This window comes from Megalobrama amblycephala, linkage group LG24 (genome assembly GCF_018812025.1).
Source record: "Megalobrama amblycephala isolate DHTTF-2021 linkage group LG24, ASM1881202v1, whole genome shotgun sequence".
Classification (NCBI taxonomy): Eukaryota; Metazoa; Chordata; class Actinopteri; order Cypriniformes; family Xenocyprididae; genus Megalobrama; species Megalobrama amblycephala.
Window position 1 is genome coordinate 8143266 of NC_063067.1, and position 121896 is coordinate 8265161.

General features: G+C 37.3%; 9 protein-coding genes and 1 long non-coding RNA gene across 17 annotated transcripts; 4 read left to right on the forward strand and 6 right to left on the reverse strand.

The window, feature by feature from the left end:
• Positions 1 to 8621: 8621 nt before the first annotated feature.
• tmem18 (transmembrane protein 18) lies at positions 8622 to 11166 on the reverse strand. Of its 2 annotated transcripts, XM_048177224.1 has the most exons (5): positions 10996 to 11166; positions 10707 to 10824; positions 9395 to 9449; positions 9217 to 9310; positions 8622 to 9093 (listed from the first exon to the last, which is right to left on the reverse strand). In XM_048177224.1, exons 1-5 carry the CDS (start codon positions 11086 to 11088, stop codon positions 8995 to 8997), a joined length of 459 nt encoding a protein of 152 aa, XP_048033181.1. In that variant the 5' UTR covers positions 11089 to 11166; the 3' UTR covers positions 8622 to 8994. The 2 variants fall into 2 exon arrangements, with proteins under 2 accessions (XP_048033181.1, XP_048033182.1); XM_048177225.1 differs by lacking the exon at positions 10996 to 11166 and having other exon boundaries at positions 10707 to 10845.
• A 679-nt stretch (positions 11167 to 11845) lies between these two features.
• ccnt1 (cyclin T1) lies at positions 11846 to 23523 on the forward strand. Of its 2 annotated transcripts, XM_048177216.1 has the most exons (9): positions 11846 to 12084; positions 13226 to 13307; positions 13401 to 13529; positions 15136 to 15196; positions 18259 to 18321; positions 18436 to 18481; positions 18798 to 18961; positions 19305 to 19375; positions 20030 to 23523. In XM_048177216.1, exons 1-9 carry the CDS (start codon positions 11915 to 11917, stop codon positions 21290 to 21292), a joined length of 2049 nt encoding a protein of 682 aa, XP_048033173.1. In that variant the 5' UTR covers positions 11846 to 11914; the 3' UTR covers positions 21293 to 23523. The 2 variants fall into 2 exon arrangements, with proteins under 2 accessions (XP_048033173.1, XP_048033172.1); XM_048177215.1 differs by having other exon boundaries at positions 18259 to 18481.
• Positions 23524 to 24033: 510 nt separating this feature from the next.
• pmelb (premelanosome protein b) lies at positions 24034 to 32357 on the forward strand. Of its 2 annotated transcripts, none has more exons than XM_048177217.1 (12): positions 24034 to 25725; positions 26505 to 26618; positions 27667 to 27813; positions 27944 to 28084; positions 28162 to 28323; positions 28411 to 28776; positions 30351 to 30521; positions 30661 to 30801; positions 30880 to 30985; positions 31066 to 31271; positions 31371 to 31464; positions 31662 to 32357. In XM_048177217.1, exons 1-12 carry the CDS (start codon positions 25671 to 25673, stop codon positions 31795 to 31797), a joined length of 1839 nt encoding a protein of 612 aa, XP_048033174.1. In that variant the 5' UTR covers positions 24034 to 25670; the 3' UTR covers positions 31798 to 32357. The 2 variants fall into 2 exon arrangements, with proteins under 2 accessions (XP_048033174.1, XP_048033175.1); XM_048177218.1 differs by having other exon boundaries at positions 31374 to 31464.
• Positions 27707 to 29994, reverse strand: LOC125259550. Its single transcript, XR_007182853.1, has 3 exons — positions 29840 to 29994; positions 28135 to 28261; positions 27707 to 27767 (listed from the first exon to the last, which is right to left on the reverse strand). It is a non-coding gene; the product is annotated as an uncharacterized LOC125259550 (long non-coding RNA).
• Positions 32358 to 32450: 93 nt separating the features above from the next.
• Positions 32451 to 36140, reverse strand: LOC125259547 (tubulin alpha-1B chain-like). 2 transcript variants are annotated; one of them, XM_048177220.1, is made up of 4 exons: positions 35890 to 36131; positions 33950 to 34172; positions 33715 to 33863; positions 32451 to 33633 (listed from the first exon to the last, which is right to left on the reverse strand). In XM_048177220.1, exons 1-4 carry the CDS (start codon positions 35890 to 35892, stop codon positions 32653 to 32655), a joined length of 1356 nt encoding a protein of 451 aa, XP_048033177.1. In that variant the 5' UTR covers positions 35893 to 36131; the 3' UTR covers positions 32451 to 32652. The 2 variants fall into 2 exon arrangements, with proteins under 2 accessions (XP_048033177.1, XP_048033176.1); XM_048177219.1 differs by having other exon boundaries at positions 32451 to 33863; positions 35890 to 36140.
• Positions 36141 to 43938: 7798 nt separating this feature from the next.
• Positions 43939 to 54892, forward strand: LOC125259548 (tubulin alpha-1A chain). 3 transcript variants are annotated; one of them, XM_048177223.1, is made up of 5 exons: positions 43939 to 44085; positions 45221 to 45443; positions 45534 to 45682; positions 45764 to 46690; positions 54700 to 54892. In XM_048177223.1, exons 1-5 carry the CDS (start codon positions 44083 to 44085, stop codon positions 54745 to 54747), a joined length of 1350 nt encoding a protein of 449 aa, XP_048033180.1. In that variant the 5' UTR covers positions 43939 to 44082; the 3' UTR covers positions 54748 to 54892. The 3 variants fall into 3 exon arrangements, with proteins under 3 accessions (XP_048033180.1, XP_048033178.1, XP_048033179.1); XM_048177221.1 differs by lacking the exon at positions 54700 to 54892 and having other exon boundaries at positions 45764 to 46880; XM_048177222.1 differs by lacking the exons at positions 43939 to 44085; positions 45221 to 45443; positions 45534 to 45682; positions 45764 to 46690 and adding exons at positions 48295 to 48444; positions 53208 to 53430; positions 53518 to 53666 and having other exon boundaries at positions 53773 to 54892.
• A 1659-nt stretch (positions 54893 to 56551) lies between these two features.
• On the reverse strand, positions 56552 to 77136 carry jph2 (junctophilin 2). The gene is given in 7 exon segments (XM_048177214.1): positions 56552 to 58061; positions 58171 to 58267; positions 59373 to 60331; positions 61580 to 61698; positions 68284 to 69103; positions 76340 to 76379; positions 76381 to 77136. Coding segments are annotated over 6 exon segments (2358 nt in total). The 5' UTR covers positions 76720 to 77136; the 3' UTR covers positions 56552 to 58061; positions 58171 to 58186.
• Positions 77137 to 78515: 1379 nt separating this feature from the next.
• gdap1l1 (ganglioside induced differentiation associated protein 1-like 1) lies at positions 78516 to 95664 on the forward strand. 2 transcript variants are annotated; one of them, XM_048178837.1, is made up of 7 exons: positions 78516 to 79033; positions 83695 to 83887; positions 88570 to 88743; positions 90783 to 90877; positions 91023 to 91137; positions 92605 to 92843; positions 94302 to 95664. In XM_048178837.1, the coding sequence occupies exons 1-7, from the start codon at positions 78854 to 78856 to the stop codon at positions 94461 to 94463; spliced, it is 1158 nt and encodes a 385-aa protein (XP_048034794.1). In that variant the 5' UTR covers positions 78516 to 78853; the 3' UTR covers positions 94464 to 95664. The 2 variants fall into 2 exon arrangements, with proteins under 2 accessions (XP_048034794.1, XP_048034795.1); XM_048178838.1 differs by lacking the exon at positions 94302 to 95664 and having other exon boundaries at positions 78518 to 79033; positions 92605 to 93106.
• Positions 95665 to 98163: 2499 nt separating this feature from the next.
• mfsd5 (major facilitator superfamily domain containing 5) lies at positions 98164 to 100419 on the reverse strand. The gene is made up of 3 exons (XM_048177884.1): positions 100255 to 100419; positions 99996 to 100095; positions 98164 to 99899 (listed from the first exon to the last, which is right to left on the reverse strand). The coding sequence occupies exon 3, from the start codon at positions 99802 to 99804 to the stop codon at positions 98359 to 98361; it is 1446 nt and encodes a 481-aa protein (XP_048033841.1). The 5' UTR covers positions 99805 to 99899; positions 99996 to 100095; positions 100255 to 100419; the 3' UTR covers positions 98164 to 98358.
• Positions 100420 to 101638: 1219 nt separating this feature from the next.
• Positions 101639 to 118094, reverse strand: nr1d4a (nuclear receptor subfamily 1, group D, member 4a). The gene is given in 9 exon segments (XM_048177883.1): positions 101639 to 103033; positions 104076 to 104286; positions 104586 to 104771; positions 105862 to 106032; positions 106034 to 106437; positions 109469 to 109613; positions 109697 to 109785; positions 109938 to 110237; positions 117412 to 118094. Coding segments are annotated over 9 exon segments (1719 nt in total). The 5' UTR covers positions 117428 to 118094; the 3' UTR covers positions 101639 to 102836.
• Positions 118095 to 121896: the final 3802 nt, after the last annotated feature.

Genomic DNA, 121896 nt, shown 5'->3' on the forward strand with positions numbered 1-121896 from the left:
TTAGTTTAGACTGGAGTGAGGTGAAACCAGAACAAAGCAAGTTGTTGTTAGCTAGGTGCAATCAATTGTATATGGTAGAAAATTATATTATTAGTTAATATAACTTCTAAATGCTACTTTTTAATACTTTTCAGGTTTAGCAAAAAAGCATCTTCTCTTACAAAGCTATAAAATCACTTTTTTTTTTTTTGCAAAGAGGGCAAGAAAGAATTACAGTGAGAGTGACAGGTACTTTATTGTCAGTATCGGGCTTGCAAATCACGTGGGTAGGGCACTTTTTACTGTTTGTGTGGATGACCATGTCTGTCACCACCGAAGACGAATTGAAATATTTAATACTTTCACAGCAAAAATTATGTATGTGATTAATTTAGATTAATTAATCACAGAGTATGTAATTAATTAGATTAAAATTTTGAATCGATTGACAGCCCTAAAAAAAATTTAATATTGTGAAATATTAGTACAAATTAAAATTTATTTGTAACTCAATTTGATCTATTTTAATATATTTAAAAATGTAATTTATTCCTGTGATGCAAAAAGCTGAATTTTCAGCATCATTACTCCAGTCTTCAGTGTCACATTATCCTTCAGAAATTATTCTAATATGTTGATTCAGTATGATTATGCTGGTCTGTAAGATTTATTTATTTATTTGAAAAATAAATTTATACTATTATTCAGCAAGGATGCATTAAATTCATCAAACCTGAAACCAAAGACATTTATAATGTTACAAATAATTTCCATTTCAAACTTTGAATTTCCTGTTCATCAAAGAACCTGCTAAAAAAGCATGGTTTCCTAGCCTGGATGCCAGCCGAACTTAGCCCCGCCCACAACATTTTGAGGTTGGGGAGTTCGGTCTGGACTCAATCCGTAGAGGAGTAATTATGCCCGAACAGAAACTGTTCGGACCAATCACATTGTCAGGGCGATGATTGACAGATTATCACCAGAAACGTAATCAGCTACGTCATCAAAGAGCGATTGGGGAGTTTGATTGACAAGCGATCTAACCAATCAGAACGCCGCATCCGCTATTTTGTCCGATAAAGCAGTCAGGAGTTAGAAGATTAACATCAGTGGAGTTAAACTTGAAAAATTTTGCATATTGACGTATTTCCGCGTTTGAAACAACATTCATTCTCATGTTTATTTGATGCTATAATGGACTAGTAGGAAGAGATGATCGGTTAACGAGCCTCTTGTGCTGAGGCGCTACAGCAATCTGTCACGATCATGGTCACAACACATTAAAGAGCCACAAAACGGTTTTTATTGTTTGAATTTTTTTAATAACTACACAGTTTGAAAGCTGGGACTTTGTTTAATATCATAAGTAACCTGCTCTGTCTCGTCTGTCGATGTGTTGTCAGTGTCCTCTTTGCTCCGCGATGTATTTTCCACTCTGTGTGGCGTGACAGCGCCACGGCTTGTCGGACAAAGCAACAGTAACCAAGGGGGGCGAGTCTTTGCGAAAAGTCAGTTAGTTTACAACAATGATGGCTGTTGAAGAACTGAGATGTGTAGATTCCGCCATCGCGTCCGTTATAAGATATCGACAGCGCATTAATTTTAAAAGAGGAACAGAGGACCGCGATCAAGGCATTTGTCGATGGGAAAGATGTCTTTGCCGTCCTTCCTACGGGATTCGGCAAAAGTTTGATTTATCAGCTGGCCCCGATGGTCGCTAAGAAGAGTTCTGTTGACAACTATGTGTCGCTCAACATACGTCACTTACTCTGTAGCTCTGATTGGTTGTAGGTCTATCCAATTGAGGTCTTTCCTGGATCGGTTGAAATACGCCCCCATAATCAAAGCCCAATGGAGCAGTATCAGACTCATATTCGAACTAGAATTGAGTATGACCACGTCAGGCTAATGGTTTCCACAAAAACATTGAGAAGAATGTTTTCAACATAGCAACATTTTGCCCTAGCATTGCCCTAGCATTGCGAAATTGCCTTTTATAGCAAGTGACTCAAATTTCTTCAGAAAAAGCTCTAGCTGCAGTGACATACTCTGTTTGATGGTGTCATGCCAGTGCAATGCTCTTGACAGCAACAATTTGGTGAAATTAATACATTATATTGCAAAAAGTTTTGGGACGCCTGCCTTTACATGCACATGAACTTTAATGACATCCCATTCTTAATCTGTAGGGTTTAATATAGAGTTGGCCAAACCTTTGCAGCTATAACAGCTTCAACATTTCTGGGAAGGCTTTCCACAAGGTTTAGTGTGTTTATAGGAATTTTTGACCATTCTTCTAGAAGCGCATTTGTGAGGTTAGGCAGTGATGTTGGCTAGAAGGCCTGGCTCACAGTCTCTGCTCTAATTGATCCCAAAGGTGTTCTATTGGGTTGAGGTCAGGACTCTGTGCTGGCCAGTCAAGTTTCTCCACACCAAACTCACTCATCCATGTCTTTATGGACCTTGCTTTGTGCACTGGTGCGCAGTCATGTTGGAACAGATGGGGCCATCCCCAAACTGTTCCTACAAATTTGGGAGCATGAAATTGTCCAAAATGTCTTGGTATGCTGAAGCATTAAGAGTTTCTTTTCACTGCAACTAAGGGGCCAAGCCCAACCCCTGAAAAACAACCCCACACCTAATTCCCCCCTACACCAAACTTTACACTTAGCACAGTGCAGTCAGGCAAGTGCCGTTCTCCTGGCAACTGACCATCCCAGACTCATCCATCGGATTGCCAGACAGAGAAGTGAGATTCGTCACTCCAGAGAACACATCTCCACTGCTCTAGAGTCCAGTGGCGGCGTGCTTCACACCACTGCATCCAACACTTTTCTTTGCACTTGGTGATGTAAGGCTTGGCTGCCACTGCTTGGCCATGGAAACTCATTCCATGAAGCTCTCTACACACTGTTCTTGAGCTAATCTGAAGGCCACACGAAGTTTGGAGGTCTGTAGCTATTGACTCAAAAAGTTGGCGACTTCTGCGCACTGTGTGCCTTAGCATGCGCTGACTTCGTGGCTGAGTTGCTACTGTTCCCAATTGCTTCCACTTTGTTTTGATACCACTAACAGTTGACCGTGGAATATTTAGTAGTGAGGAAATTTCACGAATGGACTTATTGCACAGGTGGTAACCTATCACGGTACCACGCTTGAATTCACTGAGCTTCTGAGAGCGACCCATTCTTTCACAAATGTTTGTAGAAGCAGTCTGCATGCCTAGGTGCTTGATTTTATACATCTGTGACCATGGAAGTGATTGAAACTCCTGAATTCAATGATTTGGAGGGGTGTCCCAATAGAGGGTATGCATGTTATATCACCGTCGGCCATTATGACTGTGGTTACACCCACTGAGTGGCACAAAGACTGAGTGGCAGCGTTGGTTTTCAGCGTGAATACCATGAAAAACACAAAACACATGCAAAACGGGAAAGAGCTTTGCAACCGACTGTACAAATAGCTTTGACACAAAATCTGAGGTATATTTTTACAGACTGCTGAAAGCTACAGAAAAAAGAAGCAAATAGGTCGCTGCAATTCACAGAAACAATTGGACTCCAGGCAAAGAAACATGTTTTGCAGTTATCATTTTATGACAAAATGTTGGATTTTGGGGTAAAATCGTACCCTATATATTGTATTGTTATATATTGTGTTGACAACTCATCAATTAAATATTTAGCATCGTATATTCTGCATAATTGGGTGTTTTTAAATAAACACTGACAAAAACTATACAAGTTTTAGGGCTGGACAATATGACGATATATATAACATTGATATAAGCGATTTAGACCTACCTATATTGTATTTATATAAAGTGTTCACAGGCAGATTTGTTTTATGTGTTTCCCCGGCGTCAAAATCAGGCACATATAAATGTCAGGAAACACCTGGCTGCATGTCAGTATCCATGGATTTGGTTTCTTTGACATGTTATAATGAACACTTTCGAGCCCAACCTTTAGTGTAATCTTTCGGGTTTTTTTATACTCGCTTTTTTGCAGTTTCCCCTATTAAATCCAGTCATGCAGCAGGTTCAGTCCAGCTGAGGGAGCGTGTTGCAGCGGGAAAGTGACGTCTATGCATACCCTCTATACTTTTGGCAATATAGTGTATCACATGGCTAAACTTCTTTGCTTGTAATGTAAATATATCCACATTCACACATCCATCTATCTTTTTTTTTAGTCATCAGCCTCAGAATTAAAAGAAATTCCTGCTTTCTGGAAGATCGGGGAGTATTTGTAATCACCGTCATCATTTCCTCTAAGTGAACATATCCCTTACATTACGATAAGTGCTGTGGGGCAGCACAGTTCCTGTTAGCACCATGGTACTTCCTGAATTATTAGTGGAGATCTATCCAGATATTCTGCAGACATCAAAAACCTGCCAGTCAAACCAATATTACGCAACGATAGCATTTGTGATGCTTTCAAGGAAATCATTAATAGAGGTTTTGTGACGTCTAGACAGCATTTGCTTCTAAGTGTGTGCGTTTCATCTCCGGTTTCTCTGGAAGAATCACACTGACACACTCTGCTCTATGATGGGAAAACGTAGCGTTTGGGTCATGTGACTGGGCGGAAGTGGGATGCAGTCAACGTCAGGGATGCTGGGAAAAGCAAAGACCTCTGATTATCTCTTAGCAGCTCCTAGACAAGCAGCATCACTGCCCTACTGAGCTGATAGACTTCGACTAAACCATCACACAACCGATCAATAGGGTGATATGTTTACAGTAAACCATGGAAGGCACAAAGACAGAGACAGCAGTGACACTGAGACATAAGCTGTCAAATAAAGATCTTTTTAAAAAACAATTCGCTCTATCTGTAAACATTTACACAAATCGGACCATTTGTTCAAATTCATTGTACAACATTTTATTTTTAGATACTCACCAGAAAGGAATTTTAACCAATGATAATCTTTTAAACACTGAGTAGGTGTAGTTTATGTGACACGTTTACATCACAGCCATGATTTGCTACTTGCTAATACCAGTCTGAGGCAAGTGGTACTAGCAACTTTCTCTGCTGAAAAATCCATCTTAAACCAGCCTAAGCTAGTTAGCTGGTCTTAGTCTGTTGGCTGGTTTTATGGGGGTTTGGACTCTTACTTACTCTAATGAGAGCAGTGGCAGGTCCCCAATCCGCCCAGACCCATATGCATATGCATAAAGAATTAGTTCACCTAAAAATTATCCCATAATTTACTCACCTTCAAGCCATCTTGGGTGTATATGGCTGTCTTCTTTCAGCCAAACACAATCAGAGCTTTTTTTTAAATAGCGCATCCATCCATCATAAATGTGTACTCCACACGGCTTCAGGGGTTAAAGTTGCCCTAGAATTAAAAATTGAATTTACCTTGGCATAGTTGAATAACAAGAGTTCAGTACATGGAAATGACATACAGTGAGTCTCAAACTCCATTGTTTCCTCCTCCTTATATAAATCTCATTTGTTTAAAAGACCTCCCAAGAACAGGCGAATCTCAACATAACACTGACTGTTACGTAACAGTTGGGATCATTAATATGTACGCCCCCAATATTTGCATATGCCAGCTCATGTTCAAGGCATTACACAAGGGCAGCCAGTATTAACGTCTGGATCTGTGCACAGCTGAATCATCAGACTAGGTAAGCAAGCAAGAACAATAGCGAAAAATGGCAGATGGAGCGATAATAACTGACATGATCCATGATAACATGATATTTTTAGTGATATTTGTAAATTGTCTTTCTAAATATTTTGTTAGCATGTTGCTAATGTACTGTTAAATGTGGTTAAAGTTACCATCGTTTATTACTGTATTCACAGAGACAAGAGCCGTCGTTATTTTCATTATTAAACACTTGCAGTCTGTATAATTCATAAACACAACTTCATTCTTTATAAATCTCTCCAACAGTGTAGCATTAGCCATTAGCCACGGAGCACTATCAAACTCATTCAGAATCAAATGTAAACATCCAAATGAATACAATACTCACATAATCCGATGTATGCATGCAGCTTGCATGGCGAACACTTCGTAAAGATCCTTTTTGAGGGTTTTATTAGCTGTATGAACTTTGTTTATGCAATGATAGAGTCGAGAGCTCGGGAGGGGGCGGAGAGCGTGAGCAATTAAAGGGGCCGCAGCATGAATCAGTGCATAGTTAATGATGCCCCAAAATAGGCAGTTAAAAAAATTTATTAAAAAAAATCTATGGGGTATTTTGAGCTGAAACTTCACAGACACATTCAGGGGACACCTTAGACTTATATTACATCTTGTAAAAACACGTTCGATGGCACCTTTAATAAAGGCCTTCTGAAGCGAAGCCATGGGTTTTTGTGAGAAAACTTTATAAATTGTAATCACTATCCTGTAACAGCCATCCACGCATTCACGAGAGAGTCGAGTTCTGGCGTATGACGTAGGATGTAGGCGTAGCGTGAGCTCCGGTGAGAAGTGACAAATGCAGAAGCAAGGATAGAGCAAAACAAAACACCGGTCACAAATTAAATGTCCACAACAAGAATTTTTTTAAGAAAAATGTTGGAGGATTTCAATATAAGAGAAAATAAGCTTCAGTTTGTTGCCCAGCCTTATTTGTTTGAACCACGAGAGGCGTCTACTCTCACCTAAGCTTACGCTACTCCTACTGTCGGAAGTAGACTTGTGTATGGTCATTACCAGAAGCCAGTGATTTTAGTTTATATAAGTTTATAAGTTTTAAATATGGATATTTTTCTTACAAAAAACCATCGATTTACTTCAGAAGGCCTTTATTGACCCCCTGGAGCCGTATGGATTACTTTTATGATGGATGGATGCATTTTTGGGGGGCTTCAAAATCTAAGGTACCATTCACTCCCATTATAAAGCTTGGAAGAGGCAGGATATTTTTTAATATAACTCCAATTGTGTTTGGCTGAAAGAAGAAAGTCATATACACCTAGGATGGCTTGAAGGTTGGTAAATCATGGGATAATTTTCATTTTTGGTGAACTAACCCTTTAAGTATATGTGGCATTAATGATACATTATTTATCCAGGATTTGAAAATGTAAAAAATTTTAAAGCCATCCATTGTCAACCTGGGGAGGCTAAGAAAAATTGTGAAGATGAAGGTGGAATTTTTATTCTTTCTTTGTAGTTTTAACTTGCTTTCTTGGTGATGGTAAGCGCCAGGAGTTTGTAGTCGGATACTTTGGTTTAAAGGATCTTGCAAGCATCATCTGCAGAGTGATTCACAACTGTGAAAGATGGTTTGATACCATCACCATGTTTGAATGAAGCTTACAATTAAGAACAATGATGCACCTAAACTGTATTACACAGTTTGTCAGATGTTTCTCATTTAGGAGACTTTTGTTCTGCTATGATGTTTGAAGACTAAAATCTAGTTGATTTAATAGGTTTGGCTCACTTTTGCACCATTAAGGTAGTTAAATGAAAAGATGTTGTAAACAAAGCAAAAGGAGGTTGCACTATATGCTTATTCTGTCAGAACATCACAAATCCTCAGACGTCCTAAAACTCATTTATCTTCCTCTTAAGTGCACAGAGGACAGGCCTTTGACATCCCAGCACTCCTCCAAAAGCAAAAAGCTTTCCAGGAAAGCAGAAAGCACCTGTTTCATATAGTTCCTGTGCAACTCCTCTCACGGTTTGTCCATAGAAATGGCGTGGAAATCAGATGAAAACTCACACAGCAGAGAAATTCAGAGCCAAAGCCCAACTTCACCACAGCTTACTCACTTTGAAACATATGAGCGTTCAATCTCAAGACCCTTGAGGAGTATTGTTAGTATAACAACTTTCCAGAAAAGAATATCATGTAACATCACACCTATATGAAACAAAGTATATTTTGGAATCCACAGCTGGATTTCAGCTGCGGTGTACTCCCTTTCCCGTAGAGAGAGTGAGGGTTGTGATTGATGGAGATTGAAAAGTAAATAATCCCGTGAAGTATGATTTCATTTACCAGCCTCAGGAGGACAGTAGTGACTTTGAAGTTTTGCCACTGTTGGTTTCAGGTTGTTGCACACCGAAAACTCACAAATTTGAGGCCAGAAGATTTTCAGAATGATTAGCTTTGCATTTTGAGCATCTGCTCAATAAAAGCATTATCCTGATCTCTTCAAATATGCCTATAATAGTCCAAATTTGCATGCATGCTTATGACTCTTGCCATATTTGGTGCATTGCAACATTTATGGACTACACAAAACCCAAAACAGGGATATTTGCAGGTCGTAGGCATGCTGAAGTAAGAAATGCTACAACAGAAACTAAACCTACCTCACACCCTGATAGACAGCTTTCACAACCAATTGTAAAGACCTTTCGGCACGCCCATTACTCCAACCTGCAGATACCCACACTTGCAAAACCCTGGGGAATTGGTGTACTGCCCCATCTACTGGTTAAAAGAAGGTATTTCACTGAGAATATTCTTTTCATATTTACTAACTGAAAACATTTTAATTGCAAATCATATAATCAGCATACTAATTTAATTGAAAGTTAACTATTTGAATGTAATATAAATCCTAAAACTGTTTATTTCAAGGTTTAAATACATTTTCTGCATCAGATGTAGTGGTAACATCCAAAAACAAACACAATGATTTCTATAAAAAAAAAAAAAACATTCAGTTTATTGCCATAAATACACAATTTACATGTTCGGCACTCGAAAACAGGGAGTTTTATAGAATCCATTCAATGTTAATAATAAACAAATAAGCAATACCAAGCTCTGGAATGATCTATTAATATGTACACAAAGCAGTTGCATAATACAGTTGATGGCTTTGTCCAATAGGTTTTTTCAGAAGAACATGTTCCATGGAGCTTTTGCTAGCAGGTGAAGTAATCGTCCATCAGCAATCTGAAATAAACACTTAAGAACCTTCACCACAACTTATTTTCACCTCATACTAACACCATATGTACCCTCCACCTCTGGACTTTATAACATTAGGAAATGGTGCATGTCTTCTATTCGGTTTTCTTGTGGTTCTCTCTGGCAGCTTTTCTCTTTAACTGCAGAATCTTCAATTCTGTCATGGTTGAGAAGGTCCTCCATACCCACACAGCCTAAAACAGAGAGTGAGTTTAAAGCAAGGGCAAAATCTTGAACATACTCTGTAAACGTAATGAGATGAGATGCATATTTTAGTATTATATATGAAGAAGAATATTCTAAAGGGAAAACCTTACCACAATAATAATAGTGTTGAGCAAGAGCGGGACAGAGTATACTAGTGATATGAACATTCCTTTGGAATCAAAGTATTGGAACTTTGAAAAAGACCTAAAAACAAAATACAGACACATTCAGTATAACAAAATGCATAACATTATGTCAGTGGGTTGTGGTGGGTGTATAATTATCTACCTCCAATTCATGGCTGCCATCTCATTCAGGTATTCTGCACTGCAAACCATTGTGACTGCAAAACATGAAACACTGTTATCTGTTGATCACAACACAATTAGTGTGGGGTGTAATTAATAATCTTATTACTGTAGTTTAATTACGTTTCCCTTGAAAAATAAAGCAAGGGATTACCCTTAATTTTTCTGTAATTTAACTACAGTTACTTATGATATATTTGCATGAAATACTGTGTAGACTATAGAACAATCCTATATATAAGAATAGTGGAATTAACATCAAAATGTAATGTTAAAATGTATGTTTTTAATGTAACATTCTCCCTTTAAATACTTTGGTCAGTTCAAGAATAATTTATGCAAATGTATATTGTTTATTTGAAAGAATCAAAAGTGCAGTTTTGTGTCGGTCCTTGTATTGTTCAACTGGTTGAAGTTGATATGGGATTTAGAAAGTGATACTTTTTAGAGAGAGTAATTGGTACAATAATCTAGTTACACTGTTGAAGATGTAGTTAGTAGCTAGTAATTACTTTTTTAGAGTAATTTTCCCAACACTGGAGAGGACACAATCTATAGCGACATATATATATATATATATATATATTAGAGATGCACTGATAAGCGAATTTTCACACTATCGGCCGATAGTTTAAAAACAGCGATAGTCAGGGCCGATATCCCGTCAATCGAAAGAGGGCAGGAAAATGCACTGAATTTGGGCTTTGTGTAAATAAAATGCTAAGAAACCAGTTTGATGTTCAATATTAATATTAATTATATGAATTAGTAACACTCAGAAAGTTAAGAAATATTAATTTAATCTTCAGAATTTAGTTAATCTGCTAATATTAATTTTAGTAATGTATTTATGTTTATAACTGATACCAGTTACTCTGAAACACGTTGATGAAATGGAGAGAATAAAGTTATTTGCATTTCTTTCAAAATATAATAATTAAAATATAATGATTAATTATTAATTATAATTAAATATAAAATTATAAACTATCGGTATCGGCAGATATCACTCTGAATAATCGGCTATTGGTGGAGAAATCTAGTATCGGTGCATCTCTAATATATATATATATATATATATATATATATATATATATTATTAAGTATTTATTATTGATATTTAAAGTAAATACTTAACATAATTAAATATGAAAGAAATAATATTTAGGGTGCTTTCACAATCTAATCACACAAAATTCACAAAACACATCTTGTCTGAGCTATTTGTTGTCTTGTCATCTTTTTGGAAAGTTAATTTTTGTAGAAAAAACTCAACTATACCAAAAACTCACCCATCAAGAGAAAATGACAGATCTGAATGCGGTAGTATTTGCAGGACAGGATGGTGAACGCAAAACAAAAGACATGGAAGGCCAGCAGACAAATCAGCCAGGGCTCAGACCAGTCAACCTGGAGACAAGATGAATACATGATTATTATTACTTGTTCTTCCTAAAAATAAAAAAAAACAAAAAACGTTTTCTTTATTTAATCCACGTGGCGTTGGATGTACAGAAAAATATCGACAAAAGTCTCGATTAGCTTTATGTCAAAGAGAATTAAATGTTGCTGTAAACTTACAGACTGTAGAAAGCTCCATAATGATGTGATGCGAACATTGCTGAATCCATCGATTGGAATGGCGCTAATATTTTTAGCTTTGGACTCCGTCATTTTGTTTCACTACAAGCCACTAAACCAACATACAACATAAACACTTCCGCATTCGTCATTGTCTTTCTCACGCGACACAACCTGCAGTTCACCAATGGATGGCGCTATTACACTTCTTAAACATGACATTGATGCTGAGAGCAGATACATTAACATTAAATATTTAATATTTATTTTCAAATACGATTTTTCTACATTTTTATGTTTAAATAAAATATAATGTTTTAAATTCCCGCATCGATTTAAAATGAACAAAAAGAAGACGTGTAAGGAACGGATATGTCAAAATAAAAGTTCTCTGCAGACCTTTATTTTGCAAACAAGCCTACTTACAAATATTAACAAAAAAAAATCAGATCTTAGACGGCAAAAATGTATATGATTATCATATGTATAAAACGTTACAGCAGATGTTCAAATTAGACAATATAAAAAAAAGACATTTTCAATAGTCCTAGCAAGTGGAGCTCACACATAGGTCATTTTATCCACAAATTTTATAATTTTATTTTTTTAAGAAAAGCATTTGATTTGTTAAAACCAACTTGAACCTATTTATTATTATTAATAATAATAATAATCTATAATTTATTTATTGAAATAACAAATACCTATTAAACTTGATTATTATTATTATTATTATTATTATTATTATTATTATTAATTATAATTTATGGATGTATTTAGAGTAGAAATGAAGTTTGATCTTTTTTACAGTCTTTGGTTTGAACGGGTTAAAGTCGAACCACACCGCAGTCGCATTCCAGCCAGCGATGACGCGCTTCCTGTGACGCAGAGAGATTTTAAAACATTGTCCTTCTCAGTAATGGCGGCTACGTTCCCTTCGCCTTCGCTAAATAACAATAAATGGTACTTCACGCGCGAACAAATCGAAAACAGCCCTTCTCGCCGAGCGGGACTTGATCCCGACAAAGAGCTCTCGTACCGACAGCAAGCTGCTAACCTGCTGCAGGACATGGGACAGCGGCTCAACGTGTATCTTTTTCAGTTTGTGAGGCGTCGTTCTCGGTAGCTGCTGACGCCGGTTTGGGCGGCTTGTGTGGTGTTGAGTTTAAACGTTATAATGACCTGAAACAGGTCTACCAATAAACACACATTTTGTATTGTGAAACTGGCGAATTAACGGGAGTGGAATAAACGATTTATGTCCCAGTTTTGTGTTTTTTGGGGTTTAGTTTAGGCCTCAGGGCCTAGCTTGAGGTTTCTCTCCTACTGAACAATAGCGCAGCCGGTGTCATTGCTATTCCCACTCTTCATTTTCCACGATTTTCTTCATTACATCATTTGTTTACACTCCAGTATTCGACTTATATGTTGTTTATGCCATTCCAAAATATATCTGTTAGTATTGCTATTAAACATCTCTTGATTTGCCCTGTCGGGGAGAAGTTCTGATACAGTAACACAACATACAGTAGATAATATGAGTTGTCCTGATTTATTTTAGGTTAATAATGTACATACATTCCTTCGATTAATGGAGAGCAGTTAAATTCAATTTTTCAATTTGCAACCAGGAATGGGTGCTTTCACTTTCAATATCTGAATAATGGTGCTAATGTGTATAAAATGAAATGGTAGTACCTCTAATTAATTAAAAATAAATTAAAATTAATTAATAAAGAATTGAATGCAAATAATGTGAATGACAAGCCCATATCAGTCTAGAAATTTGGTTGGACGTGCCCTTCTAAATATCTATGGTGGTTATGACCCTGATGAAATACTGAGTTTGTTGATTTGAGCAGTTGTGTTGTTTTGACAAGAAACTGAAGTCGCAATAGTCTTTTCTTCCCTGTTGTGATGTATATCCAAGTGAAACAGCTTCTGCAACAAGAAAAAATGTAGGGCGGGACTTTATTGGATGGTTGTGGTTTGCTATTGCTGTGATGTCATGTGAGTGACAGGTTGCCCCACCCTCACGCCAGTAAACGCATCATCAGAGATGTTGCTGAAGGTTGTAGCTATTTTGTTGTTGAAAGATTACAAGGGTACAAGAATTTAAAAAAAGATGTGCACAGATAAATGCATTAAGAAATAATTTTCTTTTTTTTCAAAAATTTCATGGTGATTTTAAATGCTTTAATTTTTCCAATCCTTAACTTTGGATGATCAGGTCACAACTCACAATTAACACTGCCATTGTGTATATGCATCGGTTCTACATGATCCAGTCCTTTACCCGCTTCCACCGAAATGTGTGTGCCTTATCCTTCGACAAGCTTTTTGCTAAACGTTCGTATGAATTGGACAGGAATCTAACCTCTTTGTTAATGTCATATGTTGCACAGGTGATTGCTCCTGCAGCTCTCTTTTTAGCTGCGAAGGTGGAGGAACAGCCCCGCAAGCTGGAGCATGTGATTAAGGTGACCCATGCGTGTCTCAATCCTCAGGACCCGTCTCCAGACACCAGGAGTGATGTAAGTACTGATAGTATCTATGTCAGATGGCCTTTAAACCATCTGTGAGTCATGCTTTGTTTAAATGTAAATTATTAGAGAATAAGTTCTTTTGCAGCAACATTTTTTATTTAAAGGAGTAGTTCATCCAAAATGAAAATGACATAAATTTCCCTCTTTTGAGTGAACTATTTCTTAATTTTTTTCCAGAGTCCTTGATGAATGGTGGATTTTCAGTTTTGTTTTTTATACCCAACTTTTTTGTAAATGTAACTACATTTTTCCCCCTAATTATTTAGCTTGACAAAAATTCTTCACTAGCTTTTTTAACTCATATCAGATCAATGATGTTTGTATTAACCAGGGCTGGGTTAAAAATATCGATTTCTCGATTTTAATTGATTCTCTTTTGGATGAACTGATCCCAAGAATCAATCTTTTTTTTTCTATGCTGTTTTCAGTTGATGAATAAACAAAACTTTGTAGTGTGCCTCCCATCCAATAAATCACAATAAGCTGTGTGCTTTGATAAGAATCAAAGTCTTAGCTTTCAAATTGTGTCAATTTTATTACAAAATTCAAACAATCAATACCGTTTCGCTGCTTATTAATGTGGTGTGACAGATCTCAGAGCGCACATGAACCGATCATTTCTTCCTCTTTACTACTAGTTACAACATGAAATAAACATGAATGAACATCAGAAGGTATGCTAAAAGATACAGTACAACTTACCGAAATGCATATCATGTCACGTGTAATCGCTTAATCGGTGTTTCAACCGCGGAAATGCGTCAATAAAACAGCTTGTAAACAATGTAATGTCATGTAATGTTACATTTACCTCAGAAAAGCCATTCAATGTCCAAAAACTCATTAGTCAGCTAAAAAATGCAATAGGCAAATAGAAAAAAGAGCAGCATCTTGCTATATATATACTATATTGCATATTCATTGTATTTTTACTTAACCTGCTCATCAATATATAATGATAGCCATCATTTAAATGTATAAACAGTATTTCAAAAAAATAGTAGTAACCAATTATGTCATTAAAATGTTATAACATTAATTTTATGTAAACTTCCCTTGGTGTAATATAAATGTAAACAGCCTATACAAATTTTAATTTTAACCTTTAATACTATAGTAATATATTTAATCGCTATCGAATTGTAATCAGAATTGAACTGCGAGCTTGTGAATCAAAATCGAATCAAATCATGAAATTTGTGTCAATACCCAGCCCTACTAATCTAAAATACCAATTTAATTACAAGCAACAGAACCACAACATCGGACATAACATTGCTTTTCTTTTGAACAGGTTGTTGAACCCACAGTTTTTTATTTGTATTTTTTTATTTTCAATCAAAATGATCTAAATTTTTTTCTCTTAGGTTGGATATGTTTAATCCTCTTTCTTCAGTCTTTATCTGTTGTGTTAGTGTTATTCATAAGCCTCTCACTGTCATATGTTGATGAATTGAAGGGGCATAGTTTGTATGATAAGGTGCTGATTGGCTTGGCGCAAAAAGAGGGTCATCATAATTTGATGAGAGCGAGTAAACGTGTAGTCCATGACCAAGAGACCATGTGAGTAACCTGCCTGTCCTCTCAATCTCAGACATACCTGCAACAAGCCCAAGACCTGGTCATTCTTGAGAGCATTATACTCCAGACCCTGGGTAAGTTTGGAAGGGCAAGAATGGGTCAGTGAATCACCATACTAGAGAGATGCATCAAATAACCACATTTATTCTCAATCACTGCTAATTTCCAGGAGTCGACAGGACTATTACAAGCTCATAATTAAGAGCCATTACTACTCTCACCTTTTTCATTTCTGTTTCCATGTCAATCTGGCAGTACACTTTCCTGTGTGTGGTTTATGATGCTGTCAATTTTGTGTGCTGATCCTAATATAATCTTTAGTACAGTAGGCATGTACTGGTACCTAATAAAAAACATGCAACTGTACGATTCTTTCTGCAGTACCAACCTCAGTCCCCTTGAATGCATACTTGGCAAAATATTAATATACTTGTATGATATTTTTTATTTTTGCAATATATATACTAGGGCTGCCCCTTAATAGTCGACTAAACGTTAGTGGATGAGAAGATGCAAAGTCGATTAAGATTATATTAGTCGGCGAAAAAAAAACTCTGCAGTGGCAAAGTCACGCCGTCCGTGAGAGGCAGGCGGGTCCTTGTGGTAATTATAGTTGGGCAGGAAATCCAAACGTTCACCTATCATTCATCAACCTCAAACGTGGCTTGTTATTTGAAATGTAAGTAGTAGCAACTTTGCATGCCTGCTCGCTCTAAAGTTAACCTAGATAATGTTACCTTCTCCTGTTAACCTGAAGTATAGTGCACTTACTACAAGACATGGAGGCACCGGCGCAATCACTTGCATTTTTTTCAACCTAAAATACTCCCATTTTGTTCATACAGATAAGTGTAATACATCATTCAAAACTACATGGTTTACTTTTATTTGTGTACACTCTCAATAACAACATAACATTGTGCTTTTGTAAAATAAAGAAAACAAACAGGATGTGCTTTCTGCCATCTCGGTCTTCCTGAACTGCAGCGCGTCACATAAATGAACCGAAACTCAGCGTATAGGCTACTTGCCTCACAGACATGAGAAATATATCCATAGAAAATCTCTACTTATAAAGAAACTTTAATTCAATATAAATGTGCGATTAGTCAACTAATGGCTTAAATGAACAATTACTAGTTGACTAGAAAAATCATTAGTCGAGGGCAGCCCTAATATATACACACATTATATTTGATAAAATTACATTGGAAAATAATAATTATTTAATCCCTTGCTGATTTTGTAAGTTTGCCTACTTACAAAGAAATGAAGGGTCTATCATTTTTATGGTATGTTTATTTTAACTGATAGAGACAGAATATCTATCAAAAAATTCAGAAAAAAACACACATAAAGGTTATAAGTTGATTAGCATTTGATTGCATGAAATAAGTATTTGATCGCATACCAACCAGCAAGAATTCTGCCTCCTACAGATTAGTCCTGTCACTTTAAGAAAGTACTCCTAATGTCAGCTTGTTAGGTGTAAAAAAGACACCTGTCCACAGAATCTGTATCTTCCATTCCAACCTCTCCACCACCATGGGCAAGACCAAAGAGCTGCCAAAAGACGTCAGGGACAAGATTGTATACCTGCACAAGGATGGACTGGGCTACAAGACCATCAGCAAGAAGCTCGGCGAGAAGGAGACAACTGTTGGTGCGATTATTCGGAAATTGAAGAAATGCAAGATAACCATCAATTGCCCTCGGTCTGGAGATCTATGCAAGATCTCGCCTCATGGGGTAAAGATGATCATGAAAAAGTGAGGGATCAGCCCAGAACTACACGGGATGAGCTTGTTAATTATCTCAAGGCAGTTGGGACAACAGTCACCTAGCAAACAATTGGTAACACACTACGCCACAATGGATTGAAATCCTACAGTGTGACTATGACCCCAAGAACACCATCCCTACAGTTAAGCACAGAGGTGGAATATTTATGCTTTGGGACTGTTTCTTTGCTAAGGGTACAGGTTGACTTCACCGAATTGAGGGGCTGATGGACGGGGCCCATGTACTGTAAAATCTTGGACGAGAACCTCCTTACCTCAGCCAGAACACTGAAGATGGGTCATGGATGGGTCTTCCAGCATGACAATGACGCAAAACATACCACCATGGGAACAAAGGAGTGGCTCAAGAAGAACCACATTAAGGTTATGGAGTGGTCTAGCCAGTCTCCAGACCTTAAATCTATAGAAAATCTGTGGAGGGAGCTGAAACTTCAAGTTGCCAAGCAACAGCCAAGAAACCTTATGGATTTAGAGAGGATCTGCAAAGAGGAGTGGACCAAAGTCCCAAAGTTTGTGTGCAAACCAGGTGACCAACTTCAAGAAACGTCTTACCTCTGTGCTTGCCAAAATGGATTTCTCCACCAAGTACTAAGTCATGTTTTGCTTGGGGATCAAATACTTATTTCACTCACTGAAATGCAAATCCATTTATAACCTTTATCTAATGTGTTTTTGTGGACTTTTTGGTTGATATTCTGTCTCTAGCCGTTAAAATGAAACTGTCATAAAGATGATAGACCCTTCGTTTCTTTGTAAGTGGGGAAACTTACAAAATCAGCAGGGGATCAAATAATTATTTTCCCCACTGTATATTAACATAACCACACAAGGTAGGACAAAAAAAATCTTGCAGTGTAAATACAGTCCAATAAACCTGCTTTATGTGGTTAATATTAATCAAACAATATTCATGACAGTAAAAATACCAACCATAATTCATCTTTTCATTGTTCTACTTTAAATTGTTTATATGAATAGCATATTATATTAAATCAGGAGATTTCACTGGTAATGTTATCTACTACTGACATTTTGTTATCACGATAACCCTTGGGTAAACCATCGTCTGTGTCCTACTTTACAGTCCTCCGCTTTGGAAAATTCTGTTCTGGTGCCCATAATGGTAATTTGTTTGAAAACTTTGACTATAACCAAATCGCCCCACAGGCCACTTGCAAGGAGCTTGGCTCAAAGATATCTCAGCAGTCGAGCACAGGAAGACCCATGTTTGTGATTCACTCACTCATCGTGTATGTTGTGTGTGGGGGAAGCACTTCATTGCAGTACAAGTGAAAAACTAAAAATCTCTCTCTCATCTCCTCTCTTCCCTTCAGCTTTTGAGATCACCATTGATCATCCCCATACACATGTTGTCAAGTGTACTCAGCTTGTGCGAGGTGAGAACCAGCTGCTCACTGTAAACTGTCCTTCGTATTGCTCGGTAATGAGTACTTCTAGCCCACCAAGCTCACAGATTTCACGTCTGATCACGAGCTTTCCTTTTGTTCCAGCGAGTAAGGATTTGGCTCAGACCTCATATTTCATGGCAACAAACAGGTATGTTGTTTTTCAAGACTTGTGTAGAAGTTTTCTCTGTGTAAACTACCAGAACTGTGTGAGGTTACAGTTACATCAGTCTTTAATCCAAGTATCTAGAATAATGTCAAATGCAACCTTCATTTTTTTATTTGATTGACTTATTTGAAATACAAATATTTTGTAACATTACATACGTTTCTTTAAAAAAATCTTAGTGACCCCAAACTTTTGAACAGTAGTTACTGTAGTTTAACAATAGTAATAAATGGTTTCTAACAAATATTTGTTTCTTCTCCTGTGTTTTTGGTATCTCTGGGTGATCTCATTGCTGCAGTCTTCACTTGACTACATTCTGCCTGCAGTACAGTCCTCCCATTGTAGCTTGTGTTTGTATTCATTTGGCCTGTAAATGGTCCAACTGGGAGATTCCGGTTTCCACAGACGGCAAACACTGGTGGGAGTATGTTGACCCCACAGTGACCCTTGAGCTGTTGGATGGTATGTAAATGTAGCTGTTGCATGTCTTTTCAAGTGATTTACTTTTGAAATGGTGGTTATCTTTTTAGGAGAGAGAAAGTTTAATTCTAGAGATCTGAAAAAGTATGCGATCACATTTCTGTTCAGTGTTTCATTGTTTAAAGCTATGTGGTTTATTTAGTTAAGTTTACATTTAAAGGCAGTTTTTCTAAGATTTTCAGTAAGTAACCAAACTTCAGTGTAACATTGGACTAAATTTTTGGGTTTTAGCCAGGACAAGAAACTATATTGCCATTTAATGCATTTCTCAAGTAATGTGAGATTTTTGCCCCAAGTCCTAAAGATTTTGATATTGATTTCGCAGAGCTCACTCATGAGTTCCTGCAGATCTTGGAGAAGACGCCCAGTCGCTTGAAACGCATCAGAAACTGGAAAGTAAGTCAGTTTGCCTACATTTTATTTATATCTGGATAACTGCAAATACAGTGGGCCCACAAAGTATTTAGCCACTTAAAAGACAGATAAAATACTTAATTTACGTTGCATTAGGTATCAAACCAAGTGGCCGTTTTTTTACACACTTTCATTAAGTTTTTTTAATGTTTTTGAAAAGAAGTCTCCGATGCTCACCAAGGCTGCATTTGATCAAACACACAGTAAAAACAGTAATTTGTGAAATATTATTACAATTTAAAATAACTATTTTCTATGTAAATATATTTTAAAATGAAATTTATTCCTGTGATGCAAAGCTGAATTTTCAGCATCATTACTCCAGTCTTCAGTGTCACATGATCCTTCAGAAATCATTCTAATATGCTGATTTGGAACATTATTATCAATGTTGAAAACAATTTTGCTGCTTAATATTTTTGTGGAAACTGGTTCAATTTTCAGAATTCTTTAATGAATAGAAAGTTCAAAAGAACAGCATTTATTTGAAATAGATGATTTGTAAAATAAATGTCAAATCTGATCACTGATCAATTTAATGCATCCTTGCAGAATGAAAAAAAGACAAATGTTTGCATGGTTCTGTGTTCTGAACATCCAAATTGCATCCTCAAAAATTTTTTTCTTGTGCTTCAGGCTGCAGGTCAAACTGCCAAGAAATCAAAGGTGCAAGATGGTGAAGAAGCCATTATGAACATGATCTCTATGGCATCGTCCGACAGCACGTTGGCCGGACTGATGAGCCTCTCCGCCCCTCCCTCCGGTTCCTCCATGGACTCCTCAGCAGACGACCACAGCGCTGCAGCCTCATCCCAACACTGGCAGCCTTCCGGCAAGGAGCAGCCCATTGCCAACGAGCTCCACGCGCCTGCTAAGGTGTCTCTGAGCGAGTATCGGGCAAAGCACGCGGATGAACTGGCTGCTCAGAAACAGAAGTTGGCGAACATGGAGGCAAGCGTGAAACAGGGATACGCCACTGCCGCACAGGCCCTCATGAACCAGCAGAGGAAAGAGAAGCACCATCACCACCAGCAGTCCAGCTCTGGTTCCTCAGACCTGAGCAACCCCTCATCCATCGTCCTGAAGATCCCACTGGATGAGCGATCGGAACGCAGTTCCTTAAAGATGCGCTTACCCGCACGGGGCCAGTCAGACGGCGGCGGGCACAGCAGCAGTGGCAGCAGTCGTGGATCCGAGCAGGACATTAAAGTGCGGATTCGGGTTCCAGAAAGGCGAAGTGGGTCCGGAGAAGACGGGAAAAGTCGTGAGAAGCACAGAGAGCGGTCCAACCACCACCACCATCATCACCATCACCACCACCACTCCTCCTCTTCCACCACCGGCGCTTTATCGGCATCGTCTTCCTCATCCTCTGCACAAAAACACTCAAGTTCTGCCAGCACCTCAGGAAGTAGCAAAAAGGTCCCTGGTGACTCTGTGCGAACGAGCTCTTCTTCTTCGTCGTCGTCGTCTCGAAAAAGGACCCACTTGCTGGATCCTTCATCCGGCACCCACCCCTCGAAAGTCAGCAAATCGTCCAGAAACTCATTTCAGTTGTCGACGCTTCCTGGAGTGCCCTCCCACGCGATGGGTCACGGGGCTGACATCCTTCCCTCGCTGGGCCTCTCGCACCATCAGGGAAACTACTCGCACTCCAAGGCGGACAAAGCCGACACGAATGGCCACAATACGGCCGGCCAGTCCAACGAGTATCAGGACACATTTGACATGTTGAACTCGCTGCTCAGCGCGCAGGGGGTGCAGCCGGCGCAACCTCAGATATTTGACTATCGCTCTCAGTACGGAGAGTACCGGTATAGCAGTAGCGCTCGCGGAGGAACCCAGCCGCCACCTTTACCCTCAGAACCACCTCCACCTCTGCCGCCATTGCCCAAATAAACCCCTTCATCCCCCTCCCCTCACTTCACCCATCCACTTACGCTGATCAGAACAGTCGTCTTGGGAATCCTGGGTTCCTTTCATGCGTCCAACTTTCTGTGATGTTGAGTTTGACAGCAGAGTAATGTAAGGCAAAAAATGTACCTGTATCGTTTTGTGTGATTGTGTGCGAGCGAGTGTGTTCACAACACCCATCTGTGGCAATAATGTTAAAATAGAACAAAATATTGCAAAAAAAAAAGGCAAAAAATGTTATTTATTGAAAAAAAAATTGTACATACTATTTTTGATGTCACTCAGTTTTATATCAGCGCTAACAGAAAAGCATAATGGAATTAAGGGTATGTATTACTGAATGAGAGGGACCTACTGTCCTCTTTAAAAAGTGTAACCTTGAATGCAAAAAGGAAAATGTTTTTGGTTTATGTATGGATTTAAGTCTTGCTAACAATATATGTGTCTTTTTTATTGATTATGGTATTTATTATTAGCCTTTTAAAACCATAGTTATTAGCAGTCGTTGCTTGAATGCATCAGGTGATATCTGGATTTTATTTTTATACTGTTGTAACCTGCTTCACAGTCTGTCTTTACTTGATACGTCATGTATGTTTTGAGAATGAACATACGAATCCCCAATAATTGCATCAAAATGTATGTTTCTAATATACGAGTAGTAGTAACTGAAGTAATATTTTGATTTTGTTTGGTAAATATTTGTGGTCTTTTTTTGTTTGTAACTTTCAGCTTTGTATTCTGTATATGACTGAAAATTGACGCAAATTATTTTTTACATTTTTTTCCCAAAAAACAAGAATATGCCTAATTTGGGAAAGTATGTTCGGTAGGCCTACGATTCAGAGTCAGATGCAGTCATTGTTTTAAATGGTTGTAGAATATCACGCTCATTTATAATACACTATACACAACAGTATATACCAGCTTGTACTCGTTTCATCTTTTATTTCTGTTTGTTAACACGAGCCCAAATGGTGTCGGATATGGGCTATTTGTCATATTATGATGTAACTGACTTGTAAATGGCCCTTAGTCTTGAGTGAATCTGTGATGGACAAAAGTACAATCTGATAAAAACATCTTTCCACCAATTTTCAGTTGAACTAATGTTTTTTTTTTTCATGCTTCTTTGGTTGAAAGAATGACAACAGTATGACATGGTGGGCCATGCAAATATTGGTTAACAAACAAATTGCAGAAATTCATTCTGTCTGCATTTATGAATCATTCTCATTGAACTGGTGGTACTTCTGTCCATCATACCCTTTTTCACCTCATATTAAAGGGATAGTTCACCCAAGTAAAACAGCCAAAACTTTATGATTTTCTTCAGTAGAACACAAAAGAAGATATTTTGTCTGTTCCAATAATAGTCAATGGGGTCCACTGTTTTTCGGACCTCATCGTTCTTCAAAATATCTTCATGTTTGGATGAGCTATCTCTTTAAATATGCCGTCCATTTTAAGATCTGTTAGGTTTATATTTGTTATCTGTCTCTGTTTAAACACTCAAATCAGCACTTCTAGATTGAACGATGAGCATGCTGACCACTCATGTTTTTTTGTTGTAATACCTCCATTTTTGTTTAACATTAAGTTGCGTTCATGCCATGTTGCAATAACCGTAATTACTAGATTTCAACTTGTAAAAAGCATTCGTGACCTCGTAGAGAGTGAGAGTAAGCTCTATGACTGTCGTACCACCTTTAGGCATTTATAACTTTGCCACAGAAACGCATAATTCCCAGTCCGAGGACACGAACAGCTCTGAATAGAATGTCACATGTTGTCATTTTGAGACTATACGGTAATTACGACATGGCGCGAAGGCAGCATTACGTATAACCGTGTCAAGGTCGTTTTGGTGTTTGGGAGTGATAATGATAAGCCATCCAATCCTGATTCACGAAATCTTGCATGAATGCTGCAGTGAGCATTAAAAACTGATGGGGACTTGTATTTTTTGAGCCAATTGGTTTGTACCTTTAACAATATTGTCTCCATATTCATATCTTGCTTGATCATGTTTTTGTATGCCGTTAATAGCACAATAATGCAGATTACTAAATGGATCAGACTGTCTGTAACTGTCCTCCTCTGATTAAATGGCATGACTTTCATTGATCATTTTACAGAAAAAATTGGAAGCATGAAATTGAGTTTCTACTGTCAGAGTAAATTTTACTTTAATAAATGTTGCGTTCCTTTATTGAGATGTTAGCAGGGATTCCTCCATACTTTACCCATTTCCTGATTGTGCCTGTTGATGATGAGGAACATTTCAGGAATATTGTGAAATTATCTGAATCACACTATAAGCTACGATAGATCTGTTTTCACAGTTTTAGCATATATTCCCTATATGATGCACTCCTCATTTCCTGTCCCTGTCTTATCATTTCCAAGTAGAGTTTGAAGGTTTACCATGTTTTAGTTTTGTGTTTGCTGGTGTTTAGTCTGGTTCAGTAAGACTGAAGAGAAGGCTTTTTGTGGGTCTAATGCAATTCATGTCACCACTGTATTTTCTATGTACCTCCATTCTCAAGAATATAGCGTTTTATCAAATGTATATACTGTTTTCTGTGTTTTAGTGGTACCACATGAACTCTCAGGTTTTGAATTGAATTGTTGGGGTGTTTCTTGTCAGAAGTTAAGGTTTGCATTTTTGTGAACTCGGTTCCTTTTTATAAATGTGGTTGATGTACAATAATGTTTTATGAGAAACATACTTGTGGGTGTTTTTCTTACCGATTGCAGTGTAAATTGTTATAATGTGACAGACGTTCTACTCATGCTTCTTGGCAGTAAATTCACTTTTCCGATTTTTATACGACAACTTGACCAGTTTTGCTTCCACCTGATGTCAACAACACCTTCATGGTTTGCCTTTGAATTCAGTGCTGGAATAAAGAGATACAAGAATAAACCGGGAATGTTAAATGTGGCTATTTAGAACACAATTCTGAAAATCTGATTTTTTTTTTGTTAGGATGCCAAAAAGCCAAAAATCCGGGTTAATCAAGAAGTCACAAGAGCTGCTGTAATCCTGATTAACTTTCCATTCCAGGCATTTTTGTCTAGCCGTAATGTGTAACTTATTGTTTTATTGACGCTTTAACATCTGAATTAGTGTCGGATTTCATATTTCAACCCAAAATCTAAATAAATATATTTTGCATAAAGGTAATGAAGCATAAGTAATGTATCCCTAAGATTTTTTTTTTATTTTTTTGCATTGTGCAATTACTTTTTTTTTTTTCAATTATTAGCACTTATTTTTGGCAATTAAGTGCATTTTCCCCATCCTTATTAATGCAATGCAAAACATTTGAAAATAAATAGTGAATTATTTCACTGAAATATAGTGCGCAATTGAACCTGTTAACCTCTGTGCATTAGTATTCACAGAATGTAGATAATTCTTGCGGTACTCGCAGCGAATGAGCGCTCAGACCTGAACAGACTCTATTGTTCTTGGAGTCAGCCATCCTTGATCTCGCATGACTCTGATACTGTACCAGCCATCTACAGCAGATTTGACTCAATTTACCCTTTATTCGCATTAAACATTGTTTCTCATACACATCTCAAAACTAACACTTACATGCTTATTTTAGCACCAAAACTCATTCTATCGCATTTGTTAGGATTTAAAAAAAAAAATTCAGATATAGCAAAAAAGTGTAAGATGCTTATGGCCGCTGACCCAATTAAGAAACAAAGCTTTTAAAAGCGTCAGATGTCCAGCCGCATGCAGTGCTCCACTGATATCACATGGAAGCATTCTCCAGCTTCGTTCCTCATTAAAAGAAGCTCAACTTGGAAAAGAGCTTGTAATCTCAATGTGACTCTCAAAGTAAAAAATAAGCCTCAATATGTCAAATCAAGTATTTTACACTCTTAAACAAAAGGTTTATTAAAGTGGTTATTTGCAACACCTTAGCTTCAGAATTATTTTATATTTCTTCTTTTCCTTTTGCATTTTTAATTTTGTTTTTTAAATCTATGGTTCTGTGGTCAGTAAATATTTTCTTGTTTTCTTACAAGTTCTTCCAATCTGTATATTGGTTTTTGGTTTCTCCTTATATTATTAATAATAAAGTGCTTTAAGTTGAAAGGAAAATTAAAAATCATAATTAATAAATTAGTTTGAGTGCAAGTAATAATGAATGGTATTTTAATCTGATAACTTTTGCACAGCATCACTAGGAAATTTTGCATATTCGTGTGTGTGTGTGTGTGCGCGCGCATGGTCCTAAGTTATGGGAGGGGCTGTTCAGCCACAGATGTAGGATGTGGCTATATAAAGAGCGATGCTTCTGAAGATGAAATTCATTAAGGTGCCAACAACAAAGACACAATGAAGCTACTTTCAAGAATACTGATAGTGACCTGTTTGTCTGTGGCTTTAACAAGTAAGTAAACATTATTTCAATATTTATTGTGTTTAGTTAATATTATTAAATAGACAGCACCATTTTCTTGTTTAACATATTGCCCTGGTTATATATTATATTATTGGAATTATGTTTACCAGCATTTATATTTAGTGGAGGCTTTTTTTAACTGCATGAAAAGAACTGGTTATCAGGAAAGGTGAAAGAAAAACGTTAAGGTAAAAGTTAACTATTTCAATTAATGTTGAATTCCTAAACCCTGTGGGTAGATTTAATGCTGCGTGACAATATCCTGATCTCCTTGACCCCCTTATATTCATTAAAAGTATGTTTGCTAATTTTCCAAGATTAGGCATAAAGTGCATTAGCTAATCAGAACAAATAAGAAAGAATACATCCAATGACTTAAAAATACAAAATAGCCCAAAAGTGTCTTTTATACCCATAATGTTATAGTTTTGACTGGCACAGTTTCAATCATTCATAACTCTAGCATTGCATTCAGAATTTGAGTTATGCTAGCCTATGCACTTTGCTCGGAGAGCAAGCCTGTCCTTTATGCAGTAAAGCCAAATGTATGGTCACATGTATAGCTGACCATCACATGCACAGGATTTGTGGTCACACTGCAGAAATTGTGCTATATTTTTTATCCGGTCACATGCCCCGCCTCTCATTCTCTCAAACAATTGCAGACTTTATAGTTTTTAAGTCAGTCATTTAGAGTCTCAAATCATTTTTTTAGTTTCCACCAAATAATCTCATTTCGGTTTCCTCGTTTTTCTTTTCTGCGTAAGGACAAGTTGACAGAAGCAACTCAAAATCCAGTTTCAATCAATATCAGACATGGAGTACAAAACGCTTCCCAGTGTGGAAAGATGGAGACTCACTCAACAAAAACAGCTGGACAGGTAATAAAATTCAGTCAAGAAAGAAAGAAATGTCTTTTCTACATCATTACATTACACACTTAAATCAACATGTAATATTTGCAACTGTAATGTTAGTTCACTTGTTTCATTAGTGTTTCGGTAGCTCAGCATGTTGCTAGCAACTCCAAAGTCATGGGTTTGTTTCCTAGGGTGTTCATGAACTGATAAAAACATATACATTTTGAATGCCGTGAAAGCTGATTTACACTCTGATTTGGCATCTTTGGTTACAGGAAGGACGTTTAACATCCATGGAACCTTTCCATTCCATAAAATACTCTTTATAGTGCATGAAAGATGCAATTAAATGTGACAAAAAAAAAATTCAATTATTGTGACAAAAATACACGCAATTCCGACTCAAATGATTAATGTCATCATGATTGCTACCATCTATTTGCATTAGTTTACATCTGGCTGGTCACTTTTATGCATTCGTTATGCAGCGAAGTTGCATATTTATAGCTAGTGACATGAGAAAACAAAATGATACATTCATGCAGTCAAAGTCAGAAACGCATTCAATTTCTGCTCTTTTTTTATCGTCATTGTAATACATATTTTGTCATTTTGATTAGATAATCATTAAGTGTTCTAAAATAGAAGCAAATAAAGTGAGAGAGTTCACATACAATATACACACTCTATGTGTCTATTTTCAATGCTATGGCCTTTGTGTAGATATTTAAAGATGGGCATCTTTAAAGGGATAGTTCACTCAAAAATGAAAATTCTGTCATCATTTACTCACCCTGAAGTTGTTCCAAACCTGTATAAATTTCTTTGTTCTGCTGTATAAAGGAAGATATTTGGATGAATGTTTGTAACCAAGCAGATACATTTTCATGGTTCAGTACTGTTTTTTGATTTTTGTAATAAAGTTCAGCACTTTTTTATGTTATGTTTGTTTTCATTCAGTATTTATTTGAAAAACTATCGGATGATTAATCGGTTATCGGCAAGCATTATTGTTATTGGTAAAATCTGTGGACCTCTAGATAAAATGCATAAATGTAAATTTCTACAGGTGGACAACTGAAGTTTGATGTAGGAAGTGATGCACCCACCTTGACCGGTGCCAAAATCACCTTCACCATTGACATCGTGTTCCCTCACAACCAGAAGGTCCTGCCAGATGGACAAGTTGTTTGGGCACAAAACTGCACAATCAACGGTATATTTCTATGATCTTCATCTCACTCTATTTTTTCAAAGATGAAAATGCATATTCTGCTGCCAGCACTATGAAATTGTGGTTGCATTAATAATAATAATGCACAAATATGTCAACTTTTCTAATTTAGGCACGCAGTTCCATGAAGGAGAGCCTGTCTATCCTGAGGGTAACTCTGCAGATGCATGGAAAGCTGTGTTCCCTAATGCTCCTCTCCTTCCCAGACAGGGGGACAAGCAGCCTCCCTATGTGTTTGTATGGAAAACCTGTGGTAAGGAATGAAGTACTTACTTTACTGTGATGTGCAGTTATCTCACCTACCTGACAATCCACCATTGTGTTTGACAGGTAAATACTGGCAAGTGTGCGACGGCCCGTCCTCATCGCTGACCATCGGCACTGATGATGTTCCTCTTGGCTCTTATATGATGGATGTTGTCATCTATCACTACAGGCAAAAAGATAAATTCATCCCTATTGGATATGCATCCACACAGTTTAGTATCACCGGTAAGCGTAATGTAAACAGAATGTTGATCTTTTGTTTAGTTCGGTTTTCAGATGTAATGAAACACTATTTTATCCCTGTGTTTCTAGACCAGATTCCCTTTGCAGTTTCCCTGACTCAGGTAAATGACAAAGATGAAGGTGATCGGAAATTCATCCAGAACAGAGCGGTGGCCTTCAGCATCACCCTTCATGACCCCAGCCAATACCTGAGCAAATCAGACGTGACTTTTAACTGGAATTTCGGGGATGGCAGTGGCACTGTAATCTCCAGGGAACTGACCGTCACTCACACTTACATTACATCTGGTACCTTCAAGCCTCAAGTTGTCGTACAAGCAGCTATTCCGGATTCATCTTGTGCAACTCCACCAACCCTTCCGACTGAGGCCCATCCCACTACCAACACCCTGACCTCTGAGAGACCCATCAGCCCAACTGAACACATCACTACAGGTGCACAGCATGGCATAACCTGATATTGCTGAGTTCAACATGTTCCTGGGTCAACATTTTTGATTAGATTTGAGGGGACACGTTTACAGATTATGTCAAGTTTAGGCTTAAAATTATGAATTGGTGCTTCTACAATAGTGTTATTCACCTATCATTTTCCTCTGATTTTTGGGATAACTTATGGGTAGGGTTAGGTTTAGAGGTAGGAATAGGGTTAAGACTAAATTTTCAGAATAAAATGTTGTTCCAGGATCAACAAAATATGTTGACCCAGGAACGCATCTAACTCAGCAATATCAGGACGTGCCACAGTATGGTTCTATATGTTCGTGTGTGTGTGTGTGTGTGTACAGGTTTGGCTATACATGTGTGAAGGCCAAATGTCCTCACTTAAAAATGTTATGAGACCCCATTATTGAGGAAATTTTACTGGTCCTCTGTTAAAAAGGCTTATAAATCGGTCAAAAATCTAGTGTTTTAGGTTGGGTTAGGCGAAAGAAAATATCTTTAACTTTATATAAAATCAATGGAAGTCTATCTAATATCCTCACTATTATAGTGAAACAAATATCCAATATCCAAAACCATTGTCTTTGTTAAGACATTTTTGGTTCACATGAGGAAAACAGCTTATAAATCATGTTTTTTTGAAAATGTAAAAATGTTTTCTGTGATTGGTAGGTTTAGGCTTTAGAATATACTGTTTGCACAGTATACAAATCATTATATGAAATGTCAGCATAAAACATGAAAACCAAACGTGTGTGTGTGAGAACTAGAGATACTAAAATACTAGCCTACATACTGATAGATAGATAGATAGATAGATAGATAGATAGATAGATAGATAGATAGATAGATAGATAGATAGATAGATAGATAGATAGATAGATAGATTAGCATAGTCAACTAGTCGTCAGCATTCAAGTATTTCATACAGTGAGCTTCAACAGCTCGGACTGTCGCAACAGATTTAGTCCACAAACAACTCATGTAACGTTAAACTCTAAAAATAGTTTTCATTTACAATAAATATTACTAATATTCAGCGTTAGTCACTTACTTTTCAGTTTCATCAGTTGAACACTCAAGCTCTGAGGATCACATTACTCCCGGACTCGCTCCAACCGGATCATTGGATCGACTGAATCGAGTTGAGACTGCAATCAGATCACGCGGCTAATGAATCGTTCACTGCGATTTGTGAACAACGTCAACAGGTTCATCGAAAAGAATCGATTTAAAATTATTCATTCATGTGTTTACATGAATCAGACATCTCGGTTTCGGAACGATTCGATTTCTTTATTTTGAAATAACGAGGAACGAAATTATTTATAAAATGTAGGCCTAGTTGAGTAAAAAGTTAAATATTATTATTTAAAAGTTAAGATTTACGTAAAATCAATCAAAATAAAAAAAATATCCTAATAAAGTATGTTAGTGTCAACCTATTTTTATTTAGCCATGCCTGTGTGAAATACTGGAGAGCATAACACAGAAAAACATCAGTTCTAATTCTAAACAGAGTAAAACTCAAGTACTTTTACTTTATTTACTTCATGAATTAACAGATCATGCTACCAGTCAGCCTTCATCTCCCATTCTGAAGTCCACTTCTGCATCTACAATGAAAGCTATTCCACCTGCACCTACAAATGAAGTTCCAACAAGATCCAGCCTTGAGAAGGTCTTTGACCTTGGGTCTGGATCTAAGACGCCTGAAACACTGAAGACCACTACTAGTGAGTTGTAGTTTTCTTATTTTTTTGATATTTAGAGATATTGAATTATTGATAATTATATCAATATAACTAAATATTAATTGCATATGATGTAAATATATTTAAAAATATATATTAATATAAATTTCCAAAACATCAGCTGCTGACATGGAGGTAATTGTGGAGGAAGACAACATTGACCAGGCCCATGTAGCAATAATAAAGCGTCAGGCCCCAAACACACTCAGTGACTGTGTGATTTACCGTTATGGATCCTTCTCAACTGATATTGAGATTATCGGTGAGATTCTTTCTTTGACTTGTATTTTTATATGATGCATTATAGACCTTCAGTGGAGAATAATGTTTGTATCCTCAGAGGGCATTGAGAGCGTTCAGATCGTCCAGGTGGCCGCAGCTGATGGTTTTCTGCTAACAGAGATGGAGCAGAATGCTGTTGATTTCACTGTTTCCTGCCAGGGAAGGTGAGGTCTGGCAAAGCATGGAGTTGAAACCTCAAAATACAGCCTGATGGAGAATTCATGACCTTACCTGCTCTTTTTAGCCTCCCCACTGAAGTGTGTACCGTAGTGTCGGATGCAGACTGCCATATGCCAGTTATGACCATCTGCAATGCTGTGAGCCCCTCCTCAGAATGCCAACTCATCCTTCGACACTTCTTCAACGACTCTGGGATCTTCTGTATCAATGTGTCTATGATGAATGATGTCAGTATGGCGGTCACAAATGCCAGGGTTAATATTAACATAGGTGAGTTTATTCACTGTTGAAACTTTAGGCATGGTGCTCCAAAATGATAACAGCTCTTATTGTGATATTGAATTATCTTTATCTCTGTGCCAAATTTAGCAGGTTCTAGGTTGACCTCTGCAGGTGCCGCTGCCCTGTTGTTAGGAATCCTGACGGTTGCATCAGTATTGGGTGCTGTGGCCTTTGCATACAAGTGAGTCATTTTAACACTGCGTAATATCCATGCACTGACTTATTTAGCTGGCATGAATCATTCATGAATTATTATTAATTATTCAAACTGTTCCTTTTGGTTTCCTAAAGCTTAATCAGTAAGCAAATTTGTGTGAACATTAACTGGTAAAGCTGGTTGGAAAGAAATAAACTGGCCTTGTTTTTCCACTTTTCTAGGCATCTTAAAGGGTACCAAAGGTTGACCGAGGTCCCTGCATGCCAGTCCAACAACGTTGGCATGAGCTCGATACCAGCTCTCTTCTGGAGCCTGATGAACCAACAGATGGTGGATCAGAAAAAAGGAGTAGTGTGAATTTTACTTAAAAACCAATGAAAATTAAACTTAAAAAGTAATTACGTTAGCACTATCTTGAATAGTGTAAAAGTATAGACCTTTTTTACCATTTAATTTTTTTAATCTTTAATGTTTAAATTTGGATTTTTGTATTTTTATACACATATTTGACCCCAAATCATTTTTCTACAAAAACTTGTCAAAAGCAATTTTGTACTTTAAACAATTGCCATTTGGGCCAACAAAGCATATTTAACAATATGTTGACAGTTAAAGTAGCTCTGGAACCCTTTTTTTAATGCAATTGAATAAAATATCACAAAAGCTGTTATTATTTTTTGGCCTCATTATCTTCGACATTGGTGTCTACAATCCAATTAATTAAGGCTTTTTACTATAAGACCGTTTGATACCATGACCTGCTTTCCTTAATTCGTGCAAGCATACCACTGCTGTAACTCATTTGCACCTCCCTAAAAACCTAGAATGGCCTTAATACCGACTGCTGAGTGACTACTAATCTACTTTTCCTTCATCCGAAGTTGTTGGAAGCCAAACCCGTCAAAGGTTAGTAAGCAGATTACTTGTCTTGAATGCCCAGAATGTCTTAAAACCAAAGGCCTATGTTAACCTCCACATGAAAGATTTTTAAAGCATTGCACATACACAGATTTTGAACATCACCATCAATTTATTCAATCAAAATTTGGCAAGCAAATTCCACAAATAAAAGTCATACTGGCCATAACAATACATCAACTGATCAAGAATGTGTCCCTAACATTTAGGAGTAGACTTTACACTTGATACCTCATGTATATCGTTTGTAAATTAACGGTCTACTGTTTTCAATTTTAGACATTCGTGAACAATTTAATATTCCTCGCCCTCTTCCTCTCCTTCACCCTCGATGGAGTCGACACCGACTTCCTCGTAATCTTTCTCCAGGGCAGCCATGTCCTCTCTGGCTTCTGAGAACTCGCCCTCCTCCATACCCTCACCCACATACCAGTGCACAAAGGCACGCTTGGCGTACATCAGATCGAACTTATGATCGAGACGAGCCCAGGCCTCAGCAATAGCTGTGGTGTTGCTCAGCATGCACACGGCCCTCTGCACTTTAGCCAGATCACCACCTGGAACCACAGTGGGAGGCTGGTAGTTGATGCCAACCTTGAAACCAGTGGGACACCAGTCCACAAACTGGATGGTGCGCTTGGTCTTGATGGTGGCGATTGCAGCGTTCACATCTTTGGGTACAACATCACCACGGTACAGCAGGCAGCAAGCCATGTACTTGCCGTGACGTGGGTCGCATTTCACCATCTGATTGGCTGGCTCGAAGCAAGCATTAGTGATCTCGGCCACAGAGAGTTGCTCATGGTAAGCCTTCTCTGCAGAGATCACTGGGGCATAGGTAGCCAGTGGGAAGTGGATACGAGGATAGGGCACCAAGTTGGTCTGGAACTCAGTGAGATCGACATTGAGGGCTCCATCAAACCTGAGGGAGGCTGTGATGGAGGACACAATCTGGCTGATCAGCCTGTTGAGGTTGGTGTAAGTAGGACGCTCAATGTCGAGGTTCCTACGGCAGATATCATAAATGGCCTCATTGTCTACCATGAAGGCACAGTCAGAGTGCTCTAGGGTGGTGTGGGTGGTCAGGATGGAGTTGTAAGGCTCTACCACAGCGGTGGAGACCTGAGGAGCAGGGTAGATGGAGAACTCCAGCTTGGACTTCTTGCCATAGTCCACAGACAGACGCTCCATCAACAGAGAGGTGAAGCCAGAACCGGTTCCACCACCAAAGCTGTGGAACACCAGGAAACCCTGGAGGCCTGTGCACTGGTCAGCCTGAAAAGAAACCGTTTGGTCAGTAACCAAACATAATATATCATTCATTTTATGTTTGTTTGTTGATTTACAACTACATACCAGTTTGCGAATCCTGTCCAGCACCAGGTCAATGATTTCTTTTCCAATAGTGTAGTGTCCACGAGCGTAGTTATTGGCAGCATCTTCCTTTCCTGTGATGAGCTGCTCAGGGTGGAACAGCTGACGGTATGTCCCAGTGCGCACCTCATCTGGACGGGTCATGAAGAAACGTTTAGCGAACTATGCTCTTTGACATACACAATATCACAGATAAAATGAAGACCCATCTTCTTACCAATGACAGTGGGCTCCAGGTCTACAAACACAGCCCTGGGGACGTGCTTTCCAGCTCCTGTCTCACTGAAGAAGGTGTTGAAGGAATCATCACCTCCTCCAATGGTCTTGTCACTGGGCATCTGCCCGTCCGGCTGGATGCCATGTTCAAGACAATAGAGTTCCCAGCAGGCATTGCCAATCTGGACTCCAGCTTGACCAACGTGGATGGAGATGCACTCACGCTATAGAAGCGAATTTGGAAATCATTATAAGAATTTTTATTTGTATAGTTAATAATAAAAAGCCACAAACCTTTTTATAAGGTTGCTGGCTCTCAAGACATGCGCAAAGGCTTTCTTTTGCTCATTCTGTTGACATTTGAATGTGTTCGATGTTTTAGGTACAACAAAAGACATCTGACATTGCATCAGAAATGCACCACCATAAATGTGCTGTAAACACCTGCTTAAACGATATTTACCTTGAGGATAGACAAGAAGTGAACTGGCATATTAAAGACTTAGAAGGTTACCAAGAAGGAAGAACAAAGAAAGCAGTCAGTTCTCTTTATTCAAAGGGAATGAGGCAGGAATGGGAACAAGGCTGAAGCCCCACCCACATAGAATAGGCTTGCCAGACCGTGTCTGACTAGCCGTTGAAAGAGAACAATAAAAATGTTGACAGAAATCTACCTTTTCCCATTTATCTGTCATCTCAGTGGTTTATGAAAGAGTATGAATTTCAATAAAGGAGGAGCATTAGTTTTAGCAGGTTTTTAGATGCAGAAACCGAATTGCATTTTCTCAAGGGCTGTATCCACTATTTGAAGGGAATTCAGAATATTCTTTGATTTAATGTAGTTTTTTTTTAATGATCAGATCTTAAACGTTGGTCAATGAATGAATCAATGAATATTTGGTTGCATCATTAAATTTCCCTAAAGACAGCTTGATAAAAACAAAGGCAGTTCCCAGAAATTCAATAAAAGCAATATCAGCAAAATAAAAAAATGCATGAACACATTTAATGCAAAATCTCAATGGAGACAATAACAGCTGTGGAATACTACAGGAATAGAAATCCAGTCATCTGCTGCACAGGCCAGGCATGAGCTTCTGCAGACAGCTGCAGTCCCCACCCAGTTTACTGCTCATGCGGATGGGAGGAGGGGTGGATGCAAATTTCAAGAAAATTCTATGTCAATCTCTGATGGAGGAAACAAAAATCATTCTATTTGTGCATTTTTGTTAAGATATCATTTAAATCACACTTATTAATTATAATACATGGTGATTTGATTTCAATTATGCAGTAATTACAAAAGAATATACTTGTATATTCTATTTTTTTATCGTATATAATGTATCATGATTGAGACAGAGATAACGCACACTATTTTAACAATCATTTCAATGCATATGTCAAAAAAAATGACTTCAAAATGACTTCATCATGTGAGATGATTTTGGAGATGCACCCTCATAACAGGTGTACTACTATCCTAATTATGATTTAGAACCAAAAGTGGGGTTGTGCATTATGAAAAACTAATTATGTTATTTATAACGGCATTTGAACAAAACGCGTAATTTCGTGCATCGTTATGAATGAATGGATGGATGGGTGGATTGATGAATGGGTGAATGTAATCGGGTTGGCGTTTGCAACGGCATTTATAAACTAAATGACTGCACGATGAATAACATTTTTAACTATAGCATTCTTTGCATTATAACATTTAAGATTATTTACAAAAAAATATAAATGTTTGCGGGGCGTCACGTCGTCGCAATGTCGCTTTTCCTCCATTTTAAGGAAAGGGCGCGCGCTGAATGACAAAGAAAAGCCGCTCGAGCTGCTTTGAAAAATACCAGACGAGCATTAAATGACACATACATTTGGGACGAAAACCTTTGCCGCGTCAATGTTTGAAAGGGAAAGGAAAATTATTATACTCACCATTATTCTGGAGGGGATGGAGCGATGAGGTGAATATCAGGAGGCAGGAAATTTCTTTATTGTTAGGAGTATACTGAGAGTACACTGTTCAAGATTGAGTCGGTGTCAGCGAGGATGAAGGGGAGGAGTTGAATGAGCGTGACGTCGAACGAGGAAGGGAGAAAATGTAGCCGTGTTTGTGACCGATATAAATCAGTGCAATGGCATCAGATATTGTGCTTTTCTCTTTTTGGTATTCATACAGGAACGTGAACTTGTTATCATCATTTAAAGGCTTGTACACGTTTCCTTTCACACAAGCAATCAAACAACCGTCAAATCAAGAACCAATAGGAGAGCAGAACCTGATGATGCAATAAAATTTATGGAGATTGTTTTTGTTTGCTCGCCACCATTTCGATCCCGCATGAAATGCAAGCTCCTGGGATTGGGTAATATTTCAACTTGGATTTCTTTCTCTTTTTTTAAACTACATATAATTGATTTTCTATACCCCACATCATTAGGCACATCAAATCTCCAACAAATCATATTTTCCCACATCAGGCATTAAAGACATTTTATAGTTTTCAGTTTTTTTCAAATTTAAACACCTTTCCTTGACACCAACATAGCAACGGCACAGATCCGGCCCACATGTGGTCCGCATATAAACCACATGTACCAGATGAGGGCCGGATCTGGGCCAGACTATGTTGCTGTCTGGGTTTATTCCCAACCCCTTAAAGGACAAAATGGAATTGGTTTAAAAAGGATTTTACACAAAACTTGCTATAAAACAAACATCTAGGCTTACCTGCTCACGTGTCCCTCATAATAACTATAAATGAAACATTTATGATAATTTTCACAATTTTACGGGACTGAAGTTAAAAATAAACATTGTGTGTCTGTGGTCTTTTTATTCTTGTAACCATGTCCGGTTGTAATCAGCAAGAAATGCTTTAATTTTTATTCATCTTCCCTATTTTTTCCCAAAAATATTAATGTGACAAGGTTGAGAATAGTGTGACGGGGTTGAAGATTGTAACAGGTTTGAAGGGAGACATTGCCTTCAATTTTATATTTTTAATTTAGTCTCTCTTGGGGTTTTTGCTCAATATGGCTACTGCTCCTTGACGTGTAGGAGAGTAGACCATATGGCAGCAACTACATAATAAGTACATTGTATATATACTTATGGATCAAAATAAAGCTTTGAAAAATAATAATTTTCGATCTTAAAGGGTTAGTTCACCCAAAAATGAAATTTCGGACATTATTTACTCACCCTCATGTCATTTCACAACCGTAAGACCTAGCGATTAAGATATTTTTGATGGAGTCCGAGGGTTTCTGAACCATACATAGGCAGCAACGTCATTGCACCTTTTGAGGTCCGGAAAGGTAACAAAAACATACTTAAAATAGTCCATGTGACTACAGTGATTCAACCTTTATGTTATGAAGTGACAAGAATACTTTTTGCACGCAAAAACAAAACAAAAATAAGGACTTTATTTAACAATTTGAACTGTTGTCATAAACAGTTGACGTTGTGAACTCAGTGCAGCGCTTCCGTGTTTACGTCCAAACGCCGGCTCGGTATTGGCCGGCTCCAGCATCACAAGCATGCGTCATACTGCTCACGTGTTCAGCTTCGGCCAATACTGAGCCAGCGTTTGGACATAAACATGGAAGCCAGCCCTGCGTTCACTATCATAATAACATAATTAAAAAGTCATTATTCTTGTTTTGTTTTTGCACACAAAAAGTATTCTTGTCGCTTCAAAAATATATTAATTTGTGTTCCGAAGATGAATGAAGGTCTTAAGGTTTTGGGGGACGACACAAGGCTGAGTAATTAATGACAGAATTTTCATTTTTGGCTGAACTAGGCAGACTAACCCTTTAATTTTACGTGATGGGGTTGAGTTAATCTTGAAAATACCATCCCTGACTATAATACTCCTCAAAAATATGAATAAAAGTATGATACTACACTCTAAAAAAAAATGGTGCTATAAAAGTGGTTCTTTGGCTCGTAATCATAGGGGAACCACTTTAAGTGCTATATAGCACCAAATCTTGGTGCTTCAGTGGTTCTTCGCCAGTTCTTTGGGGTGGTTAAGGTGCTATATAGCACCACTGCTGTACAAAGAACCTGTTAAGCCCCTTTAAAGGTTCTTTACAAGCCAAAGAACCACTGTTGGTGCTGTTTAGCACCATTTTTGTTGAAGAAATAAAATGTGATATGGCACCTCTTATGGGTTCTACATAGCACCATTTGACAAGGGTGCTGTAGAGCACCTTTAAAGATATGGTGCTACATATTAGCACCAAAAGTGGTTCCCCTATGATTACGAGCCAAGAACCACTTTTATTGCTATATAGCACTTTTTTTTTTTTTTTTTTTAGAGTGTACTTATTATCTTCTCCAAACAGGCCTGAATGATATCATTTCTGGTAAATGATGTCACATATGGGTGGAGTCTAAATTATTATGGTGGATGGTGTGACGGGGTTGAGTTCAGACTGAGGGGCATAACCTTTATAAAATACCTTGCATTTTTTAGAAAAAGACACTGTTCACATTTTGTTAAATATTTTCTACAAGTACAAATTCAGTGAAGTGAAGACATAAAAAAAAATGCTTAGTACAACAGAAGACTATTTTATGATATTTTATGATTATTTTTATTCATTATAATTTATTCATAAAGTATTATAAAAAGCTTTTAACATTTCATTTTTGTGAACCATCACTTTAAAAAGTCCGGGGGTCTGAAATACTACAATGACCCAGTTCACAGTCACTGAACGTGCCACGGATTGATGACGTAAAACTCCGGACGAGTCTTCTTGTGTGCATCCGTTTTCTTGGCTGCCGTACCGTCTGATATTAATGACAGCTGAGATCCAACAGTGACATGGCTTACAGCGGGGATCATGTTTACAGTCTGACAAGCAGCAGTTGTAAAGGACTATTATAAATCATACAGTATAGCTTTAGGCTACACTGTTTGACAAAATAGTCTTGCATCATGTTAAATAGTATTTTTGACTAATATTAAATTTAAAAAAAATATTTTAATAGGTTAAGAGACCTGCACAAAACAGCTAAGACCATGCAGCAAACCATCTTTGATTTGTTATTTTCAGCAAGGACACATTAAGCTAATTTTTATGTTGCCTGTTGAGAATGTGAACACTGCATGTTAAAGTATAAAATGACTGAATGTAGATAGTAGATGCTATCAGAATGGGCCTAGTGTTGCATGGTACCATGAACCCTCCCACTGTCCTGCTTGCCTTCTCTCCTCCCTCTGTGTCCTAGATTTTGTTGAAATGATGTCATCGCATTTGTCACGTGAGCAACTTGACTTTTTTTTTTTGTCCTGTCAGTGTCAGTGAGCTGTTCACATCTGCTGGGTTTATGCAAAACTGGAAGCCTGTTTGTGTCTGTCTGAACTCCCATGACTGTCATATTCCTAATTGCAGGGTCTGAGCACAAAAACCTGCTACTTACTTCCACAACTAGTATTTCGGGCATTTTTTTTTTCCAGACTCTTATTTCCTTTACTTGCATGTTTGATGAAATAAGCTAATATAATCATCATTTCATTTAATCACATATTGTTTCTGTGCTTGCAGCATAACAAAAATCTCAAATCTCAAATTGTTGAAACTGATGTAATGCATTCAAGATAAGCATTCCATCGGAAGTGTTCCATTGGCTGGAATACCGCAGGGAATTCTTCTCACAGATGCTGCTATGAGAATAGGATGGGAGGGACGGGTCTGTGTGCAGTTGCCAGTGGTGAGAAAACTTTAAACATAAACCACAGAACCTATTTGGTATTCTGCCATTGGCTATGTGTACATAATGTCAGTCTGTGACTCATAATGAATGAATCATGGACTTTTTTTTACATCAGCTAAATCTGTGCAGTTCTCTACACATACATACCAGTATTGCTCCTTTAAAAGATTGAAGAAGCTTCCATACTTTTTAAAGTCACCATGAAATCAAAATTGACCATTCTTGATTTTTTATTTATTATAAATCACTTATCCATGCATGGATATAGGCATAATTCATGTGCTCTCATAATCTTTAACCAAAATAACTAGCCTTTGCAGCAAGATCTCTTCTCTAATGACATGTTTACTGGCATGAGGGCGGGGCAACCTGTCACTCACATGAGATCACAGCAACAACCAATCAATTCCCTATGGACAAAATCAAGTCCCGCCCTACATTTTTTTCTTGTTTCACTCACATATACGTCACAATAGGTAAGAAAAATCTATCGCAACCTCCGTTTTATGCCGACTTTGGCTATTTTGTAAAAACAGGTGGTGTGCCTTTGTAAATCAACATTATAATTGGATTTTGTTTTCCCCCAGTCTTTTCCTTCAAGATGTTAGGAGGTTATTAATACCAACTTTAGCAGCCATTAGGGGAGGCATTTACTGTATGTTCACTGATATAAAAATTCAAACTGTGACATACAGTAAATCGAGTAACAATAATCTGTCTAATGTATTTATTTAAACTATTGTTCTGATATCGAAATGCCTCCAGTGTAGATAGCAGTTAACATCTGGAAGTAGGTAAGGTAGAAGAGAAGCTCTGAATCTAAATAAAAAGAAAATCATATCATGTCAATCAGTATTTGCATATCAATTTGCATATCAGTATTTTGTTATCTTCCTGTTATACCCCCTTGTTCCTGCAGGATAGCTGTAGTCTTTTTTTTTTCTGCTTGCGTTATTGATTTTTGTTCCTTGTCTTAATGGGTTGTGCACTGCAGTGAACAGGATCAGAGATTATGCTGAAAAAGCAACAGAGATGCAATCTGTCTCAGAGCAGTTGCTATAGCATTAGAAGTTGCCTACAAAATTTGCAAATACTATATGTGTGTGTGTGTGTGCAATACTGCAAATAAATCATTTAAAAGAATATGAAGCAGGTATATAAACTGTCTACTGAAAGAATTACAGTGAATTCCTATAGCCTATAGGACAGCATTAATATTCTAAACATGTAAGGAGCTATGTGAGACCTGTAGGCTTATTGTTTTTACTGCTCAAATGTTGTTAGCAACCAGCCTATAAACAGTAAAATGAACACTCACGCATGAAAACAAAAAAAGGGAAGAGAGAGAAGAGGGAGAAAAAGGACATGTAAGAATAGGCTAGAGGTTTTACTAGCCAAACTAATAGGCTAAAGTAGAATTTTGCATTTATCAATGACAATACAATACGTCTAAGAGGTTATATATGCATTGCAGAAGCATAGCAGCAGAAACAAAGCAAGTAACCATGGAGGACAAACATTATATCTCCTGAGACAACCATCATCTTTCAAAGGCCAACGACCATGTGCGGCTCAGAAAATATATTGATACTGGAAAACATAATCTTTTTGGGCTCACATGAAATTTACTAGAGGAAATGTACCTTTATCCTTATAATATTGCATTTTATTTTGTTTATACTAACAGAACTCTCAGTTTCAGTGTTTCAGTGTCTCCTACCTGTGGAGAAGAGAATAGCTGAAAATATTTACTTTCTTTATCTTTTATTTAAGATAATATACATTTGTAAAAGAATTAATTTATCCCTTTTTATATATAACAGTACATCGATCCGGCATAGCATTATGACCACTGAAGGTGATTTGAATAACACTGATTATCTCTTCATCACGACACCTGTTAGTGGGTGGGATATATTAGGCTGCAAGTGAACATTTTGTTCTCAAAGTTGATGTGTTAGAAGCAGGAAAAATGGGCAAGCGTAAGGATTTGAGTGAGTTTGACAAAGGCCAAATTGTGATGGCTAGACGACTGGGTCAGAGCATCTCCAAAACTGCAGCTCTTGTGGGGTGTTCCTGGTCTGCAGTGGTCAGTATCTATCAAAAGTGGTCCAAGGAAGGAACAGTGGTGAACCGGCGACAGGGTCATGGGCGGCCAAGACTCATTGATGCAAGTGGGGAGCGAAGGCTGGCCGTGTGGTCCGATCCAACAGACGAGCTACTGTAGCTCAAATTGCTCAAGAAGTTAATGCTGGTTCTGATAGAAAGGTGTCAGAATACACAGTGCATCACAGTTTGTTGCGTATGGGGCTGCATAGCTGCAGACCAGTCAGGGTGCCCATGCTGACCCCTGTCCACCGCCGAAAACACCAACGGTGGGCATTTGAGCATCAGGACCACGGTCTGATGAATTGTGTACATCACGTGGATGGCCGGGTGCATGTCGCTTACCTGGGGAACACATGGCACCAGGATGCATTATGGGAAGAAGGCAAGCCGGCAGAGGCAGTGTGATGTTTTGGGCAATGTTCTGCAGGGAAAACTTGGGTCCTGCCATCCATGTGGATGTTACTTTGATACGTACCACCTTCTTAAGCATTGTTGAAGACCACGTATACCCTTTCATGGAAACAGTATTCCCTGGTGGCTGTGACCTCTTTCAGCAGGATAATGCTCCTGCCACAAACCAAAAATGGTTTAGGAATGGTTCGAGGAGCACAACAATAAGTTTGAGGTGTTGACTTAAAATCCCCCAGATCTCAATCCAATCGAAAAACAAGTCAGATCCATCTCGTAACTTACAGGACTTAAAAGATCTGCTGCTAACATCTTGGTGTCAGATACCACAGCACACCTTCAGGGGTCTAGTGGAGTCCATGCCTCGACGAGTCAGGACTGTTTTGGCAGCAAAAGGGGGAACAAAACAATATTAGGATGGTGCTCATAATGTTATGCCTGATTGGTGTATATATCAGATCTTATATCAAAAATGTGAAAATGAATGGATTTCGTTACTAACGCTATAATTTAGAATCAGTAATTGACTACAATTTGTAAGTAGGCCTAATCCACTCAGCATTGTATATATATATATATATATATATATATATATATATATATATATATATATATATATATATATATATACTCTGTTGACAATGACAGAAAGTGGTATTGGTGTAACTAAATAGGGACAGATGGAAGAGTGGGTATTAAAAAGGATGGGCCATCCCCTCATTCCCTGCTGGGGCAGCTGCATCCTCCCCCTGTGTACTGCTATTCAGATTCAGGGTCATGTGATCTATACATAATGGCCGTTAATGTAGGCTTGTGTATTGGATAGTCAGTATCTAAGCAACTCCGTTATTCATCGCCTAGCAACGGCTGGAGCCTGGGAGGAGGGCATGGGGGGTTGGGTGTCTTATCCCATGGCCTATATTCCTCAACGTCTATGCTGGGTCATTTCATCCTATACATTAATGACTCAACATTTTTAAAAATATTCAAATGCTTTTTTCTTGTACTCCTATCTGAATAGGAATAGATGCTGAATAAAGACTGCTGATTTTCATAAACTGTTATTTCTCGAGTTATTATAGAGTGTGTTTTTCCTTTATATTTTTACACAAAGCCTTACAGCTTCTTATGTCACCCCAGGTTATCATGTAGCCTAATTTCATCCCAGTTTCTTATTTAATTTACTAAAGTGCAACTTGGATAAGCTATAGCTATAGCTATACAAAAGTCCCTTTCTTAAAGAATGGAAAAAGAATATGTGATAACTCACTCCACAATTTACCCCAGGCAAAGCTCTTAAAAGGGGCAGAAGGTGTCAAAGAGAACAGATGGAGAATAGGTTGATCAAGTTACACAAAGATGCTAGTACATAAAGGTTTAAGTGCACAAGGTGTTCATCTAAAATAATGTATTATTAAGTGTTTTAGAGTCATTAAAAGCATAATGGGAGGATAAGGGAGAAAAATTAAACTCACAATTTCACATTTTCTTCTTTCTAGCAACTGACTACAGCAAAGTTTCTAATATATGATAGTTGATTTGAAACAAAATCTTTGATTCCTGAACAATCATGTCTTGGATTAAAACGGTATTCAGTGTTTCAGATCTATTGGGTGAGGTTCTGGGAGGTGTTTTACTAACCCTAATCTTCATGACAACCAATAGAAATTAGTCTGGCCTTCCGAACTAGGCAGATCTCATCGCGACTGACCAATCAAATGTGAGAAACGTAGTCGCCAGGGCAACACTCATATATAAAGTGAAGTCAGTCCGTTATAACGTTATTCTTCTTACATCGACCCCTCGTTGTCGAACTGTAAGATCTCTCCGCCAAGAATCTTTTCTAACCCGGCCAAACAACACTACCAGGAACAATGGTGAGCACAATTTCATGTAGCTTACTTCATATCGCTTATTTATACAAATATCCATTTTCTTTCGAATGTTATTTACTGTATCTTATGCGTTTTGTAATATTTCGGGTATAAAATAAAATATGGGACAAAAATACACCTTTAGAGACAATTAATTATCTTCAAAAAGAGCGGTGCATTCAAAAAACTATTTGCTTTTGTCAAATATGTGTTTAAAAAAAATATTATTTATGTATTTAAATGCATGTATTTTACATAAATAATGTAGTAATTGATACATTTATAATTTAAGAAAAATAAGAGAGGTATAACGGGGATGTGATGCACGCTAAAACGAGACAACAAAGAATGGAGCCGCATTAATGATCTGGGTGTAGCCGGTGGCTCCATGCTGTCCGGTATGGTGTCATATTGAATCAAAAAACATGAGATGCAGCGCCTCCCAATGGATATGGTCATTGGTCAAGTATTTATTTATTTTATTTTTTATTTTTTTTAAATCATATGTCCTATTAGAAATATGTTTAAAAACGTTTATTCGAGGGACGAGTAGTGCGATTAAATTTAAAGAGACAGTTCACCCAAAAATGAAAATTCGTTTATCATTTACTCACCCTTAAGTTGTTCCAAGCCTGTATGAATTTATTTCTTCTGCTGAACACAAAAGAAGATATTTTGAAGAATATGGGTATCCAAACAGTTGATGGGCCCCATCTTCTGACATATCTTCTTTTGTGTTCAGCAGAAGAAAGAAATTCATACAGGCTTGGAACAACTTGAGGGTGAGTAAATGATGACAGAATTTTCATTATTGGGTGAACTATCCCTTTAATTGTTCTCAGAAATCGTATCGCGTTTCAGCGCTGTTAGTGAGGCTGTTAAATATTTATGGTGATGTAGGCAGCATCACTAATGCAGCTGATGGACATTACCCGTAAACCAGCAGTTGAGGGTGTTATGTGATCACTTCCTCTGACATGATATCTCAGTGGGATATAACTGCACAGAAACAAGATATGGCTGCATCATGTAGCCTTAGAAGTTTAGATGTGAGATGATATGAATAAACCTTGGCTTCACAAGAGAGAGATGTTTTACTTCTTTAGTTTGATTTTAAACTTTGCCCTTTCCTTCACAGCGTGAGTGCATCTCGATCCACGTTGGTCAAGCTGGAGTCCAGATTGGCAATGCCTGCTGGGAACTCTATTGTCTTGAGCATGGCATCCAGCCGGACGGGCAGATGCCCAGTGACAAGACCATTGGAGGAGGTGATGATTCCTTCAACACCTTCTTCAGTGAGACTGGAGCTGGAAAGCACGTCCCCAGGGCTGTGTTTGTAGACCTGGAGCCCACTGTCATTGGTAAGAAGATGGGTCTTCATTTTATCTGTGATATTGTGTATTTTAAAGAGCATAGTTCGCTAAACGTTTCTTCATGACCCGTCTGTCCAGATGAGGTGCGCACTGGGACATACCGTCAGCTGTTCCACCCTGAGCAGCTCATCACAGGAAAGGAAGATGCTGCCAATAACTACGCTCGTGGACACTACACTATTGGAAAAGAAATCATTGACCTGGTGCTGGACAGGATTCGCAAACTGGTATGTAGTTGTAAATAAACAAACAAACATAAAATGAATGATATATTATGTTTGGTTACTGACCAAACGGTTTCTTTTCAGGCTGACCAGTGCACAGGCCTCCAGGGTTTCCTGGTGTTCCACAGCTTTGGTGGTGGAACCGGTTCTGGCTTCACCTCTCTGCTGATGGAGCGTCTGTCTGTGGACTATGGCAAGAAGTCCAAGCTGGAGTTCTCCATCTACCCTGCTCCTCAGGTCTCCACCGCTGTGGTAGAGCCTTACAACTCCATCCTGACCACCCACACCACCCTAGAGCACTCTGATTGTGCCTTCATGGTAGACAATGAGGCCATTTATGATATCTGTCGCAGAAACCTTGACATTGAGCGTCCTACTTACACCAACCTCAATAGGCTCATTGGCCAGATTGTGTCCTCCATCACAGCCTCCCTCAGGTTTGATGGAGCCCTCAATGTCGATCTCACTGAGTTCCAGACCAACTTGGTGCCTTATCCTCGTATCCACTTCCCACTGGCTACCTATGCCCCAGTGATCTCCGCAGAGAAGGCTTACCATGAGCAACTCTCTGTGGCCGAGATCACTAATGCTTGCTTCGAGCCAGCCAACCAGATGGTGAAATGTGACCCACGTCACGGCAAGTACATGGCTTGCTGCCTGCTGTACCGTGGTGATGTGGTGCCCAAAGATGTGAACGCTGCAATCGCCACCATCAAGACCAAGCGCACCATCCAGTTTGTGGACTGGTGTCCCACTGGTTTCAAGGTTGGCATCAACTACCAGCCTCCCACTGTGGTTCCAGGTGGTGATCTGGCTAAAGTGCAGAGGGCCGTGTGCATGCTGAGCAACACCACAGCTATTGCTGAGGCCTGGGCTCGTCTCGATCATAAGTTCGATCTGATGTACGCCAAGCGTGCCTTTGTGCACTGGTATGTGGGTGAGGGTATGGAGGAGGGCGAGTTCTCAGAGGCCAGAGAGGACATGGCTGCCCTGGAGAAAGATTACGAGGAGGTTGGTGTCGACTCCATCGAGGGTGAGGGAGAAGAGGAGGGCGAGGAGTATTAAATGGCAGAAAGAAGTGTGGCATCTAGGAATCATGAAATGGAAAAATTCAAGCAGTGAAAATTAAACCTCAAAACCAATGAAAATGATGTTGTTACAGTTCTTTTGGACATCTGAAATAAACCTCCTTTCAAACTAATTAAGGGGTGTCTTGTGTTAAATTGTTGTGTATATTTATATGAATAATGTATAGCAGATATAGCAACAGAAGTGTTTTAAAGATCAACAATCAAACGGGTGAGGTATAATTATAATTAAAATGTATTAAAAGTACTTGCTAAAGTTCAACCATTTTTCAACATGACATTAAATATACCAATTTGTTGTGCTCAAATACTGAGGAAAATGTTACTAGTGTCTTCAGAAACTATACATACATGCATTAGATGGAATACATTGGGGCCCATGAATGAGACAGAAAACACAAGTACAATTACAAATTGTTTCTTTTAACTTAACAAAAAGTAACATGAACACAACATGGAGAGCAGCATTAGCCTAAACAACATTCTGAGCATTGCTGTAGTATATGACCATCATGGTAACTCTTTACAATAAGCTAATTTGTTGACATTAATGTATTAACTAATATGAACTAACCATGAGCAATACATTTGTTACTGTATTTGTTAATCTTTGTTAACGTTAGTTAATAAAAATACAGCAGTTAATTGTTTGTTCATGTTCACAGTGCATTAACTAATGTTAACAATACAACTCTTGATTTTAATAATGTATTAGTAAATGTTGAAATTAACATTAATAAATGCTGTAGAAGTGCAGTTAATTATTAGTTCATGTTAACTAATGTTATGAACCTTATTGTAAAGTGTTACCACAATCATTTTAATGAAAGTCTTTCGTGACTATTATGACTATTTTTATTCTTTATGTTTCGGTTTTAAAACAGATCAGACCTTTTCTCTGCAGCAACATTTCCATGAGAACAATTCAGTCTGTGTAACTGTGTGGGCAGTGCAGATATAATATTACAGTTCATGCAAATGTATGATTCCTAAGAAACCATTGAGTGGTATTCTGAAGAATACATATAATTATCATAAAAATAATAATAATAAAAAAAAAACTGGGTGTATTTTACTCATGAAAATTAAAATCATAATCTGAATTACTTTCCTCATGCCAAGTCTCTGAATAATTATATAAATGCTGCATTTAGGTAATTATGTAAGCAAAGAATAATCAATGCACACACTGTCAAAGACTTGCTTAACTGGTAGGCTAATGAAAAATACATACAAAATACAATAGTCACCTATGCCCATAATGATGTACAGTGCAACACACCCTATTTTAAACAAAACATCAAAGACAAAGAAAAATGTTAATTGTCTTTAATTACATTAAAAGGTCACTTTTATGACCAATATTCATTATTACTCAAGTTCGTCCCGCCTCGTACAGATTTTCTAAAACAAACGTTATTGTTCAAAGGTTAGAATCAGCCAATGGGGTGTCACTGATTCTCAGCCGAACCAATGGGAATGTGTCAGGAAGCGAAACGTCAGCTCGCGCGCGCTCCGCCTAGACAGAAAAGTATAAATATTCCCACCCCGCATTTTTTCAGGCACTTCATTCTCTCACCAGACTCATTATAGTCAATCTGTGAGAGCGTTAATTACAGAAAAACTACGGTTTTCTACCTCCTCATATTTTAAGCGAAAAATTCAGTTTTGAAAATGGTGAGTATAAAACCTTTGTGTAATTTATAAAAGAGTTATTGTTATTTATGGTTAAGATTGGATGTTTTTAAGTTATCTGTGGTAACGGTTCTTTGACAATGCATTTAAAATGAGGGATTATTATTTTAATATTTAGGTGATAAACTTTGGTTCTGATTTTTTTTTAAAAGCATCAAACAGAACTTAGGAAATTATATTTGTCTCATTTGGGTAGGTATTTGGACTCGCGGTTAATTTTTTTATTTTATTATTATTATTATTATTATTATTATTATTTATTTATTTTTTACTTTTTCTGTTTTTGGACACGTTTTACTGATTGAATGTCAAGGAAAGTAATAAAAATGTATCATTGATAGAAACTTGAAGTCCATAAAGCTTGGTGTAATTTGGCTCACAGTTCATTTTTAAGAAGTGCCGTTTTCTACCTTGATCGAAAACGACGGATATAAAAACGCAAATCTCATTATCAAGGCCGATGTAAAGAGGATTTACTGACGTGTGCAGTGAAACATTTCCTTTTGTTCTGATGATTCTGCACAGTCACTCACTTCTCTAAAGCAGTGTGCTACCGGCACAGGAAGTGAGTCAGGAGGACCACGTGCTTTCTGGTGAAACTGGATGAATTCCAGTGCTCTTGTGTCAAGAAGTTTAAGCCTTAATAAGTTCCTCATGTTTATGCTTAGTGGCCATGTGGTTCATGAGCATGACCAGCCTAAATCAGAGAGGTGTTTTACCCAATTCAGATTTGTCTGAATTAAAATTGTGTACAGTATACTAGGCTTAAATGCCCTTCTATTATTATGCTTTAAAGTGTTCAATGAAACTCTTAAAATATGTTTTTGTAGTTCTATTATACTTCAAAATTTGATGATGTACTTTTAAAGGAATGCAGGCTACTCTATAATAAAACAAAGCCAGCCCACCCTTCTTTGAAACAAGGGCTGATCTGTTTCATCAGCTGTTTGTGTGTTCAGGGTTTTGTGCTACTATAGCAGTTTCTGATCCGCAGCGAAGGCATTTTCTATCAGTGGTTCTTCAATGCAATACTTAAAAAGAATTAGTTTGGTTACACAAAGATTCCATTCATGTATATGTTAACTCGTGCATCAAAGAGCCTTTTGATTGTTTCACGAAATAGTAAAAGTGGTTTTAATTTGTGAAAATGTGCAACTGAATGGTTACTTGTAAGTGGGTCAGTGACAAATATGGTGCGGCAAGATGAGAAATTAAAAAATCTTTTAAAAACCTGTTTTAAAAGCATGCATCAGATACGTTAAAATGTATATATTGTGTCTAAGTTGATTTTATGTTGATAAAAATGACATTTGCACAATTTTTTACTAAAGTTAAGAATGAATGTACCTAAAAATGTCAAATGGTGTAACCGCCAAAGAATGAGAAATATTAAATATGTTATCCACCTAGATGGCACGTAAGCTCACTTATAGAAATATATACTTCAATTTAAAATATCAAATGAAAAATTATTTTATTAGAGTTATCTCTAAATGTAAATTTTAACGTGTTTTTGCAATATTTGGTGGGACACATGCTGAAAACACATTTGTTTTCTAAATAATCTTTGACAAATTATTTTAAAATTGTTTAAAATCATGTTATTACACTAAACTAGATGATAACATTTTATTCCACATTAATTTTTCTGTAAATAATTATATTTTTTATGAAAAATACTGGTTACGCCAATTGACACAAACCAGTTACACCACCTGACCATGTTACTTCTACAGCCAAAGGCCATTGTTTGTTGAACAAATTGACACTGAAAATCAAGCATGACAGTCAGCAAGTTAAGTTAAGTGGTTTCAGTGATGAAAAAAACATCTGACAAAAAGAAATAATCACAGTAATGAACAGTGAAATCATGTCTCATATATTTTCCAGTTAAAGGGTTAGTTCACCCAAAAATGAAATTTCTGTCATTAATTACTCACCCTCTTGTCATTTCACACCCATAAGACCTTCGTTCATCTTCAGAACACAAATTAAGATAATTTTATCTCCCATAGAAAGCAATGAAATTACCCCTTTCAAGGTCCAGAAAGGTACTAAAGACATTGTTAAAACAGTCGACGTGACTGCAAAGGATCAACCTTAATCTTAATGGTTCAACCTTATTATGAAGAGACAAGAATACATTTTTTGTGCAAAAACAAAACAAAAATAGCATCTTTATTAAACTATTTTGTCTCTTCCCTGTCATTCTCCTATGCTGTTGACATGGTAAACACAGTGCAGAAACTCCAGGTTTTACATCAGAACACCAGCTCATTATTGGCCGGGTCCTGCGTCAGTCTCACACGCATGCGCTGTGCTGATCACGTGATCAGCTTTGGCCAATACTGAGCTGGCATTCAGACATAAAGAAGGAAGGCTTCACTGTGTTACTGTGTCACCTGCGTGAGGATAATGACAGGAAGAGAAGAGATTGTTGAATAAAGTCATAATTTTCATTTTGTTTTTGCGCACAAAAAGTATTCTCATCTCTTCATAACATTAAGGTTGAAACACTGCAGTCACGTTGACTGTTTTAACAATGGCTCTACAACCTTTCTGGACCTTGAATGTGGTAATTTTGTTGCTTTCTATGGGAGATTAAAAAAAAAGCTTTCAGATTTCATCAAAAAAACCTTAATTTGTGTTCTGAAGATGAACAAAGGTCTTACATGTGTGGAATGACATGAGATTGAGTAATAAATTACAGAAATTTCATTTTTGGGTGAACTAACCCTTTAAGGAACAATATCTGATAACAAGAAATCATCAAAGTGATGATTTCTTAAAAAAAATATATCTGATAGCAGGATCAGAATTCACTGGTGCTCTGTGATGAGCCACTGTTTCCTTGCTTGAAACTATATCAATTTATCGATTGGGGCAAGAGGGGCTCTGTTATGTCGTTTTAATTATAAAATCTTAGAAATTTAATGAATTGTTTTTTATAGATGTAAATTGTAGTCTTTGGTTAAATGCACAATATGTAAGACTTTTGGATTCAAATATCAAAAAACCACTTGGACAATTTTATATATTTTGTTGACTTGTGTACTTATATTATGCCAGATGTTTCCAAGAATGTTTAAACCTAGAGAAATAATAACCAGGACACGAGCCATGTCCGTGCGTCGCCTATCAATGACATGATACCCGCGTTAATCTCGGTTTCCGGTTTTATTTTGTCGAAACCACAGAAACACCAAAGACGCTTTAATATATTATGTGTTTTATTAGACAGATGAGCAACTGTTTGGATACATTTGTCGACAGAAATCTAATCATATTATATAGCTAAACACGTTTAGTCTTATTGTTTAAATCTTGTTTTCTTGATTTACTGTGAGTACCATGTTTTACCAAGCCTAATATGGATCTAGTTGACTGCAGTGTGCAACAAGTGTCTCATAGCAGCTGCCGAGCAAATGCACAGAGTAGCATTATAACAAATTTGAACACACAAATGTGTGTAATATTTTAAAACAGAGCTGCTTTACATCACATACGCTTGACCTGAAGAAGCAGAAGCAGCGACTGCGACATAATAAAAGCTGCTCTAGATACGTTTGACGCACTTGTCTTTCATTAGCAATCACTCCATGATTTTATATTGCTTACATTTTTAAGTGAATGGAATAGAAATATTGAAGCTAAACATTTCAATGTTAAACATTAATGTTCTAAACATTAATGTTGTGCAACATAATTATATATTATTTTACTGAATTACAGAGCTTTAATAATAAAGTTGTGGATAAAGCACCACTTTCTCAAAAAAATAAAACATTGAACATTTGAAAATAGTTCCAAATAGTAGTTTAGTTTATATTACATCTTTAATCAGCAATATAAACTAGTGATTTTGACTAAATTTGCCCCTAACAGAAAGGCTTGTAATAGAAGTCAAATGGTGTAACCGGTTACACCATTTGACATTTCAATTTAAAACCAAATTTGACAGGTATTATCATGGACACCTATGTAAGCACATGGCCTTGGTGGAAATATTTCAAATGTAATTTTTAAAGTCAATACACATTTTTATAATAATGATGAATTATCAATGTATTCATGGGGTCATACCATTTGACATGTATACCTAAGAATACCTAACCATACCCTAAAAATGTCAAAATATCTCATATTTTAAAGACAGTTACTAACCTTTGCATGCAGCATTTAGTGTCACCAGGGGTCCCTCTTTGTGATATAATTTCCTGTCACATGGTTTTCTTGCACAATATTAACAAAATGGCTCCTTGAATGGTGGTTACACCACCTTGACACTTCAGGAATTTGACTTGACTCCTATGATTCCCCAAATTATTTATAATATTCAGAACAATGGTGTTAAATTTATTTTTATTTACTATTAAATTGTTCTAATGTAAGATTATGCCAAACTAGATTATATGGTGTTTTATTGAGAATTTCACCTTTTTTAAACAAGATCAATTATTTGGTACCAAGTTTTTACAGTTACACCACAATGACATTTTTGCAATCAATCCCAAAATATTCTCTCAAAATTGATTAAAACCAGAAATTTTAGACTTGGTCCTCCAAAAAGAGAAATGTAAGTAATTTGTTAATTTATTTTGCAATTTTTACCCTTTTAAATTTAACTAAAACTATAAGGACACAAAAAAATGAGCGTCACGTCATTGACCCAATTACAGAATGTTGACTTAAGGTGTGTAATGTCTATAAATCTTTCTATAAATCATTCTCTCCTCTCTGCACAGCGTGAGTGCATCTCTGTCCACGTTGGTCAAGCTGGAGTCCAGATTGGCAATGCCTGCTGGGAACTCTATTGTCTTGAGCATGGCATCCAGCCGGACGGGCAGATGCCCAGTGACAAGACCGTCGGAAGAGGAGATGATTCCTTCAACACCTTCTTCAGTGAGACTGGAGCTGGAAAGCATGTCCCCAGGGCTGTGTTTGTAGACCTGGAGCCCACTGTCATTGGTATGAAGAGGATGTATTTATTTGTTATAATATTCTCTAACATTATGTTTAGTTCGCTAAACATTTACTCATGACCTGTCTGTCCAGATGAGGTGCGCACTGGGACATACCGTCAGCTGTTCCACCCTGAGCAGCTCATCACAGGAAAGGAAGATGCTGCCAATAACTACGCTCGTGGACACTACACTATTGGCAAAGAGCTCATTGATCTTGTTTTGGACAGAATTCGCAAACTGGTGAGTCGTTAATTAAATTACAACGCCTTTGAAGTTAATTGGTGTTAAATTATGCTTAATTAAAATAATACTTAATTGTCTTTTTAACATGAATCATGTCTTTCAGGCTGACCAGTGCACAGGCCTCCAGGGTTTCCTGGTGTTCCACAGCTTTGGTGGTGGAACTGGTTCTGGCTTCACCTCTCTGTTGATGGAGCGTCTGTCTGTGGACTATGGCAAGAAGTCCAAGTTGGAGTTCTCCATCTACCCTGCTCCTCAGGTCTCCACCGCTGTGGTAGAGCCTTACAACTCCATCCTGACCACCCACACCACCCTAGAGCACTCTGACTGTGCCTTCATGGTAGACAATGAGGCCATTTATGATATCTGCCGTAGGAACCTCGACATTGAGCGTCCTTCTTACACCAACCTCAACAGGTTGATTAGTCAGATTGTGTCCTCCATCACAGCCTCCCTCAGGTTTGATGGAGCCCTCAATGTCGATCTCACTGAGTTCCAGACCAACTTGGTGCCTTATCCTCGTATCCACTTCCCACTGGCTACCTATGCCCCAGTGATCTCTGCAGAGAAGGCTTACCATGAGCAGCTTTCTGTGTCTGAGATCACTAATGCTTGCTTCGAGCCAGCCAATCAGATGGTGAAATGCGACCCACGTCACGGCAAGTACATGGCTTGCTGCCTGCTGTACCGTGGTGATGTTGTACCCAAAGATGTGAACGCTGCAATCGCCACCATCAAGACCAAGCGCACCATCCAGTTTGTGGACTGGTGTCCCACTGGTTTCAAGGTTGGCATCAACTACCAGCCTCCCACTGTGGTTCCAGGTGGTGATCTGGCTAAAGTGCAGAGGGCCGTGTGCATGCTGAGCAACACCACAGCTATTGCTGAGGCCTGGGCTCGTCTCGATCATAAGTTTGATCTGATGTATGCCAAGCGTGCCTTTGTGCACTGGTATGTGGGTGAGGGTATGGAGGAGGGCGAGTTCTCAGAGGCCAGAGAGGACATGGCTGCCCTGGAGAAAGATTACGAGGAGGTTGGAGCTGAGAGTGTGGAGGGAGAAGATGAGGGAGAAGAATATTAGAAATGCTTTTCGCTTCCACTGCCTGTCCTGTTTCTTGTCCATTGTCATTTCTGTGTTCTTTTTCCTCACTTTCCAGCTGTCAACTGGCTAAAAGGTCAATCTTACATCTTATGCTCTAGAAAGAAATAAAAGGTTGTAATGATTATATGTTCTCCTGTTTTTATTCCTGTGTGATGACCCTATACTTTATCCCCATCTTGGCATTGTTTTTTGTCAAGCTGTTTTTATCATATAGTACAGGGGTGGTGAACTCTGGTCCTGGAGAGCCACAGTCTGGCATAGCTCAGCTCCAACCCTAATTTAAAAACTCACCTGTCTGTAGCTTTCTACCCTGCGTTCCATTCAGAAGGGGTCACCCTCTGGAGTGAGAGCTTCGAAGGGATGAAGGGTGTAGGGGTAAAAAAAACCTTTTTTTTTTTTTTTTTTTTTTTTTTTTTTGGAGCTTACTTCAACGCCATATTAACGAGACAATCGAGGAGGTGCCTTCATCTTTTTTTCCCCTGGTGTAATTTGTATTAATAAGCATTCATTTACTGTGGTAACATAAGTTACTGCCGGTCTTTTATGTTGAATATAATGTATATTGTATTTGAAACATTTGAATGGACTGATAAAGGGAGCTGTAAAATATTGTTGAATTACAATGTTGTTTTGACTATAATAATGTACCAAATCTAACTCGTATAAATATTACAGTATTATAGAAAAATACTATCTATACATTTATAGGTAAAATCGAACTCCTAACTAAATGGCCAATTTTGAGCACTTCGGTTTGGAACGACCCTTCAATATGGTGGCCATGATTGCTTCACTCCGAAGTTCCCTTTGAAGGGCGATCTATTCTGTTTGGAACACACCGCTAGTAACCCTTCAGACCTTGATTAGCTTGTTCAGGTGTGTTTAATTAGGGTAGATGCAAAACCCTGCAGGACTGTGGCTCTCCAGGACTGGAGTTTACCACCCCTGATATAGTATGTCTCTAAATCAGGGGTCCCCAAACTTGTTCCTGGAGGGCCGGTGTCCTGCAGAGTTTAGCTCCAACTTGCATCGGCACGCCTTCCTGGAAGTTTCTAGTATGCTTAGTAGGACCTTAATTAGCTGCTTCAGGTGTGTATGATTAGGGTTGGAGCTAAACTCTGCAGAGACACCGGCCCTTCAGGAGCAGGAATGGTGACCCCTGCTCTAAATTTATCTTCATGTTTGTTGCATTGATTTGATTGTAGCTAAATTTAACACCACAGGCTTTCTTTTAATACATCGTCATACAGTAATTTAATATATTTTTTTTAATAGTGAATACTCATTTACAGCAATGTAATTTTGAGTGTAGCATGATCTGTCTGCTTTTTGAATGTAGAGGGCAGTATTGCTGTACAAATGGCAGTTCTAGTGTGTTGAACAGTGCAGCAGAGTAATTAAATGTGAACTGACCGATCTTTCTTGTCAGTTTTCTATTGCCTCTGCAAATGCTTAAGTGTTGACGACTTACCACTTTATCGGAGTGAAATATACTTCACATGTACCAGAGTAAATGGCGTTAGAAGAGGCCCGTCAACCACCCTAATCTAAAATTGGGCCTGGCATTCAGACCCTGTCAGGGGAGAATATGTCAAGCTGGTGGACAGGTGGAGTTTAAATATATATTCTTTGTTCCCACTTGCCTCTTAGACAAGAGAAGATTCAGCATCAATAGAAATTTTGTGGTATTGAGTTGTCAGAAGGCAAACTTCAGATAATGATGAATATGCAGTGGAACAGAATGCTAAGGTCCAACACTGAAAAGTAAAGAGAATGACAGTTGTGCAATTGAAAAACATTTATTTGAATTGTGTGGTGATTTTTCTTTTATTGTAATGACTCAATTGTGAGTGCTGAGACACAAGAAACTTAAGTGGAGAAGAGGGAGATTTGCAGGAACTTTCAAAAAGAGAAAACCTCAAGTAATGAAATGTATCATAACCATGCTGAATACTATTTCTTTAATTATTAACTAAATGTAATGCATTTGCAAGTCATGTTACAGAAACCATCTTGTGCAACTTGTATTTGTACAGCTTGATCTACAATTCTCTTTGCGAATACAGCATCTATTCTCAGCAGATACTTTAAACATTTAAGGCTGCAAACTAGTGAAAAACAAACTAAAATGTCTAGTGATTTTAAAGCTATAATAAACAAGGGATAAAATCTATTTCAGATACAACTATTCTAGGTATGACTATTTATAACACCCCTTTATTTAATCAATAAATAACATTTTGGACATTTAACACAATATTTCCAATAAGACCTTTACAAATTTGAGGTAACATTTATAGTCTATGAGGGGTAAATTGAGAATCTCTGATACTGCATTAGATAAAATCATTAAATGTGCATTTTTCTGATAATGTACATAATTTAGAAATGTACAAAAACACTCAAATGTCCACACATGCATAAAAGATTTGGGACATTTTCACTTAGTTTGTTGCACAACCTGGTTTTGACATTCTCAAATCTCTTGCATACTGTTTTATGTCTAATACAGGCAGAAAAAATGCTGAAGAACCATCACAAATTCACAGTACAACAGTTAGTAAGCCACAACATTTTTTTTTTCAGGTTCCATTCAGTAAATAGTGGTATTTTTAGATTCTTGTTTAAAATCTCAACTTTTGGAGGTCCTCTCTATAGGGATGATATAGCTTAATAATATAAACCTACTTTTATCTTTATAGACCTCATTTTCATATTAAAATGTTCTCATAACTCTTTTTATACCAATTGTGTATTTTGTGGAGACGTTAAGACATTGAATGTGCATACAGCATCTGAGATTGTGATGCATGATGCTACCTGGTGTTAAAGCATAAGTGCACTGGTGGATTTTATGTGTGTTCTAGCCATTGTAAAGAAAAAAACAGGATTGACCCATTTCGTAATGTCATAACTATTTGTTTATTCTCCAAAGATGAATATTATGTGCTAATTGACATGTTCTGCTCTATAGGATATGTGACATGATTGTGAATGTGCACAATGTAAATTAGCCCTTATTATAGATGATTCGTTCCAGCTGCATTAGACTTCAACAAAACTGTTCAATGCAGCAGTACCTTTTACAAACAAAGCAAATGCTTTATTTTAATGTTCAGGCATTGAGACACACCGATCATTTGGGAGCACTCGGTCCAATTACAGATGGCAACCATCTGAGTAGCTCAGGAGGGCTGCTCTGAAACTGGATAACGCAACAACAGAGCCGTTAATGGAGCGCAGTGCATCCTCACAGCTCCCCACGGTAGTTTCTTTCACCTGGATGGTTTTGGCTAGAAAAAGGTGTGTGTAATAATACCCACAGTGTTTTTACAACGGAAAATATTAATAAATGCACTCAAAAAAAATTGTAGGATAGAGGTAGGAGATGTAGCAACTTACCTTAGGCTTTATCATCTCAAGACAAGATGTGAACAAAAAGAATTGCCAAACCAATGTTCAGGAATATAACCATGCAGATCATAATCGTGTTTGGCCCCTAAGAAAAAAAAACAACTGTTAGTGTCTATTGTGTAAACCTAATAATCAAATGATGGTGATCCAGGTGGAATTTACTTGTGGAATTGCTCAACAGCAGAGTTTAGCTCCAACCCTAAATAAACACACATGAACCAGCAAACCAAGCCTTCAGAGTTACTTTCTAGGCAGGTGTGTTGGAGCTAAAACTGTAAGAAGGTGGCCCTCCAGGAGCAGGATTGTCCACTCCTGTTCCTGTAGGACAAGTGTGTTGAGGTAGGTTGGAGCTAAACTCTATACAGGACACTGGCCCTCCAGCCAGGTGCAGGATTGGACACCCCTGCTTTAGAGGACCCATAGAAATAAAATCCCAAATTTTTCAGATGCAATGGGTGAAAGTCTTTCCTCTTGCAAATAATTTTTTTTCTTCCATACTAGGAGCAGCTGATTGGTGTGGCATATATTCAGTGAGCCACGAAAATGCTGCTGTGAAGCAATGCAATACTGGGTTTCTGACAGACCTCAAGGGGCTTTCTGAAGGTGAGAATTTGTCATTTTGAGGGTTCAGCCTTGAATAGATATGCCTGATTGTGAAAAATGTGGTCAGAGGACCGGAGCCAGGGCTAGATTTCAAGGAACACAATCTGTGGGTGTTTCAGATCAGTGAGTTTCTGTCTACTCAAGAGCTGTTCAGAAGAATGAGCTTTCTCATAACATGGCCAATTGGGAGGACATCTGAAGCTAAGATAGGTACAGTGTACACTGAATTGAGATTCACTGATTAATGCAAGAAAACAAGGCTTTGGTTATTCAAAATAAACAAATTCAGGCACCAGAATAAAAGTGGTTCCAACACATTCAGAAAGATATTGTAGGACTGAGTGAAACAAAGAGACTAAGAAATGTAATCTGTTTTTCCTCTGAAATCTAACAATAATTATTTGTAGTTACATACTGTACATACAAAGAAAGGTTGTAAAAAGCAATTTTGTTGAATTTTTTTTTATGCTTTGCAAGTCTGGAAGTCTGTCTGCAATCTTTGGGATGTCTAATGGGATTCAAATATCCATTGAAAAGACCAATTGAGACCTCATAAAGAATATCAAGGTTTGATTTGTTTGCCTTACCTCATCTAGCTCCAGAGACTCTTGTGTGGCTTCACTAGTGGTTTTCACAATAGACCTCTGCCTCATCTCAATTTTGGCCTCGACCTTGGCAACTGGTTTAGCAACCGGCTTGACAACAGGTTTAGGTTCTGGTTTAGGCACTGACTTGGGCTCAGGCTTTGGTGTAGCTTTCGGGGCAGGGCTTGGTTCTCGTTTCGGTGAAGGTTTAGGCTCAACTTTGTTGGTTAATTTCTTCTCCTCCCTTACTTCTGTCCAAGACCTAGGCTTGATTTCTGTCATTGAAGCAGGGCGCTCATTTACAGGCTCCCTCGTTTCAGCTCTATGTTTGACTTCAGCAGCCTTTGGCTCTGGTGTGACTGCTTTGGAGGACAGCTTAGAGGCAGGGCGAGGTGGTTCTTCTTCGTCGGTGTGGAGGACGAGGTTGGTTCTTACTGGCTTTGCAGCAGGTACAGGTTCTGCTGCTTTTGACTCTGAGTCCATTTTCTGCAGGGCTTTGATTTCCAGGTCCGAACCCTGCTCGGCTTTGGCACTTTGGCGGCTTGGGGTACGGGATGGGGCCTTGCTGCTGGGAGCAGAATGCTCCTCGGGAGCGGCTGCTGGAGCGGGAGCAACAGCAGGAGTGGAAGACGGAGTGGTGGGTCTACTGCTCGGCCTACTACCTGCTCGACTGCTGCCTCTGCTACCACTGCCTCGACTGGCCTTGTCTCCATTCCAGCTACCAGGGCTCAAGAGGTTTGGATCTTCCTTGCTGAGTGCCTGAGGGACGATGACTGGAGTGGGTGAGGGGGTGCGTGCAGAGGTGGAACTTGGTCTTGGACTTTCCATCTCATGCATGAAGGGGCTCTCTGGGGGCGTTGGTAGGGAATCCTCAGTTAACAAGGGCTCGTGCATCCCAATGTCCGTGTTCTCATTGCTCTCAGCAACCTCCTGCAGGGCTCGTTTTTTCAGATACTCAGGACCTGAGGGACACCATGTGCATTATTAGAATATAGATACTGATATAATTATAATAATATAAATATATGATACTGACTAATTAAAATTTAATGCTGACATATTTACACATAAAATAGAGTGATTTACATGCACAAATTACATGCTTATGTTTTGCAGGCTTTTATTTCCGTTCCTAAGCAACCCATACAATTACGCTCTCTGCTGCCTCCACAAAATAAGTTGATGTTATCTGGTAAATGTTGGTGTTTGAGGTAAATTCATCTTAGGTTTCTGTTTATTAACCTGTGATGCCCATCTTGTGTAGAATAAAATACCTTTTCTAATCACTGATAAGACCACTGTACATTTATAATCACTTTTACAGTTGATATTTACAGATATTTAAATTTTTAAATAAAAATTGTCAAAAGAACAATTAAAATCTTAAAGTATAACTTTAATTCTTCTTTTTTTTCTGTCATTCCTGACAATTGCTTGGTCTCACATTTAGTATCATAAAGGAGTGGATGATATAATAGACTGCACTATAACCATTTTTCATGCAAAATAAATAGTTTTGTGTTATTTTAGTTTTCATTAAAATTCTTACAAGTGCTGGCTGTTATGAGATAATTGGAAGTGCATGCATTAATGTATTTGAGGGTATACTGGAGTCCATATTTAAATTTGCTGCCTCACTGTCTGAACCTTTATCACATTATCACATTTCTTTCCTATTATTTTCACAAAAGCGCAAAAGAGGCCTATACTGTATTTTTAACACTGAAACACAAGACCAGGGTCTTGAATAACATGTTCAGTTTCATGCTGACAGAGGCCAAGAATGCAACCACTCAGGGGCAGAATAATAATGCGTACTTTAAGAATAAAGGTGAAATGTGATCGCTCTCTCAGTTTTGTCTAAGATTTTGGAGACAGACAGTGCCAAAATAAAACCGTCAAAAGCTTAGCAGTGCCTTTCAGATGAACAGACACTACTGAGAGGCTTGTTTCCCGGCAATCTAATCCTGTTTCAGACACTCAGATGTTTACATGTGGGCTTTAGGGACTTAAGACATTAACAGCACAAAGACTGTTCTGTAATGAATGCTGCCGTACTGTAAATCTGACTTTGTCTGGATTAACAAGCATACCTGCTACGTTTACTTCTCTGAGCTCAAACACACTGTCATTGGACTGGGAGGATCTTAACCAGCCTCTGACCCTGTGTGGCCAATGTTGATATACATTTAGCAAAGTCTTCTACCTACCTGGTTGATGGAAGGAGGGAGAGAGCTCTCTGGCAACCACACGAGCGATACTAGACTCATTGTTAGAAGCGATAGCAGACTGTTCTGCGGCGTCTCCTTTGCTTTTGGCATGGGCCGTTCTGTAAAGAGGGGGAAAAGGCATTTAGTCAGTGGTATTAAATCAAATATTTGGAAATGCTGGGAAATCAAGTCTTGTGGCCAAGAATTAGATTGGTGCATTGCAATCGAATTACCAACACCCCACAGGAAGTTAAAATGGAATGAGAGGAAGCGGAATTTACTGATTTGCAATTCATAGATATTCAACAATGGTAATGCATTTTGGGAAGTATTCTTCCACCCTGCTCCAGAAAAGTTTATTAAATATATTTTAAAAAAATTAATTGAATATAATTTGATATTTATCATTTAATAAATATATTTCTAAATTGTAAAATAATCATATGTAATAAAATTAACTTGTAGATAGTTTGTATAATGTTTACTTATACTTGTTTATGTATATTTGTATTGAAAAACTTGTAATAAATAAATGCAGCTACATTAATTTCTTTTAAATGTCTATTAAAGGCATTCTCAATTCTATTCTGAATGGTGCGCATCCTGCTTACATATTTGGCAGATGTTTTTAACCACTCACAGTGCATTCAAGCATCTTTTTTTTTTGTATCTTCTATTCCCTGGGAGCCAAAACCATGGTCTTGGCATGCACTACCAGTTGAGCCATAAGGACTGATTTCTATGGCATCAGTAAAACCAAAATAGAAATTCATTGGGACTTTACGTTAACACCTGTCTACAACAGATGTATAAATGTAATATGATGTATCAGAGTTTCAGAGGTGCACTAATAAAGAAAAACTTTTTTGCATTAGAATTTTCATGTGGCAAAGATACCACCTTTAGTCCTCATATAGTTGGGCTATTTGTTATGTTATGAGAGGAAAGGCATGTCACTTTTTCCCATAATATTAGACGTGTATTTGTCTAATTTCAACCCATATCTTGCTGGTAGAACCAGAGCAACCCAAGACACCCCGTCTCATCTTTATTTGGAGAGATGGGTTAGCAGTTGTCTACACTATAAAAAGTAACATTAACATCCCCTCAGCACTTAAGAATCCCAGTACCCATCCCAGACAGTGCACTCGAACAACAATAACACTGAAGAATGTTCCAGAGAAAACCCCACTGACCCAAGAGCTGCAAGAGTTTGGGTTGCTCGCGGCGTGTTTGACTAGAATGCAAGAGGAAGAAGTGTGCTGGGGGTCGAATGACAAGGGGGTTATTTATAGCAGAGGAGGGTGTCCTCTTCACCCACTGAGCTAAAACTAAAATAAATCACTCTTTTAACACCATGCACCTCACAGTGAGAGATGAGTACTGCTGTGATAAGACACGCTCCTTTAGAGAAGACCACCCTTTATTCTTTACCGCATGCACTGGTTATATTCATGAGGTAAATTATTCATGTGTTTTATTGGTGTTGGTCACATTAGGAATTACTGCACACTGCAAAATTACAGTGCAGGCCACAAAACATTAGTTTCAGCTGCGTGATTTGACAACAAACACCTCTTTCCATGTTTGCACATCAGTTATGCAGGAAATTCAAAGATTTACACATTTATTGTTTTTCAACAATGCGTACGCATGCAGTACAGATGATAAACCTTCACTCTTAAACTTTTTGTTAGTCACTTTGATTTAAAACAGCTTTGTAGTATTTACTATGTGATATTTTCCATACTGTAATTTTATCCTGAGTTCAAAATAGCCAGACCACTTAAAGACACTGTACTGAGGGTGGCTGTAAGTGGAACGTTTAGACCCTCCCATTGGTATGTCGTAGATATACAGTACATTTACAGTAATATCTGCAGTAAATTCTAGGCAGGTGCTTTCATAAATTCAAAATTCTAAAATCTATCTATCTATCTATCTATCTGTCTGTCTGTCAGCTCAATGACTGACGTTAGAATCACTCTTGCTGATGAACGATAGTTAGCTATATGTAGGAACAGTAGCATAATTTATAGATATTATCTAACATAAACTCTCTCTAATCTCTCGACTTGGTTTTTCTTTCGATCCACCAGTAAAATGTTTGCCATTCTTATTTTATTTTGATAAGCATAAATTCTCTTACATGTAGCATAAATGAGAAAATATTTACTTAAAGATGCCGAAAAAGCTTAAAAGGCATTAAAAAGCATCGTAGTCCAATTATGCAACCGGATATCATGTACTCTGATAATCACCAATAAAATGAGCTGCAGTGGCTGAGTTCAAAAACTAAGCAGGGTGTTGTACATCTATATACCGCCAGCCTTCTCACTCATTTGCTGGATGGGCAGAATTTATATCCCATGAAATGATCCGACACCATTGCTGACGCATTTCTTTATGCAATATCATCAAGAGCTCTTTTGGTTTACCAAGATCAGGATTTTCAGGGAATAGACTGTATATTCATATTTATATATATTAGATAATATACAATATTTATATCTATATTAGTTAACTATATATATTTTTGGAGGAATGTGAGAGTGGAAGATTACATCAGGTTTGTCTGTGTGTGTCTAAGAAGCTGAGGATAGAAGAGGCTATCAGCTGTTGCATTCCCCCATGATTGTGATATAGCAACAGTGCCTGTCCTTTTTTAGGCAGGCCTTCTTTTCTGACACCAGCCCATGTGCGTCATTTACACCCAGTGCCGTGGCCTCCGAGGAGTCTCGTCTTCCCTATGCTGTTCTAAAAACACTATGATTAGAGCAAAGGGGCTAACCCACACCTAGACCCCACTGAACAAACTCTACGCCCAATATGTATATATTGTTTTTGTCTCTGATCTCCGGTGGAGGGCAAGGAAGTCTGGCAGAAATAGGACACGGGGTTGCAGATAGGCTTTGGATTATGCAAGGTAAAAAAAAAAAAAAATAGCCTACTTTATGATTTTATTTTTTATTTTATTTTATTAAAAATATATATTTTATTTTATTTTATTCAAACCTATTGTTGGCCATAAATCCTGAGTAAGAATCCCAACTAGCATACCATTGTTGCATGTTTCACTGCCACATTTAGGCCAGTCATACTGTAAACCAGTGGATCTCAATCTTTTTGACTTCAAGCCCCCTCTCCCTCCTCCCCCACTCACAATTTCTACTAAATAAAATATTTTATAGACTTGAGAATAATTAGAAAGATGTGTATTCGTTATAAAAAATAACCAAATAAGACATTTTTAGTTGTTTCAACTTATTTTCATGCTTGTTTTGTCATATTTTAAAAAAATTTAAGTCATCCTGAGGACCCCTTTAAAGTTTGTTGAGGGCCCCTAGAGGGCCCCGTCCCTCCTAGTTGAGAACCACTGCTGTAAATGATAGGGTATATAGGGTATTGATATTTTTGTCATTCAGAAGCAGACTGAAAGTGTTTCTGTTTCTGTGCTTATCCATACTTTGACCTGAATGACAACAGAAAAGTTACTGCCAAGTTCATTGTAGACAGTTGTGTGTTGGTTTTGATTTCCGGTTGTTGTTTCTGATCTGTCTGGGTTGGTCTAAGGAGTCTGTTTGTCTCTTATTGCCAATAATGATAAGATCAGATATATCCCCTTCAAACAATGATCTGGCATTTAGAAAGTGACATGGAGGTGTATGTTAAAGGGATCCTTGATTATGATTTCACTTTTTTAACTTTAGTTAGTGTGTAATGTTGCTGTTTGAGCATAAACAACGTCTGCAAAGTTACGATGCTTAAAGTTCAGTGCAAAGGGAGATATTTTCTTTTACAGAAATCGCTTTTTAAGGACTACAACAAAAGGGCTGAGGGACTACAACAAGCTTCCTCCCGGGTTGGTGACATCACTAACCCTAAAATTTACATAAACCCTGCCCCCGAGAACACACAACAAAAGGGGTGAGGCCATGTTGGGCTGCTTTAGAGAAGAGGAAGAGTTGTTGTAGTAGAGTGTCGTTACCATGCCGTCATTTTACGCCGGACTGCTTCACAAACGAGGGTCAATTCAACGCTGGATTTGCACAAAAGATTAACATGACGGCACATGCTAGTCGATGAGCAACTACACAGCAACTACATAAATTTATCCACTAACCGTTCAGAAACATCCAGTATCATTCTAAAAGTTATAACTACTGAGTCTCTCCATCAGTGTTCGACTCCGGTTTGAACAATGTAAGGTTGAACGCCGTTACTGACAATCGTCATTTTGGCTGCGTGAGATTCTCCAGCTTTGTTGTTGTTGAGCAACCGAAGCGCAAGCTGTTAAAGCTCCGCCCTCTTCTGGAAAGTGGGCCGGGAGCAGCAGCTCATTTGCATTTAAAGAGACACACACAAAAACGGCGTGTTTTTGCTATAACGCTATAATAAATTATTTGTGGGGTATTTTGAGCTGAAACTTCACATACACATTTTTGGTGCACCAGAGACTTATATTACATCTTGTAAAAGGAGCATTATAGGTCCCCTTTAACAATAGGCTCCTTATTTGAACAGTCTTTACTTAAACATTACTTGAATGTTATTCTGGCAGGTATGAATGTTTTGCTTATGTATAAGGAATGAGAACAATGAAGTCTTGTTTTTTGTTCCTAAAATGTGGTCTTTGATTGACTGGTTTTCTTGTCATTGTGTGCAGTCTGGTTTAAGTCTGCTGTCATGTTGTCATCTTTAATAATGCATGAATTCATTTTTATGGGAAGAGCATCAACAGCAGTGTGCATTTGATGACTGAGAACTCAGGGCTGTTTGTCTTTGGTTTGTGCATCTCCTTACAAGGAGGGAAGATTTTATCAAAGCCGCTGCACCTGAATTCAGCCTGCTGTTTATAACCGTAAGCATCGCAATGATAAACTGCAGATGCTGTCAGGAGTGTGTGGAAATCTAAATATTTTATCCTGGAGGGAAGCTGTATTATTAGTGTCAGTGCGTTACACTCCTCTTTATCATGTCTGGAGCTAGGCCTAGCCACCAAGACGCCACAAATAGAAAAGAAGCTTGGAACATGGGGCATGCTTTGAGACTGTTTATTTCTGCATTTGGACAGACTGTCTGGAAACCAACACCAAGGTGGTATCAGGATGTTTTTTGTTTTTGCACATGTTATGTAAAACCCACAAAGCACATCCTCTGGCTGGCAACACTGTGTAAGCGTTGACATAATTATTAGTTCTTTAGTTGACATAAATATTGAGTTATTTTTCAAGTCTTGTGCTTGAACGGACAAATTCATACAAACATTATGTCAACATCCCAGTCTTGGCAAGTATCCTAGCAAACAAAGTAGGTTATGTCTTAAGTGAACTTAAACACTCGAGAAAGAACGCATGTGTTCAGTATCAGTGTACTGTATCCGTGCATTATATCTTAAAGTGACAGCAGCCTAATATTCCTGCTGTCTGTATATGTTTTTATTGTTAATCAAACAACACAAGACAATGAAATCATTCATTGCTCTTGACTGAATAGCTTTTGTAACTTGATTAATAATCAATGATTAATCTGTATTTAATTCACACAATGAATATTATATGCAATGTTGTTTTTACATTTGATTAGCCACTTTATTCAATTTCTGCATCTGGAAACTACTGTTGGATACCTGAAAAACCTGAAAAGCATTGTTTATTTATTTGTTTATTTATTTTATTTGTATATTTGCTCTACTGTATTTATTTTTACTGTTTCTTGTAGTTTGATTATTTGTTGTTATTTTCTTTATTTTTATTGGACAGTAGTCCTTTTTTCCCTGAACATAGCGCATACCGAACCGTACTGAAACCGTGACCATAAAACCTGAACCATGAGTAATTTGAACCTTTGCTCCCATATATATATATATATATATATATATATATATATATATATATATATATATATATATATATATATATATATATATATATAGTTATATAATATAATATAATATTGGAATAATTACATTTTTTATGTTTTTGAAAAAAGTTTTTAATGCTCCCTAAAGCTGCATTTATTTGATCATAAATACATTAAAAACAGTAATATTGTTTTTATTATTACAATTTGAAAGAACTTTTTCATTTTAATATATTTAAAAAAAAAAAAAAATTATTCCTGATTTTTCAGTATCATTACTCCAGTCTTCAGTGTCACATGATCCTTCAGAAATCATTCCATTACTTACTGTTGATAAAATAAATGCAGCCTTGGTGAGCTTTAGAGACTTTAAAAAACATAAAAACATAATTATTCCAGTTTATAATGAGTTAAATTATGATTATATAATTTTCAGTCAAGGCATTTACAAAATAATTTTGTGTAATTATGTTAATTTTTTAGTTAAGCGTATTTAAATTGAATTAAAGTATTTAAAATTAATATTTCATGTCCTACTTTAAATGTTATTGCCATGTAGGTGAAATATACAGTCATTATACAGTAGCAAAATAAACCCTCTCTTTCTAGATGATACAATAAAAGTCCCGATCACTGTATATTTTATATATATATATATATATATATATACACACATACACACACACATATATATATATATATATATATATATATATATATATATATATATATATATATATATATATATATATATATATATATATATATATACACTGTATTTATTTATTTATTTCATTTTTACACCTAAACAATAACCACAATTGACCAGTTAAATGATTTACCTTGAGTTGGCGATTTCGGCCTTCTGTTTGGCTATGGCGGCTGCCCTCTGGGCTCCCTCCACACTCCGCTCCACTTTCTGCTTAATCTTAGTGCCCTTCAGCTGAATCACCTTCTTCTTAACAGACTTCACCAGCAGGTTGTTAACATACTTGCCTTCTTCTTTTCCACCCTCTGCGAATGTGGTGCACCCATAACCGTGACGTTGGTTGTTCAGCCATTCGCCCTCATATTTAAGCCCACTAGAACGTTCACTGATCCCATAACCTGCCCGCTTGTCATTTTTCCACTCTCCCATGTAGACTTCGGTGGTGGTGGCGTCAATGTCCGACTCCACGGGGGGAAACTCTTGACCTTCACCTTCCCCTTCGCTCTCACCCAGGCTGATGGTGGAGTTGGCATCGCTGGCGGCGGAGCTAAGAGCTGAGTCACTCCGCAAAAAGCTGATCTTGCTCTTCTGGCTGGAGAGAGAGGTGCGGGAATCGGATTTCTTCAGCTTGCCAAGAAGTGAGCCACGGCGGAAGAGGCCTTTCTTTTTGGGCTTGACCGCATCTGGGTCCACTTGCAGGGTAAGGGCGAAGCCGCCACGAGATGGGCCCAGAGGCATGGGCGAGTTGACCAGGGTCTCCTGGCCTGATGCATTGGTGGCGGTGATGACCGGGATGTCCTGCTGCAGGAGCGTCCCATTGCTGTGTTCACTACGCAGGGAGCTCAGAGAGTTCCGCAGAGGAGAACGCACCACCGCTGCCATGCCGTAGGGAACACTCTGACGTACCCCATAGCCGTGCCGCATGCCACCAGTGAACTGGCCCTGGAAGGTACCTGTATTGCCAAAGACATTAATCAGGCAACGTTAAAAAGATAATTCCCCTAAAATTGGAAAATTCTGTAATGTCGTTCCAAACCTGTATGACTTAATTTCCTCAGTGGAACACAAAAGAATTTTTCCAAATAAAAATGATATTTTGAAGTTGTAAATAAAAAGATGGTAACACTTTAGTTTTGGGTCCAATTCTCACTGTTAACTAGTTGCTTATAAGCATACCTATTTCTAGGATATTGGCTGTTTATTAGTGGCTTTTGAAGAACTACCATCATGCCTTCCATGTCAAACTACAATGACTATTAAACATATTTTACTGGACTGCAATGTTTTTTTTATGTAAACTGACAACGGTTTTATTCCGAGATGTTTAACTGATGTAGTTAAGAAAATATCACCTGAATGTACAGTTCAACATTGGATCAAAAAAATTAATCAAAGTTATTCTAAGAAGAAGGTTTTAGGACAACTTTGAAAGGTTTTGATCCACTTCAAATGTCGACTATTATATTTTAGAATTTCTATCTTGTATTAATATGAAATGTTTCATATAGTTTTTTGTTAATTGTGTGAACTTGTTTGTTCTGTTTTCGCCATGAAAATAGCCTTGTTGCTGACATGGCGTAAATACATAAATAAATATTAGTGGCTGTTTATAAGCACATATTAATGCCTTTTTATGCATGACCATATTCTACATTCCTTATTCCTACCCAATACCTACACTTAACAACTACCTTACTAACTATTAATAAGCAGTAATTAGGAGTTTATTGAGGCAAAAGTCCTAGTTAATAGTAAGTTAATCATGAGAATTGGACCCTAAACTAAAGTGTGAAAAAAAAAAAAAAAAAAAAAGATTATTGGAGTCCATTTTGTCTTTTTTACGTAAAAAATTCAAGTTTAATTCAATATGTTAAGGCCTGTTCACATGTCCACACCAACAGATTTATAAGAGCGCACTGCATTAATTCCGTCTGCTGCTGTTAAATGCTCGCGTTCTTTAAAGTCAGGTGGATTCTAAATGGCTCTCAATGTTTTTATCGTTCATCAGCTGAAAAAAAAAAAAAAAAAAAAACATTCCGAAAGTGATTACAATGATATTGTTCTTCTTTGCCGATATCATGATAGTTATAGTGTGGGCATCAGTGTTGGGGGTAATGCATTACAAATAACTTGAGTTATGTAATCAGATTACTTTTCCCAAGTAACTAGTAATGTAACGCATTAATTTTTAATTTACAACAAAATATCTGAGATACTTTTTCAAATAAGTAACGCAACCATTTGTTGACTGACAGCTCTCCTGTCCCCATGTTGAGAGAAACTGGGAGTAAGTGCAGAGGTGTGTGCGCTGTGTGAACATGATGGTTATCGTAGTTTTAGAATAAATGTATAAATGAATAAATCTCACTTGCAAAAAAAACAGATTCAGTATTATTATTAAAATGAATAAAAATAGTGAAATGCAATCTCAGAATATTACGCAAACCTGCCATATTTAAATATATTAAATTACACAAATATACTTTATGTATTTAATCTCACTTTTTTAACAAATGTCTTTACTGCTGATGATCCACTTCAACCGAACTAATAAGCAAAAATGACTTTAGATAAACATCACATATGAAAGTGTGTTGAACTTTCTTTTCCTGCATACTATTCCTTTTCAATTCAGAATGGCAGAACATCTGAAAGTTTTTTTTAAAACGGTGCCCTCTACTGTACAAACATGAATTTGCATTTCTTCCAGCCTTATTCATTTCACTTTTGGTGTGAAAGGGCCTTTACACTTGCCAAAAATGTAACTTTTTTTGTTGTTATTAAAAACAAATATTATTATTATTATTATTATTATTATTATTTAATAAGCAAGCCCAGCCCAGGTGAGAAACAGTCATGCAACGCATTACTTTCCATAAAAAGTAACTAAGTAACGCAATTAGTTACTTTTTTAGGGAGTAACGCAATATTGTAACGCATTACTTTTAAAAGTAACTTTGGGCATTTACTGTTTCTTTGTAATTATCTGTGAAATTTACAAGCAATTTCTGAGTGAAAACTGTTTCAAAGTAAATCCTACACCATTTTTTTTCTCCTGTGTACAGATAAAGTCAGTGATCTCCAATGTTGTTTTGGACCCCACTGCCATTCTTCAATATATATTCTCTAGCGCTCCACAGAAGTAAGAAAGTCATACAGGTTTGGAAGGAAACGAGTGAGTAAATGATGACAGTATTATCATCCCTTTAACTAAACTACAGATTGTATTACAACACTGCATTGTATTCAAATTCAGGCTACTCGTAAGCTCACTGTCACTTCAAGCATGTGAGACAATGGTATTTACAGCGGTACAACTGCTAGCGAGCCGTCTCTTTCATATCCACCTCTGGGGTAATAAACCACGTGTGGTTATTTATGTCATGGGGTCTTGTGGGTCTAGTCCTCTCATGCAACACATGTCTGAGATCCATCAGTACCCAGGGATGGGTAAGGCTATTTATTGTGCCTTTATTCACACAGTGCTGCACTAGCCCTTAACATTACTAATACTGATGACTCAGCTACCAGGTCAATAGATACAGTATATAGGAAGACACCTACACTAGACACTCTCTTAACATGATGTACAGTAATTGCACCCTTTTCAACCAATAAACAGTGACCGCAGAATGTATTTGGACACATACTATGAAATTTATGGGGGTTTTTTCAATAAATGACAAAAAATTAAACCATATTTGGATATACTGGTGAGCGATGTCATTTTTAGTGGATAAAATAAATCTTCTACAGGTATTTTTTATCAAAGTAACCTAACTATAAACATATTTCACTAATGTAAAGTACTTGTAAATTTTTGTGTTACATTTTCTAATATATATGTTATAAATATTGTATAATCTTATATTAGATATCCTAATGTTATTTTGTTAAATGTTTTGTTTGTCCATGTGCTGCTTGGTGCTGCTATTTTGCTATTTAATGCAGTGACATCCATACATTCTTAAGTCTGATTTAAGAATGTAAAATCATAAACATGCAAAGCTAAATCGATAATGTCAAAACAGCTGATTAGTCCCAAAAATAACACTGTGGTGTTGTTAAAAAAATCACACTTAATTCAAGACTAAATATTGAAAATATTTAAAGGTGCAAGATGTAAGAATTTTGCAGTAAAAAAAGCACTAGGCCAGTGTTATATATTTTGTTCACTTGAGTACTTACAATATCCCAAATGTTTCCAATTATTAGTAAATCGTGAGAAAATTGCAAATTTAACCAAGGCTCCGGGACGCGTGAGGAGTCGCCTGTCAATTGCGTCACACCTGCGTTACCCTCGGTTTCCGGTTTTATTTTGTAGAAACCATGGAAACACCAAAGAGGCTTTAATATTTACATGTTTTAATAGACAAGGGAGCAACTGTTTTGATATATTTATAGACAGAAAACTAATTATATAGCTCAACACGTTTAGTCTTATTGTTTAAATCTAATTTTCATGATTTTTTTTTTTGCTTGATTTTTCCATGCTTTACCATGCCTCAGAGAAAAACACTATTTTGTGAAGTAGCTAGCATAGCATAATCAGATGCAGCTTTATTTTTATTAACAGTAATACAGCATTTTCTCCATCATACAATACGTTTTAAAATTAATTGCATGCCATTTATCAACACAAGCCATCCAGCATTTAATATGATATTTTAATTTCGATCTATCTTACTGCAGTGTGTAACAGTGTCTCACAGCAGCCGCCGAGCGAACGCACAGAGTAACATTATAACATTTTCAACATACTCAAATGTATCTAAAATGATAAACAGAGCTGCGTTACCTCATACTCATGACCGGAAAAGCGGAGCGAGTCGCACAGTCGCAGCGCAGGCGACTGTGTCATAATAAAAGTCCCGCTGCTCGTGAGGCGTGTGTTGCGCAATCGCTCCAGCGGCCTCGTTCAGCTCCCACAACACTCGGCCCTGCTCTGCTTCATACTACAGTAACGTTAATAATCGCATCCATGAACATGATTTGTTCCCGAGTCCAATCCCTATTCTTTTCCACTGGCCGTTGAGGTGGAGACCACATGTCCAAGATTCCGCTCTCAAACTTGCCGTCATCTAGCTACGCCTTTGTTTTGAATAGGCCTCTAGCGACCTCTAGCGGACAGAAAATATTACATATTGCACCTTTAAAAGAAGGGAAGGTCAGTAAGTAGATCTAAATGTCGATGTAACAGCCTAATGTGGCTGCACAAAAGAAAATAACTTGGCCACTAGTGAATGAGCCTTTTTATTTGTACTCACACCACACATCCAGAAAGAACAGGATTTGTGACACTAATTTGTAACCAACCTCCATTCTGCACTGGCAAATGTTTCTTAGCAATAGGCATTTACCCAAAAGGCCATCTGTGGCAACACCAGGGTTCCATCATTGTAAGCCTCAAGTTCATACTACTAACATGAACTCAGTGAATGACTGTTAATCTGATTTTAATAAAGATATTTTCTGATTTTGTATTCATAAAGCTGGGTGCACAATGTACGATTAATAATGGTCCTTTACGACTGTTTCTTGTCAGATTGTACAAACATGATCCCTGCTGTAAACCATGTCACACTGTAGGATCTCAGTTGTTTTTAATGTCAGATTGTACGGCAGTCAAGACACGTTAAAATAGACGCACATAAGAAGACTCGTCTTGAGTTACGCCATCAATCCATGACATGTTCTCTGTCTGTGAGCTGCATTTACATGTGGGATAGAAATGGCGGCTAGCAAACAAAAATAATCTCCTGCATTAATTTTGATCATGGCTTTTCTTGAAAAAAAAAAAAATGAAGGCACGTGTGGAGCAAGTGGTGGTTTGTTGTTGCATCATCAGGTTCACGCTCCTATCGGTTCTTGATTTGACGGTTGTCGTAGAAGAAGTCACACTGCAGGTCTGTGTCTCAAAACTTCAGACACTGCCAGAATTTTGTCAGAGGTACAATTTGATCACAGTGGTCATTATTTGGCTTTCGGCGAACATGTGAAACTGATGATCAAAGACTTCAGATTTTGCCCCAGGATCAGAGGAATCTTTTAGGATTCTCAAAATGGCGGCCAAATCGTGGCCAAAACCTTACAGTGTGAACTCGGCTTAATAATCTTAGCCATGTAAAATGATCAGTGTTTAGGAAAGTTTCTTTTAAAAATAATGTTACAATATTGCGTTAACTTCCTATAAAGTAACTAATTGCATTACTTAGTTACTTTTTATGGAAAGGAATACATTACTTTTGCATTACTTTTTCTCACCTGGGCTGGGCTTGCTTGTTTATTTTTAATAAAAAAAAAAAAAAAAAGTTCTATTTTTGGCAAATCATCGAAGGTCAGCAGCAAAATGTGTGGTTAATAAAGTGAGATTAAATACATAAAGTAGGCCTGTATTTGTGTTATTTAACATATTTAATTATTCCAGGTTTGTGTAATATTCTTTGCATTTCTTAATTTTGAGGAATACTGAATCTATTTTTGTGCAAGTGATGTGAGTAAACCTGCTCACATTTGGTCTAGAAGAACTACAATAACCATCATGTTCACACAGCACACACAACACCTCTGCACTTACTCACAATTTCTCTCAACTTGGGGACAGGAGAGCTGTCAGTCAATAAATGGGAAAACAAAATCAAGCGTCAGTTCTGGCAGGTCACGTCAGTCAAGCTCGCATCAGCTGACTCCCAGGTGACTCACGTTTACCTATTGGAATACGACGCCTATCACAGCATCCATATATAAGCTCCTCAGTATTATCAGCAGCTAATTTCCCTCCTCCATCCCCAGCTCCTCCTCTCTTCAGTCAGGATTGGCCTTATGATTCCCCTGAATCAAACTAATTCTTGAAATATGTAAATTATTGACATTAATTATATCTGCATATGTTCAGGGAGTTCTTGCCCAGGGGTGAGTTTCCCGAAAGCATCGTTGGTGAACCATGGTCGTAAGTCCCATTGAACTCTATTGGTAACGACGGAACTTGCGACCATAGTTCGCTTTGGGAAACGCACCCCAGAACAGAACCATACTGCCAATACAAACTCTATGCATTATCAATCATATTTGACGATAGTGGTCCTGACTTGTGCTACTCATTTTAAAAAGTAACTCAGATATTTTGTTGTAAATTTAAGAATAATGCCTTTACTAGTTACTTGAAAAAGTAATCTGATTTCATAACTCGCATTATTTATAATGTTACCCCCAACACAGATAAGGATACATATATAGGTAGGCCTACTGTGTAGGTAGAGTTGGGAACCTACTTTTCGATTACAGTAGTATTGTAAACTATACTGTGCAGGAATGTTAATTTTCTGCACACAGTGATATGATCTTATTACAATCTCCTTTTTATTCATTATTTGAATCAAAAGTTAAGACATTTTATACAAAACTGGATTGAAATGCAAAATAACCATTTCCGAGATGTACGTGTACAGTGATAAGGTAACGTGACAAACATAATGAAGTCGTGTATAGCATATTATTGTGAAATGCTTATTAAGGTATAATACAGTTTAACTTGGCTACTATTTAAAAAATATATATCAGATATTATTCACTAAATGGTGTTCTAGTATTCCATTCTAAACACAGCCACTGTGTTTACTGCACTAGCTACTTTTTAGAGTGCGTTAACACAGCGCGATCGGTGTACTGCAACAAACGATTCATATGATTCGTTTTTTAGCGAATCAAAACCACGATTCAGCGCGACCAGGTTCATTTGATTCTCGAACGAATTATGAGCCGGTTCCTTTTTGTGGATCAAATTAATTCCACTCGATTCAATGCAATTCGTTAAATAAGTGTTTTTTTTTTTTTTTATTAATAAAATATATTACCACATTTTTGTTAGTTTAGTAGCACCTATTTTTGTTCATAGTTATGATTAAACATTCAGCTTATTTTTGATTTGTAGCCTAATAAGCGATGTGTTATATTGAAATCTGAAATTATCTATTTTTTGTCTAATTTATCAATAACAAACTGAGGACTAAATACAAATAAGAATTGCATTTTCCCCCTTTGATGATTTTGAAGACTCGTTAAGACTGAAAACAGACTCGTTGAACTCCTCACCTCAGGTGTAGGTATTGCGTTACATACTAACCCTTGTCTTAAAATGTCAGCTCACAGTGTGCAGTTTGCACTCACAAAAGTTCATTCTCCGACCTTACCGCCATCCGCATAGGTCTCCGTGCCATAACCATCCTGCAAGTCCATTATTCCAAGTGCCCTCGTATTTGGCACCGCTGCCCTGACTGATGCGCGTCCCGTATCTGCCTTTGAATCCGTGCGTCCACTCTCCCTTGTAGATCCAGTGTCCTTTGGTCTCCACACCTAGACCATGACGCTTCCCTTGGGACCAATAACCCTCGTATGTGTTTCCACTCGGCCAGGTGTAGACTCCCACCACCTCGAACCCATAATTCCAAGAACCGGAGAACTCTCCTTGTCCTTTAGGTCCGGTACAGATCCCGTGCCCGTGCGCTTTACCTCCCTCCCAGCCTCCACAATAAGCTCCGCCATCATCGAACTCAAAGCGACCTCCGCTCATCACTCTTAATGCAATTACTACTAACTTTTGAAACTTTCAGATGTGACTTCAAAAATCAACAACAACGAACGACTTGATCTCTGTCAGGCGCTGTTAAATCCATCTGTCGAATTCCATTGATGCGTAAAATGGAGAGAGAAGATCTTTTCCTTGTGCTGAACTTGTAGAATCGTCGTGTAGGCTCATCATTTGTTATATCCTTGATAAAAAAAAAGTAAAATAAACGTCCTAAAACTTGAAGTTGAAATTACTTGGGAGAGGGAGGATTGCTTTTTGTTTGTTTTAAAAAATGTTGTTACATGATATTGTTTGAGTTTACAATCATCTATTTAATCGAATTGTCGAGCCAGTGGTCTTTCATGGCTTTCAACCCCTCTCCCCTCTCCCTGCCTCCCCTCTTGGATATGTGTTAGCAGTCCCAACAAGGCTACCAGATCCCAACACCGTTCCAAAAATACAGGCCAATCGGCCCTCAGCACCCAGGCACTTTTAAAAGCGCTGCCAGATCACTTGCAGGATAGGGTTTGGGCTCAGTGTCCATATCAGGGGTCGGTGGAGTCTGAGTCTGTTATTTTAAGTGTTTATTCTCAAAGTTAGATTCTAGAAACTGTTCATGTAGTTGCATCCCTTTTCGTTTTTGCTACAGGGCACAAAAACTTTTCTAGAGTAATAAAAACAGAACGAAAAGTGAAAAAGTGAGTACAGTAAACAAATCATCCAAGATTTGACCTTTTAGGTTTTGCAGAGTTCAATTAGAGTTACATCAGTCTGATAGTGCAATAAAAATAACAAATATGATATTGCACCTAAAATTATTCCTGTTGTATATTGGTTTTCTGATTATTTATTTATGTATTCCTAAGATTCCTTTTCTTTGTTTACTTAACCTTAAACTTAACTTTACTTCCTCACACTTGTTTTGTACTTATTCCTTTGATTTAATTATACTTTATTCTCGCCATGAATATAGCCTTTGAAGCTGGTATGGCGTTAAAAAAGAAAGAAAGAAAGTTTTGTACTTATGAAATATTATAGCCTGCATATTTACAAGCATGTAAATTAAAACTTTGACTCTGACTCTACAAACAAATAAGTATATATATATATATATCAGCTTGAAACTAAAAACAGTATCAGTGTAAAATTAACACACACACACACACACACACACACACACACACACACACACACACACACACACACATATATATACATATATATATATATATATATTTGTGTGTGTGTGTATATATATATATATATATATATATATTAGTAAAATGGTTTGTCAGTCTTGGTCGAGTGGTTGTTGAACAGAGACCAGCTTGCTCTCACTGAATCATTATCTAAGCTGATAATGCTGACAGAGAAATCTGTATTAGCTCCACTTGAATTCACATGCGTGGAGGAAAACGGCGCCCTCTGCTGGTAGCTTTCTGGTATTGCGGTTGCCAGCTGTAGTTAAAGCAATATTCATTCTTTGTAAATCATCATTAAACAGAACAGACCACATCGTTTGAGACAAATATTTCACCATGGGTTTATATTGCAGTTTTTTTTTTATTTTTTTTTTTTATTGTATTAATAGTTCTTGAAATTTTTTTTTAAAGACCATTACTATACACCTCTTTTGATGGACATGTTTAAAATTTAAAATATGTATTAATATTATTTGTAATTATCTAAAGTAAAATACTGTTTAGAAGCTATAACCGTCCAAAGATTATATTTTTATATTAAAATGTACAAAAATCTGTACATTTAAAAATTTTTGAAAAATACTTCAATGTTGTTCAATTATTTTTTTTTTTACATGTCAGAGTCACTAAATCTTTTTGTAGAAAATGGCAAGCGTTTTTCAAATAGGCTAACCAGCATTAAAAAAACACAATTTTTCCTTTATGCATATTGAACTAGATGCTTATTTTGCATTAACCCTTCTACACATTTTTCGAGGACAATCAGAGAGTAAACGAGCAGGTCGAAAGTGCGGCTGAGGATGTCGTGTCGATGATGCCCCTGTTCGTGGTGCTGAAATCTCCATGCGCTCGTCCTCCCTCCATCTCTCCCCTCCCTCCTGCCCTCTCTCTCCCTCTCTCTCTGCTCCTCTCTCACACGCACAGAATCCTCTGTCATGGCGTCTTCCAACAATGTTACTCCCACCAACTGTAGCTGGTGGCCCATATCAGCCATGGACGAAGATGGCAAAATCACAGACGGAGAGGAGAGTCACGAGCCCACGATAGAACACAAGCCATACTCCAAAGACAGGCTCGTTCTGTATCACTGGACTCAGTCCTTCAGCTCTCAGAAGGTAAGAAAAACACAGCATGAAAATGGTGGGTGATTCTATACTATGCAGTGGGACCAGTAATGTCAGATAATATTGCGCTTTCTCTGGATGGACGCGTGTTTTATTGGCCTACCTGTCTGTAGCGTCCTTTATGAAGACATTACGAAACCTCAGCAGAAGATGGAACATTTTGACTTGACTAGCTCATCCCAGTATCATCGATCAGTTATATGCATAGTGTCTATCAGATTGATTTAGGAGCAAATAAATAGCGAATTTAACTGTATATGATGGGCATAAAGCTATTGTTGAAGAGTTGTGTGCTGCTTTGCTCTGGAGGATGATGGCACTCTAAATTATTCATTAAAATGAGGAAGCTTTGTGAAAAACAAACGGTGATTTCGTATTCTGCTGTCAACTGCTTCGTGCAAATTTCAGTCAGGGTCTTTTGTGTCCCTCATGAATGTGTATACAAGGACTTTAACAATTAAAACTGTCACCAACTTTTACTATGTGTTATTATATGCATTTTATATTAACATATCAGCAAAAAAAAAAAAGAGAGAATACATTTATTTTATTTTTAATGCGTTTGGCCAGTGGTTTTCATCATCTCCCTGCTGTATTATATTTTATAATTATTTTATTTATTTTTGAAATGTGTGTGTGTGTGTGTGTGTGTGTATATATATATATATATATATATATATATATATATATATATATATATATATATATGCACATTTTAATATAATAAATATATATAACATAAATAAATGCAATATACATTTACACAAACACACACTATTATATTTATGGATATGAAATATGATAGTATTTTATTTTTCCAAATCAAACTGTGCATATATATATATATATTTCTGTGCATTTTATGCATACTATGCATTTTAATAAATATGAATAAATACATTATTTATGAATACATACACTATACATTTCACACATACACAACCACATACTATATATGATAGATTTTTTTTCAGTTCAAACTGTGCATATTAATTATTGTTTTAAATATTTATATATTTTCAATGCATTTAATGCATTTATGCATATTATGCCTTTTTAATAAACATGAATAAATACATAATTTATAAATAAATACAAAATACATTTCACATTTACACATACACACACTATTATATACGTATATATTAAATATACCATATATGATAGAAATTTCTCAATTCAAACTGTGCATATATATATATATATATATATATATATATATATATATATATATATATATAAATTATGTTTTAAATATTTATATATATTTCAGTGCATTTAATGCATTTGTGCATATTTCTACATGTTATGCCTTTTAATAAACATGAATAAATACATAATTTATAAATAATTTATATATATATATATATATATATATATATATATATATATATATATATATATATATATATATATATATATTATGTTTTAAATATTTATATATATTTCAGTGCATTTAATGCATTTGTGCATATTTCTGCATATTATGCCTTTTAATAAACATGCATATATACATAATTTATAAATAAATACAATATACATTTCACACATTTACACAGACACACTATTATATACGTATATATATATATATATATATATATATATATATATATATATATATATATATATATATATACTATATATGATAGAATTTTTTTTTTCAAATCAAACTGTGCATATATATATATATATATATATATATATATATATATATATATATATATATATATATATATATATATATATATATATATATATAAGCGTTAGACTGTCTTTCTAGTAAACCCCTTGTCGCCTTGTAGTGTCATGACCTTGAGCACAAGGCTAGTATTGGCTAAATGGCTAAATATGACCGTCAACCCTTTTTTAAAGGCATTGCAATATTCCAACGTATATTAAATGTTAGTCGTAGCATGGGATGCCACAATGCATTTTATTAACACTTTTAGTCTCATAAAATGTTTATTCTAATAGAATATTTATTTTAAAAATTCACTGATTCAAAGTGCAAAAGTGCAAGGCCCCATATTTGGTGGAATGACGCACCAGGTGTCAGGCTCAGTATTTGTTGTGCAAGAAACGCCTCTCTCCACAGTCAGTCTGCTGTTCCTGTTTGCATAATTTGAATGAATGTCACGTGTTACCTAAGCTAAACCTGACTCCTGACAACAATATTAAATTGACCAAAACATTGGTGAGGCTCAGATCGCAAAGTGATTCATTTTGCTGATTACAGTAGTTACAGACTTGCATGGAAAGCTGAGCAAAAAATCAATGACCTGCCAAAATCCATCTCCTATTTACTTACCAGCCGACTGAGAAATACAGCTAAACATGGGAAAGCTTTACACCATTGAGTGTTTTTCTCTTGATGCTCCGGAGAAATTGACTGCCTTTTTATAGAAATATTAATTGGAGAACATTTATTGGGGATGAACATCAAAACAGCCCTGTCATCTCAGAAAACAGACCGGTGCTGCTGACCTTTCAATATCACTGCCTTGAGCCTTTGTTTTTGTGATGAATTGTATTGAATCAATGGATCTTCTTGATGAAGCTGTATAAAGTTCAGCTGTAATGCCGGCTGAGCCTTTTTCCAGTTGATTATTTTGTGTCTGTTCAGATCCAGACATTGCACAGTTGTTGTGAAGTGCTTCATCAGATGTGTCTATAGGCTTTGCAACACTTCCCAGTCCACGCTGAATATAGTCTGACATTCATTAGGCATTGCTCAAGCTGCTGATTGATGCTCTTGTCACTCATCAGTCAGCACTCCTTGTTTTATCTTGATCAATTAATCTGGTTTTGTAGAATGAGACTGGATTGTATCTTACTTTTAACCAGATCTGGAAGAAGACCAGATTCCTGGTGTATATTAAGACTTAAATCAAGATGTTCTCTTTAAATAGCTATCTAAATCACATTGTGTTGTTTAGCTGAATGCCAAAATGTCAGGATACAATACAATTTTCTGGATAGAGATAGCAAGTCTTTTTCCCATATTCCCATATTGCTATAGTTTCTATATGTATAGTTGCTATAGTTACTGCAGTAGATCTTTCAGTATTAGAAGAAAAGGTTCTATATAGCATCTTAAAGGGTTCTGTCAGGCGCTTCATATACTGTACCTTTTAGCGGTTCCCATCATAGGAACTTTAATTTTAATTCATTTTTAATTTTAATTCAATTTTATGAATTAATCAGCTTGTAAACATACTTTATCACTAGACAACAAAGTATTATACAATCGTTTAAGACATTTCTCCTAATATAGCACCTTTTTGGCATAAATGGTTCTATATACAGTAGAAGCCCATTGAATCTTTTTTCTAGTGTAGAAAGTCACTTTTTTTATACAAACAGGCAGTTTAAGCCTTGCATATTGTGAACAAGAAGAAAATTAGACCTACATAGCAATAAACAAGCAATCAGATGTTTTATTTAATCTAATTTCTAACAGCTGGCCAGCCAGACATTTAATTAAATCCTGAATGCCTTCAAAACTTGATTTACAATGATTGTTGAATAGATACAGTGTTGAAAAAAACAGTGTAGAAAATCTCTGAACTGGTTTGTGTTGCATAGCTGACATGAAGTGGGACCAAATGTCTCAGGCCACTGTGAGAATGCTTTTATTTAATACAATTTTCTTCATTACAGATTTATATTATCATCAAAGCATAGCATACTATTCAAAATGGAAAGCTGAACTGCAAAATTAAGAATTTCCTAGTATTTGATATTTAGTTTTAAAGGGGTGGTTGATTATGGTTTCACTTTTTTATCTTTAGTTAGTGTGTAATGTTGCTGTTTGAGCATAAACAACATCTGCAAAGTTACGACGCTCAAAGTTCAATGCAAAGGGAGATATTTTCTTTTACAGAAATCACTTTTTAAGGACTACAACAAATGGCTTGTAGGGACTACAACAAGCTTCTTCCCGGGTTAGTGACATCACTAACTTTAAAATTTACATAAACCCTGCCCCCGAGAACATGCAACAAAGTTGTTGTTACCATGCTTTACACCGGACTGCTTCACAAACGAAGGTCAATTCAACACTGGATTTGCACAAAAGATTAACATGACGGCACATGCTAGTCGATGAGTTGAATCAACTCCACAGCAACTACATACATTTATCCACTAAGCATTCAGAAACTTCCAGTTTCATTCTAAAAGTTGTAACTTCTTCCTGAGTCTCTCCATCAGTGTTGACTCCGGTTTGAACAATGTAAGGCTGAACGCTGTTACTGACAATCTTCATTTCAGCTGTGTGAGATTCTCCAGCTTTGTTGTTGTTGAGCAACAGAAGCACGAGCTGCTAAAGCTCCGCCCTCTTCTGGAAAGGGGGCCGGGAGCAGCAGCTCATTTGCATTTAAAGGGACACACACAAAAATGGCGTGTTTTTGCTTACACCAAAATAGGGGCAAATTTGACAAGTTATAATAAATGATCTGTGGGGTATTTTGAGCTGAAACTTCACAGACACATTCTGGGGACACCAGAGACTTATATTACATCTTGTGAAAGGGACATTATTGGACCCCATTAATGACAACATTTTCTTTGAATTTTAAACCTTTTTCGAAATTCTAAACATCTCAGGTCATAAGGCATCATGATGATGTCATGTGTGTGTTTTCTGGCAGGTGCGTCTGGTGATCAATGAGAAAGGGTTGCTGTGTGAAGAACGGGATGTCAGTCTGCCTCTCACTGAGCACAAGGAGCCTTGGTTCATGAGGCTCAACCTAGGGGAGGAAGTGCCAGTTTTCATCCACGGAGACACTATCGTCAGTGACTACAACCAAATCATTGATTATATAGAGACCAACTTTGTCGGAGGTATGGTTGACAAACCACTTATTCATGACTCATGCAGAAAGATACCTTGCTTGTTACTGTACCTAACACTCTATGGCAGGGGTGTCCAAACCTGCTCCTGGAGGGCCACTGTCCTATACAGATTTTAGCTTTAACTTGCTTCAACACACCTGCCTGGAAGTTACTAGTATGCCTAGGCTGTGTCTGAAATCACCCCCTATTCACTATTCCCTACATTACTCCACTAATATACTCCATTTGAAGGAGTGAATGAAAATGAGTGAGTGAATTCGGACACTGAGTGCGCTGGAAGGGCTGCCGCTTTTGCATAGTTTGTGCTTGCTGTTTAATAATAATTTTAAAGTAGCAGCTACAGTAGTAATGAAAAGATTTATCTTGAACTCTGTAATGGAAACTATGATTAGATAGATAGATAGATAGATAGATACAACTTTATTGTCATTGCAAAGTACAAGTACTCATCAACGAAATGCAGATTAGCATCTACCAGAAGTGCAAATAGTAGCATTGTGCAAATAGACAAAAGTGCAATTATAAAATATGTATCAACAATAATAAATAAATTGCTGAATACAACCCGAATTCCGGAAATGTTGGGACATTTTTTTAATTTGAATAAAATGAAAACTTAAAGACTTTCAAATCACATGAGCCAATATTTTATTCACAATAGAACATAGATAACATAAGTGTTTAAACTGAGAAATTTACAATTTTATGCACAAAATGAGCTCATTTCAAATTTGATGCCTGCTACAGGTCTCAAAATAGTTGGGACGGGGGCATGTTTACCATGGTGTAGCATCTCCTCTTCTTTTCAAAACAGTGTGAAGATGTCTGGGCATCGAGGTTATGAGTTTCTGGAGTTTTGGTGTGGAAATTTGGTCCCATGATATAGGTTTCCAGCTGCTGAAGAGTTTGTGGTCGTCTTTGACGTATTTTCCTCTGTAGGTGAAAGATCTAGACTGCAGGCACTCTTCTATGACAAAGCCATGCTGTTGTAATAGCTGCAGTATGTGGTTTTGCATTGTCCTGCTGAAATACACAAGGCCTTCCCTGAAATAGACGTCATCTGGAGGGAAGCATATGTTGCTCTAAAACCTTTATATACCTTTCAGCATTCATAGTGCCTTCCAAAACATGCAAGCTGCCCATACCGTATGCACTTATGCACCCTCATACCATCAGAGATGCTGGCTTTTGAACTGAACACTGATAACACGCTGGAAGGTCTCCCTCCTCTTTAGCCCGGAGGACACGGCGTCTGTGATTTCAAACAAGAATGTCAAATTTGGACTCGTCTGACCATAGAACGCTTTTCCACTTTGAAACAGTCCATTTTAAAGGCCCCGGTATACTTCAAACAAAATCGAAGAACGAACTGATGTGACGTCATTTTGAACAAAATCAGGCCAAAACAAAGTTGTTTTGTGTTCTTTTTGGAAGTTCGAAACTTTCAGGAAAAGTTTGTTCCAGCTGCAAAACACCTTTGTACTACCATTGGTCGGTGACGATAACGTAATAGGGGGTGTGCGCTGAGGCTTCGCCTTCACTCGCGTGGACCGCGTCTCTGACTCATTTGATCTATTGAGTTTTGTTGAGGTAAGATCTCTGCGGGTGAAAACATGAACACATTGGATAGCCGCTTTATAGTACAAAATGAAGTTGTGCTTGTAAAAAGATGAAGCACTAACACTGTTTTTCATGTTTAATACTGTAAAACTGCTTGATTTTAAGCAGTCCATTGAATAAAGTGCTATATGAAGACGTGACGTGACTGGAGTGCTGATTTGCAGAGCTCGTGCTAACATTCCCATGCTGTTATGATTAGACGCTTTTCTTATGCTTTCTATAATAAATGCTAACTGTTTTCTCATTTTTCTTGTGTTTATTTTGTTACTGAGAAGAAAGTGCACATATTTACATAATCATCTAACCGTCGATCTCAGCAGTGTGGGCGGTGTCAGATGTTCGTTTACAGTATATCGCTGGTCACGCATTTCGAACTTCGTTTTACTCCTAAACGAAGAACGAAAAAGAAGTTCGTTTGAAGTAAACCGGAGCCTTAAATGAGCCTTGGCCCACAGGACACGACAGCGCTTCTGGACCATGTTCACATATGGCTTCTTTTTTGCATGATAGAGCTTTAGTTGGCATCTGCAGATGGCACGGCGGATTGTGTTTACCGACAGTGGTTTCTGGAAGTATTCCTGGGCCCATTTAGTAATGTCATTGACACAATCATGCCGATGAGTGATGCAGTGTCATCTGAGGGCCTGAAGACCACAGGCATCCAATAAAGTTCTTCGGCCTTGTCCCTTACGCACAGAGATTTCTCCAGTTTCTCTGAATCTTTTGATGATGTTATGCATCGTAGATGATGAGATTTGTAAACCTTTGCAATTTGACGTTGAGGAACATTGTTTTTAAAGTATTCCACAATATTTTTACGCACTCTTTCACAGATTGCCCATCTTTAGAGACTCTGCCTCTCTAAGACATCCCTTTTATAGCTAATCATGTAACAGACCTGATATCAGTTAACTTAATTAGTTGCTAGATGTTCTCCCAGCTGAATCTTTTGAAAATTTATGGCTTTTTCAGCCATTTGTTGTCCCCGTGCCAACTTTTTTGAGACCTATAGCAGGCATCAAATTTTGAAATGAGCTCATTTAGTGGATAAAAGTGTAAATTTTCTCCATTTAAACTTTTGTTACGCTATCTATGTTCTATTGTGAAATGATTTGAAAGTCTTTGTTTTCATTTTATTCAAATTTAAAAAACGTCCCAACATTTCCGGAATTCAGGTTGTAATAAATATATACCTCAAAAAGAGAAAGTTAAAAAAAGTATATAGATCCATTTAGTAGTATAAACCTAGCGGTGTAATGTAGAGTTCAATAGGGTGATGGTTGACGGGAAGAAGCTGGCCCTAAGTGTGGATGCTCATGTATCTCTTCCCAGACGGGAGCAATTTAAACATTTTATGGTTGGGATGAGAGGATTCTCTTATGATTTTATGAGCTCTGCACAAACACCATCTGTGGTGAAGATGTTCAATTGCTGGTAATTGAGTGCCAATGATTCGTTGGGCAGTATTCACCACCTTTTGCAGGGCTTTCCTTTCACTAGCCATGCAGCTGCCATACCACACTGTGAGGGAATTGGTCAGAATACTCTCAATAAGTATTTTGATTTTTTTTTTTTTTTTAATAAATCATAATTATCTATACATAAACAGAATTATATAACTGTAAACAATTTGAAATAAATAAATAATTGCAGTTTAAAGAGATCTATTACAACTATGTCAGATAAAGTTGATCTGTAAACATTGGTTTGTGTTTCTCTGAAGTCCTTTTAATTCTAACAGTGCAATTATTTGTTGCCATATGTGTGTATAAAGTTAAAGGCCCGTGTAAGCAATACAAGCACTAAATCACCATCATTGTAGTGCACTATATTTTTTCTCACACAGTTATGACTATGTGTCATTTTGAATGTCTTCACAGTTTGTGTGTGGGAGTGTTTTCACTGAAGTGTTTTCTGATCCAAGATCACTCACTCAGTGAGAAGAGCTGAGCATGATCACTCAATCGCTCAATGGTCTTAAAGAGATTGAAACAGAGACTTCTGCACTATATTTGACATTTTAGAGTGTCCAGACACAAATTTATTACCAAAATAATTTGTCATAAAACTGTTGCATGTGTTTGAAATTAAACTTGATTTTTATTTTGATCACTGGCTGTTTGACTAATATTTTCACATTATATCTTTGACCAAATATATATTGAAACTTATAAAATAAAAGAAAGAAATTGTTTTTAAAAAATTAAATTCAAATTGAGTCTATATGTTATATGTTTCAGGCTAAAGTAAATGCAAAAGTTTAATATTTAGTGCACTGCAAACTCTAAAATAAAGCCTAATACACTCAAAAAAAAACAAAACAAAAAAACTGTAAAAATAGGGCACAATATACTGTATTAATTTGATAGAATTTTCTGTATTTATTTTTTTTACAGGTGTTTTCCCTGTATTTTGAATTTTGAACTCCACTGCATTGTGTTTTAGTGTTAATGTAAATGTCTGTAAAATTACTGGATAATGTCCTGGTCATTTTCTGCCAGTACATTATCCATTTTTTCTTACGGATTTCTTTTACAGTGTACGCTGAATGTATAAATATAAAGAAGTCACTTGGTATTTTGTTGTCCTCAAGATATTAGAAATTTGTTTGCATGAAATATCTTTGACACAAAATTGACCTTGCTGCTGTTTAGAATCTCAATGCACCTAAAGCCTCATGTTTTATGTTATATTTTAAAATTGAACATGATATCTGTAGTTTTTTATGAAATATTTTTTAAGACCATGCCATGTGATTTTATTTAGAGGAGACTCTAAAATGCTAACTGATGTTTATTCACATCTCCAAAGCATCCGTTCAGTCTATTATCTCTTTTGTCTTGGGCTACGTTCACACTGCAGGCAAAAGTGGCCCAAATCTGATATATTTGCTCACATGTGCCTCAGATCTCTCCATTCATGTTCGGTCTAACCCTGCACACATTCACACCTCTCCAGCCAGGATATACTGTATGACCAGATCAGAAGATTCATGGGTATATTTATGTATATCAAAATACTTTGTGTATGTGTGTTCTTTTTTCTTTCAGACACAGTAGCCCAGCTGATTCCGGATGAAGGCACTCCATTGTATGCAAGGGTACAGCAGTACCGTGAGCTGCTGGACGGACTGCCCATGGATGCTTACACACATGGATGCATCCTGCATCCTGAACTCACAATTGACTCCATGATCCCAAAGTACGCCACTGCTGAAATACGTAGTAAGTGATGCTACAATTCAGTGCACCGTGATTTCCTACTGTAAAAAAAATATATATAATAATAATTGCAAAGAATGTCCTTTCTGTGGTGAAAATCAAGTTTTAATGTTGTTTATATGTCTATGTGGTGTTTTTAATATGCTTTCAGACAAATCATGTGCAAATTCATCAGTCAACAACATTGCTGAGTATTTCTCCTTAAAACTGCAGTGATCTAAAGACGCGGTTTGAAATCGCTGGTGTTTCTGACGTCACAAACTACCTTGTTACCAATCACGTCGACATGCCGGCAGGCTTTAGCATATCATTAACTATGACTGATCTGAAGCAGTTGAGTCTCAAGAGAAGCCAGGTTATCCCGGTATTTTTTTATTTTTTTTATTTGAAAAATCGGGTAGATTAAGCAATATAGTAGGTGTATATTGTATATAACAATATTATGATTAACTATATGCGTTTCTCCACTGACCTTAAGGTGTTCAAAGCATTTCTAAGGATAGTAATTTTTAGAAGACAGCTGTCTGACTCGCGAACGAGAACATGTTTGTGTAACATTATCAACACATTATTAGCTGTTTGATAACATAGTCAAGCAAAAGTCTAATCATATTAATTACTGTTATGTGACTGACGTTGTAAAAAGCGATACCGTCGTGCAGCGTTTACCTCAGTAAGTTGACCGAGTGGCTCTCTGAGCTGGCATGAGCATATTCATAGATCCGCCTATACTAAATGAGGGAGGGGTGTAGAGTTACATTCAAGCTGTTTTAAGGCATTAAGAATTTAAATATGTAATTTTGGTGATCAAAGATGAGTTTTAAGGGATAAAATTATTGACTACAGGGGGACTTTAAATATGTATAATTAGGCGATGAATGGGCATTAGTGATGAACACCTGCTGTTAACAAGCAGAATAACTGAAGAAAAGATAATCCTCCTCTGCTGAGATCTTGAGAGATATGATGTCTTCAGGTGATTTTATCTAAGACTGTGACTGAAGTCAGTTGCAGTTCTTGTGTTTCTCTTTTCTTCATTGATTCTGCTTGTTAACAGCAGGTGTTCATCACTAAAGCTCAATCATCACTTAATGAGATAATTAAGCGATTAATTAACTTTAACTCTGCTTCAGTGTTACTTTAACACTATTTAGAGAGGGCCCATATGTATTCCGAGCAGAGTTGATTTAACTCTGGCGATTTTGCTGTGTGCCTTTAGAAGCTCAGGTTGCTTTAGAAACAGTTGGTGTTCTGAGACACGTGCTTACTACTGACTATAAGTAATTTTTTTTAATTACATGTCAACTTATTCTACTATCACCTAACCTAACAGTCTGCTTATACTCTAATGACAGTTAGATGACATTATATTGACCAAAAAAATAAAGTGTTAACCAAACCCCTTTTTGGAATCTTTATTTTTAAGTGTGTAGAAAGCAAAATCTGCTTAGTCTGGGAATCCTTTTATTTATCAGATTTCATGTTTTAAAGCAAATTGCTGTCTCAAATGCCTGTAAAGTGACATCCTCTCACTAAAATGCTCTAATGCTGGCCTGTTTATTCAGAGTTCATCGATATTCAATCCTCTGTAAACCCACACTGCTCACCTATTACATAATGCGCCAGTACAATGTAAATCAGGCCAAAGAGCTGATCCAGCCAATGTATTGCAGCATAATAAATTGTCATGGAAACCCAGCATAATTGCAAATAAATCTCTTTTATGGTTTATAACTTGGAAGGGGTCCCTATGATAGGTGTTTTTTATCACAGTCACTGCTTTGATTTTATGTGTAAAGTCTTATTAAATCTCTTAATTACTTGTCAGGAACATTAAAACTTTGCAGAAAAAAAGTGCCAGTTCACAGTGTGCCACCTGACAGTTACAGTATTAACTACTGTACACATAACTCATCATGAAGGAATTTCTAAGGCTACAAGACCTGGATAACTTTACAGATTTCTGGGGTTTTACAATGTAAATATGTAACCAGATGAAAGCTCTCTTACTGACGTAGACATTCTGGTCTGATTTCCTTCAGGACATTTGGCCAATGCAGCATCTGAACTGATGAAGTTGGACCATGAGGAACCCCAACTGACAGAGCCATACCTCTCCAAGCAGAAAAAGCTCATGGTAAGCTAGAAGTTTAACTGCATACATGTTGCATAACGTAATTTGAATGGATGCTTAGCTGAAATATGAGATAATACTGCAGTCATATCTTAGTCTGCATATAAAATAATAGCTTGTCCTGGTCTTGAATACTTACAATTTCTAGGCAAAAATCTTGGACCACGACAATGTGAACTACCTGAAAAAAATTCTTGGAGAGTTGGGAATGGTACTAGACCAAGTAGAGGCAGAGCTGGAAAAAAGAAAACTGGAATATCAAGGTGTGTTATCTGTTTTTTTTTTCTTTCCCATTCATTTCAACAAATAAAATAAATAATAAATAAAAAAAATAAGATTAAATTTTTTATATATATATAGTACAGTCCAAAAGTTTGGAACCACTAAGATTTTTAATGTTTTTAAAAGAAGTTTCGTCTGCTCACCAAGGCAACATTTATTTAATTAAAAATACAGTAAAAAACAGTAATATTGTGAAATATTATTACAATTTAAAATAACTGTTTTCTATTTGAATATATTTCACAAAGTAATTTATTCCTGTGATGCAAAGCTGAATTTTCAGCATCATTACTCCAGTCTTCAGTGTCACATGATCCTTCAGAAATCATTCTAATATGCTGATCTGCTGCTCAAGAAACATTTAATGTGTACAATTGTACAAAATATTTGTGTACAATATTTTTTTTCAGGATTATTTGATGAATAGAAAGTTCAAAAGAACAGTGTTTATCTGAAATCTAATCTTTTGTAACATTATAAATGTCTTTACTGCCACTTTTGATTGATTTAATGCATCCTTGCTGAATAAAAGTATTCATTTCTTTAATTTCTTTTCAAAAAAATAAAAATAAAAATTCTTACTGACCCCAAACTTTTGAACGGTAGTGTATAATGCTACAGAAGCTTTGTATTTCAGATAAATGCTGTTCTTTTGAACTTTCTATTCATCAAGGAATCCTGAAAAAAAAAGTACACAACTGTTTTCAACATTGAAAATAATCATAAATGTTTATTGAGCAGCAAATCAGCATATTAGAATGATTTCTGAAGGATCATGTGACACTGAAGACTGGAGTAACGATGCTGAAAATTCAGCTTTGCATCACAGGAATAAATTACTTTTTCAAATATATTTAAATAGTACACAGTTATTTTAAATTGTAATAATATTTCACAATATTACTGTTTTTTGCTGTATTTTTAATTAAATAAATGTAGCCTTGGTGAGCAGACGAAACTTCTTTTAAAAACATTAAAAATCTTAGTGGTTCCAAACTTTTGGACTGTACTGTAATTATATATATATATATATATATATATATATATATATATATATATATATATATATATATATATATATATATATATATATATATATATATATAAACATAAAAAATAATCACCTTATTTAATAAACTTATTTTAACCTATTTTATGATTTATTTTATTAAAGCAAAGCATTAATAAAAATTAAATAAAAATATAACAAATGTTACTTTATTTAAAACAAGTTTATTTTTATTTCATTGCGTTTTATTGATAAAAAAAAAATACAAACTATTTTTAAACATGATCTGGATTTTTCTTTGTCATTTTATTCCTGTAAATCACAAGAATTAATTTGTTAGTCTGTATTCATTTACATTAGAAATATTAGCTTTGAGAACCGCTGTTTCTGATCTTACTTTTTCAAGAACATCTACAAGTTGTCTTTCCTGTCTACACAGGTCAAAAATGTGAATTGTGGCTTTGTGGACCTACTTTTACACTAGCTGATATTTGTCTTGGAGCCACATTGCACAGGCTCAAGTTCTTGGGACTCTCAAGGAAATACTGGGAGGACGGGAGCCGGCCGAACCTGCAGTCGTTTTTTGAGCGGGTGCAGAAGCGCTACGCTTTCCGCAAGGTGTTGGGGGACATCCACACGACCCTGCTCTCTGCGGTTCTACCCAATGCATTCCGAATGGTAAAAAAGAAGCCCCCGTCCTTCTTTGGGGCGTCCTTCTTAATGGGCTCTCTCGGGGGGATGGGCTATTTTGCCTATTGGTTTTTAAAAAAGAAATATATGTAGTGAATGTGCTCTTGTAGTGTTTTGTGTCTGTGTATCTGTGTGATGTTCGAACTTTTCGGTAACACTGTTTTACGAGAGCAGGAAAATCAAGACAATATACAGAGATTAACACTATTACTTACTTGGGTGAATACTTAAATAAATATATAATGAGAACATTCCAAGACTAGGAATTCTTCTTAACAGCACCTTCTCTGGTAATTGATGCCTTCATTTTTTTATGATTTACTGGTTTATTTTATTCATATTAGGCTTGCATACTGCATAACTATATTATGTTGTTCTGTCCAGATTTTAAACACTACACACTCTGACATTTAGTTCACCTGTATTTGATTATAAGGTATAGCACAACAGCCAAATAAACTTTAAGTGTTATAAACTTAAATCCCAAATAATGTTTATTAAAAGGTGCAATAAGCAATTTCTGAGAAAGGCCCTGTCCCAAATTTCACACTTCATATGCACTTGCAGTCTTACATTGGCCACCAAATGCAGCATAGTGTCCCATTTGTCATTTTAGGTATCAGAAAGGTGCTCGTTAACACCCCCTTTGCAGCTGATATCCGCCCTAGATGCACACTTTTGCTGAGCCCGCAAGTCCGCAAGCATTATATCACAAAAGTGTGGACTCAGATTGCAAGGACTTAGGGTTCAGTTTGAGACAGGGCCAAACACTGTTGATATTTGAAATCAACCCAAACAAACACACCCCTTCTTCATTGTTCCGCCCCCAAAATGCACAAACATGCAATGGAAGTGAGTGGATGTCTCTTTATCATAGCTGAAGCGAAGCAAAATAAAGCAAAGATAACGAACCAATGACAAAAAAATTAACTTTCAGTACACAAGTATATGGAAGTAAGAGTTGGTTGTTAGCAGAGTTCCCAATTGCTGCTCAAAACTAGCCCAATCGCGTTTCAGGGGGGGTCTCCCGGTAAAAATCGATCACATTCCTGGGCCTAAATATCATGTTATTATAGTTATACTGCAACAGCGTTAAAGTAGCCCAATTCTGTGGGAAAAATCGCGGACTTGGCAACACTGGTTGTTAGTCACCAGCAGCACACCAGCTCCAGACAAACAATGACACTCAAAACCGTCCTGTTACAATTGCTAACATTACATCATCTTGGTTCTATGAAACAGCAAAACCAATGTTACTCACGTATGAAGCAGAAACAACGGCAACCTCAGAGTCTATTTTCAGGCCTTCCCGTTTAGGTCTCTCTAGCGCTGGAAAGCTTTTCTAATATTACCGCGGGTCCTAAAGCTCATGTCTGATTATAACCCTTCATTTTTCAGTGGTATTCCTCTGACATTTTCTTTTTTGTAATGTCTCTTTTTCTACAGTCTTTCTTCAAATCTCCCTCTTACTCACTCTCTCTCCTCCCCCATCATGAGTGGACACGCCCCCTACTGCTGATTGGCTACAAGTGTGTTGTGGTGCTCGGTCCGATCCACTTTCAACAGCGTTTCTCAGAAATCGCTTACTGCACCTTTAAAGTACCCTGAATTCTTAATTAAGCATCTTTTTTTGTATTATCGGCCACTGACAGGTTTCCAAACACTTTGCACTTAAAAGACTCAAAATTTTGAGACTATTCTGCCAAACTTGTCAGCATTGTCATTCACTTTTTAGTGCAGATCACGGCACATTTACGCCATTCATTAGCAGAATCCAACACATCGCAATTTTCAGTGCTAGCAAACATTTCACAGACCCAAATTTACAGAATATTACACATCTTACCAAGAATGCAAAAACAGAAAACACTAAAGAGAACAGAATGTGTTCCTCATATAAGACTGCCAATCTAAGCATTTTCTTTCCTATGTAATTTTTTTTTTTTTTTTAATTATCACTAGCAAAAGTCTACTAAACCACAGGATGAGTAAAGTTTGTGTCTTGAAATGTAGGTGGTGTAGAAATGTGAATGTGAAATGCCAGTTCTGAGTGTAAAAGATACTGGGACATTTGGTATGAAAACACAAACACTGTTATATTCAGTAGAAAAACTAGGCTTATAATAAAAATCAAATGGTCATTTAAACTAGTAGGTTATATCTATTTTTAAGCATGCAACTGTTTGATGCAATGGGTTTATAACCAAAGACAATGACAGTTTTTCTTTCTTTGTAAGTTTTCAGTAATGTTCAGAAAAAAAGAAGAGTTTGTGTACATTCTTCTTAAGTCAATTTAATTTGACTTACAAAAAACTGTGAAACACCATTAAATGTTTGCCAGCAAACACAATAATATAACGGAATTATATACATTATATGAGAGTTCTGTATCGCCTCACACACAAGCCATATACAACTGTGCAGATGTATTAATACTCTATTATTATTTCATTTTATGTACTGCTGTTAGTCATTTTCAATACTATAACTACAACAAATGTACAGTACGTCTGAGAATATCTCAACACCTCGAATCTCACATAGAAATACACTTAATCTGGAATGTTTGATATAAATTGCCATAAGTGGCGATCCCTACTCTAAAATGGAATGACTGGAAGTTAAATTATTGAAAAATATATTGATGTCTGTGGTCATTAGACTTCACAATAAATTATTTTATTTTGTAATTTTTATTTTTATATTTTTAAAATATGCATTTATTTACAGTGCTTTCTAAGATGTTTGTTCATGAGCCTTAATTTGTTCAGTTGCCATCGATTTCAATAAATGAAAATGCTTACCTTAACCTCTTCGTATGGTCTGTGTGCAGCACCAGCTAGATATAGAAATATCTAATTTATTACAACAGCTGATGAATCAGTGAAACCAATGTTGTTGTTTTTTTTTAAGAAATACATTGGATTCTGAGCATTTCTGTAGCTCAAATAGTAGAGCATAGTGCCAAGGTTTGATGCATGAATTGCTAAAAATGTATCTTTAATGCAATTTAAATCGCTTAAAGGGATAGTTCACCCAAAAATGAAAATTATCCCATGATTTACTCACCCTCAAGCCATCCTTAGGTGTATATGACTATCTTCATTTAGACTAACACAATCGTACGGAAGAGGATTAGGGCCAAGCAATAATAAAAAAATAAAACCATCTCGAGATTAAAGTTGTTAAATTTCGAGAAAAAAGTCTAAATAAAATGTTGAGAATAAACTCATTAAATTATGAGAAAAAAACTCGTTAAATTTCAAGAAAAAAGTCGAGATAAAATGTTGAGAATAAACTCGTTAAATTACGAGAAAAAAACTCGTTAAATTTCAAGAAAAAAGTCGAGATAAAATGTTGAGAATAAACTCGTTAAATTACGAGAAAAAAACTCGTTAAATTTCAAGAAAAAAGTCGAGATAAAATGTTGAGAATAAACTTGTTAAATTACGAGAAAAAAACTTGTTAAATTTCAAGAAAAAAGTCGAGATAAAATGTTGAGAATAAACTCGTTAAATTACGAGAAAAAAACGTGTTAAATTTCAAGAAAAAAGTCGAGATAAAATGTTGAGAATAAACTCGTTAAATTACGAGAAAAAAACTCGTTAAATTTCAAGAAAAAAATTGAGATAAAATGTTGAGAATAAACATTAAATTACGAGAAAAAAACTCGTTAAATTTCAAGAAAAAAGTCGAGATAAAATGTTGAGAATAAACTTGTTAAATTACGAGAAAAAAACTCGTTAAATTTCAAGAAAAAAGTCGAGATAAAATGTTGAGAACAAATTCGTTAAATTACGCGAATAAATTTGTTCATTTAATGACTATTCTCAACATTTTATCTCGACTTTTTTCAAAATTTCAAAATTTAACGTAATTTAACAACTTTTTTCTCGTAATTTAATGACTTTATTCTCAACATTTTATCTCGACTTTTTTCACGTAATTTAACAACTTTAATCTCGAGATGGTTTTATTTTTTTATTATTGCTTGGCCCTAATCCTCTTCCGTACAATTGGCATTACATTTAAAATATAAATATATATTTATATATTAATATAATATATATTAATAATATATAATATATGGGTTTGAAGCCCAAAATAAATGCATCCATCCATCATTAAAAATAATCCATACAGCTCTAGGGGTTAAAAAAAAGCCTTCTGAAATGAAGCGATGGGTTTTTGTAAGAAAAATATCCATATTTAAAACTTTATTAAGTAAAATAACTAGCTTCCAGCAGATGGCCGTACGCATCGGCAGAAGAGTGAACTCTGACCCGACGCATGACACAATGACGAACGCCAAGCTCTATTTGTTTGAACTGAGAGGCGTCTAAGCTTACAATACTCCTACATCCTGCTTCATACATCAGGTCAGGGGTTACTCATTTGGCGCAAGTCAACTTGCACAGTGTGCGTATGGTCCTCTGGCGCAAGCTAGTTATTTTCATTTATAACGTTTTAAATATGGATATTTTTCTTACAAAAACCCATCGCTCTGCTTCTGAAGGCCTTTATTTACACCTTGGAGCCGTATGGATCATATTTATGATGGATGGATGCATTTATTTTTTCGTTCACTACCACTATAAATCTTTGCAGAGCAAGGATATTTTTAAATATATCTCTGATTGTGTTTGGCTGAAAGAAGATAGTCATTTACACCTAGGATGGCTTGAGGGTTCCCAGGTGAAAAAAAAGTACATTTCTATAATATACTTAAAGTGCTCTATTTTCGTGCACTAATTTTGTATTTAATTTACAAAAAAATCTTCTTTAGTACTTCTTAAGATCATCTTAAGAACATCTAAGTGTACTCAACTGTACTATTTTGAGACACCATGAAATATGAACTAAAATGTGCTTTTAATATACTATCTAGTTCATATTTCATGCTGTCTCAAAATAGTACAGTTGAGTACACTTAGATGTTCTTAAGATGATCTTAAGAAGTACTAAAGAAGAATTTTTAGTATATTAAGTACAAAATTAGTGCACGAAAATAGAACACTTTAAGTACATTATAGAAATGTACTTTTTTTTTCACCTGGGTGAGTAAATCATGGAATATTTTTCATTTTTGTGTGAACTCTCCCTTTAAAAAGCATTTGCTAAATGCATAACTGCAGTGTACATTTAAAATGAGTCTTTATTACAAAATCACATTTAATTAATATTGCTGTTCATATTCCCATATAAATGAAAGTGTAAAATACCCCAAAATATTTTAATTTAAATAATCTGGTAATGCTTTTCTGTCTGGATTGATGGTTTTTTTTTTTTTTTTAAGTATAAACATTAGCAGATTTTAAGGTGTTTATTGGTTCTATTAACATTGAAATTAGAAGAAAAAAAAAAAAAACCATGTCCTTTCTCATTTGTTTTACCCATAAATACATTTGTTTAACTAAGACAGCATTCATAAAGAAAACAAAGCAAAAAAACCAAAAAACAAAACAGTCGTTATATTGAAATCCAGTGTCCGTCTTTCTACAACTCAAATTTCTCCCTCTAATTTGGTCCCCTCTAGTCTGAGGTCTGCATCATTCCTGCCCACAGTGAAAAGGCTGATGACAGCAAGCAGAGCGGCGAGCATCATCCCCGCACAGCCAGCAAACATGTGTCTGGTGCCACTGCCAGCCTCACCCGCACCGGCCCCCGACACCTCCCCGTGAAGGGCCAGCAGCCCCAGGCAAGCCAGGAGGTGAAGAGGCAAGCGAAACCAAGCCAGCACGGCAGCTCTGCGTTCCATGGGAACCACGCGGCCCTGAAGAAAACTTACGGCCGGGAAATAAAGCCCGCAGGCTAGTTCGAGCAGAAGGAAGGCGAGAAGAGATTCTCTCGGTCGGGGCTGGCCGGGCACAGTGGAGAACGTCAGCATAAAGAAGGAGAAGAAAGCTAGTAGAACGGCTAAGCAGAGCAGGTGACCGGGTTGGAGACGATACGGGGCCGACGTGGCTAGTCGGAAAAGCGTGGAGCCAGCCAAGCTGGCCGCCATCAGACTGGAAAAAATTATTCCTAGCGGCGGGCCGTGTGGGTCCAGTACAGGAGTCCAAAGAAAAACAAATATATAGAGAACACTTTCAAAAAGTGCCTGAACGCCACCCAAAAGCATAACGCGGCGGTCTGACAGCAAGCAGCGCAGGCCGTCCACACAGCTACGCCAGAAACGGGCCCGTGTTGACATTTGTAACTTGGGGGCGTTTAGAGGGTTGAGAAGGGGGGCGTTCTTGTCTCCGTGTGCGCCCTCCTGTCCGTCCTCCTGACCCCATTCGGACAGCACAAACCAGGCGCAGGCGCCAAGGCTTGGGATCGCCAAAAGAAACGGAGCGACCGGACCCAGCCCAAGCCATTCGGCAAACAAATTCGCCACCAGCCCGGCGCCCACTGCCAGTCCGTGATTCCAATTTGCAACTTTACCAAAGGTAACAGGGATCCATTCTTTGGGAAAATCATGGACGTCAACGTGACCGTGCAAATACCAGGCCTCAAAAGTGGTGGTTAGCAGAGAGGTGGACAGGCCTCCTAGAACACGTCCTAGTATGAGCACAAAATAGTCTTGTGACAGCTTGGTGATGCAGCAGATTGAATAGGTCAGGCAGAAGAGGAGACACGTCTGTCTTCGCCCAAGAAACTGTGGTAGCCAGCCGGCCACTGGGGCAAACAGCACGCAAGAAGCCAGACCAAATACATATAGGATGGCGATCTGAGATTCCAGGAAGTTGTAATGTCGGTACAGTTTATAAAGGTAAGGTCCCTGCAGCCAGTCTGCCCAGAGGGCCAGGAGATACGCCTTCAGAAAGAGCTTCTGAAAACGTTGGAAAGCCGGATTGGCGACGGCTGTCTGTGTGGCCTGGAATGAGGTGAGACGACGGGCTGCAATCTCTAAAGCCACGCACAGTCCCACCAAAACTATAAATGCCAGGTATGCTGTCACAAACATGATGGACAAAGGTTTTCAGGTGACTGGAGATATCCTAAATAATCCTAGATCATCATTGTCCTACAGCTCTTGGTCCAGTGAAATGTATGGTTCATCTGCGGAAAGGGGAAAATGAGAAAATGAGTGCATAATAGACCATAAATGTCAAACAAATGTTAATAACAATTATTTTGTACCAAAAAACGTCTTACCAAAAACGACATTCTTCATCATGCGACTTTCAAAAAATATCATGCAACTGCTGGATAAACCCAATGGAGAAATCATCATGTCAGACTGGCAGCTTGACTTCTGAAATGAGTCACATGGTCACTATCAATACATTATAGGGTTGTTGTTGTTTTTGTTTATATGTATAGAGAGAGAGAGAGAGAGAGATTCAACTTGACTTGTTGACTAAGCTTTAAACACATCCATAACTGTTTGGTTAAAAGCCTTAAATACACCTACCTTACTCCTAACATTGTCCTGAAAGGTTTACAAAGTATCTTCGCAGATTTTGGGAAATGAAATGCCTTTTCTATGCCATGATTTCCGATGATTTTACAGCATAAATGTCTGCAATATCCGTGTGTGTTTCCGGGTTACTCAAACGTAATGACGCAAAACACACAAAGGACGCCTGAGCTTAGCTTATGAATATTAATTACGTATCACGGCGTTGACACATAGAGCTCTCTGATTGGTTACAAAGCAACGTTGACTTTACCAAAGCGGAATTAACGAATTCTTCTGTTGTCAGCCATTGACTGACAATATGAATATTGAATTGGGGTATGTAGCAGGACGCTCCATCAAGTTTACCAAGCAACGTTGGATCAAGCGACTATTGACTATTTTATCAATATTCAGTTGAAGTTGAAATGCCTTTTCGCTACTGCGAGTGGCCACACGATGTCACTATAACACCGTTGACTATGTATATAAAGTCTTGAATAATTTTATGGATGAGATCTGGAATGGCTCTCAGATTAGCTAAAGGCCACTAAAACATGATAGCTTCTACAAATACGTTTTTAAAGCATAAGAATTAGAAAAATACATTTAATCTGGCTTCATGCATGTGTTTTAACTGATTCTGTTATAAATAAAGACTAAACTGTAGCCTATGCTTTTCCAGTGTCCTGAATTAAAGTGGATTAAGTGAGTCTGTTTGACAACCAAAACGTGACTGACATTTTTAGGCCAGTTACAATTATTTCTACATCACTCTGAAAAGCTCCTGACATAGTCTGCTGAGGAAAGGCATGACAACAATTGATGGTTTGTCAACTTAGTTTATCTTTAGAAAGCATAAAGCATGCATTTATGCTGCAATGTGTTACAGCAGGCAAAGGCTGCATTTATTTGATCAAAATATAGTAAAAACATTGCAATGAAATTCTATTTTAACATATTTTAAAGTATAATTTATTTCTGTGATGGCAAAGCTGAATTTTTAGCATCATTACTCCAGTCTTCAGTGTCACATGATCCTTCTAATATGCTGATTTGCTGCTCAAGAAATATTTCTTATTATGTTGAAAACAGTTTTTGCTGATTTTTTTGTGGATACTATGATATACTACCAGTTTGAGGTGAGATTTAATTTTATTCATCAATGATGCATTAAAAAAGTGACATTAAAGACATGTTACAAAAGATTTATATTTTTAAATAAATGCTGTTCATTGAAAAATATTAAGCTGCAAAAACTGTTTTCAACAATAATATGAACCATTTAGCATCAATAAAATTACAGTATTTTTCATTAAATATTACTGTATTTTAAATAAATAAATAAATTTAACAGGTAGTGTGTGTGTATAGCTTTAAAAATTAAAAACAGACAACATCAGAATAGATAATCTTGTATTTATATTGGTTCTACAGAAGAAAAAAATTTACAAAATATACATTACCTTATAATTGAATAACTTTATCGGCCATAATAAATCAACTCAACTGATCAAATCAATCACATGGCAGTCCAAAATGCCTTCATGACATGCTTTGTGATCTCAGTAAAGGCTGTACAGATACTGTGCTGGTGCCAGAAGTTCAGGGGCTCTTTCTCACAACAGTCCATTGCTTACAAATGCCTCGTCTCAGTCAAACACACGACTGCGAATCCTTCATTCTCTGAACAGGCAGTTAAATCAGTGTAACTGTGCAGTACTTTCAGTAAGAAAACAACAAAACATTTGCATAACATGCATAGGAGAGAATGCTGGTTTTGTATCCTTAGATTCAGATATATTCTTAAAGGAGAATGTGTGGAAATATACTTTGACATGCTGTATTCAGCTTGATGATAATAAAAAAGCAAACAAAAAAATATGACAGTTTTATCTAATCTCGAAAGTGAAATTACATTTAAAAAGTCGTTGTAGAGACAGTAAATCTCCTTTAATTAAATGTTAAACACTAACACAGGTGATAAATGTATTCTTTATTGTCTTTAACTGAAGTTTTAATGTGACGTAACTGTATGAGTGATATCTATGGCTTATGTACATGGTATTTCTGTCCCTTTCTCAAACACACAGGCACATATACTGACACAATTGGCTTTAAATGGTCCCTAAAATTACCTTTCTACTGTATACATGGTGTATTTCACTAAAGACTATGTATTTCAGTTTGCAGGCAGTACAGAGGAATGACCCGTTTTTTGGTCTTCAAAAGTTCTGTGGTAAGCTTATATATGATGATGATGATGATGATGATGATGATGATGATGACATGACTGGCAAAACTTCCCCTTGGATAAATATAATCAACAATGCTCTCAAGGCGAGCTGAACAGAAGGGCAATGCATGTATGAAAATGATCCGTGAAAGCTTAAATGGAGATATAGTCTTGTTTAGAGCTTGCTGAGAGCCATCTGTTCATTGTGTTCCTCATTAACACGCATCATAACGAATGGTTCCTATGGGAACATGCTCAACATCTCTCCCTAAATGAGCAGTCTTTCACTTAACCAGGAAAGGTGTTCTCTGATTGGCCAGTCGTGGCCTTTGGTTGAGTTCCAGCTGCAGCGAGAGATAGCTCAGGGATCGATACGGAAGGCCAGCAGCTTGTCGGAGTGAAGGTTGTTGAGGGTGCGCAGGTCTGGAAGACGCAGGAGCAGTTTGGGAAAGAGGGAGTTGTTGTCGGGACGCCGACGGGTGACTAAGGTGCGCAGCGCTCGGATGAGTCCTTCCTGTAACTGTTCGACAGCCACAAAATCCGAAATGCCAGAGCAATCTGTGGATAAATGGAAATGAATATTTAGAATAAATTATAAAAGATTATAAATAAATTGTTCACATATATATATATATATAGCTACCATATCTGTTATGGATAAAAAACATTTTCTGTATTGTACAATATTATATATTTAATCGTGCATATATATGCATATTCATTTCCCTTATTTTTACATTAAGATTATCTCTTCCATAAAATAATTTAATAACACTGTTGTGTTAAATGTTATCTTTTTGTTATTCTCAAAATGAATATACTTTTTATTATTGTACATTATATCAAAGTCTCCAAAATATTTTATACCGGTTTGGAACTACATGAAAATTGTGTTTTAACAGTGTTATTTTAAAATAATAATTTTTACTATTTATCTGACATTTATCGGTTATAGGGTAGAACACAAATAATAATAATAATCTTAATATTGGATCTAATAAGCATCGTTATTATAAATAATTAGTAGGGATGCACCGATATGAAGATTTTGGTCGATACGGATAACCGATAATTCTTTATATTTGAAAGCCGATAACCGATATATTTGCCAATAAATTTTAATATAATTTTTGAGAGCCTGATTACAAAAACAAAAGTCTCACTATTAAAACTCATGTCCCAAGCACATAGTTATAATGTTTTCATTATAATTTTATGTAGCCTATATAACAGACTTGCAATTAACTGTATTTTTCTTTTTGAAGTGTTTCCAATCATATTTCAAGCAATTCAAAACCATCATGGTTAACAGTGGACATCCGAAGTGTCTCAGCTGGAGGAAATAATCCATTATTTATCGGCTTTAATATATCGGCCAAATTTTCTTATCGGGCCGATAACGATAATGTTAAAAATGAACAAATATCGGCCGATACCGATATGGTGGCAGATATATAATAATTAGTTCAAATCGCTAATACTAAGCATGACCAATAATCATATACTGTCTCTCTCATAGGCTTGTCCACTGAACACATACCCTGTTATGCATGCCATAGCAAATAGCACTAAATAACAAATGAATCTGTGTTGCTCTTACCTGCAGAAATCAGCACCACAGCCATGAAGAGTGCCATCTCATCTGACTCCAGGCCCAGAGAGCTCAGCTTGGAACTGAACTCAAACATGGCGTCCAGCAAGGAGCCCATACCCAGACCCCTAAGGGTGCCCAGTGGGTATGTTTGCCCATTCAGAAAAGTCACTGATCTTTCCTTGTGGTTGAACAGTGAGCAAAACCTCACCATAAGCACCTGCAAAGGGCAACAAGATAAGATGGAGGTGAAAAGACTGACCCAGATGATATGTGTATTTTTCACTCTCAAAAAAGTACAACAACAAGTTAGCATTTTGTAGGTTGACATCCCTAAGGGTTAACACTGCGCCACTATCTACGCATTGCTGTGTTTGTTTTGAGTGATCTGACATGTCAACCTTTGGCTTAACCAATGGCATGAGTTTGAATTAGGACGAATTGGGAAATCTGTTTGGGTAGTGCGTCTTTAATGCTAATAAAACATCAGGAGAATTACAAGGGTTATGTAATCAATACCTGGAAAGTGCCTGCTTTGAGCAACATGACTTGATCATGCTGGCAGAGCTCCTGGAAGCCTGGAATGCCCTTTGCGAACTCGACCACTTCACGTACAGCCGGCGTGAAGCATTGTGAGAAAGACTCCCACACCTGCTGACTGGAAGTGCCAGGTGCTGACACAGGGCATGCGTTCAGTGGACAGGCCTATGAGAGAGACAGTATATAATATTTTTATTAGCACATATGCTTCATTTATTGATCTACTCTTGTATTTTGATCTTAAATTATCCTTATGAATGTAATATTGCTGCTATAATGAAACACTCTCATTATTTATAGCCAGTGCTTGGTAGTAGCTGATTATATATATGAACTAGTGCTGTCAAACGACTAATCACGATTAATCACTATTAATCGAATCCAAAATAAAAGTTTGTGTTTACATAATTTATGTGTGTGTAGTGTATATTTATTATATAAATATAAATGCACACACATACATGTATATATTTAAGAAATATTTAATATATTTACATAAAATGTATATTACATAAATATAAATATTTTATATATAAATATATTTTTGTTAAATATATACATGAATGTGCGTGTATTTATATATACATAAATATACACAGTACACACGCATATATTATGTAAACACACACTTTCATTTTGGATGCGATTAATTGTGATTAATTGTTTGACAGCCCTAATATAAACTGGATCACGTAATCAGATTCCAAAAATTTGAAACTTGTAATTAGATTATATTATGTTTTAAAATACTCATAATCAGACCACAGTTAATTTTTTTATTAATTAAATGATTTCTTTTGATTACTTTAGACTAGAACATTTTTATCTATTACATTTTCTAGTCTAAAAAAGATTATTGCTTATCTATGTTCTGAATGTTTTGTGGAATTGCACACACAGACAGATTTAATCTTTTATTTTCTTTTAATTTAACATTTTTAGAATTTAATTAATTATTAGCTGACCAAAGTTCAGGAAACCCTGACATAAATGTAATGCACTTTATGTTGTTGATCACAAAGAATGGCATATTCTTTGTATTTTTATGTCAATATGGTACAAGATTTAACTATTAAAAATCAATGTGTTAAACGTGTTAGGTCAAAAGTAATCTAAAAGTAATCAAAAAGTAGTCCGATTATATTATCTAAAATAGATTACTTTACTAACTACAAATTTCATGATGAAATGTAATGGGCTACAATTTGTAAGTAATCTACCATGCACTGTATATATATTTTAAAACATTCCTCACCAGCACTTTGGAGCCAGCAGGCAACTTAAACGGACAGGAGGCCTGGCTTTGGGACTCGCCGGTCACGTAGCTGTTGTAATCGGTGTGAGTGGGTTGTGAGGGCAGGTTTACGCTAGACTGGGAGTGATTTTGGCTGAATGAAGGAGCGTAGCTGTACCGACTGTTGTCCACCTAATGAGACCGGGCATTTTCTGTCGCTGGGAGCAACTGGGCAGCGAGGCGGGGCCGAGAAGCTTTCATGGGTAGTTGCGTGGTACCCTGCGAGAGGGTTCGCATGAGGATAGTTGCTGTCCTGAGAAGGGTTGTTTTGAAAGGTGCTCGTTCTGCCGTTGGTGTTCATGTTGCCCGCACGCTTGTTTAGGTGGTCCTGCGTGTTTGTGAAGATGTCCTGGTAGGTTCGGGATAGGGAACCAATGGCCTCTTTGGATTGGTTCTCGCTGGGGCTGGGAGGAGGTTCACGTGGTGGGGAGGTTTCCATGCCCATGGTGGACGATTCGTTGAGGCTGTTCATGTAGCTCTGCATCTCGTCCAAAAGTCGCTGCTTCTCTCGTTTAGGGATGCGGCCGAAACGCACAGCTAGGGGTCAGAGAGAGAAATAACAGTCACAATTTGTTTTCTTAATAAATTTATTTGCCATTATTGTGCCTGCTTCATCTGTGCATGTTACTTTAGGGAAAACAAAATTGTAATGTTTAATGTTTTATCATAATGCAGCAACTTTTAGTTCCAAGTTAAAGGGATTGTTTACCCAAAACTGAATAGAAAAGTCTGTCATTATTTACTCACCATCATGTTGTTCCAAACCTGTGTGACTTTCTTTCTTTTGTGAAACACAAAATAAGGTATTTTGGAGATTTTTTCCAACTGTTTGTAAATACAATGAAAGTCAGCGGGGTCCAAAACAACATTAAACCCCAAAACAGCATTGAACCCCTTGTCTTTCATTGTATTTTACAAAATATCTTTCATGTTCAAAAGAAGAAAGAAAGTCAGGTTGAGTAAATAATGACAGAATTTTCATTTGTGGGTGTACTATCCCTTTAAATGCACTCTGAATTTTCATTTCATGTTGTCTTTAAATTTGAGACAAAATAAACATCTGGGATGTATTAAAGACAATTAATCTGAAATTGAGTAGTCATACGTCATGTTAAAAATACAAACTACTGCATTCACTATGCAAATGTCTGATAAACCAGCCCATTAAGAGATCCTGCTGCTCAGTAATCAAAATGTCCATGACCCATTTCTTTTATAATAAAGTACATGGCGCTATCAGAAATGACCTAGTGTGAAAAAAATATTTTCAGAAAATTGCTTTGGAAGTTTTTGAATAGCACAGTCACTGTGTAAGAGACATCCATTACTGACAACAGTATGCTGAATTTTTGGTCATTGTGGTGTAAAATATGGATGAACATTAAATGTGTCAGTGTTGTTTTCGATGCTTTCGCATCTTTTACAAGCCCCTCACTCATTTCTCCAACACCACCCCTCCTCTAAGAAAATCTGTCAGCTGTTGAGTCTAAAAATAGCACCATTGCTACCATATGTTAACTCCCCCCACTCTTCATCTCTCTCTCCTTCACTACCTCCCCTTCCTATCTTCATCCCTATGCTACTCTCACTCCACTCCGTAAGTAGGGCAGTGGGTCAGGCAGAACCTGATGACAATGCCACAGTAATTGGGAGAGAAACTAATGACTGTGATAAGGAAAGGAGGGGAGAGCAGAGAGAAGAGAAGAGAAGAGAAGAGAAGAGAAGAGAAGAGAAGAGAAGAGAAGAGAAGAGAAGAGAAGAGAAGAGAAGAGAAGAGAAGAGAAGAGAAGAGAACTGTAGATGTAAGGGTTTGTGATACATCCTGGGTTTACCAGATGTGAGAAGGATGCTCCATATATCATATATGTCTCACAACACCTGTATATGAGAACATGAACCAAGAACGGCGGGGAACATCTTTTTCACTTTTCTGCAACTAACATGCATTGGTTGCATGATAAATAGGGTTTTACACCATTCAGAATTGAATTGAAAATGGGTATTAAATTGCAATTCAATTCCTGAATTGGGGTAGCAAATTAAAATGAACTGGAATTCAAAGAAATTCATAATTTGAACTAGAAGAGCAAAGTTAAAACTTTGAATGTTGGCTTGACAATGCCTTATTTTAAATGTATTTAAAAAGTTTAAAGCAACACTTCATTTCCCAGAATGCCTGTGTTGAATTTCTTTCAATTGCAATTCAGTAAATTCCTCTTCTTGTCATTCCAATTCCCAGCCAGCAACAATAGTGTCGGCCCAGATCCGGCCCACATCGGGTATATGTGGATTACATGTGGACCAGATGTGGGCCGGATCTGGGCCGACACTATGTTGCTGTCAGGGTTAAAATTCTAATTCAGTTTCCTGTGGGGTGTGGGTTGATGAACCAGAATTCGGTTTAAAAAACGTTGGTATGAATCTGATATCAAGACTACAAAAGTTCATCCTGTGCAAAACAATGTGTGACACATATAGCTCCAGAGCGCTGCACTGATTACTTGTCTGCGCAACAGCAAGATCATAGCGGAAGTGAAACCATGCCGGCCCATCGTGTCAAACCAAACATCTGTTTGTATCACACAACCAAAATTAAACAACTGACTGCAGTGAAGTGAAGTGAAATCAGGGCGTCTGCTTTATTGTGGTATTTGAGGCAGTTAAATGAGGTTTTCCTGTTTGTGCATGAGAATCTGTCAGAGAAACAGGTTTCTAGGTTGTGGGCTCTAGCACTTTCAGGAACCATGGTAAAAAATGACTGTTTACCTCCCTCATTTTGCACCCAATGGACTCATTTCTTTTGGTGCCATCTTAGAACAACATCCAGTGCAATCCGCTATCACAGCCAACCCTACATTTTCACGCACATCCGCTGATAAACACTGCGTGAAATGCTGCTGAGAACCTGACAGAAGTCAAACCCAGCTTAAATAGGTCACAATGTACGAGCATAATATGGGCGTCAGTTTATTTTGCCAAATTTTCTAAAAACGTTCATCAGATTTATTTTCCATTCCAGTGTTATTTAAGGTTAAATCACAGCTGAAGGCAAAAGGATGAGGCATTGTGCTTCTGAAGAGTTCAGATGTGTGGCTGTTTCTGCATCCCTTGCTTAATTTTTGCTGCAGCACAACATTAATTGCTGAGGATGTTATAAGGCCATGAGCGTGGTAATCAAGTCGCCCGTGTTCCAATTTCTCAAAATAATTCCTGTATTTGCTGCAGTTTTCCAGATGACAGATAGCTTCAGGGACTGCGTGACTCCATCCCTCATAAATCATTGTCTCTGGGAGGGATTGGGAGGCAGAGCTTAGGGAACGTGTGAGGGGGAAGGGTAAACCGATGGAGAAAAAGGAGGGACCACAAAGGGCAAAGCTAGAGATGTAAACGAGTGCACAGCCAAACTAAAAGAAACTTGCTCTCTTGAAAGTTACAGATGGTGCAAGTCTAAAAGAGGAAAGTAGGTTGAGCGGGGCGGGTGCGGTGCTGGCCTGAAGAATGAGATGAAAGTACGACTTTTCGCTATTTGTCATATGTCAATGACCTGATAACCTCCTAAAATTCTTACCGTCACGGGACATGCCAACAGACAGGCATTTTTTGAAGCGGCAGTGTTGGCAGCGGTTGCGGTTCATGCGCATTATCAGGCAGTTCTCGTTCTTCACGCACATCTTGTAGTTAATGTTCTGCTGAATGCTACGACGGAAAAAGCCCTGCAAAGAACCAAAGACATGCATTATAATAAACTACAATGCTAGAAAAGACTCATATGTTTGTTACTGTCATTCTGTCTTACCTTGCAGCCTTCACATGCATGGACACCATAGTGGAACCCTGATGCAATATCTCCACATACTTTACAAAGGAGCACCATGCCTCCAGTCTCTGCTCAGATAAAGATAGAAACATAGAGTGAATGGGGTCAGGATGTAAAAGAACACAAAGAAGGTGTCCTAAATATTAGGGACTCGTTATTCCTTTGTGAAAGAAGATGCTGACTGAGTGTGTTGTGGGTACTAAAAAGAGAGCCCACTTACTGGTAAACGTGCCAGTGAATCCACAAGGCCTTTTACCGGCGATGGGATGAGAGTAGCTGTGCTGGTTTGAACCTGCTGTGGAGTTATTGTAGATTTCAGGGAACTGAAAGACCAATTTTGGAGATGGTGGCGTTCCAATACTTCCTTGCTGCTTGAGGGCCCCAATCTCAGTGAAGGTGACCTCCTCTGGTGAAGAGGGCTGGGAGTGAGAGGATGGAGACTGGGTTTGATAGCCACTAGAGGGGCTTCCTGGACTTGGGCAGGCACTGCCATTGGTACCAGCGTAGAGTATCACACTCCCTGTGGAAACACAACAATATATGAAGCCCTGACTGGAAAACAAAATTAAAAATGGACCTTTAGTTAATTGTATTTCGATTAAATGCATTAACTATGAGCAAGCAAGACATGCTGCTGCTGTACAAGCATTCACGAATCACCCCCATAGCAGAACATGTGGAGCTGGGGAAGGTGGAGGGTTTCTGAAAACGTGCTGCAAACTGCTACAGCAAACAATAGGCAAGAATTTGAATGTTGAGCGACAAGCTCACTGGCTACCCAATCAGCTGTGCCCTATAGAGAATGGTGCAATTGCAAGCAGATTGGGTTAAGGACTTATGAGGCAGCGGCATCTAGAATTTCATGACAGAACGTTGTATTTTCATGTGTCCCAATTCATTGGCTAATTTGCAAATCAAATCAAATTTGCATTGGCAATAAACAATGCTAAATTGAATTTACCCATCTAGAATGAAAATCTTTTCGCATATTTTAATAAAATATTTATCAAACCAGCATGTGAGTTGTTTTTGTTGATAAAACAGTCATGCTATCAAGTCATAAATATATTTCCAGTATTCATTATTTCCTATTTGGCTATTAGAATAACTTCCTTGTGTTTCATCAGCCATATCCTTGGTTCACTACAAATGCCCTTTTCTATCATTTTATACGAATCGGTTCTCAGATCTTTACAAACTGTACATTCAAAATAGACGGTTTTCGGTTTAATGAGTCAGTGGCTGAAATTGGAATACTAGTAAACAGCTCTGTCCATTTCTGCCATTTAAAAATATTGAAGAAATAGTAGGAGTGGCATGTTAGTATGTAGTTCTGAATTCAGCCAGTGCGTTTTTGACTCGAGAACTGCTCCGACTGATTCAGTCCGATTAGTTTGTAAATTGACTCAACCGACTGACTGAAAAGCTCTAGTTCAAAAAATGCTGACAACACTATGGCGTGCCTGTTTATTTGCCATCTGTCAGGTAAATATGGTCATTATATGCGTGATATTTCATACAAAAAACGCTTTCAGCACCTTTCAGATGGAGGTGATGTAATAATCTAACTAACTGGGAGTGAGTGAGTTTCCCTCAGTCAGAACGATCTCACGCGCTAAAAATAGTGACAGCTGCACAGCAACATATTTCAGCGTTCCCAATTTGATGAAATAACCTCGGATGTCTTATATGATTTGGTTTTAATAGGCACACGTATTTTGAATAAAACCATTGACTTGTTTTATTTCCATTCCCCCACAGGTTTCTCATTTTTCTCCCTCTGGTATTCTGTATCCTATCACATCCTCTCCGGTCATGCGCGCAGGATGAGCTGAGACACGGTCTCACGTGTTCACAAGCTCTCCCGCCTCTCCTCTCCAATAATAGCCCTGGCATAGTGCCCCAGCCAAACCGCACAACACCTGACCGCCGCCTCACATGGATTCCTGACACCGTTCCTGCCCAAACTAAATCCGCAGTCTCGTGTAAACAGCTACAACAATCGCGAGTCGCGAGCATCAAAAGCATACATAGGGGGCGCGCACCCGAGGATGCCGTGTCAGCTTTGCGATGATGTTACAGTTCCCACACAGATGTATTGCCCGTGAGAGAGCGAGGCAATTGAGGAGTCACGTTTTGTTAGAATGTGCACCGTGGCTTTCAGTTTGACTTTTTAAACAACCCGAGGACACAATCGGTCAGATCTGGGCCAAGAGAATGCGATTTAGAGCTGCAGTGTTCAAAATGTTTCGGGAATCATATGTGCAGTAGTAGTTTTCAACAGCAAACTATTTTATTAATGATAATACCCTAAACAAAATGTTTTTTTCCAACCCATTTTGTTCTTATGGGAATAACTAGGCTAGAGTACATTTAATGGGATAGTTGACCCAAAAATTGGGTTCTCTGAACATTTACTCAACCTCATGTCATTGCAAATGCATACGAGTATCTTTCTTTTGTGGAATACAACATGAGTTATCTAACAGAATATTCAATTAGGGTTGGGAATTGTAAGAAATTTTTCGCCTAATGATTCCGGTTCCAACTCCAGTTCCATTAAAATTATTAAAAAACTAATAAAAAAATAATGGTAAGGAATTGGGTTTGGTATCGTTTGAATGTTAACGATTCCAATTCTGCTTATCGATTCCGATTCTTATCGATTCCCAATTTCGATTCCAATAAGGTAAAAAAAACAAAAAAAACAACTTAGGTTGAAAAATATTTAATTGTAGCTGAATATAAACAAAAATCAATAGGCTTAAAACACACAAGGAACTTTTGCCTATGGTTAAAAAATCACTTTTTCTGTGAGCGCGCTTTGAATGTGTACGCAGCGCGCAAATCTTTTGCGCTTGAATGGTTTAAATCACATTAAATTGCACACACAGGAACCGATAAGCGGAATCGAAATGCGCATTTTTATCAAATCCCTGTTTCTTGGAAATTTGGAACCGGTTCCAAAATTAAACCAGTTCTCGATACCCATTCCTAATGCTTTTTTTCTGGTGTTCCTGGCTCCACTTTCATTGTATGTTCCTGATTGCTAAATATCGCAACATGAGCATGAGTAAATGGTAACAAAAATTGCCTTTGGTAATGTGTACAATGAGAAATGACAATAGTGTAAATATTTCCTTAAGCAATTTCCCTCTTGCTGTCTTTCAATCTGTGTTTTATGGTGTACACAAAATTTCGAACCCTGGTAAACAAGTTCAAACTACCATCAGATATCTGCCCTGCTCCTTTGTGTGTGTTTCTCATACTGCACTCAGTATTTATTTAGCTCAAGTGTGTTTGTGATCCCTCCACAGGCACGTGCAGCGGGACTTATTATTGACATACTACAGCGCTGGATTTTACAGGCTTGTAATACTGAACCCTACCTGAGCAATGCTATTCAGCCCTGCCCACGCTTAGTAACCCCACCCACATACACAGAAATACTCACACCTGGATGCAAATGTGAGGTCACAGAGGTTAAAGCGACAATGACGTTAGGGATAACAAGACATGCCCCTTATTAAATGAAACCATACTATCTGAGGCGCAGCTACCAGTTTCAAATGATTGCAAAACAATCTAAAGCTTTAATTATATTAATCTGAAATAGGTAGGTGTGATATAATTTTCTTTGTCCTGCCATTTATGAAAATAACCAGCTTGTAATGTGAGGGACAGTACAGCAGTTTCTACAATGAGCCATGCACATGTCATTTCAAGCCTGTGTAAATTAGGGTCAGTGGAAACACCAGCATTAATTGAAGAATCAGCAGGTCTCCGGCAGCTCTTTGTGAGCTTAGGCAACCCATGCAAACGCTAATCTGCTAGTGAGCAAAGACAAGTGTAGAAACGTGAGGACTTTGCAGGGACAATAATTCCCTCCTCCCTGATCTCAAACACTGGCATGGTCTCCCTCCCTCCCTTGAGGAAAATAGCTGAAATACTCTACCTTGCATGACTGCTGCTTTTGTGCATTTGATTTGATTTAGAGCATCTTAACATGTCTGCATTTCTAATGCAAGAAATTAGTGCATATTCCTGTTGTATAAGTAAAATTATTATTAAGAAAAAAGACATGCTTTCACTTTTTTTAAGTAGAAGCATGCCGTTTGTTTGCTATTGAAGGAGATGTGCTCACTTATCTATAATATTATTTATTAAATGGGTAAATACAGACAGAACTGTCAAAGTGGGTCAAAAGCACATGAACATGAACCATTTAAGGCAAAGAATTTTCAAACTAGAGTCCTCAGACCCCCAGGGGGTTCATTAAATATTAACAAATTATAATGAATATTATATATTGAATATATTTTTGTGATAAATATGTTATGTTCATATCTCCTTGCAACGTACATATTAAGTATAGTTTGTATTTGGCACTAAGCTGCTTTGAAACTATATTTTATTATGCAAAATGTTATACAAATGCATTTTAATTGAATTTAAAAAGTCTCTTTCTCTGTCTCTACAAAATAAGTTTAATTTTTTCTTTATTTGTTCTGACTTTAGTGTTGTCTGCCATTTTGCACACATTGTATTAATCGCCTATATGATAATATAGCACCTGTTATATTATATTTATTATAATTGGAGGTCCTTGGCGTAACAAATGTTTGAAAGCCTAACCATAAAACCCTAAAAATCTGTCAAAGCGAACGCAAAATGTACGTTTAGGTCGGGCATTTCGTACAATGCAGAATGTTCTCATGCTGTCCTGAAGCTGTTTATGCGAACCGCTCCAAAGAAAAAGTTGCATGAGGCGGGAAAACGTGATGAGGCGCTACACTGACGGCATGAAATCGCTGACCCACTGACCAACCTCCCCCTTTCTAACGTATCTGCATCAAAACATAGAACTCACTGAAAGAAGCGGTGGGGGCGGGGGCGTGGAAATCACGCGCCGCACGCGGCTGAGAGAGCGCATGCACGTGAGGACGATTGTAGGCGCGAGGGATGCGTTCCGTGGGAAGATACGCGCGCGCAGCGCTCCCACAAGCAAAGCTAAAAGCCTCGCGCCTCTCTTATAACCCAAAAGCGCTATAAAACAGAGCAATATCGAATGATGGGGGGAGGATATGGTACGTTAGACTGGAACCTCTAATTCACCTCGAATGAACTGGTATTATCTGAGTATGGCTGTATGTGTGATGTTCATTTATTCACTTGGAACATGTTCCAGAGCACCATAAACGCCATATGATTTTTATTTTTCACAAAGAATGAAATTAAAGCTTGCCATATAGGCTAATGAAAATAACTCAAGGTCCTGTTGTTGCACAATAGCCTTCAACAGAGATTTCATAAGCGATTTCTAAAGCATCTGAAGTCAGTAGGTTAGTAAACCAAACCATAATTGCCATAGTTCAACAGTTTTGCATAAGGGACAGAAAGGAAACGGTGCTCTAGTCCTTTTGAAGATGAATGTCGATTCTATTTTTTATCTGATCTGAAACTCCTAAATTACTTTTGATGGTCAGATAAATTTAAATAATATTTTTTTACTTGAATAAAAGCAGTTTATTTTGGTGTTACCATATTAAGCATATTAGGAAACCTGAAAACATGTTTATCATATAGCCTACATTAGAATAGCTCCGCCCCCTCCATATATGTGTAATGGATGTAAGAGCTGCGCGTGTAAACCTCCTTGTTAGAGTGCCCGACTCCCATGCCGGCGGACCCGAGTTCGAGTCCCGCTTAGAGCGGGCGGGTTTTGTTACATATGGGCTATAGAAATGGGGATGCTTGACCATATCGGTACCGACCATCAATATTTATTTATTTATTCATTCATTTATTACCAGTATCAGACTGAATCTGCTTATATTGATGTAGTTTTTTTTTCATATTACAAGTTTTAAATATACAATACATTAAAATTAAGCCTTAAAATAATGATCAGTATCTATCAGTCACAACTGCAATATTGCTGCATCCCTAATACAAATCCATGTGGGCTGGATCTAAACTCAAAGTCACATGTATGAGTTGATGTGTAGGCTGTCCCTTTATTTACTTGTTATACACCACAGTCTGTTTCCTTGTTTCCTGTTGTCTACCACTCAAAGGTCATGTGTTCGGATGTTATTATTTCCCTGTCTTTAATGACTTTATGCATCATGTTATTGTGCCTCGTATTTATTTTCAAGGCTTACTGTTGAGTTGAGAGGGTGCGCCAGGCATGAGACAATGTTTCCATCACCTGTTCCGGAACGTGACTGCAGCTTTTGTAAATGAATCAGATGTAAATGAACATTGAAGTGGACTTGGTTGACTGAGCCAGCATGTAATTGGCCCTTGGCAAACCTCGGTAATGAACCACTACCCAAGTCAGCTTAACCGGTTAACCTCCTTTGATGAAAGCAAGTGCAAACTCAAGTAAAGTTAAATTATTACAAACTTTATGAAATATCACATTAGTTCCCATCATGTTCCTCAAGAGCTCATCAACTTTCCCTGAGTGCTGGGACTGTGAAGGATGTCTTATTTTTCTATTTAGTTGCATAAACAGTTTGTTTTGAATATCTCATATGATTAATGGCCATACTCTAGTTTACACAAGTAAAGTGTGTTGATAAGACAGAGCCAAGTTTGACAGCGCTCTAATCTCTAGCTTGGATCATCTACACGTGAGTTTGTTTTCAAGGCTAGTAGCAGGAAGTTGTCAGAATGCACATGTTTCTAAGCAGATTCCATGAAAGCAATCACACAGGGTTTATGACAACAGTTACTCTAAGCATGGTAAAGTTTATCTCCATCATTTATGTGATTCACACAGTGGAGTAGACTGATACTATATATAGATGCACTTTGTATTCTTTATGCTGCACTGATGAGTCTGCCCAGCGCAATCATCAAAGCATGCCATTGCCTTCAGGACACCTGCTTAGATCATCTATTGCAATCTACTGTCTATCATATAATTCATTGCAACAATGTAAAACAGATGAGTATAGTTCATATGAAAGAACATGCCTGGAATTTACTAAAGTTTTAAACCTTATCTGTTAACTGCAGTGTGTACAGTTTAATCAGACAAAATCATAATTACACAGCATGAAAATATGCTTAATTATGAGCTAAGCATTTGCATGAATTGCCAAAATATTCACAGTGATGATGAATATTTTTCAATTTATTAAGAAGTACAGCAATATCAGCAAAACCACTGTCACCAATATAATAATAATAATAAATATTTTATTATTATTATAGGCTATCTCAGTAATAATAATAACCCTTATCTGAACACACAAAATACAACCTATGAATGCACTGAATTATTTTCATGAAATTATTATTTTTTTTAAAATATTATCATTATTTTGTGGTATATTAAGCACAATTTCCAGCCTCAATACAACCACTGTTATATTTTTCCCTATTTAAAATAATAATAATAATAATAAATATTATTATAGGCTATCTCAATAATGATAATAACCCTTATCTGAACACACAAAATACAACCTATGAATGCACTGAATTACTTTCATGAAATTATTATTTTTTTATATTATTATCATTACTTTGTGGTATGAATTACCAGCATCAATACAACCACTGTTATTTTTTTCCTATTTAAAATAATAATAATTATTATTATTATTATAGGCTAAGTAATACTAATGATAATAATCGATTATATCAGCAAGAAGAGGAACCAGAAGAAATGTGTTACTTACCAGGACTGTTATCCATCCTTGATATGCTTTTCAAGATCCTCTGTCTTCAGAATTCTTGTCTTCAAGAAAGTGTGTTTGTGTCAGTCTAAGTCTGGTGAAAGCAGGTAAAAAAGTCACGAAATGCCTGTGCGTACAGTGATCAGCGCAAAGAAAGCAGGCAGTATCTCTCGCACAGAGCATTTGGCAGTATCGGTAGAAATAGTCGGTCACAGGTGTGCAGATACACCTTCCGCGCGCAGCTACCTGTACTGTGTTCTTGATCTAGTATGAAGGACGCATTAGGTGTATGCCTAGTGATGATGTCTCAAGTCTGCTCGCTCATCAGCATCTATGTGGGACTGTCAAACTCCACTTCCACTCCTAGACAAGCACACACCCTTCCACACCCACATCAATCACGTTTTCAGGTGACTGGTAAATGTGACTGGATTTAGGGAAGCCGTCAACCTCTGTTGCTCTCTTTGACGGGGATTTATCTCACTCTAACGTGTCCCCATGATCTCCTAGCTTTCTCTTTTCCTCTTGATCCTAGCGTGCATTTTCATTGGCGGGAGTGTAAGCGCCGAGCTGAGCTGGATGCGCTTATTCGAGCGCGCTACGTGCTGGTAAAGCCACGCTGCATGTGCCCTCTGCATGTGCCGCGGAAAGCGCTGTCCTACTGACACACATTTTTTGCAAAACACAGCGTGAGAACAGGCGACATGAGAGGCACGCACATGTACTGCAGGAGGGGCTCTGCGTGACTGCTGCCGCGCGCTTCTTTTAAAATCTCTTCCAACATGTGAATGATGCATAGAGTCATGAAATAATTAAACAAGCGCACGAAAAAAAAAAAAAAACACGAGCTGTAGCAGTAATGTGATATAGGCCTACAACAACAACAACAAAAAAGAGAGAAATATAACACACAATATCAAAAAGCAAATATTGCAATCAATAATAATTCATTATATGTAGCTATAACTTTTATCACAAATGTGATAGCTAGAAACATCCGACAAAATGCTCTTATGTGATCTGAACAAGTCAAACATCTAGTTTTATTCTTGCCTGAATCTATGCTAGTGTTGTGTTCACTAGTTTACCCAACTGCTATAGCAAAAATATGATATATGAATTTTAGTTTGGAGGACAGAATTCAAAGAATGTATTCCAATTTGAGAGTGCTTTGAAACAATATAGGCTATAAAACACATGTTAGAGAGCAACAAACACTTTGGATTTAAATGTTTACTGAGATATAGCTCACTTGTGACAAATTCCCTGTGTGACAACTAGCCCCGGTCTTCTCTCTCTCTCCACACACTTACACGCAGTGTTTCTTAGTAGTTTTGCTTTACCGAAAGCATGTGATTGTGCTGCTTAAACTGAAATAACGGCAAAACAGCGGCCTCTAGTGGTCAATGGACAAGCATTACTGTTTTTACACCTGAATCAAAAACTTTTATGTAGGCCTAATTGTGGTAGTTTAAACAAATATTGGGCAAAATATAATCATATATTTTTATTTGACATAAAATGCATAATATTTTGCAATATATAATCTTTAAATATATTTCTATATATATTTTTAAAAAAAAGGTTAAACATCGTATGGAATGCGTGTTGAATTATAAATGTGCTTTATAAACTTGATATTTAGTTGGCCAATCACTTAATCTTTACAAAGCCTTGTAAACAGTAGAAATAAATCTTATACACTTTAAAAAATTCCTAAACTAGTGTTGTGCTACTTGAATAAAGCTTTAGGTTATAGTGAAAAATTACCAAGATAGGCCTAATCCAGTAAAACACAAAATTCCCTTTCATAGTGTTTGCAATCAATTCATAATAATAAATATAGCTGTGAGCAGCAATTATCGGGGTTCAAGCATTTCAAGGCCTTTAAGCACATGCGTAAAAAAGGTATAATGTTTTAATTAGCAAGCCTGTTACCATCTCGATCATAGATGGAAAAAACATTTACATCAAATACAGGCAATTTACCATAGGGACTATGTAGTTTTAACAGCTATCAAGGTTGCTGAGCCAAAAACCTAGGACTAGTTCCCCAAAGTTGGTTTTTGAAATAATCTCCAATATTTAACGAACGATCCAATGGACAGCGGAGGTCCTACAGGCAAAGTTGCTCAGAAAGAGGAGTTCTACTATGTGGCACTAATATCGTGGACGTGCGCGAAAAATCGCGCGATACAATCCTTTATGCACATGAAAATCGCGAAGGCGCCCCCTAGTGGCTGATTTCTTTCAAATTTCTCACAGGTCTCTAGTGCCATGAGTCAAACAGGCCCAGCGAGTTTCGTTCCGATCAGCCTCCGTTAACCTTGATTGATAGCTGCGCAAACTGCAGTGGCTGACAGCGGACATGTTTTTTGCTATACAATGTCCTCACAGACACTGCACGCCAATTTTCAAGTCTAACGGTTAAGTAGTTATGGCCGTTTTCGGTTTTTTCCTGTTATAGCGCCACCAAGTGGCCACGTCCTTTTTCACATGACCACAGAATGAGCTCTTAAAGGTAGGAACACACCAAGCTGACGGTCGGCTGTTGGGCAGTTTTCTCAGTGTGTTCAGCACCGTCATCTGAAGTTGGTCCTCGTTAGCTTTTTTCGGCCGATTTGACATGTTGAATCGGCGTCGGAGCTTGTCAGATGGTCCGTCAGGCCATCTGATCATTCTGATTGGCTGTTCAGCTGCTGCCACCTGCTGGTACAGAAAGGCATTTCATCTTACGCAGGCACAGAACGGACGTGCTACTTGGCCGTCGGCTGTTGAGCGTCGGTTTGGTGTGTCAGGGCAACTTTGGACCCAGACGCTGCCAACGTGAGCAAACCCCGCAGTCTGCTTTCGTCGCCACTAGTTCATCGGCGTCGGTGTGTTCCTGCCTTAAAGGTGCTAAAGAGGATGTTTTGTTTTATACATTTTTGCAATATTACTTGAAACTGTCTTTACTAACTGATAAAATACTATTTATTAGGTGCACTGAAAGTAATAATATTAATATACATCATCTGTGCACGAGGTAGGGCCTTAAAAACATCAGCCAATCGTTTACGCAATCATCGCGTAAGGACTAGTTTGCAAAAGTAGTTAAAAAAAAAATAAAAAAATAAAAAAAACTATGTCTTCACCAGTGCAACGAGCGAATCCAGAATCAGACACTTGAGCCTAGTCCTAACGGTTCAGGAGTTATGAGCCATTTCGTACTTTTGACCGTTGTAGCGCCCCCGTCAGGCCGATCGGGGCGAGCCCTGGTGACGTTGCAGATGGTATGAGTACCACCAGCCCTAAAAGTTTCAAGTCTCTACGACTTTACAGTTTGGTCTGTCCGATCACTTTTAGGGGAGAATGCTGATCCTTGGAAATTTTAACAATTGCAATAGGGTAAGCGCAGTGTTTACAGTGCTTTCTAATACACTATCTGTTACAGCAGCTTGAGAAATAGTGATGGCATGATATTGTGGCTTTACGTTGTACTTCCTATGTTGACCGCTAGATGTAGCTTTAATGCAAGAATTGTCCTACAACTTCAAATCTTAATTTAGCAATAGGCCACAACATGAGATCAGACTCACAACCCTCCCTTTCAGTTTTTTCTTCAGTTCTTAATATTGTACATCTTTATCATGAAATCACTCACCCTATACACACAAATGCCTGTAAATGTGTACGTATCTGAGATAGTTATCATTAGGCAACAGGAGAGACTAAAATATGCTTTTATATTAAAATATTCAAACCAGCAGTATGCAACTCAACATATAGGTCTAATGAACCTCCTTTCAATTACTTTGTTTGGACATTGAGAAGAATCCCTATCAAAGTCAGCCATGAACATTCTTGCTTTTCTGACTCCATAAAAAAGCGTGATTACAGCTTGTGCTCTGACACATTGATTGAAATGATACATTTCACACAAGATAGAAATAATCTGAACAGAATGTGGCGCCTTACGTAAACCCTGTTTCTGTGGTGTTTTGACAGTTGCCAGGGTTAATTGGCTGTGTTAAATTTGGAGATCTGTTCCACAGCTATGAACCCATGACTGTGGGCAACTCGCGCACCAAGGAACATGTTATGGCAGGGCACGCCGATAATTACAGAGAGAGAGCGGCAGTGTTTGTGAACCGAACAGGGGCTGCTGCCAACAAGCACACAGTAGAAACACCTTGTGCCTCGGGCTAGGCAGACAGCCATCAGTGTCTGTCATCTTTCTGCCCACCAACATTTACCTGCTCAAACTCTTTCGCTCTTTTATTGAAAGATCACTGTTTGTGAAGTCATGCCAGATTCTCTGAGGCTGATGAGCAATTTAACAAGTTTATACCAAGCTCCCTGTTAGGCAAAAGGCGCTAGTGTGGTGAAGAGGATATATGGTGGAAAAGTGTAGATGCGACTTTTAATATGCTTTCAGATTCTAGAGGCACTCCTGTCATGATTTATAGCTTCTTAAAGGGATAGTTCACACAAAAATGAAAAACTGTC

Bases quoted from the DNA above. Each gene is read 5' to 3' on its own strand.
- tmem18 (XM_048177224.1), bottom strand. From the start codon at position 11,088: ATGACGGAGTCCAAAGCTAAAAATATTAGCGCCATTCCAATCGATGGA. The intron at 9,311-9,394 runs GTAGATAATTAT...TTTTGTTTTTAG, and splicing joins ATGGCAGCCATGAATTGGAG to GTCTTTTTCAAAGTTCCAAT. The intron at 9,094-9,216 runs GTAAGGTTTTCC...TCTCTGTTTTAG, and splicing joins TCAACACTATTATTATTGTG to GCTGTGTGGGTATGGAGGAC.
- ccnt1 (XM_048177215.1), top strand. From the start codon at position 11,915: ATGGCGGCTACGTTCCCTTCGCCTTCGCTAAATAACAATAAATGGTAC. The intron at 12,085-13,225 runs GTATCTTTTTCA...TTGGATGATCAG, and splicing joins ATGGGACAGCGGCTCAACGT to GTCACAACTCACAATTAACA. The intron at 18,962-19,304 runs GTATGTAAATGT...TTGATTTCGCAG, and splicing joins GACCCTTGAGCTGTTGGATG to AGCTCACTCATGAGTTCCTG.
- pmelb (XM_048177217.1), top strand. From the start codon at position 25,671: ATGAAGCTACTTTCAAGAATACTGATAGTGACCTGTTTGTCTGTGGCT. The intron at 25,726-26,504 runs GTAAGTAAACAT...TTTCTGCGTAAG, and splicing joins TTTGTCTGTGGCTTTAACAA to GACAAGTTGACAGAAGCAAC. The intron at 28,085-28,161 runs GTAAGGAATGAA...TGTGTTTGACAG, and splicing joins GTTTGTATGGAAAACCTGTG to GTAAATACTGGCAAGTGTGC.
- LOC125259547 (XM_048177219.1), bottom strand. The intron at 33,864-33,949 runs GTAAGAAGATGG...TGACCCGTCCAG, and splicing joins CCTGGAGCCCACTGTCATTG to ATGAGGTGCGCACTGGGACA.
- LOC125259548 (XM_048177221.1), top strand. The intron at 45,444-45,533 runs GTAAGAAGATGG...CCGTCTGTCCAG, and splicing joins CCTGGAGCCCACTGTCATTG to ATGAGGTGCGCACTGGGACA. The intron at 45,683-45,763 runs GTATGTAGTTGT...GTTTCTTTTCAG, and splicing joins TGGACAGGATTCGCAAACTG to GCTGACCAGTGCACAGGCCT.
- gdap1l1 (XM_048178837.1), top strand. From the start codon at position 78,854: ATGGCGTCTTCCAACAATGTTACTCCCACCAACTGTAGCTGGTGGCCC. The intron at 83,888-88,569 runs GTATGGTTGACA...TTTTTCTTTCAG, and splicing joins AGAGACCAACTTTGTCGGAG to ACACAGTAGCCCAGCTGATT. The intron at 88,744-90,782 runs GTAAGTGATGCT...GATTTCCTTCAG, and splicing joins CGCCACTGCTGAAATACGTA to GACATTTGGCCAATGCAGCA.
- mfsd5 (XM_048177884.1), bottom strand. From the start codon at position 99,804: ATGTTTGTGACAGCATACCTGGCATTTATAGTTTTGGTGGGACTGTGC.